General features: G+C 44.4%; 1 protein-coding gene across 1 annotated transcript; it reads right to left on the bottom strand.

The window, feature by feature from the left end:
• Window positions 1-44119: 44119 nt before the first annotated feature.
• HS3ST3A1 (heparan sulfate-glucosamine 3-sulfotransferase 3A1) lies at window positions 44120-126625 on the bottom strand. The gene is made up of 2 exons (XM_057715736.1): window positions 126027-126625; window positions 44120-45016 (listed from the first exon to the last, which is right to left on the bottom strand). Exons 1-2 carry the CDS (start codon window positions 126623-126625, stop codon window positions 44395-44397), a joined length of 1221 nt encoding a protein of 406 aa, XP_057571719.1. The 3' UTR covers window positions 44120-44394.
• Window positions 126626-144179: the final 17554 nt, after the last annotated feature.

Below are 144179 nucleotides of genomic sequence, written 5' to 3'. Positions count from 1 at the left end.
CGAAATTCTCTCCCGGCAAATTAAAGAAACCAGTGCTTTGCTGCCTTCCGAAAGCCCCTACATTTTGGAAGAAATTCTCCCCAAGATCAGGACTCAGCAGAGCCGTGTGCTTCTGTTTGCTCAACTTCTTTTCCTCCCGTCACACATGGAGAGCATCTTCCTTCTCCTCTGTCCTAAGAAAACATCCAGGCGCTAAAAGCCTAGTGAATAATGCACCCTGACGATGTTTATAAACGCAGTGTTACTGTTGATGTAAATATCCCGTGTCCTGCAAGAAGAGGTGGATCTAGTTAGCCCCATTCATGCATCAGACCAAAGGATTGGGTGACATGCTGAATGGTCCCCAAAGAAAAGGCAACCTTGAAAAATGGGTTGCCCCTATCCCTCTCTTGGGGGATTTGTTTGGGAAACTTCTAATGGCATTTTCCTTTCCGTTTCCACGATCCTGTCCTGGTCACCTGTCTACATCATAACACCAGTTATTCCATCACTCAAGCCCAAGCACGCATAACATTTATTTCATCTGGTAGTTATGAATATGACTAGTATTTACTCTCTTACAAATGGTCTCTTGTGGAGAGTTTTTCTTGGGAGTTCAGTGGATTCAGCAAGAAAAATCAATATTTGCCCAGAAAAAAAAAAAAAAAAAAAGCATGCAAAGCATGCACACAAACACTGACCAAACTTCCAGAAGACAACTCAGAGAACAAAAAAACAAACAAGCAGGAAAGTTCATCCAGGGCCATTCTTCTAAGACACGACACTCAGGCAACCAGGCTCATCTCTTATCTGACCCATTGATGGAGTAAAAATAAGTTCCATCCTTTCTATAAAATCTTAACACACTCCTGTGACAGAGATTACTGTTCCCACTTTTCAGGTGAGGCAACTGTGGTCTGAGAGGCAGTAATTTGTCCAAGGTCTCATGGCCTGTGACGGGGCGGGCTGGGACTTCTGCTCAGACCAAAGGGCACCACCCTCTTCCCACGACAGCAGGGAAGCAGCCAGTCATAACGTCTCTCAAGAGACCACGTTACCGCTGGAGCCTTGACGTAACGATACTGACATCAATCAAGGTTGGGGAACTTTCTGCATATTATCCACATAGTTTCTTTTTATAATCTTAAATAGCGAGAATGACAATTTGTAAATCAACTACCCAATGTTTGGTATGAATTAACCTTATGAGTCAAGTATTCATTTTTACTAAGTGTATTATAAAATTATTATTACCTTTATAGTAGTGATAGAACCTGGTTTAAAAAAATTGAAAAAATTTGAAACCGTACATAGAATTAGAGTCAACCTGGATCCGAAGTTAATCACGTTAAACTGCTGTTTTGTTGTTCTTGTTCTTCTGTCACCCTTTGTAAAGATTCATATGCGTGGGGTCATACAGTGTGTGTGTCTGCGAAAGCTTTGTAATTTTTCACAAATTGGATCCTTTAGGTATACAGTGTTCCACACCTCACTCATTTCAGTAATATACATCCCACACCTTTTCTAAACCAGCATATGGACATCAACAGCTTCCTTTTGATAACTACGTGGTGCTGTAATTTATACAGCCTTCTGTCTGCTGACAAACACACAGGCTATTTTTATATTTGATGGTCAGTTGTTTTCACCTCTCAGATATCATTATACTCAACATGTATTTGCCAGTATATGGATAGAGTAAATTCCCACAAGATAGTTGGGTTTACGCTTGATACATTTTTCATTTTTTAATGGAATCAACAAATATTTATTGAACACCCTCAATAAACGTGTCTACAATTTTAATACATAAGGCACTTAACTGTCCTCCAAATAATGTCCTATCAATAGATTCCTTCCAACAGTGCATGAGAGGATGTTTTATCCCAGGCCCCTGCCAGCCCTGGGATATATCAAAATTTCAAACTCTTACAGATTAATAGATGAACGGTAACATTTTATCTACTGTACAGTTTGCATTTCTTTAATTGGAAGTGAAGATAAGCATCTTTTCGTCAGCTATTAGGATTATTTGAAAATGCCTATTTTCTCTGACACTCTTTAAGTTTCTTAGAAATATTACCAATATGATTTCTATGATCTTTGTAAATGAAAAAAATAGCCTATAGTCCATCATATATATTGCAAAATGTTTTCTCTGGTTATATCTTTTGTATATGGCTTTGTTTATGATATTTTTAAAATTTTTTATTTATTTTTTTGGCTGTGTTGGGTCTTTGCTGCTGTGCGGGGGCTTTCTCTACTTGTGGCACACGGGCTTCTCAGTGGGGTGGCTTCTCTTGTGGAGAATGGGCTGTAGGGCGCAGGCTCAGTAGTTGTGGGGCACAGGCTTAGTTTGCTTTGAGGCACGTGGGATCTTCCTGGACTGGGGATGGAACACGTGTCCCCTGCATTGGCAGGTGGATTCTTAAACACTGCGCCACCGGGGAAGTCCCAACGGTACTAATTTCATGCATATGAGCCTTCCCTCAACATTTCATATATATTTCAATCCTGGACGGGAAGCTCTTGAGTTCTCCTGGCTTAGTTCTTGCTCTACATGTGTATGACGGTATGTATGTGTGCATTTATCTCATATTACCTTCTATTATATTATGTTATATTTACATATATAGGAATTTTTTTTAACTTACTTGAGAGTAAGTCATAAACAACTTGAAACTTTACTCTTCAGCACGTCAGTATGTATCTATTAAAAAGGCTCACAATTGCCTACATAATCACAATAGAAACCATTCCTGAGAAATTGAACATTGTTTTCATCCCTGCAGTCAATATTCACATTTTCCCAGCGGTCGCCCAGATGTCCCCTTTTGTATTATTGTTTTCCAGCTTGGGAAGGGACGCTTGCTGACATCTAGCTCTCCTTCTTCTTTGAGGTGTCCAGCCCCTGTGGCGCCTGTTTCTTTTGCCCGGGTGGGAAGTACTCTGCTCCTTGCTGGAGGCTGGCTGGCTGTGAAGGTGCGACCTTGTTCTTTAGAGAGAAGCTGAGTCTGTGTGATGGGGTGCCTCCAGCTCCACGGACGTCTCTTTGCCAAGCAGACTGTGTATTTTTTTAAATTAAGTTAATTAAAAATATAAAAATTAATTAAATTTACCTTTTTCCAAGTACTGAGCCCTTCCCTGGGCTTATACTTTATTAATGAGCCATAAGGTTGTTTTGGTTAAAAAAAAAAAATCAAGGTCTGCCTTTTAAAAGGTCGTAGACACGAGAGAGGGCATCATTAGGGCAGGGAGTCGGCCCCGACCGACTGAAGTCAAGCCTTGATCTGTTCCTTGTTGTGAACTATGAGAACACACTCTTCTCAGAAAAACGCTGATGACAAAAATTTCTCTTCATTTCTGTTTCATGTGTGATTTGTGGCATGCGAACAGGAGTAATCACTTCCATGGGCGAGGCTCAAAAAGGCAATTGAGTCGCCCGGGAATCTGATTTCCTCCGGGATGCCTTCTGGAGCTCAGAGGTCAGAGGCAGAAACAATAACCAAAGGCTCTCTCGGCCCCTGGGCCCGTGGCTATTTTCCATCCAAGTGGGTAATTTGCCAAAGTAAACTCGTGTAGATGGATGGGGCCTCTCCCTGCTCCCTTTCCCTGCAGCTTTCGCTGGTAATGTAATTGCCCTACGGATCACGGAGGTCCAGACCCCCAAAGGAAGAAGTACCCCATAATCTAAGTCCAGGAATTAGCCTGTATTGTGGAATCTCACAGGTGTACACAACCCAACATGGAGCTGTCTTCTCACTCCCATCACGAGTGGGCCCTACATGCCACACGGCTTCCATTTCCCATGAAGCATAGACTTTTTAAAATCTTATGAAGGTTTGGGGGGTTGCAAAGAGATATTACAGAAAGGGGTCTCCCCTTTTGCTGGCTTCTGTCTGCTCTTCTCCATCTCTGAATTTCTCACCATCTCGCCTCCCAAAAAGAGAAAAGTGTAGAGTATTAATATGCAAAACAATTCAGCTCAATTGGCATCTTCATTTAAATTTGCACATGTCCACCTGCTACACTGCTTAGCAAACAAAACCCTTTAACGTCTACTGGAGAGTACACTCTGTGAGGGAACCAAAGACTACCTGGTTTCTGCCCTCTGGAAGCTTACACTCTAGTAAGGGACAGTGATTTCTGTTGATTTAAGAATAACACGAAAGAGAAAGAAGTAGAGGGATTTCCCTGGCAGTACGGTGGTTAAGATTCTGTGCTTCCATTACAAGGGGCACAGGTTCAATCCCTGATGGGGGAACTAAGATCCCATGTGCCACGTGGTGTGGCCAAAATACATACATACATACATACATACATACTACAACTTCTCTGTGTTTGTTTACATTAGCATTTCTATTAGTGACAAATGAATAAAGACAACCCTGCATCTTCCTTGATAAGTCCTTAGATTATGAGGGATGGAGACCCCAACCCAACCCAACTTTGCTTTAAGCTGGGAGGGGCTGGGCCTCCTCTGAAGGCTGGGGAATTTGAGAGGACGAGCAGGCTTTAGGTGTCAGTTATTTCAGGGTTGTGGTCACGTGGCCAGAATCACAGTGCTTATCTTTGGGGCCGTGTCCACAGCTCAGCTGTAGGTGGTGGTCCCCACAGCTTCAGGCTCAGATGAAGTGGGGAAGAGTCGATTCTCCCATAGATCGAACGAAGGCGTCAGAACTGAGAATCACCAGCTCCGTTTAACCTGACTTGTGTTACCCAGTCCTGGAACTGACCGACACGTGGGGAGAGAGGGGTGAGGGCAAAGACGTGCTGGCTGACCTCGCCAGGGTCACGGTCCAGCCCCAAAGGCGGGATCAGCGCTACATGAGTAGAGAGTAGGATGAAGTGGTTCTTCCAAAAGGAAACTGAAATGAAGGTGAACAGAAGCCAACATCTACTACGGTAAGTAATATAACACAAACCATGGACAGAGGAATTACATCTTACCTGTGAAACACGGAGCTGACCCCAAGTCCCCCAAGGCAACGTGAACCCTGACCTGTCTTCCTCTGCTGCCACACTGGTCCGTCCTCCTGCCTCTGGGATGCTGTCAACACAGGCCGGGCAGCTGGTCATCGTGGTCCCGAGGTGTGCGTCCCGTGTTCGCAGCAGGTCACCTGCCCTGCAGCCTGGTGCCCCCAGCCAAGGGGTGGGGCACTCACAGGCTTACTCCCCTGACATGCGACAGACATGGTTCTCATCCTCTGGCGTTTAAAAGACCTGTCCCATTTCTCTACCCCAGAGCCTCACCCCCCTGAGCTGAGATACTGTGTGGGATCAGGTTCACTGAAGGACAGTGAAACTTTTCTATCTCGCCATCTTTGGTCCCTTGGTTTTTATTTTGAATTTTGTAATAGCAGTCATATCTCCTATTGTTCAAGAGCCGCAATTCTTGCTGCCGTCTGCTGCTAGTGGTACCATTATTATTACTGTTATTGATCCTGCTCTTCTTCTTAAAAATGACAATCCACCACAAGTCCAGAAATAGGAGACAGAGAATGAGAACGTGACCATGATCTCCGATATTATCTACGACAAAGAGATGGGACCTCTGGCACACCAAGTCAGGGAACAGTTGTACGTGTGTGATGGGCCTCGGAGCATCGGGGGCTCACGTGAATATTCTGGTCAGCTAAAGGCTTTTGCCCAATAAAGTGGTGTGATGCTCTCCAGAACTGACTCTTCTGAATCTGTCTGGGGTAAATTGTCCTCCCCCCGGATTCTGATGGTGCCCGGACAACTGCCTCATCAGACCCAAGCGGAAATAGCTTCCCGAGTGTTTGCCATTTGACTTTGCTTCTGAAAACCGAAGATTTGACACGTTGCCTCTGCAGCCTCTTGTTGTTCTGGCTTCCACGACGTTCTTCAGTGTTGGATTATGCGTTCCTTGATGTCGTCTGTAATAACCTGCTGCTTGAACGTTTTGTCAACAAAACATTGTCTGGGGCTTGAGTCTAGGGAATGGGGGTTTTATCCGGCTGAAGTCTCCCCAAACGATCTAATGAAAAACCTTTCCCTCCAAATCAAATTTGCCAGATGATTGACTCTATTATTTAAATTTTGTGTGGCTTTTGACACATTAGGAAGGGTGCTCGGAGAAACATAAACTTACGATTACTGCATCAAATTTGAAAATCCTTGCGCTGAGCAGACGCGGGCTGTTTTCCATCTATTTCCATAACTGCATTTAAAAGGCATTGTGTTGTGACTGTGGGTGATTTTTGTTTGGGTCTCGTCATCCATTCGATATATAATGTCATAAATTTCAAAGATATGTTTTTATGGTGCTGCGTTTGAGAATGAGAACATTACTGATCAACGTGAGACTCGTGGAAAGGATGATGCCATGTGAATGATAATGCCCTTCCGAAATGTTCCGCCTTCAAGGACATTCCCATCTGAAGCTGTGCCCTTTCCATCACGCTCTCAGCTCGCGCCCTCGTTCTAGGAAAGCAGCGCATTCATCTCCACGACTGTGATGATCACTGGTCTCATTCTCTCTGAGACTGTTTCACACTCATTCAGAACCAGCGCAGCCCCGAAGGTGGAAAGACATGGAATGTTCAGCCTCATTTTCTTAGCCAGCTTACAGGGGCTTCCATCACCCACTAGGTGAACACTCCTTTAGTCTCCAGCTCTGAGTGGGAATTCCTAGGTCAGGCCATGAGACCCTGTGGTGTCATTATACAGAAACACCAAACAGAGCTTGAAGTCTTCAAGCCTTTCCATTGTGGTGCAAATCAGTTTTGTGGAAGGGAAAAGGGACCTACGAGAGTTGTTTTCACTAAGGAAACAACAGGCACAAGTGCAAGAAGCCCTGCCTCCCCTTCCGCCCAAACCTCAAAAGACCCATGGAGTATTACTCAGTTATAAGAAAGGGACGAAATAGTGCCATTTGTAGCGACGTGGATGGACCTAGGGATTGTCATGCAGAGTGAAGTAAGTCAGAAAGAGAAAAACGAATATCGTATAATACTGCTTGTATGTGGAATCTAGAAAAATGGTACAGGTGAACTTTTCTGCAAGGCAGAAATGGGGACAAAGATGTAGAGAACAAATGCGTGGATACCAAGGGGAGAAGGGGGAGGTGGGATGAATTGGGAGATTAGGATTGACATATACTCACTACTATATATAAAATAGATAACTAATGAGGACCTACTGTAGAGCACAGGGAACTCTACTCAGTGATCTGTAGTGACCTAAATGGAAAGGAAACCTAAAAAAGAGTGGATATACGTATACATATAGCTGATTCACTTTGCTGTACAATAGAAACTAACACAACATTGCAAAGCAACTGTACTCCAATAAAAAATAATTTTAAAACAGACCCATGGAAATGGAAAGGTGACCACAGGATCCAAGAGGCATGTAGGTTAGACAACCTGTGTGTAACTTACATTGGGAAGAAGGGAAGAAAAGGAAAACCTCCAGTTAGATGTCTCAAATCAAATAATGCAGGGACACGGTCGGTGACGTAGCTGAGAGAGGCAGGCCCGGTGGGAGGGCGGGCACAGTTGGGGGCTGGGGAGGGCACCCGGTGAAAGACAGGTGGCCTCCGTCTACATCAGCGATGGTGGGATCCTCCCCCGGCCAATGCTGCTGCCTAAGAAAGAAGGTGAAAGGGTCGCTGTACCTGGAGCGGTGAGTCCTCAGAGTCGGGCCTCACGAATTGTTGGCAACCATAGTGTAAGAGGAGTAGAAGACTCCGGAGAAAAGAAGCCGAGAAACTCGAAACTGAGCCTTCTGAGGACGGGCCAAGGTCAATGGAGACTTTTCATCTGAGGGTCAGAAGTTTCAATAGCGAAGAGAAGAAGCGGGTAGCTCTCTTCATGTACTTAGAACGGGATTCAACGTCCATGTGATCGTAGAGTCAGCGTGAATGGTAGTTTAGTGATAGAGAAACCTGTTCTGTTTTTCCTGTTTTGTTTTTACTTGTCTTTTACTGAAGGAAGTATGAGCTTCCTTCACGTGTGAGCAGTGAGTTCCACATCTAAAATATATTCAAATGAGTTAACGACTTTTCGGGGACATTTTACAGCAATTTCTCAAAACGTGGTCCCTGGACCATCAGGAGCAGCATCGTCAGCCTGGACCTCGTTAGAAATGCAGATTCCCAGGCCCCGCCCCAGACCTGCTGAATCCGAGAGTCTGGGAATGGGGCTCCACCGGCTGTACCCTAACAAGCTCTCTTGTTGACAGGGATTCGTGCTGAACTTTGGGACCCACCATTGCAGCGGGATATTTGCATGTCTGCCCTGCCCTCCAGACACTACACGCCTCACCTCATCCTCGCGTCACTGGTGTCTGTCACAGTGCCTGGAACATGAGAGGCAGGTACACGCTCCTTCATCGATGGATGAACAAATGCCTCAGCCCCGAAGGAGAGCGCTTCTGGAGACAGGATTCTCAAGTGCGGTCCTAAAGTCTATGCAGCATATGAGGACGGGATGCTTGTTAAACATGCAAATGTTTAAGCCCCCACCATACCGCACTAGTACATACACACCTATGGCAACCAAATCTCTGCAGTAGGACCCAGGGATGTGTATTTTAATTACTTAAATAATTATATGTATTCATTCTTTTCTTTTCAAAAATTTACATAATTATAGAATAGATAATAAATACATCTACATGGTACAACATTCGAATCATACAAATGAGGATTCAAAGTAGAGTAAAGCTACCTGCACCCTAAACTCACCCACCCACCCAGGTCTCCTCCTCCAATGCAGTTACAGGAAGCAGGGCTTGAGTTGTTTGTTTGTTTTTCATATATCCTTTCAGACCTTTTATACTTATAAAAGCAATTACACACACACACACACACACACACACACACACTCGCGACAAAAGGATCATAGGACAGAGTTTCATCCGTCCCTTGCTTTTTTCTCTCAACTCTATATCTGGAATCCACATTTAAATAAATTCACCAAGTGTGATTCTTTTACCTGTTGGTAGGAGTGTGAAACGGTGCAGCCACTCTGGAAAACAGCATGGAGATTCCTAAAAAAATTAAAAATAGAATGACCATGTGATCCAGAAATCCCACCTTTGGGTATTTATTCAAAGGAAACAGAAACACTAACTGAAAAAGACATACGCTCTCCATGTTCGTCGCAGCTTATTTACAGTAGCCAAGAGGTAGAAGTGATCTAGGTGCAAACAAACTTTTAAGAATTACTTTTTTGGATTTCGGGGACAGAATTTGAAACATGAGTTCCCATAAGTAAGCTGTATATTCTTCAGATAGTCATAAGTTACATTTTAGTTCCTCCCACATCGAGAAGCTCAGAGTTTTGAATCAGTAGAATCTGAATTCATAAGAATACTGAATTGACGCTTAATCTTAGACTCTTATTTTGCATATCTGTCGTGTGTCTCCCTTGAATGTAGTAAAACCACTTAGGAGACAAGACCAGGTTTTCTCTTTCTGTTTGTGGATCCCCAGTACTCGGGGTGGTGGTACCCGGCACGTGACTGACGCTCAGTGAGTGTGACGGTTGAGTGATGAAGAGGCGTGTCGTATGGGTGGCCATCAGCTGCTCAGCAGAGTCATAAGTCCTGAAGTACAGAGGCTTGTGAGGGAGACTGAAATTTCAAGCCTGGGTGCCTCGATTCACACCTGCTCTGTCCAGGTGTGTAGAGTCCAACGCTGGGCAACAGAGAGGCTTCAGCCGTTGAGGTCCGGGAGGCAGCAAAGACCAGCTTGAAAGTCTGCTTAGTGCAAAGGCAGCTGCTTGTAATAAAGGATCTGCAGGCAGCCAAACAGAGCAAACAAAGTCCATAAAAGCGACAAACAAAACCAAGCTCCATCCCTCCATGCCCTCAGGGCAGATTCCGGCTTCAATTCTGGTAGGACCCCTTGTATTCACAGTGTGAATTCACAGCTCCCTGATCTCTCAAATGGATGATGTCTAATATTTCTTAATGTATGCAGGTTCTCTTGCCTATTAATTGGATAAAGCGAAGCAAATGGAAGTCATGAATTTTTTTTCCCTGTTAACGTATTCTCCCTAAAATTCAGAGATTGAAATTAAAAGACTGTCTGTGAAACTTAAGTCTGTCAAGTAGGTTCTCCCAGGGCCTTTGAAAGACAAATAACAAGCTGGGGTTATTAGAGGGTAAAGCCTCAAGCTATAGTCTAAAGACGGGGTGTGTTGTAAATAGGACTAAAGGCCATGGAATGGTTGGAGTCTAGCAGACGAGGTGGTATAAATAGCTGAATCAAAGGATGCCTATTCTAACTTGTCCTTTTCACTGGGCATTTTTGAGGGGAGCAGTGCCTGGGGCGGGTCCACTAGATCTGGGGGAGGGAACCAGTGTGGACCAAGCAGGCGCCATGCCCCCCCCCCCCCCCCGCCCCACCACGTATGGTCTTCAGGTTTGCAGGCATCCCACATGTATTCAGACACGGACGGACTGCAATGCATAAAACCAACTGAAATCTTGGCGGAAACCAAATTTGTGAGAGTAAGAGTTGAAATCATATAGTACTAAAACGTTCCCTTTAAAAAAATCTCCAGAAACGTTCCATGGAGGATTCATATTCCTCCGCAGTGTCTCTCTTATGGATGGAGTGGAAAAGTTTCTCCTGTCATCTGATGGAGTGGCAGAATTCTGCTTCTGTGCCTCAAATTAACTCTGACTTCAGTTCAATTCAACAGATACTCAGTCATCACCTAATACAGCCAAGATACTATGTTTAAGCTCCTTGAGGATGCATACATGAACAAGGTGAGAGACATAAATACTTGTGATGGGAAGGGCCTTGGAAATCATTCATTAATTCAGTCACATACATACTGAATCACCACAATGTGCCGAGCTTTGCATCCCGCCAGAAAACTAAGGAGATGGCAGTTAGCCAAGACAGGCAAGCTCTCTGGTTCCTGTGGTCCAGGGGCATGTTCTAGAACCACCTGAAGAGCTTGTAAGATGCTCATGCCAGGACTTCACCCCACCTTGAAGATTCTGATTCCATCAGTTTTCACAGAATCATGGCAACACAGGTAATTCTGATGCACATTCTGGCTTGGAACCAGTAACATAGTGCCATTTTACCAGCATTAGGCTGACGGAACTAGGGTTCAGAGAGAAGTTGCAACGTTCCCAAGGATCTATCTTGCTTAATGCCAAGTCGTGCTAGGACCTTGAATTTCATACTACGCTACACCCTGACCTGATAGATAAAAAGACATGTGCACAAGTGAGCATAAGAGGAGGTAAAACCTGACAGAGGCTCTAGGAAAGGGGAATACCTGAGGATATAGGTGGGGAGAACACTTCTAGGATGGTAATCGAAGATACCAGGGGAAAAGGACGTGGGTTGGAAAATGAAGGGGATTATGTAAGTTTTTAAATAAGAAAGCGTGAGTCCTCCAACTTTATTCTTTTTCAAGACTGTTTTGGCTATTTGGGGCCCATTGCAGCTCCATATGAGGATTGGCTGGTTCATTTCTGGAAAAAAAAAGAAAAGAAAAAGAAAAAAAGGCCACTGGGATTTTGACAGGAATTGCAATGAATCTACAGACTGCTTTAGAGCATATTACCATCTTAATAATATTAAGTCTTGCAATCCATAAACAGGGATTTTTTCCAATTATTTAGGTCTTCTTTAACTTCTTTCAGCGTGTTTTGTCAATTTCAGAATCTGCGTCTTGCTTAAATTCATTTCTAAGTACTCTATTCTTTTTAATGCGATTGTAAGTGAAATTGTTTTCTTAATTTCCTTTCTGGATTGATCATTGCTAGGGTATAGAAATCCAACTGATTTTTGCATGTTAACCTTATATCCTGTGACTTTGCTCAATTAGTTTATTAGCTGTAATGGCTTTTTAAAAATAGATTCTCTAGGATTTTCTGTCTATAAGATCATGGCGTCTGCGAATAGCTGTACTTCTGTCTTCCAATTTGGATGCTTTTATTTCTTTTGCTTGCCTGATTTCTCTGATTAGAACTTCTAGTCCTGTGTTGAAAAGAAGTGGTAAGAGAGGACATGTTTGTCGTATCCTGTTCTTGGAGGAAAAGCTTTCAGTCTTTTATCATTGAGTATGATGCTAAATGTGTTTTGTTTTGTTTTTTCGCATAAGTGCCCTTTACCAGGCGGAGGAAGTTTTTTGTCGTGAAAAAAATGTTGGGTCTTGTCAAATAGTTTTTCTTCATCAGTTGAGAAGATCGTTTGTTTTCTTCCCTCCATTCTATTAACATGCTTATTACTTTGGTTGATTTTCCTGTGTTGAACCACCATTGCTTTCCTGGGACAAGTCCCACTTGGTCACGGTGTATAACCCTTTTAATATGTTGTCGGATATGGAGGGATTCTCTCCTAAGTAATGAAATTAATCTAGTGCCTAATGTAGTCACCAGTTAGAGTACTGGTGAAGGGGAGCACATGATGGAAGGAGGAAGACTGCAATTTCTACCTCTTACCTAGGTACAGGAATAGCAAGCAGGGAAATTGGAAAGGAAAATGCAGACTTTCTTCTCATGGGCTTGAAGAAATCTCAGAAAAGACTCTTTGAAGGCCTTAAGCTGCAAAAAAAAAAAAAAAAAAGAAAGAAAGAAAGAAAAAAAGAAAAATTACTGCTGCTGTAAGCCCTGACCTATGATGAAGCTTCAAAATCCCAGGTGATATATGGGAAAAGAATCTAAAAAAGAGTGGATATATGTATATATATAGCTAATTCACTTTGCTGTACCCTGGAAACTAACACAGCATCGTAAAGCAACAATAGTTTACATTCCTTTATGATGCTGTGTTAGTTTATACTGTACAGCAAAGTGAATTACCCCAATAAAAAATTCTTTAAAAAGGTACAAACTTTCAGTTATAAGATAAATAAGTGCTAGGACAACATGCTGAATATAATTAACACTGCTGTGTATTATACATGAAAGTTGTTACGAGAGTCAATCTTAAGAGCTTGCACCACAAGAAGAAAACTTTTTTTCTATTTCTTTAATTTTGTACCTCTGTGAGAGGATGGATGTTCACTAAATGTATTGCGATGGTCACTGCCTGGTGTACGTAAAGCACGTTGTTATACTGTGCACCTTAAACTTGTACAGTGCTCTCCGGAAGAAAACCACACAAAAAATCCCAGGCGATGTCATTCATACACCACGGCGTGGGTATCGTGAACCAGGTCTGTGCCGTAGATGATAACTGAGTTAAAACAAGTTGCTGAGTAATTTCTATGTCTATAATTCTCTATGCTTTTATGATTCATTTGTATTCCTGTCCTCCATTCCTGCCTAGCAAGCCTCTCCAAAGCTTAGTGGCTTAAAATAAGAGTAAGCGTTTTATTGTCTCTGGCAGTGTCTGTGGGTTAAGAGTTTAGAGAAGGTTCAAATAGGCAGTCTTGGCTTGAGGGCTCTCAAAGGGGGCTGGCCAGGCATCTCGCTCTCTTGGTTTAGTCTAAAGGGCGTCTCGAAGTGCTTTTCCCACGTGGGCTGCCTTGAGCTTCCTCACGGCATGGTGTCCTCCCAGTGGAAGGACTTTGTGGGCGACCATTTAGAACTCCAGCTCGAGTGCTCCAGGGTACCAGGTGACGCTGTACCTCTCCTACGACAGCCCCCAAAGTCACGTGGCATCACTCCCAGCAGAGCCCCTGGGCTGACCCATCACACATATTGGCCAAGCTCCACAGAGGGGACAACGACCCCATCTCTTCAGGACAGGAGAATCGAAAACTTGCAGGCGTGTTTTCAAACCGCCACAATTTCCTTGACTGAATCCTTGAATGCTGTTTTATTGGATTGGAAAATTTAATTCCCTGATCCTGAAGCAAGAGTTTTGTCGTGTGGCCCACAGAGCTACAGCCAAGCCAAACTGTGCCCTCTGTGGCAAACAGAATGCCCGGGAGGAAATGATGAACTTCTTGACTCCTGCATTTGCAACCCATGTACAAAGTGAGAACTTCACAAAACATAGCTACTCCCAATACAGATGTATAAAACCCATCTCCCAGAAAACGTTCCACTTTCCTTTGTGCGAACTTTAAGAAAATGCCATAAAACATCATCAGATCAAGGCCCTCGCGGTACCTGTGGCTGACACTTATTTGCTATTTTCATTTGTATGAACCATTTCTCCTGTCCCACAGAGCACAGAGCAAACAGCTGGTTAGCCCTTAAATGAACAGATGATGGAAGACTGATGTTCTGCGTGCGTTCAAGGAGGTCTCGCTGGGTAAATAAAAGGTTGCTCATTTATTTATGATGCAAAAAAAATCCATTGTGCATGCGGCGGAAAGACTCATCAATTATGTATTCAGAACTCCTTGTCTCCAAGTACAGCTTTTTGTGTGCACAAGGCATGGCTGCTGTTATTACTCTCAAACGTGTAATTTTCTTTTTGATGGTGGTGGATGTACTGTCACGAAGCACATGGCGCTGTGGCAACCTGTGCATTTGACAAAGGATTTCTAGTTGATCGTACCCTTTCATCTGATCCCCCTGTGGCCCTGTACTCAGACACCAGGGAGTTATGATCGATGGACATTGGGAGTGCATTCATTCCCCAGCACCCTCATTCCCTCTCTCTCCCCGCAGACAGAACTACTGCATCACGACATCGTTCCTTAAACCCTGGGAGCAAACATCTTCTCAGGCATCACTACTTACCCTACCTGTAGAGAGGGCATGATTCTCAAAGGTATTTTAAAGCCCTTAACCTGAATTTCCTTCACATTAACTCTAGATCCACTGCTTCCCATTGTCCGATCAGAGAGTCTGGTTTCCAAGGTCTACGTGGAAAACGTAAAGAGCGGAAGTAGAGTCGCCAGCAGCCTACGGTGTGGGCTCTGCAGGGAGTTCCTTCATCCCCCTGCGCACGCACAGCAGCCCCCCACCCCCAGCCCACTGCCGCGCTCGCTTGGAGACGAGGGCGCGGTACGTGATGGGGGCCAGGAATTTCTCCACTTCCAGCCAGCTGTCAAGGGCTTTCTGTTTTTTATCTTTTATTTTTTAAAAAAATTGTATTGGCGTATAGTTGATTGGCAGTTCCCTTCTGCTGTACAGCAAAGTGAATCCGTTATACATGTACATACCTCCCCTCTTTTTTAGATTTGTCAAGGGCTTTCTTGATGCAGAGGGTGTGACGTTCCCCTCACGTCACCTTTGGGCGGCTGCCTGGCAAAGCCTCTGGTCCAGCACAGCCTGGAGGCCCTGGAGCAGTGCCCACAAGATAGGGCAGCCCTCGGACGCCTCACCCAGCCCCTCCAGCCGGCCCCTGTCCTGGCCTGAGACACGGCAGGCGTGGTCTCCACGGGGCTTGCGTGGCTCAGATGCGGTGCGGAGACGGCCCAGTGGGGAGCGGAGCACGGACAGCCTTCAGGGGCCACGTCCTGGATCCGCGGTGGGGGGTGCCGAGGCCACGCGCCTCTCAGGCTGCTTCCAGATGGGGACTGAGGACTGATGAGGGAGGGGGTGTGCCAAAAGGAGGACCATTTCCTCCCAACGGGGAGCCCCTGTAAGGAGCAGCCTCTGCTCCAGGCTCCGTCAGAAATTCTCCGGGCTGCACTGCCATTGGAGGCGCTTCCTTCCCATTTCCCTTCATAGATGTCAGACTTGCATCGGATCTGAAGGCTATCATTCTTATTAATTTTGCTCCATCTCCCCTTTATGGAAAGAGAAACGGCATTCGCCCCAGCAAATGTCTCCTACCTTAAATTCCATTGTAGGGTCTGCTCCTGGAGAACTAACCTCACCCTCACCCTCACCTCACCCTCACCCTCACCCTCCCCTTACCCGCCCCTCACCCTCACCTCACACTCACCCCCACCTCACCCTCACCTCACATCACCCTCACCCTCACCTCACCCTCCCCTCACACTCACCCTCAACCTCACCTCACCCTCACCTCACCCTCACCCTCACCTCACCCTCACCTCACCCTCACCCTCACCTCACCCTCACCCTCACCTCACACTCACCCTCACCTCACCCTCACCTCACACTCACCCCCACCTCACCCTCACCTCACACTCACCCCCACCTCACCCTCACCTCACCTCACCCTCACCTCACCCTCACCTCACCCTAAACCTCATCCTCACCTCACCCTCATCTTCACCCTAAACCTCATCCTCACCCTAACCCCACCCTCTACCTCACCTCACCTTTAACCTCACCCTCACCTCACCTCACCCTCACCCTCACCTCACCCTCACCCTCACCTCACCCTCACCTCACCCTCACCCTCACCCTCACCCTGGGTTTCTTCCTCCTCCTTCTCAGCTCTTCCACTCCTCTCTGGGCTCCTATCCACACGTTTGCATCTGCCTACACAATAGCCCTCTTTGCTTTTTTTGGTGGCAGATCAGAAAGAGAGAAATATTCCATCTATCTGATCCTAATCCATTAAAACACACAAAACAACAGGTTTGCTCTCTGAGTCTCCACTCTCTGTGGCGCAGGTCTTGATCCTGCTTCCTTCCCTACCCCTCCATAGGAAAGATGAAACCCTCTAATAAAGCAAACAGTAAAAATCAAGTTGAACTTTGTAAAAGATAGTGAAACATTCATCTGCTGCTTCCTCTGAATTTTAATGATCATGCTTTATTGATTCTTATACTGCCATCACCAATGCCTAGAGTAGGACTAACATACTTGTAATAATTGTTGAATAAAAACCCACATCAATTTATCTCTATTTCCCCACTCACACTCCTCTTCAGCAACTTGAAGTCACTGGTATCCAGCAGCTTCAAGCTTCCTTCTGGCATTTTCTGTGACCTTAACATTTATACCCAAATTAGAACTCTCACCACTCGAATTCATTCTTGGTTCTCATGTAAAAGCCATATTAAAATCCTTATTCTATTAACGCCCATTATTCCGGCTACCAGAAATCTGATTAAACTCATAAAGTGGGAAAAGAATTTCCATGGAAGTCAATCTGCTGCCTTTAACTAGCGGAAGATTTTGGATAAGTAATTCTGTTTCCTTTGGCTTCAGCCTTCTCACCCGCACTATCTAGTTTATAATGTCTCTTGTACATCAAGGGAATTTTCTGACAAATGAATTCATACAACAATACAAATGGTTGAAATTTTACTTTATAGTTTCTAATATTAGTGTGTGTGTGTATATATATATATATTGCACATACGTGTTAGATCAAATACATCGGTTGCATTCAACCTTTCTGTTGATGAAGTGAAAAATGTCAAGTAGTATTGAGGACCTACTGGGAAGATTGGAAAGAGTGATTTTCCTGCCATCAAGGGATAATCACCCCTGCCTCACCACACACACTCACACACAGCCACACACACCATGCTCCCCCACCCACTCATCCACTCACCACCCACACACGTCTTGAGAGCCACATCCCTACCTGCTCTGGAATAACAGGGCAAAAGTCTTGTTGATGCACTTGGGCAACTGCTGGGTGAGACTCTAAGTCCTTCGATCGGCCATCAAGGCACAGGATAGATGTCCTGCCAGTGAAAGATAGCAACAGTAATAAATGACATGTAAGGGGTTTGAAAAACAAAAGGAAACCTTGGCTATTTATGCTGAACCACTCCAAAGCTCTGAGAGAAAGGAACTCTGGCATATACTTCCGCATTTCCTTTCCCCACCCCTGGGACGAGACCCCGAACTCCACACACCTTAGAAAAATGCGAGATATCTCTTGGATGTACGCCCTCTCCCCATCAGCTTTAAGCACCATCATATTCAAAGAGGACGGACAGCCTGGAGACCCTACCAATGTTTCTCAGTAAAATGTGCTGTTGTCAGACCCTCCCATTGGAGAGATAGGAAATAAAGAGCCTATTTCTTTCTTGTCCAAACTTTTCAGCAGGATCCTAATTTTTCAGTCTCCTTTATTCTCACAATATAGTTAATATATGTCACTTCCCCTAAATATACCTGAGGGACCCTTGGGGTCACAAGAGTAGCAGCTTCCAGGCAGACAGTGGACTGTGGGAAGCTTGTTGCATCTATCTGATTGAAAACAATAATGCAAAGTAATATTTTGAAGTATTATACAAAGGTTTGCTTCTTTACTCTGTGACTTCCTGTAACCCGGACAGATAGAACATTCCACTTCCATGTATCAGGACGGGGATATGTCAGCAGCTGTGACAAGAGGAAGAACTGAGTCAGCTTTGGATCAAAATTGATTCTGGATCAGAGAAGAAAAAGAAATAAAAGGAATCCAAATTGGAAAAGAAGAAGTAAAACTGTCACTGTTTGCAGATGACATGATACTATACATAGAAAATCCTAAAGATGCCACCAGAAAACTACTTGAGCTAATCAATGAATCTGGTAAAGTTGCAGGATACAAAATTAACACACAGAAATCTCTTGTATTTCTATACACCAACAATGAAAGATCAGAAAGAGAAATTAAGGAAACTCTCCCATTCACCATTGCAACAAAAAGAATAAAATACCTAGGAATAAACCTAACCAAGGAGGTAAAAGACCAGTACTCAGAAAAGTATAAGACACTACTGAAAGAAATCAAAGACGACACAAACAGATGGAGGGACATACCATGTTCTTGGATTGGAAGAATCAACATTGTGAAAATGACTGTACTACCCAAAGCAATTTACAGATTCAATGCAATCCCTATCAAATTACCAATGGCATTTTTCACAGAACTAGAACAAGAAATTTTACGATTTGTATGGAAATGCAAAAGACCCCGAAGAGCCAAAGCAATATTGAGAAGGAAAGACGGAGTTGATGGAATCCGGCTTCCTGACTTCAGGCTATACTACAAGGCTACAGTGATCAAGACAGTATGGTACTGGCACAAAAACAGAAATATAGATCAATGGAACAGGATAGAAAGCCCAGAGATAAACTATGGTCAACTAATCTATGACAAAGGAGGCAAGGATATACAATGGAGAAAAGGCAGCCTCTTCAATAAATGGTGCTGGGAAAACTGGACAGCTACATGTAAAAGAATGAGATTAGAACACTCCCGAACACCGTACACAAAAATAAACTCCAAATGGATGAAAGACGTACACGTAAGGCCAGACACTATGAAACTCCTCGAGGAAAACATAGGAAGAACACTCTTCGACTTAAACAACAGCAAGATCTTTTCTGATCCACCCCCTAGAGTAATGGAAATAAAAACAAAAATAAATAAGTGGGACCTAATGAAACTTCAAAGCTCCTGCAAAGCAAAGGAAACTAGAAGCAAGACGAAAAGATAACCCTCAGAATGGGAGAAAATACTTGCAAACAAGTCAACAGACAAAGGATTAATCTCCAAAATATATAAATGGTTCATCCAGCTCAATATCAAAAAAACAAACAACCCAATCAAAAAATGGGCAGAAGACCTAAATAGGCATTTCTCCAAAGAAGACATACAGATGGCCAAGAGGCACATGAAAAGCTGCTCAACATCACTAATTATTAGAGAAATGCAAATCAAAACTACAATGAGGCATCACCTCACACCGGTCAGAATGGGCATCATCAGTATATCTACAAACAGTAAATGCTGGAGAGGGTGTGGAGAAAAGGGAATGCTCTTGTACTGTTGGTGGCAATGTAAATTGATACAGTCACTATGGAGAACAGTATGGAGGTTCCTTGCAAAACTAAAAGTAGAACTCCCATATGACCCAGCAATCCCACTGCTGGGCATATACCCAGAGGACACCATAATTCAAAAAGACACATGCCCTCCAATGTTCACTGCAACACTATTTACAATAGCCAGGACACAGAAGCAGGCTAAATGTTCATCAGCAGATGAATGGATAATAAAGATGTGGTACATACATACAATGGACTATTACTCAGCTGTAGAAAGCAATGAAACTGGGACATTTGTAGAGACATGGATGGACTTAGAGACTGTCATACAGAGTGAAGTGAGTCAGAAAGAGAAAAACAAATATCGTATATTAACACATATATGCGGACTATAGAAAAATGGTACAAACCAACCAGTTTGCAAGGCAAGAAATAGAGACACAGATGTAGAGAACAAACATATGGACACCAAGTGGGGAAAGCGGGGAGGGTTGGGGGGGAATGAATTGGGAGATTGGGATACCGAATAGTACACTGTAAATATATGCAGTTTATTGTCTGTTAACTATATCTCAATAAAAGTTCTTAAAAAAAATTGATTCTGGAAACTTCTGGCAGGAGCAATGGTCTACAGGAAAAAGAATTTTAAGTCACAAGGACCTGAAAATTAGGAGTTTCAAGAGCATACATGGTCCAGCAGATGTTTTCATAAATCCCTCTGAAAGGAGAGAGTGGATAAAGAGTGGAGCTATCCTGCCTGTACCTGGGGCAGACTTCAAAGGCTGGAAGAAGGAAGGATCATTAGAAGAGAGAAGGGAAGTTAGAGGCTGGTTGGGAGTGATGCTGTCTGCCTCTACCCACCTTGTCCTCAGGCGCATCAGCAGGATAACATTTGCAGGTGGGCTGGAGAAGTAAGGCTGTGACGTCTGTGTCTCTCTTCCCTGTGGAGCCTGGGGACGTAAACCCCCCCATTCTCTGGTGCTCAGCGGAACATTGGAGCTGTAGACGAGAAATGGCCGTGGTGCGTGTCTCAAGGACTCACATCCTTTAGACTCAAGCATGGCACTGGAGAATGACTGAACGTCTGCCTTGCACCCTGCTCCCCGCTCCCCCCCCCACCAGAGAAACACAGAAGATGCTACACATACACAGGTGTGTATGAAGAGGCCTTCTGTCTGGGGCAAGAAGGATGAAGCAACAGGCTGAATGGTCAAGTATCTAGAGAAATGACGGGACCAAGGAAGAATAACTCAATGAATGGTTGCCCTAAGCACCAGCAACCGAGGACCAGACACTGTATCCTCCAAAATACACACACACACACACACACACACACACACACACACACACACCCCTGCCCTGGTACTTGGCAAGAAACTGAAATACAAAATGCTATAAGAATTGGGAGAATCGTAAAATTCACACATTCAATAACTTGTTTCTTGAGTTTCTATACGTCGTTTAGGTTCCTGGGGATAGAAAGGAATAGAAGAAATTGTCCCACCCAGTGGCATGGGATCTTAAAAGAGCAAATAGGATTAGCTAGAGAAAATAAGGTAGCTTCTTGAAAAGGTGCGGTTGTGGCCTGAGCTTGGTGTTCATTCCCCAGGGATCTCAGGGGTGGGGCAGGGGTCAGGAAACACAAAGAGAGAAACATTAATGTTTTGCTCTGGGTTCCTGAGCTCGAGGGCCTGATTTTTACCAGCTTGATGTACCAGATGCTTCATCTCTCTTTGCTGGGCTCCTGCAGCCAAACTTTTAGTAGTTTAAGAGCAAGAAAGAAGGAGAACTGCCTTGATAGGTGACTCAGGATGGAGGCGGACATCATGGGATTAAATTTGATTTCTCTCAACCGTAAATCTTGAGCTTGATCTTGTCACTCTGCCCAGTGTTCACCCTCGTGGAGTTTGTGTCCTGGTTCTTGCAGAAGGACTTAGCTCCTGGCCCAGATGTCCATATACCTCCCAAGTGCCCAGCTTCCAGCCACTAAGCCACTAGCTGCCCTAGTTTCTGTCCTGGCTCCCGGAGGCTAGTGGAATGCTGCCAACTCTGTTTTGATGGAAACCATATGTTTGTAACTTCATGTCAGTGTCAGATGGCAAGACACGGAGGAGAAGCGATGGCTTCTTGTTCCAAGGGGTGTGTTCTTGCCTTCGGCTCATAAAGATCCGTCCTACAGTTTGCTGGGATAACCCAGTATCCCTGAACTCCATACAAAACGTCCTTTTGCTAGACGTGCATTTGCTCTTGGTTCTTCCAGACAAGAAGTCCGAATGGCCATCTCAGAACCGAAGCTTCGTGTTGCCAGCATTGCTCCCTGCAGGGACATGGTTCACCTGGAAGGCAGTGAGGATAAATCCGGGCTTTGTCCCATAGTTGGTGGAAAACACTAGTCACCAAACTTAAAGTCACCCCGAGTGCCTGCTGCTGATTTTACACAAAGAGAGGGGGCCTGAGATGGGCAGCGTCTAGGACCAGGACCACCCTCTCGGGCCTGAGCATAGGGAGGCACAAAGACCCCCGTTGTTTACTCTGGGCCCGTCTGATGCCCAGTCAGGAAGCCCCCTTTGCAAACAGCGTCGCCTCTGCCAGCCCGCAGGGACCTGGGGAATACATTCGCCCGGCCTTCGGTCTGCGTGTTTAGACTCACGCCACACCGAATTTCATCTGGGAGGCAAAGCTGTTTCAGATGACCATGAATAGCAGCTTTCATCAGCTGTCACTCCCCATTAGGGCCAGCATGACGTGGAAATGTGCTGGAGGCTGGGGTGGAAGCAGCTCCTTCTGTTCTAAACATTAGTTGACTTCATTTATCCTTTTGCAAAAGTTAATCAGTCCATTTGACTTCCCACCCCCCACCCCCCACCCCCATCTTGTTTAGGTTCATCTGACTCTCTGGGGCAGAAAAATTTGGATGCTTGAGGCCAGACCTGGCTGGAACAAAGAGGCTGGTCTGGATGGTTTCTGTGGCTCCACTTATTGCTCTTTCCCTTGGAGCCATCAGCCACGTGCCTCAGCTTCCTCATGTGGACTTGGCCTCAAAGAGACACGATACATTTTCTGTGTTAGGGGAAACGGGATTGTGTCTTTCTCATTAGGAGGAGTGATGGGCTTGCTTTGGTGGCATTTGGTAAACCAGGCCTCTTAGGGAAGAAAGGAAAGAAGGAGAGAGGGGGAGAGAGAGAGAGAGAGGATGGAAGGAGGGAGGGAGGGAGGGTTGGAGGCAGGGAAGGAAGGAAGAAAGAAGGAAGGAAGGAAAGAAAGAAAGAAAAGAAAGGAAGAAAGAAAAGAAAGAAAGAAAAAAGAAGGAAAAAAAGAGAAAGAAAGAAAGAGAAAGGAAGCAAGGAAGACCATATTTGTAGTGTCTGCCAGTTTCTGCAGTGTAAATACTCTCACTGTGGTTGAGTTCAAGGTACCAGCGTGACATCACTGAATGTGGTGCCCGTGTAGTTGGGAAGAGATGCAAGCAGTTGGCTCTAGTGAGCCAGGAGGGGTCAGTTCCAGCACAACTGCTGGCACGTGGGCCCGTTGGTTGGTTATACAAAGCTGTGTGATGGGTACAGGCCCAAGAACTTCTGATTGACCTGTATTCTTCAAGCCAGCCCAGATGATAAAAGAGCTCTTGATCCCAGCTGTGGAGAGGGCAATAATGACTGGCTGTAGCCCAAGCTAGCAGACTTAATGTGCTTGAAGCTCCAGCCTAAGACCAAACAGGTCAGAAGAGTCATTCATTGGCCATTCAAGATGTTGAACCAGGCAGTGGGGACAGGCCAAACCCACCTGTCTTGATTCTCAACATCTTGTTTAGGTTTGGCCACACTATGGAGAAATGCAAAATTGGGAACCAGGACTTGTTCCTCCAGCCTTGATGGAAAGCAGATTCTATTGTGCTGGGCAGGAGAAGGAATCTAATTCCTCTGAAGAAAAAGGACCCTCACTAGTAATGTTCGCTGTAAGCTGTGACGGCTTACGTAAACGTCCACGAAGCCAGCTGGACGTCCGTGATCACCACTGATTTGTTTAAGGATTAGTGCTTGGTTCAAAGCCACTGTGTGGGTATGTGGGGGGGACCGGAGGTGGGTGGCCTCTGGGGTGATCTGAAATGAACATCTCCCCGTAGGGGCACTTGTCCAGCGTGGTGGAAAAATGGCCCGACTGGGTCCTCTTTGGGAAAACATACAAACGTAAACACAGAATAGGTGAGTCCTTCCCCTCGGTCTTTCTCTGTGGAGGGCGAGACGCTGCTTTTCTGTATCTTTGTGAAATGAGAGGCACCTCTGGTGCAATAAGAGCTGGACCTCTGCTCTCCTTCCCTTGTGCAGTGAACCCAGTGCCCGGGTCTGCTTCCACTTCCATCCCAGAGGGAAGCCAGCCCTGCACTTGAGGAAACTGCGGTCTAAGAATGTAAGTTTTGTGTATACATGACTAGTACACAAAAAACAACACAGAAACTGTCAGGCATCCAGAAGGAGTCCGCCGAAGGGCTCGGAGAAGCGGGGGGTGGCGTAAGTCATGGAGTGACTGGAGGAGGGGTTATGAAAGACACAGCACTGCAACTAGCCCTTGAAGGGGTCACAGTGTGAAGACCTGCGGAGAAATTAGGAGGGAAGGAGAACAAGAGAACATTCCGGGAAGCAAGAGTCCGTATCAGAGTCAGGCAGGCACGGACTGTAAGCTGGGGAGAAGGCAAGAAAGGAAGGCATCACAGGAAACAACACCAGAAAAAAAAATCCTGACCGATCAGGGGAAGACAAACAGTGAATTAATGACATTTGTTGACCAGGAGGCAGTTTCTGGAAGATGACTGTGGTGACAGGGTGAAGCCAGGAACATAAAGGAAACAGGATCCTTTTCTCCGATCCGTCCAGAAACGTCCGGACGTTGAAACTTCTCCTGATCAGAATGCCATATGCGGTAAGAGATGACAACGGATGTGACATCTGGCACCAATGAAAAGGATACGGGAGCCTTACAACACCTGTTCTCTAGGTAAGTTAACTCTGCCTGGACAGCCTGCCAGGGCCTGGGTATCTGCCATGGGGAAGGATGGTTCCTACAACCATGTGAATGCGGGATGAATCACCAGAGAAAGAGGAGACCATAGGATTCACTCATTAAATTTTTCTTGCTGTTTTTCTCTATAAAAGTGTGTGTGGTCTCTTGAGAAAACAATATCACTTCTGTTACAAACCTACCCTCCCAAGAACAAGGTTGCAGAGACGTGGAATAGATGCACCACAGGCTGATGCCAAAAGTGATATAAAACCATCCAGCACTGCGTCTGTAGGAACGGCTTAGAAGTGCGTTCCAAACATGACTCATTTGACTTTGAAACTCTCAAGTGCAAAGTCCTCTGCGACGCTGGACCTGTCAGAAGGCAGAGGTGATGGAGCAGTGGGGCCAGAGGCTCTGGAGCCAGGCTGCCTCGTGTGTCGTGGCCTCCACCCACGGCCTCCTTCGAAAACTTCAACCAGCACTTAGCGACCCGGGGCCTCAGGGTCGTCTTCCGTAAACGCGTGTGGATGCGCTCGTGAACCCGTGATAAGTAAGCACTAGGGTTAGCCAGGGGTCCCCATCAACTTCTCTTGGCTGAGTGCTGCCTTCGCGGCTATCAGGTGGAAGCTTGCTCAGCCCTCGAACATCCAGAACGCATCCGGACAGGTTTATGCCTCTGGAATCGACCTGCAGCAGCGCCTTCCCTCTTGCTGGTAAGAGAAATCGCCTTAATGTGGCCCCTTTTACTCTGTGGACAGTAAGGGTTTTTAGTTGTTTTCTATCAAAGTACCCCCCCCCCGCCCCGCCCAAGGGCTTTCTGCAGACTTTATGCCCCCATAAGCTCTCCTGAATTGCTCTAGACCTCCCTGCTCGCCCTTCCTTCCCTCCCACGCAAGGCCGAGCCCTGGGGGCTGGGGGGCGGGGAGGGGCTGGGAGGCGGGGAGGGGCAGGGAGGGGGACCTGGAAGGGGATGCATCTGCCAGGCCTCCTATAACGGGAGCATAAAGCATTCCCATCTTCACCTCTTTCATGGGAGAACACATTTCCTTTTAAAGCAAAAATATCTTTTTTTTTTTTTTTTTAACATTTTTAGGTTGCCACCAACATCTACAACAGGTTTTGCAACAAAACTTTAAAGAATGCTTCATGTTGTGCTGGCGTTGCGTTAGGAGCGTGAGATCGGGACCCCAGACTCCATTACTGCTCAACAGCCCAGCACATTTTCTATTCCAGGGCTGATTTTATTCCAAAATAATCTACCCTCCCCACCAATGCACATGGACCACTCAGGGGAGGACTTCACTTGATCTACTTTTTCCTTCTTCTTCACTCAAAATTTGCTCTCTCTCCTATAAACCTAGCATCTCAGTCCAGCTGCCTTCAAAAATAACTGCCGTTCTTCCAGTTTTTAGATAAATAAGTCCTGGGGATGTAAGGCACTGCAGGGTGACTCTAGAGAACAACACTGTACCCCCTGTTTCAAAATTGCTAAGAGTCGGCCTTAAAAGTTCTCATCACAAGAAAAAAAGTGTAACTTTTCAAGGTGATGGATATTAACTAGACTTATTGTGGCAGTCATTTTGCATTATATACATGTATCAAATTGTGTTCTATATCTTAAACTAATACAAAGTTAAATGTCAATTACACAGCAATAAAACTGGAAAAGAAGGTTTTGTTTTTTGTTTTTGCTTTGTGTTTTGTTTGTTTGTTTTTAAAAACGTTGTTCTCCAGTTATAGGCAAAATGAGGATGTGAGTATTTTCTTCCCGAGTTTACTCTTGGTCCAAAGTTAGTATTTTTTAAGGAAACAGTTACTAATCGTTATTCTTCATATAATCTCCTAAATATTTTCTTTAAAGGCCAAATCCATAGAGGTGCATAGTTAACTTACAAGAGGGTGGGAGACAGGTGTGTGGTGTGTGTGTGTGTGTGTGTGGATGCAAAATGGGAAGGGAACTAAAACAATGAGCTTGAGGGTCCTCTTCTCCCTCCCACCCTTGCCCTGCAGATAGGATTTCTGAAGAATTTACAACGGTGTACATAGATTGGGAAAAAATGCAACCTCCTAATTTAGTCAACTGGGCAGGATGTGCTCAGTCCTTCCCGTGGGTGATTCTTAGTCACTCCATCCACCAGGAACTTCGAGGATTGTTTGAGTGATGTCTGGCTGGGGACGACATCCTTCTGGAATAAACCAGGAGTGAAGGGGTAGAGGCTTACTGACCAAATCAGCTCACGTCTCACAACCTTGACATCCTCATCTCTTCCTAAGCCTTTTGGGTGATGCTTTTTTCACAGGGTCTTCTCTCCTTTGTTCTTTGCTTTCTCTCCCCTGACCCACGTCATCCCCCCATCACAGTGAGTCTGGCAGTGCAGTAAGTCCCCGTGCACTTTCACCCTTTCACCTGCCACAGCTAGGGCTTCCTTTGTTCTACAGTCTGGCTCTGTGAGTTGGATCAAACCCCTGCGCCCTCACATCACAGGTGGTTTGCAGTCATATCTGGAAGAGTGTTTCATGCCAACCCTTGAGCTGAGCCCATCGTACCACCCAACACAGCAGTATTCACTCCTTCTCCCTGAATGTGAAGCCCCAGTTGTTTTTTGGCTTTTTTTGGTTTGATTGTTTCGTTTTTGTTTGTTTGTTTTTGGCTGCATTGGGTCTACATTGCCGGGCGCAGGCTTTCTCTAGTTGCGGCGAGCGGGGGCTACTCTTTGTTATGGTGCACGGGCTTCTCACTGTGGCGGCTTCTCTTGTTGTGGAGCATAGGCTCTAGGCTCGAGGGCTTCATTAGTTGTGGCACGTGGGCTCAGTAGTTGTGGGGCACGGGCTTAGCTGCTCTGCAGCATGTGGGATCTTCCTGGACCAGGGGTGGAACCCATGTCCCCTGCATTGGCAGGCGGATTCTTAACCACTGAGCCACCAGGGAAGTCCCTGAAGCTTCTGTTCTTGAATGAAATGCCTCGTGCTCTCTGTCCTGGGTTCCCAGGTAAGTCAGAAGGAACAGGCACCTCCAGTAGCCTGTGGCTGAGAGCATAGCTTGCTAGGAAATGGGGACAATGGTGAAGGTAAGATGAGTCCAAAAGTTAGACCAGTGACATCACTCAGGCAAATTAGAGAGTCCACAAAGGCAGGTCTGGATTGACATCCGGAAATCACAGCCAGGACTGACTCAAGTATGGTATTGTTACTGGCATCCCACAACTTCTAGAGGTACTAGGCTCTCTTCTTTCCACTCCTTACAAAGAAAATAAAATTTTATCAATGTGTTAACGGATAGAGTTTGAAGTTGCAAGAATAAAGTCAAAAACTCCTGTTTTCTCCTGGAGAGTCCCCCTAAGATTTCTCTTTACCTCCAAATAGTTAATAGAATAAGAGAGATCCAAGGGGGTCTTCTCCTCTGTTCCCTTAGAAGGTCAGGGAAATCAGGATGTGATCGCTGGAGAGAAGGACGAGGTTGACCACTTGGGGGCTTTGTCTAGGTCTTCAGGAAGCTAGCATGGTTAACGCCGAAGATCTTGTTGAATTGCACGATGAAATGAAATTGAAAATTAACTGAGATTTTCTGCATGGCATTTAACATTTAATTGATAGTCCTGTGCATTTGTTTATGCCTCTGGCCAATCATATTGAATTCTTGGATTTTGGTCCAAGGGACTGGGAAAGGACCAACTTACACTGCTGTCTTGCAAATCCTAAGTTGTTAGAAAGCTTTAAAATTGAATGCATCTTCTATTTTTCATGAAAAAGGCAGTGTGGCTTGTGAATATAATTACGATTGCAGCAGAACATGTTTTAGTGGCAATCATTGGAATCTGATTTCATTGAGGTATTTCTTTTTTCATTCCTTTCAAATGTTTTTTTGCTTGGAGCAGAGACAAAAAAAAAAAAACAACTCCCCGTGATGTGCTGAATTCTTTAATGCCGTCCCACCTTCCCTGTTCCAGCCTTTCAGAATGCTGCAACGCATCACCCAAAGGCGCTCGGAGAAGGAAGTTATGTACCTGCCAGGCCCGGAATGGAAGTTGAAATCTCAGAACACTTCATAAATCTGGGAGGGCTCTCTCAGGCCTGTTGGCAAACTCCTGGCCCCTGAGCCATACATCACGTTGACTAGAACTTTCCTTGAGGAATCTCAGCTATGAAGTGCGACCCATTGTGCAAGAAGGTCCCCGGGGGCCAGCTGGGTCTCACTTCCGTTGCTCTACTGAAAGGAGGTCAGTGTGTCTATCCATGCTTTTTTATGTTTAGATAGTAAAAGAGAGACACAGGCAAGAAAAACCTGGTGACCCTGACCTTCGTCAGCTTCACCCTGAAATGTGATAGGAACCTCTGATCCTTTTTTGCTTCTAGGCTACAGTTTTGCCCACTGAAACGGCATCTATAAGGGTGTGATGACAACATCGCTTTTCTTAATTGTTCTTGAACGTAATGAAGCAGAAAAGATGAGGCAGGTCTTTGGATTCCTAGCCTCCATCAGTGTCTAATGAATCAGGCCTTCCATCCTGGGATACCGCTAGTTTTAACTAGCCGTAGGTGCAGGATTTATTGGGGCAGATGGTGGTGATACGGACGCGGGCGTGCAAAGCTCCCCTGGAGTTGGGGAGCTGCGTCCCCGCCCGGGAAGCCGGAGCTGACGAACAGATGTATTTCCTGCCCTGGTGACTTCACCTGGGTTCTGTAACTAAAGAGGTCCCTGCTGACAAATTCCTCCAACGCTTTTAAAACCACATTTCCCGCGAAGGTCTTTCGGAGGTGAAGTAAAAGTTAACGGGGAGCACAGTGAGGGGCCGGGATCGGGTTGCCTTGGGGAAGTTTATTAGGATTCACACATCTCTGTGGACCCCACAGACATATCCACCCTGACGTGATGTGGTAAACTTAGAGGGACGCGAGTTTGCCACTTCCTTCACAGGGCTTGTCCCTAGAGCAGGGGCGGAGTTCCTCCCAGCCCACACAAGAGAGGCTGTCCTGGTGGTCGGAGATGCCTCCCAGACCTCCGCAGGAGGGGAAATGTTTGGATGTCCTGAGTGATGTTAATATCAGTGACAGCTGACATTTATCAAATACCTGTCCCTCGACAAGCCCCGCTCTCAGACCCTGATGCACACAACTTTATTGAATCTTTACAACCGTTCTACAGATCTGATGTCACTAATACCCCATTAACAAAGGAAAGTGAAGCAAGGTAAAAACACTGTCATCTGACTCTGTGATCTTTGGGAACCTGGATATTCTTCTGGGCACCTGGGTTTCAGCTGCAGGTCTGGGAAGCTGGAATGTAATGAAGCTGAACATACTATAAAAGAGTAAGCTATCATTTGAGACCCCAGGGATCTTGTCCATCTTTCTTCCTAAGCCTCATTTTTCCATTTTATCCCTAGAGTTTGTGCCCTGAACTCTAGATCAGGGATGGCAGATAGGGTCATCCCATGTAGCAGCTTCAATCACTTAGTAGTTGGTTCCCAAAGCATGTGGCTGGGGCGGATTCTCAGGGGAATCAGGGTTCAATACGTCAGAGCGCTAAGATCGAAGAACAGTGTCTTGTGTGGGTGTGGGTGAGAGTGGACGAGGCAGGGGAGGCGGGTAACATCCATCTCCACAGTGGTGCCATTGACCCTTCCATAGGGACCTGAAACAGTAAATCAGTTCATTAACTGAGGTGCTCTGAGGCAGTTCTCTGCGTTGGCACAGTGCTGTCTCGTGCCCGCACACCACCAGCAATAGTCCCACCCAGCCTGGGAGGCTCGGGTCAAATACGCCTGCACTGAGAAATGGTCCACGGTGGAGAGGCTGGAGGTTAAGAAAAGAGTGTCACCAGATACTGGCCCCCAATTAGAATGACTTTACTTGAGTCTCCATGTAAAATAATAAGGAATGTCCTATAAATAAGCACCAATGAATGACAGCAACTGACCCTGTATCGTATGAAACGGGTGCCTTTTATTACATACACTGCAAAACACAAACATTTATTTTTTTAAACAGAAATAATACAGAACAGAAAGTGTCCAACAAAATATGTGAAGACAGATGTTTTATACTCTTGAACCTTTATCACAGAAAACATACATATTTTATATGACATAGAAAGAGATAGAAAACCTGGTGTAGTGATGCAATTTAATAAATAGATTTAAAATGGGATTTTCCAATTTTAAGCTTAAATTTTTTTTTTCCTTTTGGCTGCGCCCCACAGCATGCAGGATTCTTAAGTTCCCTGACCAGGGATCGAACCTGTGTCCCCTGCAGTGGAAGCACAGAGTCCTAACCACTGGATCCCAAGGGACATCCCAGAAGCTTAAATTTTAAATTCGTTTTTATTGTCTCTAATTTTCCTTTTTGTAAGTTTGTCACAGCAAATCTACACTTAATACATTAGATGTAATTAATACATTAAACAGTGTCTAGTTTGAATTACTAAAGTAGGAAAGTTAAAGAATTAAGAAAATTCTCAGAGTAGCATTTTGAATAAAAGGCCTTAACAGCTTTTGTAAGAACTGATCAAGAATGATGGACTGAAAACAAAAGAAGAAATTATATTTCCTCAGAGAAAGAAAATGGTCAGTTGTCTCAGATGGGGTGAAATTTGCAGTACTTAAAAACAAAAAATTCAAAGACTTAAAGCACATAAAAGCTACCTTTTTGATACTTTACTCATAGAAAAATATTTTAAAGGAGATTTTAAAGGTTTTTTTCCTTTGAATATTAATGGTCTCCAAATACGACCAACTAGGAGCTTCGAATAGAGTACCCCCTTAATATAGCATATATATACATATAATTTCTACTTCAACAAACATGAGGAAATAAATTGCATCAAATCGACATCCTCAACCACCAATGGTCTCCCTTCAGTTGCCTTTGCTCTCCACGGGGAAGAAAATAAACAAACGTGTACAATTGGCTTAATGGAGCCAAACCATCGAGAGAAATTATGAATTTGCTTGTTTTTTTTTATGAACCCTAATATATTTGCAAAAATCCCTAGGAAGCCCAGACATACCCTCAAAAAATTACAACTTTTAATTTCAGAAAAGGCAGGGAAGCTAAAACTATTTAACCAATTTGATAGATATATAAAATGCTAACAGTCCTAGTCTGTAAAGCCGGGAGCCTTGTAAAGTTTTATTTCACAGCGTATAAGTCCTATTTCATGGTAAATATCTTCATTTTATTGAGGGGCTGCTAAAGAGCGTTTTCGTCATATTGAGGTTTTGCAACTGTAATCGTGAATGAATTCCATGACCTCAAAAGAGTCTGATAAACACAGCATCCCTGTTTGATTTACCTGGTTTACAAATTACAGCTGGAGAGGTTGAACAACACCCTTGCCTGTACATGAGTCATCTCTCGAGAATTCGGCTTTTTTCCCGAAAGTTATCACTTGAAAAATCAATATATTTTAAACTTCCAAACCATCATCTTCCTCTTCTAATGAAAACAGAAGATGTGGATTTACGTGGTCTCCATACCAGATGATCTCAGAAGTGGGGTGTGGCGTGGACTGATGAAATCTGCTAGATCACAGCACTGGTGATCGTGACTCTTAAAGAAGAAACTCTGCCATGCAGTTGCAAAGGTTTTATTGAGGAAGAACCATTGAACTTAGGGGCGAGGAGGAAGGCTCGGTGATGAACATGGAAATAGCCACCTTCAGGGGCACTGACTGCTGAAGAAAAAAAGTTAGTTTATGGCATCAAAAGGCTTGGGTAAACTTCAAAGTGGCCACAAGTAAAATCTGTCATCTTTAGGGGTCACCAAGCAGTCGTGTTTTCAAGCTTGACAAAACATGCCTTAATCCTTGTTTAGAGCTGGTAGGAACCTTCAAAACCATCTATTCTACTCCCTGGGGAGCAAAGTGAGACCCTAAGAGCCCTAAGGATTTATGAAAAGTCACAAGAGGGTGTCAGACACAAGAGAGTGTCGGACATGAGGCCACGGGGGCTGCTCCTTGTCGATTCCGACAGCCCTGCCCTGGGGAGACCCACGGGGCATTCCACCAAGTGGCCCCGAGGGTTTGCTCTCCGTTGGATCACTTGCAGTGGGGAAGCCTCAGTGGTCTCCCTCCTGCCCAGGACTTGTTTCTGCAAAATAGGGGGAGGGCGGTGACTGTGGAGTCACAAACACGGACTCCATCAGTGGGTTTACACTATGCCTCTCTCCTTCCATCTCTGCTCAGAGAACTTTAGGATTCGGAAGCTGCCAGTGTGTGTTTGAGCGGTCATCTCATTTCGGGGTAAAATGATCTTAAGGTGGAGTGCAATTTTGCCAAGTTGCGTAAGCACTGTGCAGAGAGGCCTGGAAATGCATCGGAAGAGAGGGGTGCCCCTGTATGTAAATGTATTCATGCAAACAGTCATTTCCTAAAAGCAACAGGGGGAGGGGATGCTCCTTAACAGTCGCAAATAGAAAGGCTGAAACTTACATCCTGTCTGCTCTGTGCCGGCCATCCATACAGCCGCTGCACACACGAATTTCATCCTCACGTCCACCCAGTGTTTTCGATGCTATTATTATCTTCCCTTCGTTACAGGTTAGAAAACCGGGGAGCAGAGAGATGAAGTATGTTTCCCGGGGTCTTTATAAATGAGTACCTTTATAAATTACTAAATCTAGGATTCAAATCAAATGTCCATGGTCTTCACTAATAATTCTCAAGGGCCCTCAGGAATAAAGACTTATAGTTAGAAACTAAGCTCAGATGGGCTTCAGAAGGATGTGAGGCGGTTTATGAGTTACCTGAACGTATCTAGGACTCCTGGTCACCATGGGGTCTGTGTGACCTGGCATGACCAGTTAAAATTAAAACGCGTCATCACCGTTCCTTTCAAATGGAGCTGAGAGGATGGTCTCCATGGCACTGGGCTGTCCTTGCCTCTTACACGGCTCCATCAGCCTCTCCCGCAAGTTACAGCTCCCAGCCAGGAGCATATGATAAGAATGAGGAGGAGGAACTGGGGAACACAGCTGAGGAGTTGGGGCAGGATGGAATTTGGAACGTCTGAACCCAGAGCAGAGAGGAAAGGGGAAGAAGTCGCATCCTTCTGCTGTGGCAGCTTCATCGTCCCCAAGAATCCCACGGGAAGGGACTTACGCCAGGGCAGGGTCTGAAGCTTGAGCTTTAGTCCCGTCGCAGTAAATCCACCTGCTCAAACGTGAAGGCAGGAGAGGACAGAAAGAACCCCTGCTGCAGTGTGCCCAGGAGACTGGAGATTTCCTCAAGAAAACCCTTCAGGAGAAACAGTAGCCACCTGGGGAACATCTGTTGCCTTGGGAAGAACTGAAGTCACAAAAGCTGCCCTTCAAATGCTTACAAGAAACGTATTCAGATTGACAGAGAAAACGGACTTTTCTTAGAAAATGCATGAAGGGGAAAAAATTGAGCCACGGTGATTGGAACACGTTCTTTAGAAACAGGGTTCCCTGGGCTTTAGCGTGAGTCCACAATGACCTCACGAAGATGGGAAAGTAAATAGAGGATATGACAGACACAGGGCAGGTGCCCAGTAGAACCCAAACAAAAGACTAGGCAGGTGTCAGGAACGTGGTCCAAGAGATGGGCTTGGGCATCCCTCCTGATCCTGGAGTAACTGGGGGTGGAAAGGCTAAAACCCGGCTACAGATGTAGCAGTCAAGACTCAGCTACTGGGTGGAATGATGAAACTGGAAGCTTGGTTACAGAAAAGGAAAATGAGCCTAATTATTATTATTTAGGCAGAATGTGAGGGCAGGGCAGTTGCTCAGTCAGCGTGGCTGCCTTTTTAAGGATTAGGCACCTATGTCCCCATCTGAAGACAGGTTTAGTCTCTGAGGCCGGGATGATTCTGAATTTGCCCCTGGTAGCATTTTTCTGATGCCCATTTTTCAACATGACAGTGGCAAGAATTCATGCAAATCCCTTCATTCATGGTGATGCTTTTATTTTTTTTAAATGAAAACAGTGAATAACACTCAATTTGTTTTTATTCACAGTGACCCTACCAAGCAGGCTTAAATTTTGCTAAGTAGGTTAAATTTTGCTTACCTCTCCAGGAGAAGGGAGAAATTGTGACTGAGTTTATAACACAGGATGAGTTTATAATTCCAATGAGGTTGACAAGCCAGCTGAGAGATGGGACTGCTGCACATGTTACATCGTGGGGTCAAGGAAATGGTGTCGCCTGTTTGGAACTCATGTGGTTACAGCTGGTGCTCAGAGACCTAGATCGTTCATTTGAGGTCTGGAGGAGGTCAGAGGGGCCACTTGGGTGTCACATACCATCAAAAAACGCCTCCAAAGTGTCAATCAAGAGCTTGGAAACATCTCAAATCAAGGTGAATTTGAATGTGGTTTTGGGGAAGGCCGTGTGCATGGAGCTGAGTGTGTGCCCTGCCCACGTGCTCCTGTGATGAGAAGGAGGTGCAGGTTGCTCGCCCTCCAGAGCCCAGAGTGGAGAAGCCAGACAAGTGGGCGAATCAGCATCCTTCTGCATGAAACTGCCGTGTGCTTCCAGGTGGAGGGTCAGGAGGGCGTCTGGGGTGTGGGAAGCTGGGAAGAAGGTGGAGGAAGCTGTCGAAGAAGAGAGAGGATGTGGAAAGAAAAGGGGGAAGCTGATTTCATGTGAGGGACAAAGGTGGGGGGAAGGTCAGGAAAGGGCAAGGAAAATGAGAAATGTCTGTGTAATTAAAAAAGAAATTAAAAATCCCCCAAGAAGAATGATAAGAAGGAAAGGGCCAGAAACAAAGACTTTGAGTTAAGGAATAGGAATAGAAAAAAAAGTATCTTTTTTTATTTTTCACATCTAATAGGATGGCTATTATCCAAAAAATCCAAATAAACTAAAAATAAAACAGAAAATAATATGTGTTGGAGAGGATGTGAACACATTAGAACTTTCATACTTTGCTGGTGGGAATGTAAGATGGTGCAGGCTCTGTGGGAATGTCTGGCAGATCCCCCAAGAGTTAAGCACAGAACTACCCTATGATCCAGGAATCCACTCTGTAGCATATACCCACCAGGACTGATGCAGGGACTCTAGCAGATGTTTATTCACCATGTTCATAGCAGTGTCCTTCACAAAAGGTGCAAACAGCCCAAAGGTCCATCAACAGATGAATGGATAAAAATTATGTGTATATATATGTATATTTGCAATGAAATATTATTTATCCTTAAAAATAAAGGAACTTCAGACACATCCACAGCATGGATGACCCTTAAAAACATTATACGTGAAACGACCCAGACCCAAATGGACAAATATTATGTGATTCTACCATGAGGTACTAGGGGAGTCAAATTTACAGAGATAGAAAGTAGAATGGAGACTACCTGGGCTGAGGGGGGATGGGGAGTTATTGTTTAATGGGTACCGAGTTTCTGTGTGGGAGGAGGACACTCTAGGGGAGGATGACATTCTGGTGGTAGATGGTGGTGATGGTTGCAGGACCAGCACTGTATACACCACCGGATTATACACTTCATAGTTAAGATGGTAGATTTTATGTGTATTTTACCAAAAAAACTTTTTAAAGAACCCTTTAAAAAAAAAGAGTCTAAAAGATCCCTTGGGAACTAACTAAATTCCCACAAATCCAAGCCAACTGGATTTAATTGTAAGGACCTTAGAGGTCAGGATACAAAGCAATAGATATTGCCTTTTCTGGTCACTGGAGGATAACCTTTGGACAAACCCTAGACTCAGAAGGCATTTGTATGGCCGATCAAGATGCAAGAAGTACGGTCCCCATTTCCAATGGTTATCAATGTAGACACAGAGGTCCTCAACCTTTTTGGCACCAGGGACCATTTTTGTGGAAGGCAATTTTTCAAGAACGGGGATGGGGATGGTTTTGGGATGATTCAAGTGCATTACAATTTATTTATTGCTCTTGTTATTACATCAGCTCCACCTCAGATCATCAGGCATTAGATCCTGGGGGTTGGGAGCCCCTGATGTAAAGATTCACAGAGTGAGGTTCTATCTTCTTTCGCAGGCAGGGAATGAATGGTACAGGAGGTTGGGAAAAGCCAGAGCATAAAAATCCACAGAAAATGGCATATGTCAAAGGAAAAACATGGTCTGTCTGGACCTGATCAAAATGATGATGGAGGCTGTGGTTAACATGAGAATGAATGCATTTCTTTACAGCTATGTTTTACTGTTCAAGGTGGGAAGTAGTCTCTAAATTAAAGGGCCAGAAATGGATGGATTAAGATAGTCCCAATTTAGAAACTGTTATTAAGGACTTTTTTTTGCAACGGATTTTTTTCCCCCAGAATCCAGAAAAGACATGGCCCTAGAGTCAAGGAGTGAGAATACCAGGACTGCAGAGAAAACAGGAAGAAACACACACTTCAAGGGCCGTCATCACGCCTCCGACATTGACAAATGTGGCCCAATTATAGAGGAAGGGAAGTTTAGGTGGCCAGCTAGCGCTGATTCTTATTAATAAAAGCAAATTTTGGTCACAGTTTTTAGTAGCCTGTGGGAAATAGGTAAAGCAATTGATTTAATGATAAGCATTTTAAGAGACAGAAGAAAAATAGTTGTGACAGCTCCAACCATAAAATGCTTCCAGACATTTCAGCTGGAATGAGCTTGACAGCACAGTTTATCCTGTGCATTTTTTTTAAATAAATGAGAAAATTGAGGTTTAGTGGTACTGAATGATTCATGCAAGACTTCATCATTTCTGGTCAAATCAAGACTAGTCACAAAATTATCCACAGGACATGGGGTTTCATCATTAAGGCACAGAAAGAGCTGATGAAATGAAACCTATATATATATATTTTAAGGGAAGGTAGGGTTAAGAAAATGGATGGATTGGACAAGTCATGGGTTCCTTTCAAGGGATATCTAAGTTTGAAGTGTGAGATAAATCTGATGACTATATAATCTTATTATTTATAAGTATGGCTGTATCCCTGGCCTCAAATGGTGAGGGGAGAAAAAATTTTAAATAATGTAGGAAATGAGAAGGGCTGGTTAGGAAGGTGACAAAGGGTCAGGCAAAGGCAGATGCAGCACAGTTCTAGACACAGAGCAGACATCACAGTGGCTACGGCAGAAATAAGGGAGAGGACAGTAAAAATGGAGACGGTTAGGCTTAAGACACTGGGGCTGGAGTCAATTAAATAACGAAAATGTCGTAGGAATAAATGGGCCTGAAAAAGCAGAGAACAGACTGGTGAGAGAGCCGGAGACACACGTGGAAGGATTGATGAGGGAAATGGACTCTGGGCGCTGCTATCACGCGGGAGATTTGCAACTTAACTTGGGAGACAGGATGAGGCTGGTCAAAAGAGATCTGCTTCCAATTTTTCTGTGTATTCATTATATACGGCTCAGGCTAGCAGAGTTCATCATTCCGTTGATACAGAACTTTTTATTAATGGCCTCATCAAATAACAGAGGCCAAAGAGTCTGAAAAAGAGCTCATTATTTATGGCTAGATAGAGGAAGAGCTCAACATGTTCAATACGGAATCATTTTATAGTTGGGAGCTAATGCCCTTTGGTGTGTTTGCATTTTGGTGGGTGAGAAGACATAAGAAAGCTACATCCCCAAGAAAGTTTTCAATGCCAGATGCTTGGATGCTAGTGGGAAGGGGCTCTTTCTTTAAAGAGAACTTTTCCTAAAATGATAAGGCACAATCTAAGAAACAGTAAAGGGGATCAAAGAAGGTAGAGTCAAGGGCAAGCCTGGAAATAAAAAATAAGGTATCATTCTGGGGCCAGATGGTTACAAAAAGAGAAGAGGAACCATGAAGAGTCTCATTGAAAAGAAAGGAAGGAATCCAAACAACTAAAGATGCAAGATGACTTTTGACATCAGGATTTTGATATGAGAAAGCATTGAAGGGTAAAAGGTCACCTAGAAGAAGGATGATATGGAAGAAAGAAGAGTGGGCAAAAATATTTGTAAATTATTCAGTTGAGGGGAAATGTGGAGTTTGCTGGAAATGGAGAAGAGTTATAACAGAATAAACATTTTTTTTTAATTTAGAAAGAAAGAAAAAAATACTGTTCAGACCCAAATACAGTATAAAAGTGCTTTGAGTCATTCTATATAAAGGTAAGTTATCATTATTCTAGAATATTTACTTGGACTTTTCATGACAAAGGGTTTAAGGGGTGAGATCAAGTGGTGTGAAACAAGAACTAGGTTTGGCTCTAAAGGTATCAGTTGATGGTAACTCATCAACAACTCTTGTTCTCGCTGAAAAACTGCAGTGAGATGAATGTCAAGTTTTCTGGCTTCCTACGGTTCCCTAGTTGACCAGCTGTTGCAGGCTCGAAATAAAGAAATCTGAGCTTAGATAAGGCTTTGTGGGAAAACAGGTGGGAGGAAAATGCCACTGCCCAGACCAGAGGCAGACAACCTTTTAGGAGTGGAATGCCAAGTCGCTGACCCTGGTTCTTCAGGTCAGGGATGAAGGGCGGGGCCCTGAGACCCCGGGGAAGTGTCCTTCCAAGAACACCTCCAGCTCCAGTCAAAAACGTGCCCCCAACTGTCATCTCGGTTTCATCCATCTTCCTTAGGGCTCTGTTTTCCTAATGTAAATACTCTTGGGGGAAAATGAAACCCATCAGAACCTCATCTGTCTGGGTGTCTACATCAGATAAACAGACAACCTTCTGTAGAGCTGAAGCTCAGAGCAGTTGCCCCGGGTGGACCACAAGGCTTTATTCAGGAATCTGAAGTGTGAAGTGGACACCCTGGCGTATGGTGCTTCTGATGAGAGGGTAGAACTTAGACCAGAAGGGTAAAGCCCATGAGAACACCAGGGATTAGTGGACACAGGCAGGATGAGAGGGAGCAGTTAGTGAAGGAAGCAGGGAGATAGGAGGTAGGAGGGGAAAATGCACATCACTCCTCTTTGCGATGAAAACCAGCCCCCAAAGATGGTCAACACTCTACGTTTACTATAAAGTGACTTTGGAAGCACATGGACCATAGTCTGACAATGTGTGGACCAGAAAATGATCTGAAATCCACTGAGGAATTATCAGTTAGCGCCAAGCTGGAAATCTGGCCTTATCACGTACCAGCCAGGCAGAACTAACGAAGGATGCCATTCTGCATCAGAGCTGATCCTTTGACTGTACCTAAAATATCAGACCCAGGAATTTGGGGATGAAAAGGACTCACAAGAGAATGTATGATCCCTCTCTACTGTTACTTTTTATTTTGACAGTAAAATTAGAGGAGAATGAAGATGTTGAGCATATAGCTATTAAAAGGACACAACCAACAGTAGGAAATTTAACTAGAAAATTAGGGTGATAGCCTGAAACATACTAACTACGTATCCTCAATGTCTCACGATGGGTTCATATATTAGGAGCAATTTCTATTTTCAGCTTTATTTCCTCCCAACATAACGAAAGTTCATTATTTTATTACTCTGTGTTTGAGGTGGCACTGCCTTGCAATTTTCCCAAATTCATTTTTTTTAAGCTTTAAAGGAAAGACCCGCCATTCCAAAATTTCATGATGTGACAAACAAGTTTATACGTTCCCTATCGATGTTTTTCACCCCTATACTTGAGACTCTGAATGCAAATCTGTTTTCACATGCATGAAGATATTTCAGGGACCATAAATTCCACAGTAACGCTGATGTTTCTTGATGTTTGGGTTTTGAAGGTCCCATTCGTCCTCGGTGATTACAGGACACAACAGGAGAATAGGTGTGACTTTCATGGGACGGACTCTGAGCCACATTTTCCTAATTTGGGAAACCATACGCTCTTCTCTTCCCTGATTCTATGGTGATCATATATAAAGACCAGTGGTTTCTAGAACATGTGGCAGTAAGAATTCGTCTTCCTTTGCTATTAGTCACTTGGGGCCAATTGTAAACCATAGCACATCCATCTGAACTTAGCTGGTTGACAGAAGTCCAGCCACTTCTATTTCTTGACACTCGGTTGTGTCAGGTGACAAGAAATACTGTCACGGCACTGTCATGGAGGTAAACTGAAGCTGCAAGACTTGAACTTGAAAAAGACTTTAGAAATGTTTTATTGGAAGGACATTATTCCACCTGAAGCTGACTGATTCCACATCTCAGAAATGCAATGAGGCGTTTGTTACAAGCTGCTCCTGTATCTCAGTTGTAAAAACCCAGCTCAGCGATGCTTCTCTTTTGTACTTCTCTTGACAAAGCACACCCTTCAACACTGACCTGCTTACCATAATGGAGTCACTTACAGAGTTAGAGAAAGAAAGAAAGGTCTCCAAGAGAAAATCTAGAGTGGTGAGTGAAAGAATTCCTAGTCAAACCTTAATTAGAATCTGATTTTTAGTCCTGGTTTGGACACACACTAGTTGTAACTGGTTTAATTCTTCAGTTGGGAACCCTAGCACCACTGGACATTTTGGCTGCGATAATTCTTTGTCATGAAGGCTCTTGTGTACATTATTAGATGTTTGGCAGTGTCCTTGGCATCTATACTCCACCATGCTTGGAACCCCAAAATATCTCCAGACATCACTTGGAATGAAAAATTTCATTGAGAACAAGTCTTAAGTGTTAGTTTTTCCATCTGTACAGCATGTGAGTGGAGAGTAGGTGTTGGTTTCCGGGGAAAAGATGCACTCAAGAGTAATCTGCTACATTAATATCAGCTACTATCACTTTATAGACACATTTATTTATTCACAAATTAAATGCTGGTTTTCTTCATGGGTAACAGATTTGGCAGGTCTCAGCTGATAGAACAGGATGAAGGTGTTTAAAAGAAATATATCCTCTTTACAACTGCAAAATCAAGAGTTAATTTACAGACACATCAACGTTTGAAACCCCTGCATAACCAACTAAAGAAAGGATTCAAGTGCAAGTGATTACGGTTAAGGTTTATTCTAACTTTGAGGATCTTTGCAAATAAGAAAATTAGAGTGAGATTAATACTCCTGGAATAATATCCATTCTCTAGAAGCTTGTTAATCTCTAGTTAATAGAATAAAAATTAATTTCCCTTAAAATTTCTTAGTTATCTGAAGAATTTATAAATTGGATGCCTGGCCTCAAAAGCAGACGGTTTACTAGAAAAATGGTATAGATGATCTTATTTGCAAAGCAGAAACAGAGACACAGGCATAGAGAACAAATGTATGGGTACCAAGGGGGAAAGGGGTGGGGTGGAAGGAGTTGGGAGACTGGGATGGACACATATGCATTATTGATACATGTATAAAATAGATAACTGATGGGGACATACTGTACAGCACAGGAACTCTACCTGATGCGCTGTGGTGACCTAAATGGGAGGGAAGTCCAAAAGGGAGGGGACGTCTGTGTTTGTGTGGCTGATTCATTTTGTTGTGCAGTGGAGGCTAACAATATTGTAAAGCAACCACACTCCAATAAAAATTAATTTTTAAAAAGCAAAGGATTCAGAATGAAGCTGTAGACCTCTGGTTGTTCTCTAAGACGAGTCAGCTTGGAGGAAGGATGATTAAAATATTCAAATCAAGAACAGAGCCTATTAACTGATGTAGCTAAATGGATGAAAGAAATCCGAGGCCAAGTCCGCATATAGCAAGAGGAAGTACCACATAAAGGCAGAAATGGAAAATTCCTGTTCTGACCCTACATTTTTATACACTTGGCTGAGATCTAAAACTTCTACCACTGCTATGAAATCTTAGAAGTTAGGTTTTCCTGGAATGTTCTGCAGGCATTCATTTTAAACATCATATGAACAAACAAAAAATCTACATGCAAGAAGAGGTCTTTTGCACTCAGTTTTGTTCTTTTATTATTTCTTAACACAAAAAGATGAAAGTTGCTGAATACAATGGTCAGATGCACTTGTTTCCTTGTGCAAGCCCCCATCGCATAACGGCAAGCAAATGCTCACGAGAGAATCAGAACCACAAACATGAATTAAAAGATGAAGAGAGTTTAAAATGTGTTTCTGGTTGCTGGTGGTAATGACTCAAGTAGAACAAAAAACAGGCTGTAGCATAGGGAAACTGAGAGGGCAGAGGGATGGGTATCAGCTGGGAAAGGGGGCCTGGACTGGGGTTTACTTAACCCCCGTGAAAGAGAATTAATAAATAAATGCAAAGATTTGGAGCCAGGATAGAACATCTAGAAACTTAAAGTTTTTTCCTTCATTTTAATCCCGTGTTAGACTTCACCCGATGCAGCATATTGTCAAATGCAAAATAAAACTGCATATTTTAAAACGACGTTAGTTTCCTTTGATTGACAACACTGGAGAAGAAGAAGAATATGGTTTTAGAATACTGGAGTGTCTGGTCCTTTAAGTTCTGGCAGATATGGAAAACGTCCATGAGATTGGAGACATCTTCCTCTTGGGTTTAAACCTGTAATAAAATGTTGCTGACAGACTAATTACAAATGTTTTATATAGTTTGTGCATATGTGCTCTTCTCTAAACCAATTTAATTCCCATTAATGCTAATCTTGTTAATGCCCACTCAGAGAGGAAAGGAACACTCTTAATAAACTATTGATTTATTTGAGCTATTTAAATGGGGAACGGGCAGAAACAGATGGGAGAAGAGGCAAAATCACCACTTTACCCATATCTGCATTTCTTAGAGTATTTTCCAAATATTAACGAATATTAGGTTATAATTGGTACAAAGAGGAAATGGGGAAAAATAAAGTGACAAAGTGACAGCCCTCCCTCCACCTGTGAAAAATTGGGGACTTGTAAATGAGATGTTTATTGACTCTTTTTTAGTACTAGCTCCAAGTTAGTACTAAAATAAGATATTAAAAAGAGAAGCACATTTTCTTTGTTACAAAAAGGTTTATAAAATGAGATTTATATTTGTAAGCTCTTACGGAAGTGGGTTTTTCTTTAAGAAAAAAGGAAAAGACAGTCAAAACAAGAATAGGCAAATTCTTCTCCTACCACACCTTGTCCTGCTCCTAGTGTGAGTGGCCATCTTGTTCTCCACACAAGAATCCAGTAATTTCTCTCAACCTCAGTTGAATCAAGATGTCTGTGTCTCAGTGTACTTTAACAAGCCAAGACTGGCTCTTAAAAGATGTTGTGTCCAGGACAGAGTGGTTTCCTCACACACAACTGCGTAAGGTGTCTGAGTGCCCTAAGGCTAGCCTAGAACTTAGAAAGCAACAGGAAACCCTCTCTGTCTTATCACAGGTGGTCCCCAAACCAGCTAACCACTTCTCAAGGTACAGATGACTGTGCCTTTCCCATTCTCTGTGGAAGAAGTGGCACAAAATAGGGCACAAGTGGAAGATGAGGTTTTGTGCAGGGTCCACCTTCTGGCCTTGAGATACATCACTTAACCTCCCTGAGGCTCAGTTTCCTTATCTGTGAAATGGGGGTAATAATCTCTACGTCCTATGTTCTTATAGCACATCTTTGTATAAGGATCAAGAAAGAGGTGTTTGGAAGCACTGTGATAACTGGGAAGAGAGATGTGCAAACAAACAGAATGATTAACTGGAAAAGGTTTTTAAGAAAAAGTGACACAGGAGAAAAATTTAAGGGGGAAAAAACATAAGGGTAGACATCAATTTTATCCAGGCTTTGTTTAAAAAAAAAGAGAGAGAGAGAGCTATACCCTCAGGATTTTCTTAAAAGTTTTAATGGCAACTGACGCTCTTACATCATCGTTATGCATATAAAACATAAAGTGAAAATGGAACGTGGAAAGAATTTAGATGCGTGCAGGTGTCCTTTTTTTGCTTATCCAAATGTTTGCTGTCGCTTGTACATGACGGTGAGGGGGAGGTGTGAACAATCTCTTTAACATTCATGGAAAAAATACTGACACACATAGCAGCAGCGCACATATTAAACTGCCTCTTCTCTAACCGCCTGGTAAAAAAATATATTATCTTCTGATATTTTTTTCTTTTTAAATTATAAGGTCATCCGTCCCAGCCGAAGTCGTGGCCCGTCATCTGGTAGAACTTGCGGTTGAAGGGCCGGTAGAAGTCGCGCAGCCGCCGCAGCACCTCGCCGGCGATCTCGGGGTGGGGTCTGCCCTTGGTCTTGCCCAGGCAGTGCGGGCGGCCGCTGCCCTCGGCCTTCTTCAGGCAGGGGAAGCCCTTGGTCTGGTTGAAGTAGAAGTGCTTGTCGGAGATGATGCGCTTGAGGCCCAGGAAGTCCTGCACGCGGCCCAGCTCGCCGGCCGGGTCGCGCACCAGGCGCTCGCCGCTCACGAAGAGCATCTGGCGGGCGGGGAAGTGGCGCAGCCAGCGCTCCAGGTGCTCGGCGTACAGGCCGATCTGGATGGCGCTCCACGACCGGTCCACCAGGCCCGCCGTCCGGTTCCTGAAGGCCAGGCTCTCGAAGCTGGGGATGTCGGGCCGCTTGGACAGCGTCTGCGTGTAGTCCGAGACGGCCCTGGTCACCGGGTCCCGCACCACCACCAGGAGCTTGGTGTCCTTGGACATGGCCGAGATGCGCGCGGGCGCCTCGCGCGTCACGAAGTAGCTGGGCGTCTTCTCCATGGTGATCTGCCCGTCCAGGGTCCTCGGCATCAGGTCCCTGCGCGGAGCAGAAAGGGAGGTTAGAGCCTGGAGACCCAGCGAGCACCTTCCCCTGGTGGGCACCGCGAGCTCCTTCCCGGGACGGGGAGGCTCTCCTACACCCGAGGCCAGCCTGCCTGAGTTGAGGTACAAACCGCTCCACTTACTAGATGTGTGACCGTGACCGTGACCGCGACCGGAGAAGTCGCACAGACGCGCTGCACCCTGGTTCCTCGTGGACGTACTTAATGGGAAATAACACTACTATGGATCTCCTGCGGTGGCTGTGATGATTAAATGTCCTAATATACCTCAACAGCTCAGAAGAGTGCCTGGCACAGAATAAGCGCTGTGTGATTTTTATTTTTTATAATTTTCAACCCACAGGGCTGTAAGAAAATAACCTTGATCAAATTCTTTAGGTGAATTAGGATATTCTAATAAACACAATTACACGGCTATGTTAAAATGCACTGAACCCTTTCGGTAGTTTTCTTATAAACAAAGCCATCAAGGTCAACATAATACCACTGCATAGCAGACAAAATACTTCTCTTTAAAATTCCTGAATTTTCCTGTAACAAACAAGACATGAAATAATCTTTTATCTGATAATTTGAAATGCCATCCTTACAACAGTCTAAATATCTTGGTTCCTCTTTCCATTGGCCCCATTTTCATGCACATCAAAGTAAATTCTGACTCTGTTGTTCAAAAGGCTCTTGATGATTCTTGTTTACTCTGATGAATGTTAGAAACACTTTGTTATGGGTGGGGGGGAGATACACCGATGGAGTCTTGACGGAGCAGAGACTGTGACCTACTTCAAGGATGTGTTCCTACTGAGAAGCGATGAGTCTCAAAACCAGTCCCAAATAAAACCTATGTATTCTTTCCAAAGTGTACGGTCATTATATCCACTATTATACATTTGAAGTGCATATATATGTGTATGCACATATATATTCTAATTTTAAGGCACCATCTTTCTAATTCCAAGTTTTATAAGAAATAGATGTTGCTCAAATTAATATTGGAATAAATGTATTTGGGAGATTTATTGCAATGACGAAATGTATTTTGTCCTTTTATCCACTGAGCCAAACTGATAAATACCCTGATGTTAGATTCACTTTTGTTCCTGGAATAAACCTTATTTGATCATGGTATATTATTCTTTTCATATAGTCCTCAGCTTGGTTCATCATTATTTTGCTTTGGATTTTTCATCCGTATTCATTAATGAGATGTTCCTGTAGTTTTTCTTTAGATCAATAGCTTGATCAGTTGTGAGCACATGAATTATCCCACAAGTAAAATGAGTTGAGAAATGTTTCATATTTTTCTATATCCTAGAGAAGTTTCAGTAGCAAAATAATTTTGCATTCCTTCAGAATTCAATGGGCGTCACCTACCAAGCCATCCAATACTGGTACTTTTGGGGTTGAGGGTAAGAAAGGGACTAGAATCTTCTAATATCTTTTCCGTATCTTCTGTGGTTATTGTTTTTTGTAATACTCTGCCTTGTCTTGTGTCAATTTTGGCAATTAATATTTTTCTAAAAATCACCCAGTTGAGTACCTGAAGCTATATGCCTAGTCTTAACTGTAATTTTGTGTTTTCTCTGCCTTTCTTTCTGCTTTCTTGATGACTTTCTAAATTCACTTATTTGCACTTTAGTTTTTTAATAACTTTCTTCTTTTTCTATTTATGCTTTGTTGTTCTTCCAATTTAATTAACTGAATGTTTAGTTCATTTTATTATTAATCTCTCTTTTCAAGCAATAAAAGCATTTTGAGGCTACTATTTTCCCTTTAAGTACAAACCTGGCCAAATTCCCCAAGTTTTGACATGTAGTGTTCATTTGCATAACTTCACAACTATTTGGTAATTGCATTTGGTATTTTTTCTTTCCTTTTTTGGTCCAGGCATTACCTAGGATTGCTTTTATTTTTAGTAAATTCTGTTGGTTGATTTGCTGATTTTGTTCATAATTTTGTTATTGATTTCTATTTCACCTTTGTAAGAAAAGAATGCACTCTGTGTTATGAGTTTAGCTGTGTTTGACTTCCTATAATTTTACTCCTCCTATACTATTTCCTAATAGTATGTTATGAAAAATTTCACACATACCCCAAAGTAGAGAGAATTGTAGCATAAATCTTATGCTTACATCCAACTTCAAAATATAACAACTGACTGCCCATTTCATTTCATTCCTAACCCTCCATTTCTACTCCCCACCACCCCAAGTGAATTACTTTGAACTTTATCTCAGACATCCTATCAGTTGGCTCATAAACAATCCAGTGCCCACCTGCATGACACCTGACACAAACTCCTCAACATTTGTGGCCACAGGCCGCTGATGCTGGGCTAGTTTAATGATGCGGGTTTCCTCACATTTTTGCTTTCTTTGATATTTCAGTCAGGTTACTTTTTTTTTTTTTGGTGGGGGAAAGGATACTTAGATATCTGATTTCTGTGGCTTTTTTTGTTGTTGTCTTAAGAAACCTGCAATTCCTTTTCCAAAAGAACTTTTAATGTGTACCCATCCCCCATTTCTTAACTATACCTGAAGGTCTGGGTAAGATAAAGCCAAGACCAGAGAGGTCAGTGTTGACACAAGGACGACACAGACTATTGTTACTGCAGATGCAATGTTGGAGCCACTATGTGACATGACTCCACAGATTATATATATACATTCCCGTCGTGGAACTGAGAAATGGGCTAGACCAACCTGCTTTGGAAGCTTAGTTACACTTTTATAAGATGAACCAGGAGACCTATCTGGAAACTGTTGGACAATCTCAGTGAAGAAAATTGGTTCAAATGTGTGAAAACGTTTTGGTCTGTAAGCAAACATCAAACATTACTGAAACGATATGAAGGAGTATTTGGTGATTTTTTTTTTTTAAAAAGTCAGTGTTCTAGCCTCTTTTCCTATCATCTCTAACTTTTAACCATTCGACCTCGTATTTCGGCCAATAAAACAGAGATAACATACTTCACGCAGGAGCTACTGGTTGGTAATTTCAGCCTTCCTGCCCTCCTGCCCTGGGGAAAAGCACAGACTTCCCAGCAGCCTTTTACCAGAGATTAAAGCTACAGATTGTGCCGGCCCAGAGGAAATATTACCAATATCTCTGAAAAAAGAAACCATATTTTAAATGATCTCAATAGGGTAGGAAACAGAGCTATCGAAAATAGGAGTTTGAAGAGGAAACAGCTAAAATAGGATCTCAGAGGAAAAACACATTAATTCCTGTCATCTGCAGGATGAGGAAAGCTGACGGGTTTAGCATCCCCATTGGGAATGGGAGTCGAGGTTAACTATGAACTGTCTGCAAGCTACTTTCTCCAAAAACAAAGACGTGCAAGTGTAAATAAATCCTTAACGAGGCTTACATTGCAGGGAACGGTTGCTTTGTAAAAGGACTCACAACAGAATTCTTTAAATAGCAATCTCCCTCTTAATTTCTGGATTCATTTTCTTCTTGCGATTTGAATTTTAATGTTCGGAAAAGAGCTCCTCTATCACATAAAACAGAATGCACACGTACTTCAGAATATCGTATTTTGAAGTGTTTAGGCGAACTTAGAAATCTTCCTTCCTTACCGGAGTGAGGCATATACTGTGACTCCGCTCTGTGGAAGGGCTCGGCCGAGGATGGCTAATGAAAAAGCCATCCCAGTAGGATGAGAGCTATGCAGAAACACCAGGCATGCGAGGGGAGCAGAAAGGTGTGTGCAACGAGAAGACATCTGAGGTTTGTCTAAAGACAGGACAAACTGGGGCAGGGAGTGGGAAATTCCACTGAATGGTGGGAAGGGTAGGTCCTAGGATGCCTTAATTTCCAGGCGCACGGTATCGGCTATTCCATTCACCTCTCTGCAGTGAAAAGAATATGGAGACAGGTGTAGCAAGTACGGGTGAGGAGAAATGGATAGAAACTAGAATTATAAAGAAAAATTAGAGATGCTTATTTGTTTTCTCCTGAAGACGACAGGGAGAAGAAGAGGTTTCACAAGCAAATGAAGGATTATTACCAGGTGCGTCGCACACATTTTTTCTTTGTCCCCAAAGAACAAAAGGAGAATTCACCATAGCCAAAAAGTAGAAGCAACACAAGTGTCCACGGAGGGCTGAATGGGCAAACAAAATGTGGTCTATCCGCACAGTGGGGTATTCTCCAGCCTTAAAAAGGAACAGACTTCTGACACCTGTCCATGGTGGGGCAGATGTTAGGAACATGATAGACCTGCCAAATAGCGGCTTCTTCTCTTCCTCAAGCCCTCAATCAAGTGAGGAGTTGATGGTGGGAGTAGCAGGATGACCCAGAGGGTTCCCGCCACCGCAGCGCTGATCGGCCAATGACAGTCCCAGAGGCAAGGCCTCCCTTGGGACAAAATGCCACTGCCCTGGCCCTGCCTGCACTGCCGCCACCTCCGTGGTCAGGGGCACCACCCAGAGGTCGCCCTCGGTGGCACTCCACAGCCCACAGTCTTGTGCATACAACACATTCGAGGAGGTATAAAAAAGAACCAGCTCATGTGTCTCAGCCTTCTCATCCATTTGGGCCATTTCCCCAGATTCCCCACTGCCTGCATACTGTCATCCTGCCCCCACCTTCCCACTGGAACCGCCACTAACCCCCCCCCCCCAATAGGTGCTTCTTCCTAAAAAAAATCACCCTTCCCTCTTGTATCTGTAATCAATGGTGTTTGGTCAATTAGTCATTCATATAAAAAAGGAAATCTGGACCTCTTACCATATACAAAAATCAACTCCAGATGGCTTGTGGATGGTGAAATAATAAAACTCACTCCCTGCCCCAGCGAGAAGAGCATCTTCTCATCAACACAATGTTAACATACACAGCCGGCCACAGAAATGTATACGCTAGATGATTTCTCCTGTAAAAAGTTCAAAAACAGGCAAAAGCCACCTCTAGTGCTGGATGTCAGCTCAGCCATTGCCTTTGGGGTGGGGTTAGTGACAGACAGGGGACACAAAGGGCTTCTGGAAAGTTTGGAATACCCCAGCGCAGGATCTGGTGCTGCTGACACAAGTGTATCCACCAGGGAAAAAGTCACTGAGTCAGATCCCAGGATCTGTGTCCTTTTCTTCTTCTTTTTAAAAAATATTTATTTATTTATTTGGTGGCACTGGGTCTTAGTTTCAGCAGGTGGGCTCCTTATTTGCGGCTCAAGGGCTCCTTAGTTGCAGCTCACCAGCTCCTTAGTCGCGGCACATGGGCTCCTTAGTTGTGGCATGTGAACTCTTAGTTGCAGCATGCATGTGGGATCTAGTTCCCAGACCAGGGATCAAACCCGGGCCCCCTGCATTGGGAGCCTGGAGTATTAACCACTAGGCCATCAGGGAAGTAAGTCCCTGTGTCCTTTTCTGAACGGCGTCATACTTCAATAAAAAGTTTATGGCACTTATTAAAAAAAAGGACTGATCTTCCATAATTCTCCAAGGAACACAGCATTGCAAAAAAGGGCATTTGATAAACCAACTACATCTCCCATTTATGGAAGTCTAGGTCATAAAGGGAAAGGAATGGAGCGCCCACCCCTAGGAACCAGTGGTCCTCTCAGTGACCCCTTGCCCCTCCCCCAGGTAAGTATCAGAACAGGAGCCGCCTGGCCTCTGTCGCAAACGAGATTCTCCCAGCGCTGTAAGCACCACGGGGCTCACGGTATCACGGAGGATGTGGACACAAGCACAGAGATATCTGAGGAATGTGTCATGCTTGCAAAACATTTTAGCAATGGTTTTCTCCTTTAAGATAAGAGAGGCATTACGCTCCCCAGTTCTTCTGAAAAAGAAGCTGAGATTCGGAGAGGGGAAAGTGCACGTCCAAGGTCCCACAGTCACGGCCAGGTTCTTTCTTTCTTTTTTTTTAAATTAATTTTTACTGGAGTGTGGTTGCTTTACAATGTTGTGTTAGCCTCCACTGCACAACAAAACGAATCAGCCACACACGTACAGACACCCCCTCCCTTCTGGACTTGCCTCCCATTTAGGTCACCACAGCACATCAAGCAGAGTTCCCTGTGCTCTACAGTATATTCCCATCAGTTGTCTATGTTATACACAGTAGCAATAATTTACATGTGTCCATCCCAGTCTCCGAGTTCCTCCCACCCCACCCCTCCCCCCTTGGTATCCATACATTTGTTCTCTGCGTCTGTGTCTCTATTTCTGCCTTGCAGAGAAGATCTTTTGGTATAGATGATCTTATTGGCCAGGTTATTTCTATTGTATTGGCTGAGAGGGAGTCAGCAGACCAGAGAGATGGGAAAAGGACAGGCTGAAGGTGACTTGGGCGGAGCCAATTCGACGGATGGAGAACCCAGTAAGGTGAGAAAGTTACCCAGAGGGTAGCTGTGAAGAGCCTGAAAGGCCCAAACTCTGAATTGGACACAGGTGAAGGAAACTGTCTGCTTGAAATAGGGGAGTTGTACGAAATTAGACTGAAAAGGTGAGGGTGTGATTAGTGTCAGCGATAGATTAAATCTGAGTCAGCGCACAAGTCAGGATGGAAGAGGAGAACCCTGCAGGCAGTTCGGTATGCTGGGCGGCTCTTCCAGTGTGATCCAAGCTCGAGGAGCTGATGACCTGGGTTAAGGCGCTGACAGTGGGAGGGAAAAAGGTGGTGAGAATGAGAGGAACATTGATGGGAGGACAGCGGAGTCTGCACAGCTGACTTATGGACGGAACAGGGGAGACGTTTTCAGAGAAGATCCCAAAGGTACAGGTGGAAAATGATAGAAATTTTACTTAAAAAAAACCCCACAACAGTTATTTTGAAGAAATAAGTAGGACCCCCCTCCCCCTAAAAAGGGGGAAAAATGTAAGTTTCTCTTTCAGTAGAGTTGAGGCTAACTTTTTAAGAATTATTTATTTATTTATTGGCTGCATTGGGTCTTCGTTGCTGTGCACGGGCTTTCTCTAGCTGCGGTGAGCGGGGGCTACTCTTTGTTGCAGTACACAGGATTCTCAGTGCGGTGGCTTCTCTTGTTGTGCAGCACAGGCTCTAGGAGTGCAAGCTTCAGTAGTTATGGCATGCGGGTTCAGTACTTGTGGCTCACGGGCTCTAGAGCACAGGCTCAGTAGTTGTGGTGCATGGGCTTCGTTGCTCCGCGGCATGTGGGATCTTCCCAGACCAGGGCTCGAACCCATGTCCCCTGCATTGACAGGCGGATTCTTAACCACTGTGCCACCAGGGAAGCCTGAGGCTAATTTTTAGAAGTTACGATTTCCGCCTAAGAATTCTAATGGAGACAAAAGGCAACACACGATTGGTTTTATCCTAAGTTTACGGCTCAGCTGGATCACATTTTTCCACGAAGAAAACACAGTTTTATAGGAAACTCAAAACTGGCAAGCGAAATGTGGATTCAGTCTTGATTTCGATGTTAAAAGCTGTGTGATCTTGAGCAGGTCACTTAAGTTCTCTGGGCCTTGGTTTCTTCCAAAGCAAAATAAGACCACCATCCTCCGTGTCCCCAAGCCTGTCCCACCTCTAAGTTTCCATGTAGATTCAAGGCTTTAACTCATTAGTAACTTGTTAGATTCAAAGCTATGCACAGCCCCACACTTGCTGCTCTTTCAATTTGATTGATGACTCCACCAATCAAATTGAAAGATTGGTGTACATCATTAAGCAGGGCAATTCTGCATCAACAGAATTGATTTCAAAATCAGTGAGGTCGGAAAGAACACAGCTCCAATAACAGACGCCAAGGGAAAGTGCTGAGGTTGGTTGCGACGAAGGCTTGGGTCTGGAGGCAGCAGAAGACCAACAGGTCCACCAGATGAGTGGTCTCGCTGCCGGCAAGCAGGCAGGGACGAAGGAGGCCCATCTCTGTCCCATGCTTCCTCTGTGCCCCAAACATCAAAACCAGATGCCACTGCTAGAAAGTGAAGTTCACAGATAAGGCTCTGTTACCAGTCACAGACACCAGGCAGACAAGAATTCAGGTCCAAGTGTCTTAGGACGTACATGGTGAAGACAGAAACAAATGAGCACTTAACTAAGCGTTTACCACAGACCGAGATCTGATGTATTCTTTCCTGGGTCTCAGAACAGCGAAAAGCTGAAATTATTGGCATAATTTCTCAGAAGAGATAACAGGCTCTGAGAGGTAGCGTGAGTTGTCCAAAGACACACAGTAATGAGTGAAAGAGACAGAATGAAAATCCAGGTCTATTCCGCTCTAAAGCACGTGCTCCTTCCACTGTCCCAGATACCCAGGCCGCATGGAGTCTTCGGTGGATGCCACAGCCATCGCTGCCATTCTATCAGAACATGAGAATATTAAGCACACTACTTCCCTGTTCATCTCAGAGTGTGAATCCCTAGAATCTTGCAAACAGGTCACACACATAACATGTTTTTCAAAGGCTTTCTTCTGCAAGGGAGGACCTGGCTGTAAGGCAAAGGTAACTGACCTTGAGAAATAAATACATCTGGCCCATGAATTTTTTTTTTTAAGTCTCTGCAACCAAATAGAACCATGTGTCTGTTTTGGGGAGCCTCTGGCAGCAGAAAATTCTAGGGAAAACATGCTCTTTTCAGGGCCACGGCGTGAAGGTGGTTCCCGGGGGGCCCTGGTGACGTGAGCCCGGAGCAGAGGAAGCACAGCAAACTCCGGCGCTGCCGGCCTGCGTCCCTCGGGTCAAGGCCCAGCCACGTCAATATTTCTTTTCCTGTTGTTGTTATATGGGACCCCCACGCCAAACGTGCCTTGTGAGGCTGGAAAGAAAACTCCCTCTCGTTGTTTTCTGAGTTGGCTTCTGTGGGAGAGGAAGACTTATGGTTTTGAACCGGCTCCCACACTGATCAAATCCCAATGTGCAAATCTAATAAGCAAACTGTTGCCAAGATAGTCAAGCACCAACCTTAAAGGCTGGTACATTTCCCTAGATGGCAGGTTCCTTCTAAAACTCTGAAGGATCAAGCAAAGAGAGAGAAAGAGATGGTTCTCACCCTCCCCAGGCTTAGTGACAAAGGAAACAAGCTTATTTCAAGAAAGCAACATGGTGTTTCTTGGCACTGCAGGGGAGAAGAGAAAAGTCAAGGATTCTTGGTTGATAACTGGGGGGAACCTCTTGAAAGGACCGATAATACATCTGGATCCAGGTCGGCGAGAAGAGCAGTCCGTAAGGGAAGTGGCACGGGTTATCTGAGATGGTAAATTCAAGCAAGCATCCTTGATGTTTGTGTGGGACCGCAGAGCTTCCCAAGCCATTCTACAATTCTTCTCATTCGTGGGCTATTAGGAAATACAAAAATAGGCCATTATCTTAACACAAGGCTCATTGCTTCAGCCTCTGATTTTCTCCTTCTAAGTTTACTTCATTGGGAAGCTCATGTATTCGTAGGATTGAAAATATCATTTCTAACCTTGTTTACAGTGTCCCAAACTCTGTTTTAAAATAGTGTCTGGCTCTTGGGAACTGATGTGCTTCTCCCAGAGTCCTATCAAAATATCAAAGAATATCCAGAAAGAAAGCCTTCACACTGTTAAAAACTACAATTCACAGGCCACCTAATAATAATGGCGGCATCTATGACAATCAGAGCCTAAGAAAGCACCTGGAAAAGACAGGAACTTACCTCCTGTCCCCAGTGGGTCTGTCTCTGGACGTCAGATGTTCTTTACGCATCACGCGAGAAAGGGACAATTATTATCCTATCTCCGTGCACAGAATTCAACATTTGTGCTAACCCAGGAGGGAGCATTGCCTCACCTTTTGCACCCTATGAGCTACTGATGCCACACCCTAGTTCTGGCCCTGGTAGAGACCCACACTTTGAAATGTATTAGCGAAATGTTTTAGAATTTGAGGAGAAAGTATTTCATAGGCATTCATATAGAAAGGCAAACAAAACAGCACCATAAGGAGGCTACTGACAAATGCGGGGGAGGGGAGGGCGAGTCTGGCACTGACTTTAGTAATAAGGGCCCAAAGCTTGTAAAAGATGAAAGAGAAAAAGACCTTTTATTATGAGTTCAGTTTTATTTCATTGAAAATAGTATCCAAATACCATCTTCAGATATGCAGTGATTCCAAGCACTTGGCATTTAGGCAAGCTTGAGAAAAAAGCAACCTTGAGATTTCATCTCAATTGAACAACAGAAAGAACAAAACAAAAATCTTACATGTCCAAGAAACGGAGGGGACGTCGAAATTCAGTTAGAGTAGAAATGTCTTAAAGAATGTTTCTAGGGACTTCCCTGGTGGGGCAGTGGTTAAAAATCCACCTGCCAAAGCAGGGGACATGGGTTTGAGCCCTGGTCTGGGAAGATCCCACATGCTGCAGAGCAATGAAGCCCGTGTGCCACAACTACAGAGCCTGCGCTCTAGAGCCTGTGAGCCACAACTATTGAACCCACGTGCTGCAACTACTGAAGCCTGCACGCCTAGAGCCCGTGCTCCGCAACAGGAGAAGCCACAGCAATGAGGAGCCCACGCACCACAACAAAGAGTAGCTCCCGCTCACCGCAACTAAAGAAAGCCCACGTGCAGCAATGAAGACCCAACACAGCCAATAAATACATAAATTTATAAAAAAAGTTTCTAAATCTAGTTATAAATATGACCATAGAAAACAGAGATAAACTGAAATTAAATTGGTCACCATCTAGAGCCTGAAAAATACAAACTCTTAGAAGTGTGTGTGTGGGAGGGAGAGAGATTACAGAGAGGCAGAGAGAAGAGATCAAGAATGAGTGAGCTGGAGAAAGTAAGCCAGACAGAGAAAGACAAACCATATGATATCACTTACATGTGAAATCTAAAAAAATGATACAAGTGAACTTATTTATAAAGCAGAAACAGACCCACAGACATAGAAAACAAACATGGTTACTAAAGGGGAAAGGTGGGGCGATAAATTAGGAATTTGGAAATAACATATACACACTACTGTATATAAAATAGATAATAGACAAGGATCTACTGTGTAGCACAGGGAACTCTACTCAATATTCTGTAATAACCTATATGGGGAAAGAATTTGAAAAGGAAGATATATGAACCACTTTGCTGTACACCTGAAACTGACACAACACTGTAAATCAACTATATCCCAATATAAAATAAAAAATAAAAAAAAAAAGAATAAGATGGAGAAAAGGAAGCAAGCGGACGGGGCTCTTGTGTGGGCAGCATCCCTGAGAACTGGGAGGGTCTCAGAAGCCCCTGACCCAGCCCTGTAGTTTCACAGAGGCAGAAAGTTCTGAAAAGACACGCAGCTGGACGGACCCGAGGCTTGGCTTAACCCTGATCTCCTGAGCCCTGGTTCACTGTTCTTTCCACAATACAGAATTCTTCTCCAATTCTAGAAATACAGCATGCTCAGGGTTAGATCTCCCTGAGGTTTCAACTCCCTAAAAAAAATAAAGTTCATCCCTGCAGGGGAAGTTCCCTCGTGGTCCTTTTGAAGCAGGAAAGGTGAGTTAAATACGAGCCCTGATTAAAGGGAGAATTGATTGTCCTTCATCCTATCTGGTACTTTTAACCCTGTTCTAAGACCCACAATCCAGAGGGGATGTGGAATTCTGCATCAGGGTGGGCAGGGCCCAGGCCAAGGGGGTGCAGCTCTCCCAGAAATGCGGCCACGCACACCCCCAGCTCAGCTCATCTTGGCTGCTGACAGGGGTTTTTATAAAAGATTGGTGTGAGAGCTGTGCTATCAGCTTGTGTGCCACCGCGGATGGGGCCCTCCCATCAGCCTGGAATTATCAGGCTTTTGCATACAGGCCGCTGCAGATAAGAGAAGAAACGCTATCCCGGCCTGAAATCGACAGTCTCAGGACAGCGGAGCAGCTGAGAGACAGGCCGAAGGCATGATTAGGAAAACCCGGACCTTTAAGAAAGGTTCTTTGGTACATTTTGACAATGGTGCAGTTTTTGTTTGTTTTGGTTTCCTTGATTTTTTTTCTTTCTTGTTTGTTTGTTAGCTTCTGGACACAGCGAGGGTGCTATTCAATACGTCTTTAAAGTTTAAAACCAGAAAAGCGACGTGAAGCTACTATGATTCTGCAGGGTCTGGGACCCTGGCCTGCCTGGATGTTCTTTCTAAGGTTTGCCATCAGGACCCTGCCATCGGCTTCCCTGGGTCTGACCCGTAGAAAATGACCCACATCCTGTCTCACTAACAGAACTTCCAAAATATCACACTCTGGTGACACGAAACAAACCTCCAAATTCATGGCATCGTCGTGAAATGGACAAAACAACTTCAGGAGTGCATCCGTGAGGGTCCGTTAGACCCACTCCATCTGCGTGGCTGCCACACGTGCCACCAAGAAGGGGAAAACCGTGGCTCAAACAGGGACACAGGTGGCCCACAGGTCAAATCCAACTATTTTTTTCAGTAACATTTTAGGGACACGGCCGTGCCTGTTGGCTTACTTACTGTCTATGGCTGTCTCTCAACTTGGACAGCAGGTCAAGCAGTTGTGACAGAGACCAGATGGCCTGCAAAGTCTAAAATATTTATGACCTTGACCTTTTCAGAAAATGTTTGCCGACCCCTGCTGTAGCTCATTATTGCCACCAGAACGAAATTATTATAAAAATCTTGATGGTAACAAAATTAGTATTTCGCTGAAATTAAGCACGAGAAATGAACTGTACTGCAGAAGATATAATTGCTCATGATGCATGCCTGTTTCCATTTTCTCACTCACCCACACATCGCCTGTCCATCCACACAACACCCAGCAGAGCAGTAACAGTCAAATTGAGTTACCTCTGGTATTTTGCCAAAACTTTCAGACATATAAAAACAATAGATTTAAGCAAATTTTTTCTGTTTTGTTGTTATGAAGGAATATTTGTCAAAATAGGAGAATAGAATATATTACGTTTAACAGTTTATTAGCTTGATTTATCACTTTTGAAATGCTTAGATGCATGGGATGTGGGGTTTCCATGAGTAGTAATTTTGTCCAGAGACCTGTTAAGGGTGGCTCAGAAGAGGATATACCAGGGCTTGGAGAAGAAATCGCAGAGAAAAAGAAGGCAGACAGACAAGGCTTTAGCTGCAAACAAGCATGAGGGCCCCCGGGAATCGGGCTTTCGAAATGAAGCGATGCACAGGGACCAGGTGGTTCTCCCACCGCAGAGATGTTGCAGACGTGCTGCCACTGCATCTGTGTGATGGAGCAGGAAGGAATCTCTCTCCCTTCAGAGCAGGGAAACAAAACACCATAGGCTGCAGGGTGAGGTCACGGAGAAAAATAGCTGCTTTCCAAAAGGACTTTCTTCTTTTAAGAAAATTTTTTAAAAACTTACAAATTGCACAAGTTAAAAAGAATTGCACAAAATTGCACAAATTGCACAAAATTGCACATTGTAGACAAATGAGAAAATTCTGAGGAGCTCAAAATTCTTCTACACTCAGATGTAGTATCTTGAAGTATATCCATCTAGACTATTCTATGCAATTCTTTCTACCATTTATGAAATGAGACGATTTTTTATGTAAACCACTCTGAACTGCTTTTCTGCGCTTAGGAATAGGAAATTCCTGACCTTAAATACACATCGACTTCATTTTAAACGACTGTCCATTATATGAATTGCCATGAAGTGTTTAGTAAATCCCTTTCTGTTGGATACTTAGGCTGTTTCCAAAGTGAAACATTTTCATTCAAGTTTAATACTTTCCTTGAAGTGGAAAGCAAGGCATGTATATTTTAAAGGTTTTGGAATCATATGGCAAACTGGCCTTCTATGAAGGTATTTAAAATTTATCCCTGAATTTTAATATATTATTTTAGCTTTCTCAGTTCTATTTCAGTATATTAAAGTATATGTTTTCTAATGCATTCATTTATATGTGTATTATGATATTGCATAATTAATGCCAATAAACATAAATGATTTTTAAATATTTTAATACTTGTTTTAAGCTAGTGCACATTTTCCCATTTATTAGAAATGCTATTTTAAAGACATTTCCTGGTTATGTATTTTTGTCTATCATTTTCTATTGAGATGTCATTTTTCTTAGATTTAAGTATTTCCTTTATATTTATTTATACTTTTCTTTCGTGTAGCAAGTATTCTGGTTTATCCTTTCTCATTTCCTTTTTTGTTTACAGTGTCTTGATTTTTTAAACGTTGTAAAATCTCTTCTTTGTGACTTTTCCTTTATGTTTTCTAAGTAAGGTCATCCTTACTGTGATAAATATTAAATAAATAAATATCCATCTTTGATTTTAATTTTATTCATTTTGTAATTCATTTTAAATTTATTGTTGAGGTTGAATTCTAAACATTTTTCTTTTTAAAAAATAACAGATTTTTATCCAGTATTGATATGCCACTGACTTCATATACCAAATTTCTGTGTAACTTTCATTTTGTGTATTAAGTTTGTATATTCTTCTGTATGTTTATTTTGGCACTAGTAAAGCACTCTTCTAATTACTGCAGCGTTATGATACGTCTTAAATCTAACATGAAATTGCCTGTCCTATTCTTGAATATTTTTATTAAAGATTTTTTATTAAATGTGTTTTCTTCCAAATGGACTAAAGAATTATAAAATATTTTCATCAAGTCCTCTTCTCCTCACTTCCATTGGAACTGGGATTTCACAAAATGTAAGGACTAATTTAGGAAGAAACAACATTTTTCTATATTGATTCCACTGACCTAGGAAGATGACATGGCTTTCAGTTACACAGATTTTCTTTTATGTTCCCCAGTAAAGCTTTTATGTTATATTTAAATTAACAGATGGTAGAACTGACTTTTTGGAAGTACAATTCAATGAAATTCAGATGTAACTAGATTTGCATAACCACGATGACAACAGAATGTGGAACAATTCCATCCCTTTGATACTGTGCTGTCACTCTGTAGGCTTTAGCCTCCCTTCACCCCTAACTCCTGGCAAACAGTGATAGGTTTTTCCTCATGATAATTTTGTCTTTCTGAGAATATCATATCAGTGGAACGCTATAGTGTTTAACGTTTTGAGACTGGCTTCTTTCACACGGCACAACGCCTCTGAGATCCACTCAAGCGCTGCCGTGAATGTGCGCCTTCTCGCGGCCCAGGCGTCTTCCACTGCGTGGACGGACCATCGCTCCTTTATCCAACCACGTGCTGGAGGATGGTTGGGTTGGTTCCACTTTTCAGCAATTATGAGCAGAACTGCTATGGGTCTTTGACACATGTTTTTGTGTGAATGTTTTTCTCTTGGATAAACAACAAGGCGTGGGATTGCTAGGTCACTTCATAACTAGACATTTCACTTTATAAGAAACTGCCAAACTGTTTTAAAGATTAGCTGTACCAATTTGCATCCCCTTTAAGCAGTGTATGAGGGTTCCATTTGCTCCAATCTTTGTCAGCACTTGGTATTGTCAGTTGTTAATTTTTTTTGTTTTAGTCTTTCTGATAATTATGTAGTGGTATCTCATAGCGGTTTTAATTTACATCTCCCTAAAGGCTAATGATACTGGACATCTTTTCAAACATCTTTTCATGTGCTTAAATTGCCTCTTTCTTGAAATGTTTGTTAAGGCCTTTTGCCCATTTTTAAATTGGGTTGTTTATTTTCTTATCATTAAATTTTATAAGTTCTTTATATATTCTGACTAGAAGTCTTTTGTTGGATACAGTATTTGGAAATATTTTTCAAGTCTGTAGTTTGTCTTTTTTTTTTTTTTTCATGATTACTGCACTAAATCACAATGATTAAATTTGAAGACTTTTGTTCTCCAACTTTTTTCTTTTCTTTTTCTGGTAAGAACATTTAAATTCTACTCTCAGCAAATTTCAATTATACAAAAAGGTATATAAGGTGCTATAGACATACAATAGATTCTCAGAATTTATTCATCTTAAAAATGAGAGTTTATACCCTTTTACCAAACTTTTCCTATTTTTCCCAGCCCTCCAGCCCCGGTAACCACCCTTCTACTCTCTGTTTTATGACTTTGACTACTGTTTTTCAGACTGCACATATAAGTGATGCCGTGAAGTATTTTTCTTTCTTTTAGCAGTGTCTTTGGCTAAGTGAACGTTTTTAATTTTGATGAAATTCGATTTATCCATTTATTTCATGAACTATGCTTTCAGCATCATGTCTAAGAACTCTGCCCAGCCATGGCTCTTGAATCCTCAGTAAAGTTTTTACTGGCAAGATGTGCCCACTTCTTATTGATATTATTCCTAAAAGTTTGTATTTTGGCTACTATTTTGAATGGGGTGTTGCTGTTTCATTTAATCTAAAAATACTTTTAAATGTTTTTTAACATGCGGAAGTTGCATTTCCTATCCAATGATTTTTTGAAAACTCTCTTTCTTCCAAGAAGTAGAACATATCTATGTATTTACACAGAATTAGTAATGTCAAATGAGTCTTGAGGCCTATTTGTGGTAGATCTTTCCCTTTTATATATCTGTCTCAAAAAAACATTTTAGGGGTAGGTAAGATTTCTAAAATATAAAGATAGAGATATGCAGATGGCCACTTGCATACCTGTCATGAAGTGAGGCCTATCACCGGGGAGTCATGACGGATGGCCTAACCTCAAGTTCCAGAAATCTGCCCTTCATGTAGCTAAGTCTGGCATGAGGTCACATTCTTATCAACTGGAGGCAGAGGTTGTCAACTGAGGTCCCAAGAATGAATACAGGAAGTAGAGAACTCACTGCAAATGTAGGTAAAAATGTGAACAAGAACATCTATCCATTTTTCTGAGGGAAAACTCTGAAATTTCATCAGACTCTCAAAACACCATCAGCTGTCAAGAAGCCACAATTACATCCTTCCTATCTTCCCATTCAAACACATCCAATTCACGGCACATAGTCAATAAATATTGATTGAATGAATGAACAAATAAGTATCTATTGACTTATTATGGTACAGCTGTCTTTAGTTTCGACCCTAAGTGTAAGATTTTTATTTAGCAAACCTTTGTCAAGTGCCTACTTTGGTCAAGCACCCCATTAGGAAATGGAACTCTAAGGGTCAAAGACAGCATTCCTGCTCTGAGAGCTTACCCTCTTGTCAGAAAGACGTCACAGCAAATGTGTTTCCCTGGGACGGTGACTATAACGGGATGTTTAGATGTTCAGAGAAGGAGCAGGAATCCACCTAAGGGATTCAGAGAAGGCTTCACAAACACAGCGGTGCCCCAGGGAAGACCGGAATGATGGGGACAGTGGCTATAACCGTTAAATCGCAAACACTGTGAACTGGACATACCGCAGGGTGAGTCTGAGGCTGGGAGCCAATCACCAGTGAGGCTATACGCAGGTTCACTTTCTCATGGGTCTGACTGTCGCTTATCAGTCAAGTGGAAGAGGGAGGAGGATTTTAGAAGAAACAGTGTTTGAAAACATGGGGGCGTAGAGGATGGTGGCACATTCAGGGAATGACAAGCTGCTCAGTCTCGCTGGAGGATAAAATAAGAGGGATCCCACAGGTTCTGTTCACTGAAACACCAGTGTCAGGACACAAACCTTTATGCAAACAAGTGTCCACTGCAGCACCGTTCAAAAGTTCCCAAAACAGGAAACAAGTTATATATCCATCATTACGGGACTGGATAAAAACTTCTGGTATATCCACATAAAGGAATATTTTGCAAGGTTAAAAAGATTGAATTATACCTGTTTCAAATTAAGAAAGATCTTCAATATTGTGTACACCATAAAATGATAGGATATTATCTAGTATTTGTAGAGACAGGCAATAAAAATACACTTCTGTGTTAAAATATGTTTCAGTGATTGCTTATCTGAGTGTGTTGATGGCCTCAATTCTTCACCCCTCTCTCTCTTCTTGCCCTTTGCCGTGAGTTTTTCAGTTTTGTCATCACGAAAATGGAAGCTCTTTTCCCATGCCTGGGTACAGAGTGTAGCCATGTGGCTTGCTTCGGCCGATGAGCATTGGCAAGTGCATAGTTATTTCAAGAAGAGGCTTAAAAAACCTGCTGTATATTCCACTTGTGTGGCTGGCCATCACTGTGAGGACATGTCTAGACTAGCCTTCTGGAGGGTGAGAGACAAGTGGAATAATGTTGAGGCACCCAGTTACGCCAGCAAAGACCACCCTAGATCAGCCTTCAGCCAGCTGATACCCCAGACATGTGGCAGACCCAGGCGAGATCAGGACAGCCATCTGGTCGACTCACCACTGACCACACACACATGAGTGGGGCCAACTGCAATCTCGGGCCAGCCTGGATCAGAGGAGCCCTGCAGCCTTGTCAAATATACAACTGTATATCTATGAGGTTTCATGGTAATGTTATGAAACATGATTTTAGCCATAATAACTAGCATGATGTATTTGTATATAATATTGGCTTACCAAAAATCTGGACAGATGCACACCGAACTATTAACAGTGGTGACCTCTATGGAATGGAATTGTGGGTCAACTTTCAGTTCCCAACACCAGAAGTATTGCTGTACCCGCTAAGAAATGGAGCTGCACCTTCTGATTTAATTCATTTTCCTTCTTTAACTTTTTCTTAAAATGCCAAAACAGAGTAGATAAGAAAATAGGCCCTAATCCTGGCAGCCTTAAGATGAAGTCTAAATGGTTACAGCATTGGGGTCATTTGCAAAAGGTTTCCAATGGTAGGCTTTGGTTCTTGTCTGCAGCACGGATGGGCTGATCATCAGTGAAGGAGACGCTTAACCTCTATTTTAGCCCATTTTTCTTTTGTAAAACAGATGCAAGTAGCTCCTGCTGGGGGTGAGGTCATTGAGATAATGATTGTGTCTCCTAGGAATGGGAAAAGCCAGGATAAGAAACAGAGCTATAGAAGATGCTGTACACATGAGAGAATTAGCTGAAGGTGATTGGGATGGTGAAGGTAATGTGACGAATTTACTTTTAGCCACAGGAATGGCCAATTGCTATATGATCTCTTAAACTCCTTGAGGTTGATCTAGTTTGGACTTTCAGATGTGAAAATAAACGAGATATTTTATAAACATCTGAATACTGACGTGTAGAGTTATTCATTCATGCCAACTGTCTGGGAGAAAATACGGTCACTGTGTAACCTTGACCACATCTAGAAAAAAGAGAAAGTCATTACAAATTATTATTAATTTGGTTGGATTTTTCTTCCCTACGTTACATTTCAACAAATCCTGTTAACTGCCTGCCAGGCATTTAAAATAACTGTAAAATCCAAAATATCAGAGGGCCATCCCCTGGTGTGAAGCACAGAATGTAGAGGTAATAGGATGGGGAAATAGTGTGAAAATGGGTCAAGTCTGGGGACTAGAAACATCTGGTTCCATTTCCTAATAAGTATGTGATCCATAAGTGTCTTAATTTCTGTCTCAGTTTCCTCCTCCACTTAATGCAAATAATCAAAGTGCCCCATTATAAAAATCAAATTCAGTCATTTGCCACCATCTCCCTATTTTTGCCCTCAAAATAGTAAGAAGCCTGCAAAGGATCAATGAAGAGCTGATCTACATACATTATCGCTCTCCGTAATTCTTATAATCGAAAAGTTTTAACATGTCACTACCTCCCCTTTCCCCAGTACGCTTTTATTTTCTAATTCAGCTTGGGTGGAAATATAAAGAATCTGTTGTAATAGGACAGTTCTGTTATTATCTGATTCTCTTAAATCCGTAGTAAGTTCAAGGGGAAACAAAGCTTTATAGATGACACCAGTCCAACCATGCATTTAAATATTATAAGAGCCTGGCTGGGAGAGGCAAAATAATTTGCCCAATGTTCTACTCACCAAATAGGAACAAAAATCTAAGACCCTACACTCAGGGCCAGAGCAACCTCTAAAATATTTCCTAATCAGTGCATATTTGCAGAACCAATCATAAGTAATTACAGCTAAGGAAGAATAGGCAACATTTCCATTCAGAGAAATAAAACACACCGCTTACTCATAGAAACACTAGAACAACAGCCCTATATGTTGAGTTTGATGAGAGCTTGGTGAGACCATCTTAAACCTTCCAACCAAAAGCAACTTCATCTGCGTCCTTCCAAATTCTCCAGCATTTACATGCACTCTGCTGAACTTTTCTAGTCCCACTGGCCTCTTTTCTTCCTACTCAGGAGCAGCTGTCTGCAGACACACCCCTCGCAAACCCAGGCTTCCGAGTTTCAGTCGCACAACCTGCTTCTTGGCTGGGTCGGTCTACAGACTACACTCCAAGTCTCTCCACTGTGTGTTCTGCTTTCAAATTCTTTGCTAAGCGCCTGTTTCTTTTGAGGGGCACGAAAAGGGCCTTCGCTTCCTTGCCCCAGTGGGCAGGATGTCCTCTGCTTTCAGATGTCTCAGCCCTTCCAAAATATAGTCTTGGTCTTGGGAAAAGAAGTAATTAGCCTGATAGGGAAGAAACTGCCATTTCAGCAGTTTTCTTCTTCCTGGGTTTTGAAGTAATAGAGGCCCAAGCGTGTCAGAAAGAAGTTGAGGGCTGTTGGGTCTTAATGCCCCACTAAGCTCAAATACCAACTACTGGCACCCGAAGCTCATTAGTTCTAACCCGACCCTGCTAATCGCCCCGAGTGCTGAATCAGCTTTCATGGACACTTAGAGAAGCATTCATTAGTGTTTTAACCCCAAAGTGCCCCGGGTGGCCTTGAAGACCTAAGTCTCACTAGTTGACATACACTTGAAGAAAGAATACGCCACGCACTAAAGCAAGGAAAAAATGGGTCTACTCTGCAGGGTCCCTGTAAAGACAATAATTGGACTTATTAGTCCTTTTGGAAGAACCTTGGCCTGTTATTAGGGGCTGTGTTCCCTTCTTGGTAACCCTAATAGAGAACTGCTCTGAGATCCATGGTCACAACCTTTCAGATCAGCATTTCTGAACCTCAACTCTACTGACATTTCAGAATCGGTAATTCTTTGTGGTGGGCTGTCCTGTGTATTGTAGGATCTGATCAGCATCCCTGACCTCTCCCCACTATGTGCCAGTAGCATCCTCCCCCCGGCCCCCGGGGCATGACAACAACCAAAAACATCTCCAGACACTGCCAAATGTCCTCTGGGGGAGCGAAATCACCCCTTGTTGAGAACCATCGCTTTAGAAGATTGCCACCTGCATGAAAAAGAATAGACCTCAATAAAACAGGACAGGATAGAAATTATGAGACAACATCACATAAGATAAGAGGAATAGTCTTTCTTGAACATGTATTTCATACTTTGTATGTATATGCATGTAAATAATGTGGATCATGGAGAAAAAAAGTGAAAAATACTGAGTATCATGACCCTCACAAAACAATTACTTACCTGTGCTTCTGCTGAGATGGGTATTAGTCGTCCACATAAAAATCTCTAATTTTTTCTCAAATATTTATTGCATGCTTTTATTTGTTGCTTTTTTTTTTAATATGGCTTTATTTCAACAACTAATGGGCACTTTTTCTTTCACCTTATTAAGACAATTGTGGTGATTCATCTCTACTTTAGATTTACAAAATTATCAAAACAAAACATCGTGGGTCATCCAGCAGATTAGTGAATACTGACTATGGGCTGAAAGAAAATGTGTGAAGCCAAACCCTGCCATCTCAGGGTTTTGCATCTATTTTAGGAGATGATCTATTAAACGATGTCTAGCTAAGTCTAACTTTGTAAGCAGATTACACAGAGTTAGTTGGTGAATATCAAGTCACACAAGAAATGCCATCTGCTCATTAGGAGTGCCTGACATAAACACATAAAAACTGAAACACGTACACAACAGTGAAATAATCTTTCACAAACCAAAGCTGTTGCAAGTCAAGCTTCATAAACTACCAAAAAAAGTGAGCACAGAAGAACATACTGCTCTTAGTTTTGGCCACATCACCACAGAACACATATGTGAAGGATGGTAGGCGGTGGTAGAGCCCGTTCTCAAGCTGAAATCGACATCCGCAGTGAGCTAGAAACACTGAGCATTTGGAAATGGATCAGAAACGGGTCAAGATAGGGACCAAAGCCAGGAGGTTCATAAAGGAGAGAGGAGGAACTGGATCTCAAGGGTTCAGCATCCAAGACTCTAGAATCATCTGAGACTCTAGTATCAAGTAAAAGATCATGAGAAGTTTTGTCCATTTTCCTCTCACATTAGTTCCTGTCTAGAAAAAAGTCATGTCAAGATCTGGCCATGTTGTGCAGAAAATGGGTGACATAAGGAAAAAAAGAATCTGGTTAGTTTCTCGAGAAGGAAACAGGATCAGGGGATTGAGACAAATGAGAAAACTGATAGGACAAAGCAGGGAAGGGGGAGGGGGGTGTCGATGAAAAATGAAACCGGGGATGGAGGAAAACCTTTTAAAAAGTGGTCCTGACCGACGACGTCAAAAACAAATGCTGCAAAGACATGAGGAAGGACAGTGAGGGCTGGTGGTTTTAACAACATGGTGGGGAGTTACTGTCCAAGGAAAGAATGCCCCCCACCACTCCCCACAGTGAGACAGGTTGTTTTCAGTGCCTTGGATAATGATAACAGAAGACAGTACTTTTCCACGGAGAAATCTCTAAAAGCTGTCTCTCAGTAAGAGCTTGTCTGCTTTTGTGTGCTTGTTTTTAACTGACTTTGGATTGCCTTTCAATAAGTGATGTCCTTTGTGTTTCCTGCAGAGAGTCTTGGTGACGTGTGTCTTTCAGTAGATAATGCATTTCAGGTATGTAGATGCTCTGTGATTTATGATGGTTCAACTTAGGACTGTTTAACTTTAGATCCTGCAAAAGCCAAACACATTCAGCGGAAACCGTATTTGGAATTTTTTTTTTTTTTTTTTTTGGCTGTACCACGAAGCTTGAGAGATCTCAGCTCCCCAACTAGGGATGGAACCCGTGCCCCCTGCAGTGGAAGCATGGAGTCTTAACCATTGGACCGCCAGGGAATAACCCGTACTTGGAATTTGGAAAGTGGATCTTTCCCCAGGCGAGTGACAAGTGCTACAATGCCCTCTCGTGATGCTAGGCAGGGCAGCGGCAGCTCCCAGCCAGCCCTGCAACCACAGGGGCGAACGACCCGTATACGTACAGCCATCCTGGACCCTGACAACCATCCTGCTTTTCGCCTCCAGTACAGTATTCAATCCATTCCCTGAGAGGGTCAACACTTTATTATCAAACAGGCTTTGTGTTAGAGGATTCTGCCCAGTTGCTGACTAATATTAGTGTTCTGAGCACGTGTAAGGCAGACAAGGCTAAGCTGAGATGTTCCGTGGGTTAGACGCATTCAGTGCATTTTCCACTTATGATATTTTCAATTTATGATGGGCTTATTGGGATGTAACCCCATCTACGTTCAGGAAGGTCTGTATTTTAAACTTACTATTATAGTTACATAGGGTAGGTTTTCCAGTTTCTCTGATATGGTTGGCCATATCTATTCTCATTGTTTTATTTACATCTTGCTCCTTTTCTAGTTTCTGAATTTGAATGTTGATGTTTATTGATTTCATTCTTTTCTAATTTGATATTAAAATATATAAGGACTTGAATTCACTCTGCCTGCATCACTGACTACACGACAGGTATCTACCATTTGGCCCTTTTCTAAATGAGCTTTCCCTGCAGATTTGATTTCCTCTTTTATTCAAGGATTTTAAAGAAAATGGCTTTTAATCTTGTAGTCATTTTATTAATTTTATTTTTCCTTTTAATATTACTTTTCACTTGTGGTCAAAATGTGAGTTTAACATTAAATTTTCAGGAAATTTATTATCCTTTTTATGGTCAACCACATAAACATTTTTATAAAAGTTCCACAGACTTTTGAAAAGATTGTCTAGTTTTTGTTTGTAGGAGAGGTAGCTTTCTAGTACCTATTCATTAAATCAAAATTAATTATGTTTTTGAAAATTCCCTACACATTCATATATTTCCAACTGCTCTGGCAAAGATTCAGATGGGTGTATTAGAAAATTCTACTGGTATTGTGACATTTTAAACAACTTATGGGTGTTTGGTGAATTATATCAATGTCAGTTTCCTGGTTCTCATATTGTACTGTCATTACCCAAGTCGTTAAATTAACATTGAGGGAAGCTGGGCGAAGGGTACACAGCAAATTGCTGTCCATTTATTTACAATCCTGTAAACCTGTAATTACTTCAAAATAGTAAGTAAAAAAGAAAAAAAGAAAAACATCAAAAAAAATCTCTGTGTGCATTTCTGACAGCTTTCATTTTATATATTTTGATGTTAACGGGTTACATCATCCAGCACATAAAGCCTGATGAAAATTAAGCTACAGGTTGTACTCCTGCTTGTTAAAACAGATCTTTTTGTTTCACTTAAAGTCTACCATCTTGAATTTCACATTGTCTGATGTGGATCTGGTCACCCCAGTGTGCTCACTGTTTTCCCTTTCTTTTTTCTCTTTGAGTAGTCCATTCTTATATTTGTGAACATTATTTCATATTGTTTTAGTGCACCTCTTGTAAATAATGAATAACCAGTATATTTTTACTATATAGTTTCAGTTCATTCCTTTTTATTGTGATGCCTTAACTTTCTTTATCTTCACTATTTGAGATCACTTGGTTGGTTAAGGATTATTAAGTCACAAACTTCTTCTCCCTCAAAACTCTGTAATATCAGGCTGATGCTTTCTGAAACATATTTTGAGGAAGACACCTAATGCTAACTTCATTTTTCTTCTTTTGAGAGCACCTGTTTTTTGCCATCTAGATGATGGTAGGATTTTGTTTTGCTTTGTTTCCTCCTTTCATCCTTTGATTAAACTTTTCTCTTTGGAATCAGGATACATCGGGGCCATTTTCATCACTTTTGCATGGTATTCAGTTAACCTTTTCCACTGAAGACTAAAATCTTGTTGAGAAAACACATGAGAGATTTTTCTCAAGTGTTCTCCCGTTTCATACTGAAACTTTATGTCACGGAAGAACAGGAAGGAAGGGTATTCGCTCTGATTCCTCCTGTCGGTTCTGTTCTCTCAAAGGATGGAGGCTCCTATTCGAGCATCATTCTGCCTGCTGACCTTCAAGGCTCCAGAGGTGAATCTATATTTGTCCATACTTGGGGCTGAAATGGCTTCTGTTTTCTGAGTTCCTGTTGAAATCTGTCCAGGCCAGAGGAAGGGAGAAGAGAAGTGTTATTTGTTTTCTGGGATTCACTTTGACAAATGGAAAGCCAAATGAATAGTCCAGGAGGAGGAGGAGATGGGGAAATGAACGCAGGAGTGGCTGAGACCTGAGACAGTGGTGCAAATCCCCACCTGCCGCTGGAAGGCTGGGGTCAGCGCTTCAGACCCCGACCTTGACCTTGCCGTGTGCAGGGGTGACGGCCGCTTGTCCGGTCCTGGCCCTCGGTGCCTCCGGCGGTGGACTTGGGACGTGCCCTCCGTCGCTGCACGGCACACACCTTCCCTCGGGTCCCGGCGGCTGAGCAGAGGGGCTTCCAGATGGTTCCTCTGGGTCCTTCCCATCCGGACTTTCCTCCACTGGGTCCCTGTAGATTCTCGTGAATTACCTTAGAGAAGCTGTGAATTTTTTGGCGTGCGGAGGGAGACTTTCTTCTGTTCCGATACTGATACTGCTTTTCTCCTGTGGCTATCGTTTCTTTGATCATTTCACGAGGGACCTGGAAGAAGGAGAGACTTGTGCTCATGAGATCATGTTGAAGCAGCACCTATCTTTAATTCTCATATTTTTCATCATACCTGCTTGGCCAGGGCGTGGTTTTCATTTCTTTCACCCGAGGACACGCGATGGGCCGAGGGAGTGAAGTCAAAGCTCACGAGGAGAGGTGGTTTCCTGCGGGGGCCGCTTGGGGACCCTCCCGCCACACTGTGCTTCTGGCTGGATGCTTCACTGTTCTGGGGACCGAGGCCCCATCCCCAGGGTCCTCCTGCCCCTCCGTATGTGCCCGCCCCAAACAGCCTGCCCGTCTCCATCCTCAAGCCCCAGGAGCTGTAAGGAGAGTGCTGAGACCAGCAGTCTGGGTCTGCCCTCACCGCCACTGCCCACATCCATCCCTTCCAACGGCTTGTTTTTTTTTTTTTTTTTTTCCCCTTTTCTGTCTGGGCCTTAACAACATGAAACAGAGGCCTTCTATGTCCACAAAACAACACTTTAGGGGAAGGGGAGTGAAGGAATGGGGCATGAAAAACAGACAGAATACTCCAGGGACACAGAGCTGATTCTGCCTAAGTATACTTTGCAAACTGCCCTAATTGCTCTGTTTAATTATTGATGTGGAAAGTGTTTCCTTTGAGGGAGTTGAGTCATCAAGAGCCTCAGGACCAAGGAGACAGACATCACCTGCTTTGGGCTTGGTGATTAAGACGCGATGTCACTCTAGAGCGGGGCGGACCCTGCGGGAGCGGAGGGTGGTGCATCTAAGACCTCGGAGCCCAGCGGCTTCTAGGAAGAAGGACTGACAATGAGGAAAGCAGGCAGACACTCTGCTACGACTGACTCTCATTCTGCCACTGACTTTCCTCCTCCTACAAACAAAAATTTGCTCAAGGCTCCCAACGCTTGCCGCAGCTGATGTGTCTTCAGGGGTTCAGCTCCCCTTATAACCTGTAATTGTTTGGGGACGTCAAGTCACAGAAGCCTAATACTTAAAGTGTCAATACAGCTTTTTTAAAAATGTGTAATTGAACCACTGGGCCTAGCGCTGATATCACAAATAATTTCCTCATTTCCTTCCCTGGCATCCATCAGCATTCATCCTCTTGGCCCCCAGGAAAAGGTGGTACCTCCCAGGATGGACAGATAAATCACTGGAATGAGGGAAGAGGAATGGGAATGGCTGGATTGATCTAGTAGATTCTGATTTGAAGATTTAATTCAGAATGGATCCTAGAATGAAGGAAATCATAAGACAGCGTGTCTGCTTCCTTGTCTGTAAAACGTAGAGGCTCCGTGTGCAGCATCTCTTAAGTTCCTTCCAGTTCTAACATTCTGGGTATGCAGGTCAAAGGATGAGAACGCCGATCAGTAGCAAAAAAGGGGGAAGACACAGAGATGAGCTCCTCTGACCCCCCTTCACAAAAGGACTTGCCGCCCGGCTGTGTGACCAAGCTGACAGGTCCCAGCTGCTGGAGCCCTTCCGGTCCCTCTCACTGTGAAGCACGGGCGTTGTTCTTGGTCAATGACTGGGCCAGCTGGTGACACAGAAGCTTGGCCCTGTCTGCCCACGTCGGGACGCCTCTGACGAGCGATCTTGGCTCTGCCGCTGGGGCTGGCAGAGACGGTCAGGTCTGCACTGGGTCTGTCCAGTCCAGCTTCCTTCCCTTCTCCTCCGCAGGTGGTCTCTCTCTAAGACATCTTTTATACGCCTACTTCCTTCTCAGGATCTGCCTCCTGGAGAACCCAAAGGGTGATGGGGAATGAGCTGTAAACAAAATGGCATAAAACTCAAGAAAGGATGCGGTGAATCCCACCACGGGGGGAAAAGCACAGTCATGAAGGAAGTGGCATTTGAGGTCGCCTTTGAAGAACGAGCAGGGGTTTAGTGGGAAGAGAAGGAAGAAAATCGGCATTTCAAGCAGAGGGATGTTTGCAGGCACAAAGGCACAATGATATAAAGATACAGGCTGTGGGACCAAGGGCAGCATGTGGGATTGGAGGATGCTGTGCATGAGGCGGTGGGGGCAGGAAGGTGGGCTGGAACATATGGGATCCAGGATATACAGCTGTCACAAATGCCCTGTATACATAGTCCTGTTGGTTTGTAGACTCTGATACAGGGGAACAGGAACCCCGAGAGAAGCATGAGCTACCCAAAGCAATAAAATATGGGAAATTCCACAGCACAGTATTTTTAGCAGCCCTAAAAAAAAGATAGTTTACTTCCATGTAGGTGGTTTCCCTGAACGCATACCACCTGCTATTTGTCATGGAGAAAATGAATTGCTTGTCCCACGTTACGGCAAAATCAATCATATCATAACACCGATCTATCACGGAGAATTCTGTCTCGAGGCCCATGTTTTCAGGAAAGAAACTGGCAGTTAATACTCCTGTCCCCTTTCACTTATTCAGGAGAAAACAAGGACCTGCCCGTTGGGTCCCAAAATAACTTCTTTACGACCATTACCAAATTCTAACAATGAAGTTTATCCATCCTAACAAAGTTTTCATTTTATAAATCACGATTTGCTTTAATGAAAACAAAACCCAAACAGCATTTCCCAAACTTCGCTCCAAGGAACACGCAGTCCTTTGGGTTTTCATAGTCATGTAGGAAACATCGCTCACGACCAGTCCCATTTTCTCGTCACACGGAACCTTAGAAACGCAACTCTTCAAAGTCCACCGTGAGAAAACTCTTAAAAGACCACCATTTACGTTTGTTGAATCCATTTCCCGTTCACATCTGGCCACAAAATCTTCCTACTCTCGTAACACCCACAAACACCATAGAAGTAACTTTATAGGGAATACATTTTGCAGGCTGACTTTGATGATTTCAAAAGCATTTCCTATGGAAATGGGATATTAGTAAACAAAAGCACTGCTTTCACAAAATTCCATCTTTTATTCTTGAACTTGGTACTTCTGGACTCAGGGGTGAAGTAAAAGGGGTTTCGTTCCCAGCTAGGTATGTGGATGGTCCTTCCAACTGGTCATGGTGTGGAAAGTCCAGTGAACAGTGGGGCTGGGGAATATTAAATTTACTGTTTCTGTGGTTGAAAGAAAAGCTCGCAGCTGGAAGCACATATTTAAGGTACAAATGAGACGTTCCAGGCCTACGGTTTGCTGAGTTGCCAAACAATCATCTATTGAACAAACTTCCTATTCTGCAAAATTAAGGAACATTTGTACAGAGCTTAGTGTTTGTAACCCCAGGGCCATATTCCTGTGTTCGTTTGAAGTTCCAGTGATGTGGTCAAAATTGCACATTATTAAAAAATGATGCAAATCTGTCCCACACAGCTAGCGAAGATGCAAGCCAATGAACTATGCATTCAAACTAGGCTGAACCCAAAGCTCGAGGCTTCTTGGAAGTATGTTAGGCACAGCCTACTAAGGTGAGAGGGTAAGTCAAGCAGGTGGGTTCTGGACACGCACCCTCCCTCATTCAGTCAGCACAGATTCCTCTATAGAGTAAGAGTTGGCAGGAGGTTTGTACAAACATTTGAAACCAGAACTGTAATCTACCTGTCTATCAACACACACACACTGGAAGGTAAATCTGTCATTAGGAAAAGGGACGTGACCAGGGGCTGGATCACAGGGAAAGAAATGTCCTCCTTCTCACTGCTCTGAAGAGATGCAACATGAAGTTCCTAAGGGATTCTCCTGGTTAGACATTTCCAATCCCACCTAAAATATAGTTCATATTTTCAGCTTTGAAAATAAGAGGAAATTGCCAGGTCCAATGTCTCCAGTCATTTTAAGTGTGAAGGATGTTTACACACGATGGGTCCATAAATGATGGCTTCATGAAGTCATGGGTCAAGTGACAAAAATCACAGCAATAACAACAAGAGAGTTTGCATACCCTATCTCTACTGTCTCCACTTTTCCGGATGGCAAAACTGAAGTGTAGAGAGATTCAACAACTTGTCTCAAGCCACCTGGGGGTAAGAGGGAGTGTTGGGAGTTGAACCCAAGATGAGCAGTGTTGTTACAAAGGCAGTGGGTCACATGAAGTAACTTCAAAACACCCTAGGTAACACAATCTGTTCAGATATAGAATAAAACAGATTACTCTCAATGATCCTCAAGGTGAGCTTGCTTTGTGGAGCTTGGGGGAAACTGTTACCAACCAAAATTTGAATGGTGCCTCAAAAAGTTTATATCCCCGGGGCCTTCCTAGGTGGTGCAGTGGTTGAGAATCCGCCTGCCGATGCAGGGGACACGGGTTCGATCCCTGCTCCAGCAAGATCCCACATGCCGCAGAGCAACTAAGCCCGTGTGCCACAACTACTGAGCCTGTGCTTTAGAGCCCGTGAGCCACAACTTTTGAGCCCATGTGCTGCAACTACTGACGCCCATGCGCCTAGAGCCCGCGCACCACAACGAAGAGTAGCCCCCACTCACTGCAACTAAAAAGAAAGCCCGCGCACAGCAAAAAAAGACCCAACACAGCCAATAAAATAAATAAATAAATTTAATTGAAAAAAAAAGTTTATATCCCCAAACCATGGTTTTCTCTGCTTAAACTTCCCAATGGCTACAGTCGGTACAATGCCCAGAAGTGAACCCACTGGCTTGGTATTCTGATAAACAGAATCAAGACCTGTTTCCATTTGATCCGGTCAAGCAGCTCTTCCTACGCTCACCTTAGTGCCATCCAGAATTCAAGAGAATCCATCTCCTGCCCAAGCCTGGATGTCTTGATTCATTCAAACACTTAGGGAAGAAAGCATAAAAAGACAGGTGTGTAATTTTATCGTGGCTTCTCTCCCAAGCGCATTCAAGGTGAAGAAGCATAGACTGAGTTTGTTCAAAGAACAGCCAACTCCTTAGACACACTCATTAGCAAATAGCTTGCCTTCAAAATCCAGAACCCAGGGCCCGATTTTCAATTTTCAACCAACGTTTGTCATCGGTGCCATTCCTGAGCGACCAGCTGCCCCCACACAGGACAGTCCCTCTCATCGGAACCGGAGTTTGCAGATGGCAGCTGTATATGTGGGGGTGGCAAGGGTGCGGACCCTACCCACATCCCAATATCTGAGACAGAAACAAATACGTAGCTTTTATGCCCTTAAAATGTTTCAGGCAGGAAAGACTGCCTTGAATGTTACAAACTTCAATAGAAAAAATGTCCATTCTTCCCCACCCCCCTACTCCGTTCCCAGCATCTTCATCTGAACCAGTCTCAAACAACATGTAAATCTTGGCCCAGACTAAGCAAATCACCTTAAAAAGGAAGGTTGGAGGACTGTTTATTATTTGAAATGTCTCTCCCTAGACCTTATTTTTGATAAATTGGCTTCAGCCCCATTACTTCATGATATATCTCCCTTGGCATGTAATTATACTTACTCCAAACACATTAAGCGAATCAGTCTGAACAGCTTCTTATTAATATGCAAATTTCTTCTTTGAAAACCCATGAATCTGTGAAAAATCTCTTTAGGCTTCCATTAAACCCACTCAGGAAGTTGTATACCTCACACAGACACTCGTTTCATTCACTGACTCAATGATTCAGCATTTACTAATTGTCTGAGTTAACGATTCTGGCCACATCAAGGGGAGGGGGTAGGAAGGGAGGGGGAACCGGGGACCAAATGGGATTCAGAAGCTGAACACTTAAGAGATGAATGATCAGGAGGCCAGGCCTGAATTAGCGCCTGTAATTAGAGTTGAAAATCAAGCCTCTTTGCAAACACAGTCAGATGAGTTGAGACAGCCCACTCTACAGCAGAGAAGCCCCAGTTCACCAGTGAGCGACATCTCTGGCCGTCGCTCCCCAGGCCGGAGTGGGGGCAGCTGAAGGTGGGCTCCTGCACACACAGAGATCTCCGTGCACACACAGAGATCTCCGTGCACACACAGAGATCTCCGTGCACACACAGAGATCTCCGTGCACACACAGAGATCTCCGTGCACGCGCAAGGGTTCCCTGCACAGGTGTTCCCGTACAGTCGCGTTTGCAAAAGGCCTGGTTGTCCTGTAACCTGGGGGCCCAGGTGGACTCTCTCAGCTCACAGAGGAGCGAGACAAAGACCAAAGGGACCACTCGGAAGTTCAGACTTCAAATCGGCAAATGCATGGCCCCGAGGCTGTCAGGAGTCAGAAGCAAGTTCCAGAAGAAGCCACTGTTTCCAAAATTAGGACAAGAAGGCTACCCTTTGGGAGCAAGCTGAAGTCCTGGCACCAAGGAGGCGAAACGGTGTGGGGAAGTGAGATCTCCAGGAGAATCCAAAACCTGAGGGGTCAGAATGGAAGTGGAACAAAGTAGAGTTCAAGGCAAAAAAGGAATCTGGAGACCCAGAGTTCATGAGAGAATTAAGGAATTCTTTGTTCTCTGTGGACAGGATACCCAAGATGGGGAAAGACCACCATTCTCCATGGTCCTCGGACAAAAGTGTGGGATTTGGGACATCTAGGCAGAAGAGAAGAACACCAATAAGGTTCTGCTGGTTTTATAATCTTGGTGGCTTTGACTATTCCCAAGAAATATATGCAACCAATAAGCAATATGGTGACATATCTGCTTTGACTCATGATGAAAATGGAGGAAACATAACAGGTTATTTTCAGTGACATCTGTGAGTGCCACTTTGTAGCTGTGGCAGCTTGAGCCTTTGTTCCTGTAAATGGTTTAATGCCTGATCTCTTGCTGAGAGAATTTAAAGGTGATGCATTTAAGGTACTTGGGATGAGTAAGAGTCACGAATGATCGGTACTGTCGTTAAACACTCCTTGAGGATGGGATGCATTCCACTGCACCGCGCATCCTTCACCTGAACAGGTGGGCTCTCAACCACACCGTCTGTTCTCGTGATTCCAGGCACTTTACAACGTCCCGCGAACACTGGATTAGCAAATACTGAATCGTACTCTTAGGGGAGACGCAGGGTTAGGTTCCCATGAGTCACAACGTTTTCATCAGTCGGTCAACACATCACATTGTTTTATGTGCGTTTCTATTTAAAGATGCCTCATTGAGTATATCCAGTTGATTCATTAACATTGAACTTGTAGCTAACCGCGCTCTAACTCAAGCCTGAACAAAGCTCATCTAACACCTGGATTTTCTCCACAAAGCACATCGCAGCCTGGAACACTAGATGGCACTTCAGTTGTACATTTTGGGGCCAGTTTAAACAGTGAAACCACCAACAAAAGCACAAAAATGTGAAAAGCATGGCACTAGATAGATGCCCAAAAGGACACCTGTTCACGGTATGAGCTGAAACAGGAGCACAGGGCGTTGCTTTCTGTGACCTCAGGTGGGAACACACACACACAGGGTGACTCAAGTTTTCTGTGCTCTGTGCGTGTCCAGAAATGACTGTGGAAACACTACAAGTGAAAATTGGGGAATTGCAAATAAATTTTAGCAAGTAGGCAAATTCACAAACACAAATCCGTGGATAACAAAGGTAAACTGTATTTATTAAGTGGATAACAAGAACGCGAAATGAAAAACCTGTAAAAGCAGGCCAAGTGCATTGCAGGACTTCTTCCAAATTCAGTTTTCCCCTCTTACCAAAAAAAACACAAAAACCAAAAAGACACCTTTAGGTCAGAAACACACTCACTCATACAAAATGGCATGCTGATGTCAAACTGCTTTCCCTGTGCCAATAAATGAATTTACGCAGCCACTGTTAATTCTCAGGGGCGTGAAAAGGGGGAAAAGAACAGATCTGCAGAATTATCTTAGATTCTCTCACCAAGACCAGAAACTGAAACATCAGCATGTTTTTCTGGCGACTCCAGAACTTTCTCTAAAGGACCCAGAGAACCAGAGAGTCACTCATTTTGCAGCTGCCGGGTGCAGAGTGCCGTTTCTCTGAACTTACACATCGAACCTCTAAGTTCAGGTTCAGTGACCCTTTCACAGTTAAAGCAAGAAAAGTTACACTTCACCCCATTCTCATTTGTCATAACCCAGAAGTTCAACTTCAGAGCCTGAGTTTTAACGAAGGCATTTGGGTTTCAAGGTTTCTTTTCAAATACACAAGCCTGCCAAAGTCAGTTGCAAAGTCTATTCCAAGATAAATCACCTTATGCTAGTTTTTAAAACTTCTGTTTGGGGACAAAAAAAGAGGTTTAAGTTTTCGTTTCTTTTTGAAAAAGGCAAAGACTAATTTTTGGGGGGTGGGGGGCTTCGTTGGGTCTTCCTTTCTATGCGAGGGCTCTTCTCTAGTTGTGGCTCGTGTGGGCTTCTCTTGTTGCAGAGCATGGGCTCTAGGGCACACAGGCTTCCGTAGTTGTGGCGAGTGGGCTCTAGGGCACACAGGCTTCCGTAGTTGTGGCGAGTGGGCTCTAGGGCACACAGGCTTCCGTAGTTGTGGCTCAAGGGCTCTAGGGCACAGGCTCAGCAGTTGTGGCGCACAGGCTCAGTTACTCCGCAGTGTGTGGGATCTTCCTGGACCAGGGATCGAACCCGTGTGCCCTGCATTAGCGGGCAGGTTCTTAACCACTGTGCCACCAGGGAAGTCCAAAGACTAATTTTTAATGCAACTGAATGGACTTGGTTTCATTAGGTAGACATGAGACAATAACATTCTTTCTTTTTCAAGTTCTCCTCTGCTCTACAAGACAATGGCCACAAGCTTTCTGCTCCCCACCTTCTGGGATCCAAGAGGATACACAGACCTCTCTGCACAGACGCATGCTTTGAAGAACAGGTTGTGGAGAGGTCGTCTGGACTTAAGGTTTGAATTTCATAACAGAGAGAAGATCCTACTTAATAATAATGTTGCTAACTGACCCCACCAATGCTCCCCCCAGCTAAGGTGAAAGCTGCCAACCATGTCCAATTCGTTTAAGGCATGGAAGCTGAACCGTCGAGATGAGAAGCATCTTGCCTCAAAGTCACGGAGTCAGGATGGGCTTTGTGGGCTTTAGACCCGCCATCCCACAGGGGGCACGCTCAGAAGGGCTCTGCCCTTTGTTCAGTGCTCTGCTGTTGCACCTAAAAGTTCACAATAACTTTTTAACAAGCATCCCTCCGTTTTCACTCTGCTTTGCACCCCGTAATGGATGTACCTGGTCCTGCATGCAGCTCATTACTGGCTGAGGGAGAACTCCCCAGATCCCTGGTCCAGTGCTTCTCCCATCTGCACGCAGTGACCCCACCTGAGGTCTGTGGGACAGCTCACCTACGCAGACATGTAGCATCAGTTTTGTGCCCCAAGAACCCATCCATCCATCCATCTACCCCTCCACCCATCCACCCATCCACCCCTCCACCCACCCATCCATCCATCCATCTATCTGTCTGTCTACCCATCCATCCGCCCATCTGCCCATCCATCCATCCACCCACCCACCCATCCATCCACCCATCCATCCATCCATCCACCCATCCATCTGTCTGTCTACCCATCCATCTGCCCATCTGCCCATCCATCCATCCACCCTGGACGGGCTGTGAGCCAATCTCTCCACACTACCCGACTCAAACACACTGGAATCACAGCCTCCGCTCTGCTCCGCACAGACCCAGTTTAACTTTATTAAAGGAGTGAGCTAACAGACAAGCAGGTTAGGGATACAATCATTTCCTGGATAAACCAGCACGGTCTTCGCTCATATGGCTGCATCGGTGGCATATTTTATGCGTATGTATTTTTATAAAGCAACTAGAGAAACAAAGAGACCTTCTGTCATCTTAGAACAACAATCTGACTTTCTGTTTGGCCGGCTGCCCTGCAATCCTTCCCTCCACAGCTCCTGGAGCGGTCCCCCGCCTGTCCCCATTACTTTGCACAAACGTGAATAAATCAATGTGAAACTCTTACTCTCTTTTTTCCTCTCTGCTCCCCCTCCCCTGTTCTGTCCTCCCCATCTTGAACAGCTTGAGAAAAATTAATGCCCGTGTCTCTGGCAAACGTATTGCACCTATAATTCAGCTTTAAAACAAGCATACCAGCAGTGGCCAAAGCTTGGGTAGAAGGTTCATTTTTCACATGAGTAATTGAATCCTTCCCTTCAATTTCCTTTCAAGTATTAAAGACAAGTGATGCCTTGCTGAAAAACCTTATAAAACTTCCACCAGACACTTGTCAACTGAGGGTAGAGACGCCGCTTGTACAGGACAGGGGTGGGGGGAGGGGAGAGAGGACATTGGGAGAGCACTTTCCTGTGGTTCCCAGGTAGAAGGTTATTCCAAGGGACTGAAAGTAATAAGAATTCCTTTACTTCGTCAGCCTCCACTTGATGCCATCAACATTTCAAACGTAAACATTTGGGCTTTGGTGTTTTCGACAACATCGCCACATTTAACTGAGTTTTCAACGAATGAAATAAATATTCTTTAGCAGATTGCTCTGCCCTGCCAAGGTTCTAAAAAGCGTTTTCTATCAGGCAATATCTATTTGGTCTGTAAGTGCTATATTTATGTATTTTAAGTGACACATCAATTTTATAGCGTTTTTCTACCCAACAAAAGTGCCATGTCTTACCACCTAATCGTCAGACGTCCAGCAACTGTGTTTCCTGAAATGAAGCTCACTGTGGTACTGCACAGCTAAGTCACCCTTTGTGTTTATAGACGGTGATTCCACCTTTTTCCTTCAAAAATTTTTTTTTACTGTTCCCTGAAATGACTCAGCGATCCTCTTCCAACCATCTGGACTGGCCACTGAGTAGCCAGGAGAGGTGGACTCACCATTTTCCAAGTCCTCTGAAGCTGTCTCTCGATATTTTGAAAGTAGCACTTTCTTTTCCTTGAAATTCATCCCCCACCCACCATCTTACCCTCTAAGTGTCTAATTTCCCATTTCTGGTCCTTATCACTGACCCCTCCTCCCTGAGGTTTTGAAGCCTTAAGAAAGTGTCATCTGTCACTGTCTTCCTTTGCCATGAGAATTGAAAACCAAGCACCAGTAAAATAACATGGAACGTGAAATTCATAAAACCATGACCTGCACTGCTCACCACTCCTGCAAAGCTGAGAGTCACATCGGGACCCAGGGGCCAGGTCCTCGAGCCTCATCATCCGGCCCCATTTGGGCGGAAGGGAAGTTCTTCAGGGTCTACCCCTGAGAAGTCCCTGATGTTTTTTGGTTTTGGTTTGGTTTTCTTCACCAAGAGTCTGGGCAGCATCATGAGATACAAAAGCAGAAGGGTCTGTCAGGAGGAAGGAAAAGCATCAGGGCAAAGTCTACCCATCAAAATGCATCAGAAATCTCCTGGCCAGTTGTCTCAGCTGGCTACTGCTATTTAATGAAGGACTCAAAATTCAGTGCTTCCAGTGATACAAAACATTTCGTCTTTTAGGAGGAGCATGGCTAAGTGCTTCTTTTGCTCCACCCGATGTTACATGGACTCCTTTAGCTTTATTCATCTTGGAGTTCAGCTGGGGCTAGAATGACCACCGCAGCTTTACTCACGCATCTGGGTCCTCAGCGGCGGGGACTGAAGAGCTGGGGGCTGGCTGGCCGCCTTCTCCACCAGGGTTGGGCTGCTTGTACGGTGGCTCAGGGCACCAAGGGAGAAGAAGCAGAAGCTGTCAGGTCCCTACAGGGCTAAGCCTGGAACTGGCATCGCATCACATCACTTCCACCTCACTCGACCGGCCTCTGCAGGTCACACGGCCAGCTCAGGTCCAAAGGGAGAAGAAACCATTAGATTCCACCTCTTGAAGGGAGGCATGGATGCACAAATACGGATGGGAGGAGTTGTCGGCGGCCGTCGTTGGAGACGGTTCCAGATCAATACCCAATGTTCTTCTACACCGAGGTCCTAGCTCAGAGGAGGGACTAAAGTCAGCTGGGGGTATTGGTGGTCAGCCTCTATGATTTCACTTCTCAGCTTGGATGCATTGCCAAAGAACACCTTTCTCCTTCAACAACACTGGGTATTTGCTATTATATCCTCATTTCAAATTTATTTCTTACACATCAGTCCTATCACCAGGAGTCAATCTGCGGATAAAGTAGGAACCTTGTATACTGGAATCAGATCGTGTGCAATTCCTCAACATACTCAGCTAACTACTCTCAAAGAGAAAGAAACATTCTCAAAAAGAATGACATCATGTATATGTATAACTGAACCACTTTGCTGTACACCTGAAACTAACACAACACGTAAACCAACTATAGTCCAAAAAAATTTAAAAGAAAAAGAGAACGAAAGATATGTATTTATGCTACCCTGCTTAGTTCAAGAGACCCTGGCCTCCAACAACACACAAAAAAGAATATCTCAGCCAAATGTCCAGAAACAAAAATAATATATAGTTTGTCTTTGGGCTTCCAGGGGTCTAAAGGAGTCTCAGAGACCATTTTGATTTTGTAGCTTACTGATATTAAAAGTTCACCACGAATCATGTAAGATGAGATTCCACTCTATATGTTCCAAACTTACCACAGAAGAGCTATAAAGAAAGGGTACCCCCCCCACCCTGTTCCCCAATTTGGGCTTAGATAAATAAACCCAACTTCCCTGCACGGAAACAGTTTAGACTTGCAGGTCCAGACTGTTAGACTGAGCTTTTGAGTTACAGCAAAAATGAATTTCTTGCAATGCATCTCTGGTGTACATGAAATATATTTCTGTGCAAAGAAAGTAAATGATTTCTTTTAACTTTCTGATTGACGCTGAGTACCAAGCTTTTCTGATAGAGCAAAATGTCCTCCAGCAACAATCTATACCATCCTAGTGTTATCTGTGTCACTGACTAGCTTCTGGACACTGGGCGAGATAATTTTCCATTCTCTGAGCTCCGGTTAAGGGGTTCAGTGGTTGGTCATCAAAGGAACGTCAAAGGTCCAGTTAAAGGAAAGGAGTACACACCGTCATCATCAACACTTACTCTTGCAAAGTGTTTCACCGGTTACAAAGCACTTTTATGTCATTATCTCATTTGATTTCAATTTCTAGGGTCCCTGCCATCTTCAACACTGTAGATTTGACGGATTACAAAATGCATGGGCAATTGATAAAATATACCTTGTTTCAGCAGTCTGCTTTAAACAGTCAAAGAGTTTTAAAAGCTCCTGCTGTGAGGAAAATCTGATTCTTTTCATCTCTACATTTATGTGGGAAGACCACATCTCATTTTCAAAATATTTTTCAGAACTTAAGGAGAGGTGTGATTTACTATTTAATGATCAGCTTCCACTCACACATGCTCTGTGGTTCGGGAGAAATTCGCTGTAGAATAAGAACCTCCTAGAGAAAGTGCATTCAATTTATCTTCCTGGAAGATCTTGGCGTTCATTTCCGCCGAGGGCTCCCCAAAAGAGGGAAATGGGGGGGGTCTCTGAGACCTCACATCCTTCTTCAAGCGGAGCAGCTTTCCTTTTACCAGTTTTGTTCTATTTCACTTCAGTGTAAAATTTCATTTGAACCAAGAGTTCTAAGGTCACCAAACATTTGAAAACTACGGCTTAAAGAAACATGTGTGGATTTGTAAATCTTGCTAAATCTACTTGTATATTGTGATATAATTCTCCCTACTGATGCTGTAAGAGAACTTTTCTTTTTACTGAAATCTATGATATGAACTATTCATACTGACCCTGCCTATCCCCAAAGGACTCCTTTATATTCTACCCTGTGGTTTGAATGAGTGTTGAATGGTTGCCAAACCTGTCCTATCTCCGGGCTAAAGAGCCTAGGACTACAAAAGAAGTTAAGCCAGGGGAAAAAAACAAAATAGACCCAGCCATAAAGTTTGAAAGAATTCTCAGATGTAAATTCTGACCCAAGTGCCAGAGTGATTCACTGGTGGGAGATGCTGAGTAATCTTCCTTCGGACTTCTTAATCCACGTTCTCTTAATGGATTTTAGCCACAGCTCAAAAGGTTAGGAATTAAAGACCACATTTCCACCTCCTTTTATTAAATTATTCTAACCTCATCCTGGGTAATTCATCACTGTCTCACTCCCTCTTGGTATACAAGTTGGGAATGGAAGGGCCAGTTTGTATAATTACCCTCTCCAACCTTCCCAAACATATTATAAGAAATCAAGGTCTGAGTCCGGTCCCTTTGAGATTCGAGGGCCCGATTCTTCCACTTTTGCATCCTGTGCTAAAGAACAACCAGTTCCAAGAGACCCACACTCCTTGAGAACTCTCCTCCCTCAGCGGAAACATAAGCTGGATTATTTTCAACGTTGTTTTCGGTTGCGTCTTGCAGCCTCGTGGCCAGATGGCCATCTGTTGGCTGTTCACACACCTCTCGTTCAGTGGACACAAATTCCGAAGGCTATTCGAATAAGGGAGATGCACGTCAGGTCTCTTTCCATCTGTGAATGGTGCTGGTTTCCTCTATTTTCTGTGCCTGTAATAAACTATGCTGAAGGAGTGAAAGCCTTGACCTAACTGTACCTGTTATGCCCTCAGTGTAGCTCCTTAGCACTTGTGTGTTGAAGCTTTAACCCCTAAGTGACTGTATTCAGAGACAGGGACTTCAAGGAGGAAATTAAGGATAAATGCAATTATAAGGGTGAGCCTTATCCTAATAGGACAGGTGTCCTGAGAAGACGAGACAAAGACCCCAGGGATGCCCGCGCACAGAGGAAAGACCGTGTGAGGACACAGCGAGAAGGTGGCCGTCTGCACACCAGGAAAGCGGCCTGGCAAGAAGCCAACCCTGCTGAAACCTTGATCTTGGACTTGCAGCCTCCAGAACCGTGAGGAAATAAATTTCTGTTGTTTAAGCCACCTAGCCTGCAGTATTTTATTACGGCAGCCCTAGAAGACTAAGACGGTACCATATAACCTCAAGACCTGGAATCCGCAAAAAGAAGATTAGTTTCCAGGAGACACGAGGACTGTTTTTATCTGAGGGGCTACTACACGGAGAATCTAATTTTTTTCTCTGTGTACCTAGGAGGAAGTCTAGCAGCTGCCAGAATTATAAAGATAAAGATTTGGGCTCAATTATAAAAAGAAGTTTTAATGGTTAAAGCTATTCAAAAGAAAATGAGCTATATACAAAGGGAAATGAGATCCCTTCACAACAATAGCCATTGGTCAGGACTTTGAAGCATCATGTAGAATGTCAGATCACGCAGAATCATCATGAGTCTATGATGATTTTAAGCGGTATAAACAGGATTAAGGAGACCTCTCATCAAAGGCGACCACTAACCAGATCATGATTGTGGCAAGTTGCATAACGTCTCAATCTCAGTTTGCAAAATCTTTTTTTAAAGCAAGTACAGGGGACTTCCCTGGTAGTCCAGTGGGTCGGGGAACTAGATCCCACATGCCTGCCACAGCAAAGATCCCATGTGCCGCAAAGAAGACCCAGAGCAGCCAAAATAAACAAATAAATAAATATTTTAAAAAAATAAAGCAAGTACAATTGTTGTGAAAATGAAGACTAGGAAGCATGATAGGAATGGGAAAAAAATCATCCTCTCCATCATTAGCATGATGTCTTTTGTGCCAGCAGATGAAATGCCCATATAAACACACATACATATGTACATATATAGGCATACCTCATCCTATTATATCTAGGAAGCTTTACTGTGCTTCACCAATACTGCATTTTTTACAGATTGAAGGTTTGTGGCAACTCTTCCTCGCGTAAGCCTACCTGCGCCATTTTCCCAACAGCATCTGCTCCCTTCATGTCTCTGCATCACATTTTGGTAATCCCCACAATATTTCAAACTTTTTCATTATTGCTGTATTTTTAGGGTGGCCTGTGATCCGCGATCTTTGACGTGACTATTGCAAAAAAGATTCTCATTTGCTGAAGGCTCAGATGATGGTTAGCATTTTTAGCAATACAGTTTTTTTAAAAAACTAAGGTATGCACATTGCTTTTTAGACATAATGCTATCGCACACTTAACAGACCACAGTATAATGTACACATAACTTTTATATGCCAAAAAAATCCACGTGACATGCTTTATTGGGAAACTCACCGTATCGTAGTGGTCTGGACCAGACCCACGACACGTCCGAGGTGTGCTCCTGTCGGCATCACCCAGAACATCCAGCTCGGAAACTTAAAAAATATCAGATGGGGGCTTCCCTGGTGGTGCAGTGGTTGGGAATCCGCCTGCCAATGCAGGGGACACGGGTTCGAGCCCTGGGCCGGGAGGGTCCCACATGCCACGGAGCAATGAAGCCCGTGCACCACAACTACTGAGCCCATGTGCCACAACTGCTGAAGCCCACGTGCCTAGAGCTCGTGCTCCACAAGAGAAGCCGCCACACTTAGAAGCCCACGCACAGCAACGAAGAGTAGCCCCCACTCTCCGCAATTAGAGAAAGCCCACTTGCAGTAATAAAGACCCAACATAGACAAAAACTTTTAAAAAATAAACAAATTTATTAAAAAACAATCAGATGCATCTGTCTCTCCAGTCTCTTGCCTGTGTCTATATACAGTTGGCCCTTGAACAACACAGTTCTGAACGGCTTGGGTTCACGCAGATTTTTTTCAGTAAATATTACATGATCCTCGGCTGGTTGAATCCATGGACGTGGAAATGAGGATAAGGATGGGATGGGACTTGAGCATCCGTGGATTTTGGTACCCACGGCAGGTCTTGGAACCAATCCCCTACGGGTACCAACGGATGAATCTTTTTTATTTATTTTTTTGTTTTCGCTCTGGGCTTGCCTTAAAAATATAAACGTGTTTACTGAAAAGGCAATCATCTAGACTCCTTTATAAACCAAACCCTGAAACTTTGTGTTACATCAGAAGAAGAAGAAAAACAGAGATGAACTTGGACAGAGGGTTCTGTTTTCCAAAATAGATGTAATGGGATCTGTATAAGCTGTAGATGCAGAGAAACAAATGTCAGTCCTTCATGATGAGGTCTGGGATGACCTTTGTAACTCGGGCAAAACTGCCTTTCCTGTGAGTCACCCTTTGGAAGAAAGGGCTGTCTGCCCGGGAGCAGATCTGCTGTCTTCCGTGCTTTCATCCATCACTCCTCAGGCCCTGGACGTCTGGCACAGCCCCAGCCTCTTTACTGGCTCACGTTGCCGTGGAGAAGAGATGTCAGGAGACTCTGACTCAGGTGAGCGATAAGGAGCAGATGGTGCCTCCACCACCCCAGCCCCTCCGCACGCCCTGCTCCCCGGAACACGAGTAATGATTATAAATGGGCGGGTGACTGGAGGAGCAAAGACGCAGGTTTTCCAAGGGGACCCGAAAGCCTCATCCTCTAAAAAGAGATGCGGCCGTAGAGGCAGGCGACACAAAGGAACCCTCGATTGGACGTTGTTTTCTGACACGACGCTTCCTCCTCGGGCTGTTGTCCTAATCTGATTAATGAAACGATGGTGCTAACAGGGGTGTCAGCTTGCTGCATCTCACGGACGACCACACTGGGCACTTCCCCCCAGAACATCAATTCTCGGCGCCCCCGTCAAACAATTGCGTATGACGAGACGAATGCATGTGGCCATCTCGGATAAAGGGGGCTGATGGATGGGCTGTTGATGATGGAAATAATCAGTTTGGTAATAGCCGGCTCCGCGTCTGTCAAGTGCCAGCCAGGAGGATCCGCATCCCTCAGGCCCTACCTCTTTACCTCCAGGCTGGAGTCTGACAACTGCCCGAGATCACCCATGAATAAACACCGCGCCTTCCCCAGACATCATGAAACTGCCCATGCAGATATGCCTAAGTGATGTTGATATCTTAAGGACCCCAGAGAGTCCAGGGAAGGAGAGCAGCGTGAGAGGGGCGGGGACCGCGCGTGGAGACATCAGCCCTCTGCTCGCTCCCGGGAGCACGTCCCCCGTCACCCGTCCCAGGGTGTGCTTAGCATCAGGGTGGGGCTTTCACGTCCAGATTTTTCTCTCCCCTTGGTCTGCCATCACCAGCTGAGGCAGCTTTGCTTCCCTCTCTAGACTTGGGGGTTAAGCATCTCTCTGCACGGAAGAGGCTTTCACGTTTCCTGTCCCACTCCACTGGGTCCCATTTCCGTGGCCACGTGGCCTCTGAAATAAGCCAACGGGGCTCAGGACACGGGCGAATGTGGATCCTGGGTCTGGGGATGCCTCCCTTTGTCCGTGAGGTTGTGGAAGAGACCCTGGTCCTGGAAGGGACCGGCTCCTGCTTGGTCTGCATCGCCCCGAGCATCTGGCCCAATAACTTACAACGTATCAGATGAATTGTCATCCAAGCATCTTTCAACACTGATCCCTCGTAGTGAACCACGGCCATTGGTCCTTCTCTGACCGTAGCTGTTCCTCACGCTCAACCATTGGTCCTTTTCTGACCGTAGCTGTTCCTCACGCTCAACTTTTGTTTATGGAGAAACTCGAATTGGGGGATTTATTCAAAGACAGGACTAGGGTGAGATGAGTGATTTTCCTCCAGTGTAAAATTTAAGTGGGGGCACCAAAAAAAATGCAGTCATCAAGATAAGTAAGATGTTAATGCACTATTTTAAGAAATCAGAATTGATGCAAAAAATACGGATCACAAACAAACGAGCAACCTTTTAAATAAACGCAGGATAGGGACTTGCCTGGTGGTCCAGTGGTTAAGAATCCACCTTCCAATGCAGGGGACGTGAGTTCGATCCCTGGTCGGGGAACTAAGATCCCACATGGCACAGAGCAATTAAGCCCGCACGCTCTGGAGCCCGAGAGCCACAACTAAAGAGCCCGCTCACCACAACTAAGACCTGACGCAGCCAAACAAATAAGTAAATATTAAAAAAAAAAAAGGTAGGATCACTGTTTGTTTGCTCCAGCAACATGTTCCCCTAGTTTGATGGGTTTCCACCTTCCACCGTGCACACAGCACCAGTGAACTGTCCAGGCAGCACAGCCCTGCCCTGTTCAGAGGACCGCAGGTAGCTCTTATCTCCTGAGACAGCGCCCCTCACTCTCAGGCTCCAACTATTTTCCCTGGTTTCAGAGAATTTCCTTCTCTGAAAAAAAAAAAAAAACAAAAAAAAACAATTTAAAAACCCCTTCTTTTGAATAAACTGTCTTCACTTCTATATTGATGTTGGGTTTAAACTGTTTCTCACTCTTAAATTTTCACTCTACCAAACTCTCTCAGTTAAGATCCAACCATCTCCTTCATGCAACATTCTCCCAATGACCTACCTCGTGCATTTCCTTTTCTGTTTTTCACATGATTTAACTCAAAAATTCCTCTTTAACATTGCAGGCCTGAGTCTACTTTATCCAGCTAAGCTGTGTGCTTCGTGAAAGCAAGAATTCTGTCTCCTTCTCCCCTTACTCAAAGGACGGGCACTTAACTGATTTGATTTAGACCTGAGTTTATGGCTGTCTGACTGGCAATTGCTGTTTTTGGTTTTGAACACTTTAATTTTCTCTTGGTGGACCGCGGTACTTATAATTCAAGTGCCAAGGTAGGTCAGGGCAAAACACGATTGCAACACTGATCAATACAGCCTCCCCGTGAAAGCATCCTCAAGGACGAGTGGAAAGTGGATGTGGGCAGGATGGGAGGGGGGTTCTTTCTGCCTCTTCTTAGATGGCTGGCTTTGGTTCTGTCACCTCAACTGTAAATTTAATTGTATAAAAAAGAGTTCCCATCTGTACTGAGATGTGTTTGTCTCCAAAATTCTGCCTACTGGCTGGAGAGGGAGAGCTCCCAATCTACCCTCAGGATCCCGATCTTTCAGTACTGCATTCGTTAATCACTTTTCAGGCAGGCCTGGGGGACTTTTTCAAATGCAAATTAAGAAGAAGAAAGGTACAGCTGAAACTTTTCCTCTTCCAGCCTCCCCTGCAGCCCGTGAAAAGGGAGAATGGAAGCTGCAGAGTAGGGTAAAGAGCTTCCCACACCTAACCTTTCCACAGCAAGCCAATCATCAGAACCCTGAGTGACCCCGTCAAGCTTCAGATGATGTGGTTCCTGACTAATACTGCTTCCCCTTTAGCAGGGAGAGGTTTGCAATCGATTGCTTACAGGAGTGGCCTTTTGGTGTCATTTGGACAGTTGGATCCCCTGGGACTAAGGCTTCCTGGTTTTTTCCATGATCAAGTAGCTTGTTTTTAAACTTTTTATTTTATATTGGAGTAGAGTTGATTAACAATGTTGTGTTAGTTTCAGGTGTACAGCAAAGTGATTCAGTTATACAGATATATGCATCTATTCTTTTTCAAATTCTTTTCCCATTTAGGTTGTTACATCATATTGAGCAGCTTTCCCTATCTCTACAGTAGGTCCTTGTTGGTTATCCATTTTAAATACAGCAGTGTGTACCTGTTATTCCCACTTTCCTTAACTATCTATGCTCAAGTGAATTGAATTCCTTTTTTTTTCCTTCCCATGGGACAGAGTTGACTCAATGAACAAGCACTGCTGTGGCCCGAAGGCACACACAAAATCCAGAGCCCTGTGAACAAGAGATCGGCTTGTGTCTTCAAGGCTGAGTAGACAGCGGGGGGCCAGTGCCCCCTCCAGCTCCCTGTGGGCACTGAGCCTGCGGGCAGGGGGAAGACAGGAGTGAGGCGGGGTGCTGTGAGTTCACAGGACAGGAAACTGGGTGCTGCCCAGGCAGGTGTAGTGGCGGGTGGGGGGAGGACCCAGGAGAGCACCTCCGGACCCCGTGTGGGGGAAGCTGCCTGCGGGAAGGAGCAGCTCTTCCGCGGCTGCCCCGCGGACTGGGGAGCCGTCCTAAGGCATCACCGTGGGTTCTCATTGCTTCAGTGTTTCTGTAGGGTTTCTTTGCTGGTGATACTATGCTTTCCCTCTGAGTTGAAAAAAAAAACAAAGATCTTTTCTACCTGTGGTTCCTTCAGGGCCCTCAAGACTTGTCCAGATCAGATGACGTTCTAAAGAAACTATCCATGTACCGAAATTCTAAACAGCAGTCAGGATCTCCCCAGACATCTCTGAGATGATGCCCCACCAATCAAGCAGCCGTCCACAGAACTCCTTGCTTTAGAAAAGGGATTTTTCGTCTGAAGTGCCCCTGGCCGGCTGATATACTACTTTCTGAATGCTCTGGAGTTTTCCAGGCACATGAAATAGTGCTGATTTCTCAAAAAATATATATATATAAGTTCATCATCCCTGACCTCCTTCCCTTACTGTTTCAGGTACCTCCTCTTAAAACTGTAACCAGCTTGGCCTAACCACCCACATCTTTATCAAATTTCCCTTAAATGATACCCAGGAGGAATCATTCTTTTGGAAACCCTTAATAGATAGGGACTTCAGAGCAGGGGATAATCTAATAATTTTGTTACAAAAACTCCAGGCAGGAATCTAGGAGGGAAAGTATTCACCAAGATAAGAGAACAAAGCCTCTGATATCATCACCAGCAAGTATGGGGGCTGGACACCCCCAGGGAAAAGCAGAGATTCAAATGAAAAAGAACCTTCTCAGTAAATTAACCAGAGCTGGGGACTTCCTGCTTCATAAACGAGACATCGTATCCATTCGACAGATCATAGGTTTATTCTCTGGGGTTTCCTCGCTTGCTTGTTTTCTCTTGCTTTGTTTCTGAGAGTTCCTATCGAGTGGCTAGCCTGTGCTCCAGGCAGGACTGAAGCTCAGAGCTTCACAGGTCCAGCTGCAAAGGCCAGAGCCCAAGTCCAGTAGTTTCAGCAGCCTGGAGCCCTCCGCTGACTGCAGAAAAGTAGCAGGGAAATTCGCGGCGCTCCAAGAGGTAATTGCCAGTTATTGCTCTACTCGTTCCAATTTTAGCAGTAAATGAGCAATGTATACTGTGTCAGGCTTATTAAAAAATAAAAATGAGAAATAAAAGTGCTCCAAGGGGAATGGCAAATCCACAAAGTTTTCCCACACGCAGATGTGACCAGAGAGGCCACCTGACTGTTCAAGGCCCCCACATGGCACTGATGTCCCTGGGATGCAGTCACCCAGCGGGCACTCAGGGGTCACTGCATGGCCCTGACCAGTGCACAGCCTTCCTCACTGAGCGCTGGTGACTCAGGAACTGTCATGTCCCGACCCTACGAGAGTGATCTAGTTAGAAGCACGCTCAGCCTTCCTCCAAAAGAGAGAGAAAGCAAAAGTTCTGTTTTTCAAGCAGGAAGAAGAAAAGTTCATCGTGGTTTTCAAAACCTGCTGGGGTAGGGAAAAACGCTGTCCCTGCAACAGATGTCACCTCCCTCCAGCATCTGTCCACCCTCTCTGCCTTCTTATCTGGAAGCTAAACTGTGTGATGTCCTCATACGTGATCTCCTTGTAGGCAAACCACCCGCCATTCTACCCCATCCTGCACCCTCACGTCACCAAATCATTCTTCCTGAATTCCCCTTAAAATCGTTCAGTGGCACCTGGCTTATGAGCAAATAATGAACAAAGCTTTCAGCCTGGAATCGACAGCTGTCCCCGGTGGAGGCCCAGACTACCTGCCCCTCCAGGGGTGTCACCGACTCCTCCCTAGACTGTCACCCACACTCCTGCTGACCTGGTACCCCTACGCACCCTGAGCAGAGACTGAAGCCTCATGCCTCTCTGCAGACCCCGCTGTCTGCCTGCAGCTCCTCCCCCGGCCATCCCGCTCCAGGAAGCCCCCTCCAAACCCCTGCTCTTATAAACCTGCCCCTCGGTTCCCGCAGGGTGGAACAAGAACCGCCGATGGAGATGCGGGGCCCACCCTCACTTAGAGGGCTGTCCTATTAAACACCCATTTCACGTACACTGATTCAGCTTGGCAACAGAGAGAGAGGATGCCCTGAAATAGTGCAGGGAATTCGGCCTGATATTCGGTGGGGAGGGTGCGAGAAGGGGGTTCTGAGAGTGCACAGTTTCCCCCTGGGGTCCCACTCCCCTGGGATCCCTCCGGGCGGACACGCATCACCCCCAAAGCAATCCAGACCCGATCAAAAGGTTCTTCCCAGGTGAATGTCTGACTCTCTAAGAACTTGCCTTACATGTGGAGTTTAAGACCTTACATCCAAACAAGACACGATGCCCCTGTGACATAAATGTGGCCCTTTTCATGAAATCATAAAAATTAGATGTTTATATTCAGCATAAGGTGCTGGGACAATCATTTAACTACTAGAAATTTTGAAATAAAGTGCCATCTGTACCTTAAACCGCACACAAAAGTAAATTCCAGATGGGAAAAGAGTTAAATGTGTATGTGAAGATACTATATTTTTTATAAGAACCTGAAAACAGAGATGCACCCACAGTCATTCCTGGAGAAGGGTTTTCTAAGCATAAAAGCAAAGGAACAAGTCACGAAGGCAGAAGACACCTCTTACTTTGGGAAAATTCCTCCCTCTCCCATCCTTCATCCAGTCCCAAACAAAACGACAGAAGGAGGATAAAGGTGTGGGAGACCTCGTTCAGCACTGAAAAACGGAGAAAGGGTGGCCTCCGCCTTCAGCTTCGAGGTACTTCTGTGGCCAGGACACAGATGGAACCACAGGGAGGGCAGGTACCGAGGGCCAGTGGCACCTGGGCACCTTCCCTAACAGTAGCGTGGGGACAAGCAGTAAGTAGGGCCGCCTGGGAGGAACTCCTTGATGCGCCCCTAGACGGAGGGAGGGTTCGACAACGGGGAGAAATCATAGAATAAGCAGAGACTCGCTCAGAAACGCAATGACGACAGGGGTTGCACCCAGCAGAAATCTCCCTGCAAGAGCAGGTAAAGGCAGAGGAAGGACGTCAGGCACAGGCACGTTGCCTACGCAGAGAGAGGGCGCAGCCAGACCAAATGAAAGCAAGCAAAAACAGCAAACTCGCGAGAAGCAGGAGCCCATGCGGAAAGCAGTCACATAGCCCAGCAGGTTCACAAAACTGAACAGGGGTCGGGGGACCGGCTGGACATGTTTCCCTGGTAGGTCCTCTGAGATGCTACCTCTTTCCCCCGCCTCGCAGTTGCTGGATCCGTTAATGAGACTGGATTTCTCATTAACTGGACCTCCTGTTTATCTGGGGGTGAATCACACACCCTATTTTTCGAGCAAATTAAAGGCCTGGATAAAACCTTGAACACGCAAGTATGAGTCAACAGACAACAACAGACATCAGTTCTAGAAAGCGAAGCCACAAAATTAAAGGAACAAAGCCCTAAATAGAAAGGGACAATGAAGGTACATTTTGGAGAGAAGAAAAAAAAAAAGATTTACAACAAATAAACAAAACCCGAAGTAAGTTTTAAGTGGTATCTGCCCCACATGCCCACAAAACTTAAATATGGACTTTACAGAAACAGAGGTAAATTGTGAAATACTAAGGATAAAGACAAGCTAAGAAAGAGCGAGTTGATGAAAAGAGTTGCCATGTGACCCAGCAACCCTGCTCCTGGGCACAGATCCGGACAAAACTCTAATTCAAACAGATCCATGCATCCCTATGCTCACAGCAGCACTAGTCACAACAGCCGAGACACGGAAGCAACCTAAGTGTCCATCCACAGAGGAATGGATAAAGAAGATGTGGCACATATATACGATGGAATACTACTCAGCCACAAAAAGGAATGAAATAATGCCATTTGCAGCAACATGGATGGACCTAGAGATGATCATCCTACGTGAAGTAAGTCAGACAAAGATAAATACCATATGATATTACTTATATGTGGAATCTAAAATATGACACAAATACACGTACTTAAGAAACAGAAACAGACTCAGACGTAGAGATAAGACTTGTGGTTGCCAAGGGGGAGGGGGTGGGAGAGGGATGGATTGAGAGTATGGGGTTAGCAGATGCGAACTATTACATATTATATAGAGAATGGATAAACAACAAGGTCCTACTGTAAAGCATAAGGAACTATATTCAACATCTTATAATAAACCATAACGGAAAAGAATATGAAAAAGAATATATGTATGTGTAACTGAATCACTTTGCTGTACAGCAGAAACTAATACAACATTGTACATCAACTATACTTCAATAAAACAAATAACTGAAAAAAAGGAGTGAGTGGAGAGGGAACAAATGGAAAGGGGAGCGGGATGGTCATTAAAAGACACTAAACCTACAAAAGTAGAAAAGTTCACTATCACTCTGGAAGCCAAAGGTGACACTGTCTCCTCAGGCTGCAGAGAAAAGGTGTGGAGAGAAAAGGACCAAAAGGCGTGAAGGGCAGACAGACAGAGACCAGGGCTTCCCTGCTGCTCCAGAGAAAGCTCTTATGATCCTGAAACTTCAGACAGAAAGGGTTTACCGTGAACAAGGACAGTTACTGAAAAGGGACAAACATGTGACGTATCCTGGTAAATATTTTGAATTTTTAGGATAAAGACCGAATTGTACAAGTTACCTAAAAAGCAAGACAAAAGTTGCCTAAGGCATCTTGTCCAGAGCATGAAATACAATAAAACCAGAAATCAGCTTCTGCAGAATTTGGGGGGGGGGGGGGTGGACATTTGTGACTCAGGAAAGCTATCATTTACCAAGATTTCATTTAAGAGAGGATTTTTTTTTTTAATTGGGCATGCAAAAAATCATAATGAAATGCTGAAATATTAAGGTATTACAATGAATACAAGGATACATCAAAATAAAATGTTCAAATATCTTATATATAAATTTTAAAAAACAAAAGAGAGCAGTTATTTATGGTAGGGGTCAGTAATAAAAATAAAAACACATAATGGAATGATTTTAAAAAAAGATTACCTCAAGGGAGGGAGCGTAGGGGATGGAATCCAACAGGAACACAAGGAGACTTACATGAAACGACCCCAGTTTATGTCTTTGAAAAACACCTATATCCATCTGTACCTATGTCTGAAGCAAATGTGGAAAAATGTCAGGTCTGGTACATGAGAGATTATCTGTCTTATTTCTATGCTGGACATATTGTATATGTCCTTTAAAAATAACTGAATATGGGAGAGGTCAAAGAATAAAAGGCTTCATCATCAAATAAGCGAAACGCAGAAGTTTAAATAATTGTCATAAAAAAAGTTCACAAAAGGCCAAGGTCAAACATAGCTCTTGAAAAAATGACAAGGCTATTGAAAAGTAATAATAAGATGCCAGGGGATATAATATTAGTAGTTTAAGGTCTGACTTCGGGCATAATGCTGATCTGTGTTCAAAGCCTGACTTGAGCACCGAATGGCTGTGTGACTTTCGGAAAATTGCAGCACCTCTCTGAATGGCAGTTTCTCCCTTTGTCTTATGAGGTTCACAATGATACCTGCTTCCAAGGATAAGTGTAACAATTACCAGTCTTTCACCCTAGCGCCTGGAACATACGGATACCGAATTACTATGAGCTCTTATCATTATTATTAAAACAAAAAAATGGGACAAGATGGAGAAAGTGTTGCAGGAAGTAAAAGCAGGAATATTAGTTCATCTAACAGAAAGTAAATCGCGCTTTTTCTCTCTGTACCCTGATTATAAGAGAAATATATTTTCAATTTTTAAAAAATTAAAGGTACAATTATCAGCATTAAGAATACAATGAATACCAGCCAAATTATTTTTAGAGAGTTAATAAAAAAAACATAGTCTGCGTAGAAAAAGGAAAGAAAAAAAGTTTAAAAATAAATAACAATGACAATGAAACCCATGAAGTGGGATGGTCATGTGTCCAAACATACCACGTGCTCATGGCATCATCAATGAACAAAGTTGGGGTCAGCCTATCAGATTGTTACATGTATTCTAAAAGATCCAGCAACGTATTGCTCTGAAGACATATACCTAGAACAAGGAGGCATCAGATGGTTTTAAAGGCAAAGAACTTGAACAAGCAACAATGAGCAAACAAATAAAGCAGGAGAGTAACTCCAAATAAATCAGACTTTAAGGACAAATGCACTGAAAAATGCTAACAGTCAAAACCTCTTTGTTGCCCATATGGCACCTTGATGCAGATGTGAAAAAGCGCCCCATCCTTGGGAGCTGCGGCCCCGTGGCAGGATGCTCAGTGTGGCATCATCGGCCGTGAGCATCTCTTTCAGCACCCCAGCCCCTCAGCTGGGTACCAGCACTGAGAGAAGCTGGGGAGGTCATTTCACTTTAACAGATGGTCCCTCCCCCAAACATCCAGGAACTCAAACATCTGTTATGTCCAAACTTCAGTTCTAGATTACACTTACAGCTAAAGTGAGATGAGCAGGTATATTACGCATATTTCTATATATCTATAGTATATACATAAAGGTTTTAAGCAATTTATTTATGTTTATGGTATCCTTCCCCTTATAAAATTCTGCAAATTGAACACACTGTCAGCAGACAGCTTCAGTGCATAGCTGACAGAGACCACTATTTTCTTTGTCAAGTTCTGGGCACAGAATGTCAGCACACACCAGCCTTCAAGGAACTGAGGAAGCTGATGAACAATACAAAAATACAGATTTTGAATTTTTTTGTTCGGGTTGTACAATTAACAATATTCATTTTTAAAAGCGTGTATAGTGGGACCACCGACTTTTTTTTTCATGAATTCCTTGATTCCACAAGCTTTTATTTTGAAGAGCGTCAAAGTTCTAGGAGAGTTAAAACCGCAGTAAGAGTTACATGCATTATATAACTCTGACACCCATTATGTTCATCCCTGAGAATCCCCAGTTGTGTCCGTTCTTTGCCACTTTGGCTTCTGTGTGCGCGAATATATACATCCTTTGGCTGAACTCTAACGGGTTAGCCGCAGGCACAGGGACAACCTCACCCCAAAGGCTTCCGCATGTACCTCTTAAGAACGAAAGTCACTCTCCTGAGTAATCAGAATACAATTGTCACAATCAGGACATCTAACATTAAGATTTTTTTTTCCTTTTATGGTCAGAATGTGTGTCTGGATGTGGCGTTAGAACACAGGGTCTCCTTTAGTCTGGATACCTTTGCTGATTATGCTTATGCTCAAGTGAGCTGACCTCTTCCAGGGCAAAACGATATCGCTCCATTATTCAATACGATGGATAAATCTCCCTAAATAATTCAATATGACAATACCATTTCACTCAAGGTACAACTGCAATACAGGTATCTAATAGAGAAACCGACTTTGAACTAAAGGACTCGGTACTTCAGGAAAACTCTCTTAAATGTTTTCTTATTTTAAATGATAAAGACAGCAAAGTTTGGGAAGGTAAAAGTGCCATTCCTCACGTTCACAGGCTGAGAGAGGTTGGTGAACTTTGGACAAACTCTGGCAGTATCATCCAGCAAAGCACAAAACTTGAATGCTTAACGGTTGAGGGATGTGAGTGTAAAAGAGCCACAAAAGACCAGGATCGAATGTTTCCATCTCCCCCGTTTCTGTTCCAAACACACCTAAGCAGGGGCCCCTACCCCTCGTGCACATTAGAAGCACCCTGGGGCCATTTACAGGACGCCCAGAAGCTTCGGTGTCCACCTCGGACCCATTAGCTAGGAGTCCCTGCAGAGAGAGCCAGGGCGTTAGTACTACCAGCTCCCCGGAGGCTCTAGAAAGCGGCCAGCATCGGGACCCAGGTCCCTGCAGGAGTGGCAGCCCACACTCTGGCTGAAGCCGAGTATTTCTGTGCACTTCCTACAAGCAGGAAGTTTCTTGTCTTACGAGGTGACGCTGGCTTGCATTTTTCTCTCCCCGCTGCTGACTTTATCCCAGGCATTCTCCGTGAGACGCTGCCAGGCCAGAAGCATCCCTAAAGGCACTGGCCACAGACCTCCCCGTGGGCCAGAGACACTGAGGAATTCTAGCAGAAGGTGGGCCCAGCCACAAGCAGCAGCCCTTTCACTCACAGAAGCACACAAAATGCTGTGGATTTTGCCAGCGCAAAGGTCCCGACACGCAGGTGACGAAAGCAAAGTGTCATCGCTGTGTGCTGGTCTGTGCTGAAGGCAGCTTCGTGCATAAGCTCTTGGCTTATGGGGTTCTCCCTGCGCTGGGGAGCTGGGCGGCGGGAGAAACCCACTGCTGCCCAAGCAGGCTGCGAAATTCAGCCCTTACCGACTGCTGATTCCTCAAGCAGAGACCAGTCTGTTCAAGCTGTCTCCAAATACCTAAAAATGGGAACCAGGGATGGATCGGACGCTGTCTTTCCCTCCACCCAAGGCCTCCCCGCCCTGCCCTGCATGGATGAGACCAGCAGTATCTTTGGCTCTGTCTCCAGCAGAGGGGAGCCCACAGCCTGCAGGCCCACCGCATGCCAGGAGATGGGTCATACACAGACTTGGCCCGGAGGAGTCCAGGGTAACTCACTCCCCAGAAGGCGGGGACAGACCCAGCTGCCTCGGACAGACAGACACCCGCCCCAGGCCCTCCTGTGAGCACTGCACATCCTGCCACCAGTGCGGTGGCCGGGCACTCACGGACAGTAACCCTACCCGATTCCTGACACCGCCGCCCCCTCTCGCCTGCTCTGATCTCTCTTACATCCTGGGGTTGAATGGCCCTATAAAAATGTCCAGTGTGAAAGACAGATTCAAATACTGGAGAAACACTATCCCGATGGAAGGCCTTTACCATCCTCCCCCCTGGCTCCTCCATACCTACCCTCACCCCCACCCCCGACCAGGCAGAGAATTTATGGGCTGTAAGTCCTGTTTTTCTACATTGATGGAAATCACTGGCAAACATTTCCACTGCGCGGAACTCCAGCCAAAGAGTCAAATATCAAGGCACCCAGCTGAGCTCCAGGACTCAGGGTTTATGAAGCCAGCCCATGTGCCCCGCGACCGTAAACCATCTTATATTTACTATGACAGGACCGTATTCGAGTTCATAAAAAAAGATGATTTTTGTCTAACTTCGGTTGCCTGGAAGGCCTGAGCTTCTTTTACAAGGGGATTGTGTATCAGGAGCTAAACCGGCCAGCTGTTGTTTGCTCACTTTGTTGGGGTAAAGGAGTTGAATCAACCCTACGGGGCCCTCAACGAGACCCCCTAGATTCTCAGGGCGGTGCTGAAAGTGGGAAAAATACATACCTGTGATGTACAGTGCCGATGGAAGGCAGGGGGGCGAGAGCACATTTTCCCCAAATGAGTTCCAGGCCCTCTTCCCTGCGAGGATGCATGGATCGCATCTGGAAAGTAAGTGATGAACCTTTTGGACAGGCCACCAGGACCACGGGGAAGGTTAGGTCACAGGTCATCTGTTCAGGCAGGTTGTATTGAAAGAAACTAATGTTGCAGCCCAGGGAAGTGGAGGGGTTAGAAGGGCACTACTTATGCTACAGAAGAAGGACGGGAATTCTCTGCCCTTTGAGGCACCTGAAGGGTCTGTGTGCTGGTCGGTAGCAATGTCACGTTCAGATCGCGATGCACGAGGCCGTCACGTCAGCTGGAGCCAGGGCACCTGGAGGAGGGTGTGCGTAGGTAATCCAGGAGTCGGAATCTGGGCAAACTGTAAATGTCACAGATGTCCAGCTATTGTGCTGACCCCAGCGCGGGCTGGCACGGGGAGGGGCTGTGCAGGGAGCATTTAGCTTTGTTCGTGTCTATAGCAGCTTGACGGGTTGGAAATTCCGAAGCGTCTTTCAAGCTCTGCCTCTAGGAATCACTAATACAAAGGTGTCTAGCTCAGCAAGGCATCATGAAACAACCTTCCCTCAAGACACGGGTCCCCCATGCTGGACTGACGCTCTGTGCCCTCTCTTCCTGGCTATGAAAGCGTGTCCCCAAAGAACATGGCTGGAGCTCCTTCCTGCCTTCAACAGCTGTTTCTGAACCCTTAAAATGCTCTTCATCCACTGTGAGAGGGCAACTGAAAAATCACAAAATTGCAACTATTAGCACTGGTGCCGGGCACAGTGTTTTTCTTAATTATTGTTGAATGCATGGCCCAATATACTATTGCACAGTGAAACATGTGGACGGGTCCCCCTGACCAAAACGCTGTGCTACCACTGCACTGTAGGAAACGAAAGAGTTTAGGGTTGATTGTCGGAAACTTTTAATGTTAATCCAAGAAAAGCCATTCCTCCATCAGCAGCACTTCAGGACATGTGTTAATGATATTTTTTCTACACACTGATCTTTATTCAGCACGTGCATGGCAACATGTATTTTTAGTGCTTGGGTGTAGAAGATACTAGACGTGCAGAGTATTGAGGAAATTTGAAAAGAGTAAAAATTTTCTCCAACGGAGACTTATGTTTCTGAGACAACTATCCAATCTGAGAATCTTTCAATGTCTGAGTTTAATCCATTTACATCTATTTTGATTACTAATAAATTTGGACTTGTTTTCTACCGTCTTATGAGATGCTTTCTAGATTCTATGTGTATTCCTATGTTCCTCTGTTCCTGTTCTATGTGTTTTGGGTTTTTTTTTTTTCTCCTTTGTTGATTCTATTGGGTTGATTGCGTTTATTTATACTGTTTTACCATCTCTCCAATTTGGAGTTATTTTTATCCATTTAGTGGTTACATGTAAATGGTTTGCACGATGATTAACTTAAGAAAATCTAAAATTAATATCACTCTCCTCACTCTCAACACTGCCCTTCACCTCTTATTCTCATTAGTAATCCAACCAAGTTATAACTTTTATTAATTTTATAGTCTTTGCTCATTTAGATGTACTAGCAAGTTTACCCAATTCTTGGCTCTACATGGCTTTTATCACACCACGCTTCCCTTACAGATTCAGTCTTTCTTGCTAACGTTTGTCATTTAGTAGTTTCAGTGAAAGTCTGTGTGTAGTTAGCTTTCTCTTTATCGGAAAGTTCTCCACGTTCCGTTCTCTGGATGTCTTATTAAATGTCCCTTGGACCTAGTCAGTCTATTCTCTGTGCCTATAAACCACCCTCTTCCAGTCCCCCACCACTTTATCTCTTTGTTAATTTCATCAAACCTTTTAGTTATTCATATTTTCCAGCTGTTTGGCTCTGCTGTGTGGTACACCTATCAGATCGAACTCTTAGTTATTACTAAGTTTGTTTCTGCTCTTTTAATCTGCTGTTTAGCCTATCCATTGAGTCTTTAATTTCAACTCTACTGTTCCTTTCACATTCTCTTTGGTTCTTTTCCAAATCGTTTTTATGCTGTCATACTTTTTCATTGTTATTTTTACATATTTTTAAATTTAGTAACTTAAAACAAGTTGTAAGCACCTTTCAAAGTTCTGGACCTTTGAGGTCTGCCTGGGGTTTGCTGGGTCTCACGGTTGATTTCTTTCCTCAAGGGATTGAAATTGCTCATGGTGCCCGCATCCTCGATCGTGGTTGTTCATTCTGAGGAATACTCCTGGGAACCAGGTTATAAAAAATCATCCAGAGCAGTTTCAGGTTTTTTTTTTTTCTGCCAAAGATACCAGAGGTTTCAACGACCCTGAGACCAGTTCTTATGTTGATTTCTCAGTGTGTGGTTCTCATACTTCATAGGAAGTATAAACTTAGACCACATGCCAACACACAGAAGTGCAGTTTTAATGTTTGGTGGGTGATTTTTTTTCTTCTGTCCAAAATCCTATAGGGAAGGCAAGCCTCCTGGCCACATTTTTTGGAGCCTGGGAGGTGAGTCACAAGGTCAAAGAGCAGATAGTGTGTCCAGGCATTTGGCAGACGTAGGGGCCACTGTGTTGTCTCTCCTGGCAAACACAGGACGCATCCCAGGACCCCAGCCTTCCGCCTGCAGGCCCCCCTCCTGGGCATCCTCTGTGGGTACCACAGCCTCAGCCTCCACTGCTCCAGCAGGCAGAAATCCGTCTCTGGACTCCGGCTGGGTGCACCTGTTTTTGTTTTGGCGGTTGTTATATTTTCAGCAACATCCCTGTGTGTTTATTGTCAGTGAGCAGAGGGAGGTGGGAAGGGGGTCTCATCTTCCCCCAGCTCAGTTCCTCTCATCACCGGACGTGGTTCTGAGATAATTAAAGGTTTTCATTACGAGGTCCTATTTATCCCACATCTTGTGAGCGTTGCGGGAATGCACGGCAGGTGCACACAGCGCAGGAACCCTCCGGAAGAGAACAACCCTGAAGTGCATCCCATGCACAAAGCCTGAGGCTCACAGGAGACCCGAGAAGGAATCCGGTGCCCCTGTTCCCGGGTCGTGTCCTGCCAGCTCTTCCCGCTCCTCTTTCTCTGTACAGCCAGCCATGACTTTTAAGATGCCCTTTTCACACAATGAGCAACTTCTGAAACTTTAATGCAGGAAACTAGACTGGAAGTAAAATTCTGATGTAAATCCCTTTCCCTTGGGGAAGACAGGGGGTGGCAGGGGGAGGGCAAAACAGAACTTCTGAAGAGCACACCCACGAATCTCAAGGATGCCTGCCCTTGTAACCTTGCTGGTTTTCACATTCTCTGCTTAAAAACCTAAAATGGATCTTAAGCCGTCCCACACGCCTCCCACCTTCCTGCTCACGGAAGCTGGGACCTGGGAATTCTATTCTGGGCACCACTAATCCCGCTTGGAAAGGGGGACAGTTGGAAGACAGGAGTTAGCAGGTTAACCGATGGTTAATCTAACCTCTCAAAATCTTCTGACAGCTCCGAAGGGATAAAATCTTCTAGAATTGTTGACAGTCAAATATTCTCCACACATTTGTGAGACTCCAGCTGTTACCCAGGGATGCAAAGTAAACAAACGTTCGTAGGCTACAGAAGGTATAAATCAGCGGTCAGTGCTCCTGGTAGGCAAAGACGGTTCCTTTCTGTGATATTTCAGTTTCTCCCCCAAATGACTGACAGCTGCTCTCTTCCACTATCTGCTACAAAAATCATTTCTTGCTTTTTTCCCCTAAAATGATGAGAACAACAGATGCTTAGTCCTAATATACTTTTCCACTATAAAGGGTGCATCGCTGTATAAACAATTTTGGAAACAGGAAGAGGAAATCATCACTGGTCCCTAATTCTAGCATGCTAGCATTTTATTGTATCTCCTTTCAGTCTTTTTTGGTTTTCGCCTTATGACTTTTATTTCAATACCAGAAAATGACATTTAAAATCATCTTACCCCATGTACTTTTCATATATTTGCATGCAAGTCTGGGGTTCTTAAGTATCTCATTTTTTTTTTTTTTTTTCATCACAACAACCCTCTCACTCGAGCCTGGTAAAAATTCTTGGCCATATTTTACAGAGAACGAAAACACAGGCATTTATTTGGTGGCAAGTTTCTCAGCATCAGAGAGAGACAAGAGAAGCTTGTCGTCAAGGCTCTCACCTTAGAGGTCTGCAGACCCAGGGAACTCAGGTTTTCGACTTCAGCCCACACAAGCTCATGGGTGGTGAGGACGAGAGCCACAGCTGGGATTAAAGGGCGGGGGGGTGGAGAGGAGGCTTGGAGAAACCACATCACTAGCTCAACCAGCGTGTGCCCCAAATACTTGGGATGACAGCGACACTGGAGGAGGTATATAGCCTCTGCTGGAGACTGCTTTGATGACCTTTGCTCATTTGGATATACAGCTCCTGTGTTTTTTTTTTAATTCAGTCTCATTTTTATATTTTATGTTGGGCAGTCGATGCATTATTTTAGCAAAAGATCTTCTCTCTGAAAGTGCAAAAAGAACATCTTCCTCAGAGAGCATCCAAGATGGTGCTGGGTATCAATCTGCCAACTTTAATGGTCTCAGGGACTGACTGCCAACTTACCCCAACTTTCCCAGGGCCCTGGGGTGTCTGAGACGAGTCACCGTGCCCTGAGGGACCATGCAGATAGAAGACAATCCACACTGCACAGACGATACATTGATGGAAAAATATGTGATAAAACAAGCAGAGTAAAAAGTTAAGAAGAGACTCCAGGTAGTGAGTAGATGGGCGTTTATTGCAAAATTCTTTTATCAGTAACTTTACTATATATTGAAATATTTCATAACAAAATGCTGTTTTGAACATCAATGTTCTCTGAAGTAACAGAATGCTGCTGGACGGATTTTTTCACCTGCCTTCATCTCTCTTCTCCTCACCCCCTAACTGTGTCTTTCTGACCTCTATGAATTCCTTGAGAACACGTCTTTAAAGATGACCAAATATGTTCAGAAAACACTGAGTCAAACCTAGTTTTTAAGGAAAAAACTGAGGTCCTACCAAGGGGAACAGACTTGTCCCAAATCAAGTCATCACCTGGCGGGTTCAGGAGTAGGTCCCCCGCTTCCCCGATCACACTGTGACACCTTCCTTCCTATGAGATGGACAGTTGGACCTCTGTGTCATGGACGTTCCTCAAAAGGACCAGAACACCAACATTTGGACCTTTTAGAAGGAGGTTTAAAAGAAACCAGGATTCTAAGGACCAGGCAAGAGGCAGCAGAGGCGACGTGAGAGCAGCTGAGCACCTGATTCTGCGGATACAGGGCTCACATTTTCTTATTGGAATGAAATGTTCTCTCTGCTGTTTTAGAATCCCGGAAACAGAGAAACTTGATCACATGTCTACCTGTACGATACTGCTGGGAGTATAAATTCACACACCCATTTTGGAAGTCAATTCTGCTGTATGGGTCAAACATTCACAGCCTCTGACCTTAAGATTCTGTTTCTGGGAGTTCATTCTAAACAGCCTGTACTCAAGAGAACAAAAAGCGTTACAAAGATATGCATCTAAGTACTATGTACAATAGCCCCAAATTAAAGAATGCCTAAAGGCCACATGATAAGTAAATTATGATATATTCTTAAAGTGGATTTAGAAGCCATTACAATATTTATAAAAGGTCTAACAATATAGTTAGAAAATGTTTAGATGACACGCCTAAATGATAACATTCCTAACAAATTGTACATATGCCCTGAGCCTAATTAGATTAACAAATTTTAAAAATATGTGATACACAGTAAAATGCCTGAGAGGCAATATATCAAATTGGTTACAAGGCTTGTCTGTACCACGTCTGCTGCATTTTCTGTAATGCTGTGTAGTCAGCTGTGCTATAGCCACAACACATGCATTCCCAAATCCTCCCACTACATAAAATCACACAATAAAAACCACAGTGCTTATGGGTGAAATGCAGTTAGGGCACAACACTCTCAAAATTTATCAGTGGCACATTTTCTGAAAGGTAGGGACCTAACAATAATGGTAGCCCAGTTTTCACACCTTAACTGCTTAAGAAATTCATACACAGTACAATAAATAAGGCACTTGACCTTGAAAAAACCCAAAAGTTTTCTCGTGGAATTGGGCATTGGAAGGGTTGCAGCTTGGGAGTTACTGTGAAGTGATGGAAGGAAGGTTATCAAAAATGGAACGCAGGTGAGTGACCCAGAGCTGGACAGCTGAGGCACGTGTGTGTGTGTCTGTCTGCGTTCTGGCACGACTCACTTCAGCTGAGTGTGGTCTTCTGCATTCATCCAGTGTTTCTTGCCAGTGAAAATGTACACGAGCAAATCTAAAATTGGCCTTATCCGCAAACAGTTTCCTAAACCATGAATTCCGTTGGAACAAACTCGACATTTTCAAAACACTCTAGCAGAACTGCTGTATTATCTAATAAATAAATAGAAGTCAATTGGAGGTACGAAAATCCTCTTTTCTAAAGTTGTCTATACCCTCTGCACTGTCTCAAAAGAACTAGTCATGGGAATAAAGAATAAATAAATGAGATTCTGCTTACAACCAGTAGGCAAAAGCAGCCAAGAACCGACTAAACAGTTTACCCTTCAGGTGAGTCAGGTTATATCAGTGTTCTGAAGACGTATCAGAAGATTATTTGTTGACTGGAGCAGCTGTGGAACTGATTTAATAAACTTTGGTCTATCAGATAAATATTGGGCTAGATGACCCGGGGAGCATTTCTAATGCTAATAATGAGATTTTATGATAGTGTACTTATTTCTTAATAATAAGATTATTTATTTGGGAGTAAGAACAAACAAGTTCAGTTCCAAGAGAACTGAGATTTAGTACAAAGTCCGTGAAACTCAAACAGGAATTGAATATCATAAAAGTAAATCCAGCCACACTGTTCTGAGCCTAAATATTTCAAGTTTTCAAAAAATGTTTATGATACATTTTATATTTTGTTGTGGCTGTATCTAAAAAACCCTGCAAATGTCTTTTTCACTATTTGATCATTTTATTAATGGACAATAAGATTGGATTCATACTCAAGTCTACATCCACCTCATATGCAAAGTACGGAGAAAGAGGAGCTGCAGAATGTGCGTCTAAACAAGGTGCAAATATGCCTTATTTCTGTCATTTTCATGTGAACCCTTGCTCTTAAAGTCTACATTACTTTCCTCTGACTACAGGTTGCTCTTCCTTTAACGACTGTCTCAGCATCTCTGTGCCGATAGAATGCAACCCAGAGACTCAAACCCACAGACTCAGACTCGTAAATATCACCTGAGACCAACAGGAACTCTTCCTCTGATTTTAAACTTACCTTGACTTAATCAAACAAACACACACGCAGAAAGGCCTTTCCTGGGAAACAGTTTGTCCAACAGAATGCTTCCTTTTTCTGATGGATGTGATAAAAGGGGATACAGCTCATTTGGCAAAGTATAGGACATCATTACTCAAAGCTGAGTTCAATAGTTCAGATTTTTAAGGCCTTGGGGAGTGAGGAAAAAAACTTTCTCTATGTAAGGAAAATGATTTTGCCCACGCTTTCAAAACTGAGCTAGCATTCTCCAAAACTCTGATAAGAGGCACTCAGAAGTCAGACGCCCAAACCAATATATTGAGATGGTTTACATTTCTAGTTATCATGCGATTTCAAGACCTTCCTGTTTTGAAGGGCAACAATTTCACCCAAACCTTTAAAACTGTGCTGTAGATTATGAGAATAGGTCCATGTGAAGTCCCACGTTCAAGCCAATGTACTAACAGAGCTCTTTAGATGAACTATTATTCATTTGCTTTTTTTTAATAAAGGAAGGGGAAACATGCCTGCAATAGGAGAGTCAAAATATTATCTATCCAAACGATAAACAACAAGGTCCTACTGTATAGCACAGGGAACTATATTCAATATCCTGAGATACACCATAACTGAAAAGAATATGAAAAAGAATGTATATGTATGTATAACTGAGTCACTGTGCTGTACAGTCAACTGTATGTCAATAAAAAAATAAAAAAATTATATATATGTATATAATCTATCCATTCATGTAGTTTGATAAATGATCAGGAGACTGGCTGTGGAAATGAGACATTTCATGTCCACCAGATTTCTAAGCACTTCCTAATAATCACCTTTCACACGTGCATATCTCTGTTCATTACATCACAACTCCTGATGTTCCGGTTTCCCCTCCCCTCAAAATCAATAATCTATTGTAAGAAACCATATTTGAAATACTGTCATATTTTTCTGAAACCCTCTTTTTTAACTAGGTTGTCATAGAGAGTAACCCCCGGAAGGCAGGCCGACGATGCGTGAGCAGACCGCACAGCTCGCGAGGTCCAGATGTGTTAATTTTGTAGACGCAGCCGATGGGGATTCCTGTGAAGGCAGGAAAGCTGTTCAGTCTCCACGAACGTGGGGAAATGCTTCTTCCCGAGAAAGATCAAGTGGACAGAATAACGAGGCCCTTTCCTGGAAACTGATGGCCACAGCAAGGCGTGTGGACAGGGAGACACACGTGGAGGGGCAGGTACGAGCATTTCCTCAACTGAGAATTTCAGGACTCGCCAAAGTCCCAGAGGTATCTACCGCAAATATGAGGGGTGCCCACGAGGCAGATCTGAACCCGCTTTCCCATCCCACGCCCTTCCACGTGGGTTCTGGGCCCCTTTATCGGTGGCCTCTGAAACGTTTGTTCCGCAGTGTCTCTTTCTCTTCCCCCTTCTTGGTTTCTACTTTCTCCGAGGCTGCAGTTATGTAGCTCTCTGTCCACGCAATGACAAGTTCTCCAGTTCCGTCGCACAAGTGCAGAGGGCGGCATGGTGGCTGGCTTCGTTGTAGTCAGGATATTAGCTGAGTGGAGATTTCATGCAGTCATTTGTTTACACTTAAGCCTGCTAACATTTTAATTCCTCATACCCCCCCCTTCTCTTCTCCCTCATCCTCCCCAAATCAACCCCCCTTGACCTGTCATCAGTGTTTAAAGATCCACCCTTAATTTTGAGTGGCCTAGAAAGGACCACCATGGTGACATAGGTAAATTATTTGCAATGCTCCAAGACTAAACCCAGAGAGATGCCGTGCAAATAGTTTCTGAACTTTAGATACACGAGTCCCCTTAGTTTAAGCAATTTTCAACGTGAAATGTCCTTCACGTCCTTTCTCTGTGAGCCTCTATGAATTAGAGACAAATGGCTGCCATTGCCTTAAATGAGAAACACTACAAAAACAACCTTTTCCCAGATGCAGTAAATTTGTGAGTCAGACGGTAGGAGTAAGTTGGTTTGATTTTCTCAGGTTGTTCTTTTCTCCTTTTTTTAAATGCTTTCTCATCATCACCAAAATTTCCAGAGAAAAGAAAGGAAAACATCAGAAGCATCACAAGGAATGTTTGCTGTTTGGTATTCCTAGAGAAGAAATAAGATGTCACCAGTGAAAGAATATCCATGGTTGAATCTTTAAAATAAATTTCAGTGCTGGTGAGAGAAAACACACAAAGCATTCAAATGTCTTCCCTCTTTCAGGGAATTTTCAAATGAGTTTTCAAAAAGATGGAGATTCTTAAAACAAGTTTATTTGGCTTCCCACCCTTGCAATGGAGTTTAGAATAGGCTGGTGCAGCACTGCCTTGAAAATTAGCCGCTACACTTTTACAGAATGTTCTGGAAACTTAAACAGGCTTATCAGATGCTACCTGTGTTCAATAACTAACGCAGGAAGGCTTAAACATCCATCCAAAGAGCACAAGCTGCAATTAAAAAAAAAAAAAAAAAAAAGACCTCCTAAAACCTTGTGATAAAGAAACTGCTGATCAAGCCACCAGGCTTAAGTAACCACATCCGTGCAGAAAACAGGACACACGAATGCAGTAACCAGGACAGAGACACACTACACACACTGTGAACACCTTTCACATAGGGAAGTTTCATGTACCCGGATGACGAGACGCAATGGTCAGAAAGCTAGTGTGAGGACCCCATTGGCCAACTCAACCCAGGAAAGAGAGGGAGACGGCAGAGATGAGGTGGACACATGGGTTAAGTTCACTGCACTCTCTGCCTCTTCGGAGGAATTTTCTTTTACTCACCAATGCACTGCTGGTTGGCTTCTGTCACACACAACGGCCCACCTGGTCTCAGGGTCACCAGTAACTTCCTAACTGACAACACATTCTTTGGTCTTGGATCTCTGTTCACCCCTTCTGTAGCATTTCATACCACTGACCTTGAAACCGTCTCCTCCCTGCTACTGCCAACATTTTCTTATGAAAATTTTAAACGTAGCGAAAATTGGAAAGAACTGTACAACCAAACACCCATCCACCCACCAACCAGATTCTAAATATTTTTCTTCGCTTTTATCACATATCCATCTGTCCCTCTATCCATCCATCAATTCATCTCATCCTTTTGAATGTGTTTCAAAGCAAATTCTAGACATCAGTACAGTTCCCTCTAAATACTTCTCCGTGCCTGGCATGAAGTGTGGAAAGGGTCCTTCTTTGGGGCAAGAATATAAGCATGCTTTCCTGTCCGTGCTCTTCCCACCCTCCCCTTGTGTTCTTGCTACACACTTTCACATCTCGGCTACAGTGACGGTGACGGCTGGCATGGCCTCGACCATCAGGCTACGGTGGCCTGGGGCCTGACCTTACCTGTGTGCTCAGCCTACCCTGAGGCTCTGTCCACCTCTCGTGCCTAAAACACAGCTGTCTGCTGCCTGGTACCTTTCATCTCCTCTGTGTCCCCTATGAGAGTCACAGTTAATTATGAATATCCTGAGCTAGCCATTTTCCAGTACTCTCCAGTTTCTCCCCTTTCCTCCTTGCTAGCATTCCACACACAGTTTTAATTCCTTCCACCAAAACGTCCAGCAAATCTCTGCTTCCCCCCACCCGCCACGTCCCACGGCCACAGCCCTGCTCTAGTTCAAGCCTCCACCTCGTCCTCGACACCCAACAGCCGCCTGCTTGGTGTGCCTGCCCCGCCCTTTCCATGCCACCTTGGATTGGGTTTCCCGGGCAGCACCAGAGGACGTCTGTGGACTCAGCCTCCAAAATCCCTCCCTGGCCCTGCCTTGAGAGGAGAGCTGTGCTGTCCCACGTGGTGGCCAATGGCCTCAGGGGGCTACTGCATAAGTAACCGAGCAGGACCCTACCGGGCAGGCCTTCCCCACATCCTCTGCTTCAGCTCCTCTCTGAAGGACCTAGATAATAGTAATTGATGCACATTCCCTGAGTTGCTTAGCAGATGTGAAACTCCGCCCCTCCTTCCCCCACCAAGTGGAGGATGTTAACTACCGGATGACCAGGAACACATAGCCCCAGGCCTCCTGGAGCCTAAGGACTGATGACGTGAAGCCCTGTGACACCACCCTGTTCCCTCATCATAGCCAACCAGAGAATTGTGGACGATCTGATCACAAACCCTGCGACCCCCGCCCCACCTGGCTTTTATAAATGCTTTGCCGAAACCCTTCAGGGAGCTCTAGGCTTTTCAGGGCATGAGCCAACGTCTCCTTGCAGGGCCTGCAGTAAACCTGTCTCTGCTGCAAACGCCGACGTTTCAGTGTGTTTGGCCTCCCTGTGCATCAGGCACACGGACTTGCGTTAACAAACACTCGAAATGCGGGTAGTTGGAACTGGGAAATGCTGCAAGCATCAATGCATACGAGGGACTTCCCTGGCGGTCCAGTGGAAGATGCCGAGCTTCCAAGGCAGGTGGTGGGTTCGATCCCTGGTCAGGGAACTGACCCTGATCCCACATGCCGTGTGGTGCAGCCAAAAAGTGAAAATAAAGTGTTAAAAAATAAAATAAAATAAAATGCATATGAGATTTGGAAGATTTTATATGAGAAATGCAAAGTGTTTTGTTGATAATGTTTTATTGTTGATTACACATTGAAATTATAATATTTCAGACATCTTGGCTTTGGGCAAATTATCGTTAGAATGAACATTGCCTCTTCATTCTTACTTTTTTAAGGAAGCTACCAGAAAATTTAAAAGGACTTGAGAATCTCATTACATTTCTGTCGGACAGCACTGATCTAGAATAAAATCCAAACTCCCTAAATATATTGAATGGCCTCAAAAATCTTTCCTGACGCTTTGATCCTGACAGGATGCTTCAGTCCTCACCTGCAAACTCAGATTGTTGACTGAAACCGCTGGTGGGGTTGCTTCTCAGGACTGAGGTCAGGTGGTCCCATCACAGGATGCCCAGGCACCCAAAAGGCAGAAGGAAAAATGAAGACGCAGGGGAAGATCTATGTAAATTAAACAGGTACTCAAGTACAAAGTCAAGGAAACAGCAAAATGTGTTATTAAGCTTTTTTAAAAAATGAGCAAAGACTGTTTTGACTTGTGTTTATATGACACCTCTTCCAAAGTAGAACACTGCCATTAAGCATACGAACTGCCTTTACAAGAAATGTCATCACGCAGAACAAGTCTGCATATTTCAAAAAGTTTCCACTGGTCACTGCCCGGGATGGACGCTTCTAGCCTCATCCATCCTCGAGGAGCTGTTATTTCTGAGCGATGCCTCGAGTGGGGGGGACGGGGTCCATAAGTTACACCCACAACACCTCCCATGAATGTTTGTGGTGGATATTCACGTGAGAGTCACACGATAAGTAAAGTAAGGGAAGGCCCAAGGACATATGTGAAGCTTTTAGCTTACCCTGGAAGTCTGCAAATTATGTCCAGTGAGTCAAAGGCCTGTTTTGGTCAATAAAGTTTTACTGGAACATAGTCACACCCGTTCATTTACATATTGTCTAAGGCTGCTTTCTTGCTAAAAAGCAGGGTTGAATACTTGTGATTATACGATCCACAAAACCTATAACATTTATTGTACTATTGGCCCTTTCCAGAAAAAAATCACTGACCCACGGCCTAAGGCATCATTTGTTTTCATTGAACAAGCAGTGAATCTCTTCTGTGACAGGTACAGTTCTAGGGTCCGGAGATACAAGGTTGAAAAAGACCAAGGTTAGCTTCTCGAGGGACCCTGAAGCACGTTCATTTTAGTCTTTTCACACGGACCTCTGCTCACACTGCCCAGTGTTTTTCAAACTTTTTTCTATTGAGATCCACGAATAACAAGTACATTTATACCCAATCTCTCTGCACACGCTGATCTACTTGTGTATGTACGTACCTGGACCAAGTCTGTCCAGATGATATCTGCCTGACTTACTACCTGAGATTCACTCTCCTCTTTTATCCTCTTACAGCCCCTTCCGTTAAAAAATAGTAATTGGTTTTATTATATGCTAATATCTTGGGGCTCACGGTTTGAAAAACTCTTAGTACGCACCAGCTTTTTATTTAATTGATTAATTAATTAATTAATTTATGGCTGGTTGGGTCTTCATTGCTGTGCAGGGCTTTCTCTAGTTCTGTCAAGTGGAAGCTACTCTTTGCTGTGGTGCGCGGGCTTCTCATTGCAGTGGCTTCTCCTGTTGCAGAGCACGGGCTCTAGGTGCTCAGGGATCAGTAAGTTGTGGCACATGGGCTCAATAGTTATGGTGCACGGGCTTAGTTGCTCCGCAGCATGTGGGATCTTCCCGGACCAGGGCCCAAGCCTGTGTCCCCTACAGTGGCAGGAAGATTCTTAACCACTGTGCCACCAGGGAAGTCCCACGCACCAGCTTTTTATGGTTGACACTGATCTTCACTATAAGCCAAAAATTATAAAATAGCAGCTGCTCTCCTTCAGACAAAATTGATTTACTCAATCTATGCAGAGTTTTGGTTTGTTTTAGTTTTGGTTTTTAATATGTTAGTTATATTCTCAATATGTTTTTAAAAAATCAGAATCCCAGGATTCTTCAGAAAAATCAGAGGGCAGGGCAATCATGGGTCTACCTTCTTCCCTGGCAACCGTCAGCTGGAGCTGAGAGGTGGTTTCTCCAATGTCTGCTTCCAACTTGCCACCCTTGGCCACAGGGCAAACGCACCTGAATATCCCAAGAATTTTCATCACAAGCATTAGCTCCCGGTGACCTCCCCCCCATATAAATATAAAACAGATCCAGCGTGTTTTCTTTCCATCATTAAACCCTAGCAGGGCATTCTAGTAGACCCTCTGGCTTTGGGGAAAGCCTTTTTAAAGACAGTGCTGTAATCTCAAGTCCTCCTACATCAAGAAGAAAGAGAAAGGCCTCATTAGAAAGAAAAACAAGTGGCCTTTATTTCTTAAAAAAAAAAAAAACCCACAACATTTGATGAAAGCAACTACAATAATTAAAGTCCACCAGAAAATTAAGAAAAAAACCAGATGCCAGTTTTTGTTTACTCAAAAGCTTTGTTTGTAAAATGAAATCGCTTCATCACTGCAGCCTTTTCTTACCGCCAGAACTTCTCAAAACATCGACTGCAAGCAAACATGGCTTCAGTTAAGAAAGGTGACCAGGGGAGCCGTCAGCTCTGGGAATGTAACTTTCACTGCAGCTTAATCTAGTTCCCTTTTTAAATATCTCAGCTTAATGAGAATCTGCAGAGATTTATGACCGGAACAAACACAACATTTTTGACTTTGTCATTCAAACCATCCCGGCAACTTTGATATTTCCTATTGCAAGGAGAGCCCGAAGCCAAGTAAGAACTCTGAACAAGGGAAAGGAATTTTATTCCCATAATTTGATTGATTACTTCCTATTCTGAACACTTGAGAGAGAAAAAGCAAACTTTTTTTCTGTCTGTAGTTGGATTTCTCCCACTAATCTTTTACAAGCAGGTAACAACCATAACACACAAATTACGCACAAGGATCCACAGGCCAGTCATGCTAGCTGGGTTCCAGACTCGACAGGCAGCCAAATACTGGGGAAAACATCTGAGATCAAAACCGCAAATGTAAAGATGAATTGATCACTGACTTAATTCAATTCAATGCCTTAATTCACCAGTTCCGGGAGGAGAAAAAACAATGCCATCAATTGTTCCATTCTCTGGGATATTTTTTGCCATCGATGTAAATCCTCCAAAACAAAATTGATATAATTCAGAGCATGCAATGGTTTCTCAACTGTAGTCTCCAGAATTTTACCCTGAAAAATGGAAGCTCTGAGAGCTTGTCTTTTGGCTGAACCTTGGGCAAGGCACCCATTTTTTGCACAGGCAGAAGACAATCTCTAAGGCACCCATTTTTTTTCACAGGCAGAAGACAATCTCTAAGATACCTTCTATTCCATCTGCCTTTACAGTTTATGATTCTTAGAACCAAAAACGTTCGGCTCAACAGCCATGTCTTATTTGGCAATGACCCAACCATTGCAGTAAAGAGCCTGGCACTAATAGTGACCAGCTGGCAGGATAATGAGATAAAAATTATTAATCACAATAATAATGAAGATAGAGGGGTGCCTGGGGGTAAAAACTGAGCTATGGCCTGCAGAACAAAATAAAAGCATCAATCAGAAAGTGCAAATATAGAAAACAGTGAGAAAGTGGACTTTGGCAGTGACTCAGCTGTGTTCAGAGGAAGTGACTGGTTGGGGGTTTCCTAAGTTGAAGACACCAGGGAATGGGTACAACTACCAACTCACCCTGCCCCACTTCCAGGAGCAGCCAGCTGCCTTCTGGTTACATCTCTGACAATATTTCAGCAGCCATTCCCCATGCAGCCGTTTAGGAAGGAACTTGCTCATTTGGACCACTAAACAAAGAGGTTTTTACTTTTTTTTAATGGTGATTATTATTTTTTAATGGATGGGTGAAGAATCAACTGAAGGGCCCAGGATTTCTGATATACTCAATAAGATGAGCTTTGTGATCAGATTAGATTATTTCTTTAAAAAAAAAAAAGTATTACACAAAAAGTAGAGGTGGCTTTAGTTATTCCAGATAGGCCCATAGACTCACAAGGATAGTTAAAGACTTAAAAATTCACTTTGTCAACTGTATGTTGATATGTTGCCTAGTTTTAAACTAAAGGTCTACGACCCAGAATCCAGCATGTCCAAGTCTTTCTATCACATGGGACAGCCTTTCAATCCCTACCATCCCTGAGCACTGATGGCCTGACGTCTAGGCAGGAACCACACGGGGGCAATTCCATCTGAGAACATGATAGAATATCCCCCTGGTGAAGCATTGGCATGAGGTGGGTGAACCTGTGTTCAGCACAAGTTCTGCTAGTTACTTGGCTAAATGACCCTGGCCAAGTTACTTCATCAGTTTCTTGAGCTATAAGAGGTAGTAAATAATAGGACCTCCCTAGTGATATCAGTCATATTAATAAAATATCCAGACAACATGTAGCAGGTCACGCAGCATCATCTAGCCTCATCCAGTGTGGGCTCAGCAAATGCAGCTATTATTACCTTACATCTACGATGACAGATAAATCATTCAGACAGAAAATCAATAAGGAAACGCTGGACTTGAACTATACATGAGGTCAGATGGACCTAACAGACGTATACTGAACATTCCGCCCCGCAGCAGCAGGATGCACACAGGACACTCTCCAGGGTAGATCACAAGCTAGGTCACACATCAAGTCTGAACACATTGAAGAAGACTGAGATTCTATCGAGTATCTTTTCTGACAGCAGTGGTATGAAGCTAGAAATCATTAATGAGAAGAAAACTAGAAAATTCACAAATCTGTGGAGGTGGAACAACATCCTACTGAATGACCAATGAGCCAAAGAAGAAATCAAAAGGGAAGTCAAAAAACACCGTGAGACAAATGAAAATGGAAACAGAACACACCAACATTTATGGGATGCAGCAAAAGCAGTTCTGGGGGTGGGGTTTATCATAATAAATGCCTACATGAAGGAAAAAGAAAATCTCAAATAACCTAACTTTACCCCTCAAGGAACCAGAAAAAACCCACAGATAGTATAAGGAAGGAAACAACAAAATTCAGAGTGAAGATAAATGAAATAAAAACTAAAATGAACTGGGGCTTCCTAGGTGGCGCAGTGGTTAGGAATCCGCCTGCCAATGCAGAGGTCACAGGTTCGATCCCAGCTCCAGGAAGATCCCACATGCTGCGGAGCAACTAAGCCCGTGTGCCAAAAAAAAAAAAAAAAAAACTAAAATGAAGGAAAAAGAAAATCTCAAATAACTTAACTTTACCCCTCAAGGAACCAGAAAAAACCCACAGATAGCATAAGGAAGGAAACAACAAAATTCAGAGTGAAGATAAATGAAACAGAAACTAAAGTGACAGATTTCATCTAACGGTCATTGCAGGGTTCAAATATTTTCCTATTTTTAAAAAGTTTCAACATGCATGAAGAAAAGCGTATACCAACTAAGATGGAAAAATGCCAAACAGCGAGCCCAGAATGGCATTAAATTACATAAATTATTTTTATCTACACAAGCATTTAATAGCCCGTCCTTTGCACCACACAGCTTCATAAAACAGATCCAATCAAGGTAAGTGAGCCAGCGATTAAGGGGAAATACTGTTATCTCCTTTGAGTCTCAAGGTGTAGCAGGTGTTGTTTTGTTTAAGTAAAATTGTAACTCTAATTTTGAAAGTTGTGAAAAATATCAAGGGAAATGTTTCAAGGCAGATTTTCATTACTCTATTAAACCAGAGCCTCCGACGTACAACTGTATGTTTCAAAACAGAAGCAGAAAATGCCAACATGCCACCCGGACAGGAACTTTGAGTGTGATAACGCTGGCATCCCAGGCTTAGCAGTCCCAGCAGGAAGAACCACCCAGGATGCCCAGGTCCTGTGCTCTAGTGCTCTGGAGGTTGGATTTTCTCCCTTCTTCCCTCTCCTCCAACCCTGTGATTGCTCCAGGTCTGCTTTGCTCCCGTGGCAGGGCTCGTAAGCCAGGGTCTAAACCAAAGGTTAAAGCACAAGGTCAAGCAAGCGGATAGAATATTTAAGCTGACCGGGAAAATCTTGACTGTGTTGCCATCTTAGCTGAAGGAAGCGTCCCCAGGCACGGCCCCATCTCTTCACCCCATCACCAGCCTCCCCACCCCTGACAACTGCTCCTCCTCTGCTGGGAGCAAAAAAAAGCCAGATGCCCACGTCGGCTTTGCCTCTGACCTCTACTTCAGTTCTTTGTGTTCTCAAAAACCTGTCACTGACATCAGGGTTTTTGCTCTCCAGCACCAGAGGGATTCCGTCAGGGCTGGGTGACTTTTTATACCTTCTTGACTTGACACTTGCCGGCCATAAAGAAGAGAAAGACAGACAAAACTGTCTCTGTCCGTGTTTAAGAGGCAAGAGAGTGGGAGGGGAACCCTGAGCCAATTTTGCTATGAAATAAGCTGAGGGAAAGATCAGCATGTCTGGAGCAACAGGTGCTGGCACGGAGGGGAGCTGGCAGGCCTTGGGGAGGAGAGGAGTAAAGGGCTCGCGTGTTTCAGAAGGACCCCTCACGCCCTCGGCCTTCTTTGTTAATGGTGTTCTTTTTCCTTTGGTTTTAGAATCATTCTAGACAACAAACGTGTAAAAAATGATAATAGGAATAAAATTTAAACCAAGAATTAAAAAAAAGAAGTACAGAAAAGTCTCAGAATGCCCTTCAGCCAGACCGTTTCCCCTACCGCTGTCATCTTCCATAACCCTGGTAAAGGATCAAAACCAAGAAATCAACCTTGGTAATAGGACACCAGGAACTAAGCGCACACATCAGTCACATTTCCTCAGCTCCCCACCAACCTCCTTTTCCTATTCCAGGATCCAGTCAAGGGGACCAGACTGTATCCATTCATTAGCAATGACTCTCTTTTGTCCCATCCCAGAGGTGACAGTCTATCCGTCATATTTTGCTACTCACGACCTCGACATTTGTGAAGAATGCTGGTCGGGTATTTTGTGACGGCCCCACCCATGCGTGTTGGTCGAACGTCTTCTCATGATTAGACGGGGGTCAAGGATTTGGGGGAAGAAAACCCCACAGGTGAAGTCTCCCTCGCTGCATCACACCAGGCAATGCAAGATCTCAACACGACAACAAGGGAACGTCACCCTCAACGTCTGGTTCGGGTGGGGTCCACCAGGTTCCTCCACTGTACCGTTCCTACGTTCCTCTCTCCCCCTGCCCTTTTTTTTTCTTAACGGAAGTATAGTTGATTTACAATGACATGTTAGTTTCAGGTGTACTGCAAAGGGATTCAGATATCACACGTATCTATTTTTTTCAGATTCTTTTCCCTCATAGGTTATTACAAAATAATTGAGTAGAGTTCCCTGTGCTCTACAGCAGGTCTCCGCGGGTTGTCTATCTTATCCACAGCAGTGTGTACCTGCCCACACCCGCCCCAGGCCCTGGACCGCAGTCACAGGAGGCCAGCTCCTGCTGGAACTCTGAAAGCACCTTCCTGTGAACCTGTCCCACAGTTTAGCGGATCTTCCCAAAGCGTATCTCAGGTGCGTTAAGGGGTAAACAGGCTTCAGGGTGCTCCTGTTAAGAACCCTGGGACCCTCCTCTGGAGCCTGTATAGCACGGGGACAGAAACAAGACTGCATTACTGATGTTGAAAGAAAATCATCTGGAAGTATTTTCCTGTGAAGCTGGCTTTCAGAAACAGAGGCAAAACACACTAACAAAACTAATCTGAGGCATATGGCCTTCCTCTCGGGCATGCACATTTCCAATATAAATCTCCTAATCACTTCTCTCTTGCTTTTCAGGTTTATTGTCAAGCCAGGTCTTTTTTATTTCTCTCCAAAGGATAACCTCCCTGCCTGAAAGAGCCGGCTCAGGCAGAGAGAGGCTGTAAGTGCTCCCCAACACAATTTTCCCTTTTTTTTTTTTTTCAAAAAAGTGAGACCAAATATGCTCTGACCCTGATGAGGTTTTCAAAGTCCAGCCCTCTGGGTCCCTAGCTGACTCTCCCTCCCACTAGGTGGCACTCCGTGTCACACTCAACGTGGGCTGCTCCCAGGTCCGCCAAGAGGAATTTTTTTTCCTAACCCTTGCAAGAATATCACAAGCCTAACGGCAAGTACTAAACTTCCTTCTCACTAAACATGTCCCCTTTTCTTTCTCACATTTGCTGCCGTCTGACAGCGTCTGAAAGTGAGCACGTCTGAAATTCTGGAATCCAGCGTTCTGGGAGCACAGAATACGCGCAAATGTCAGAGGCCCGACGGTCATGACCGTGAGTGAGAGAAAGAACCAGGAGCTGCATCGCTGAAGGCAAGCGGCTGGGAAGACGGTCCAGTTCTCTGAACTTGGCATTTCCTCTGCTTCTACATCCTGCTTTCACATAAGCTTATTTCTTCACTGAATCAATATTCCCCTCTCCCCAAAGATTTTTAAACTGTTATCAAATTAGCCAAGATTTTAAAGTACTTGGAAACATTTTTAAGACATTCTTAAAAATGCAAAGGCTAGGGAGCTAAAATATCACTTAGGTGCAATTTCCTCTGATTACGCATTAAAGGTATAGGTTTTCATAAGAAACCTCATTTCCACGATTAAGATTCATCACTCAAGCAGAAACGAACTTTCTAAAAGCTTCCAGTCTAATATCACTGGGAAGCACACGGAGAAAGGATGCTCTTTATCAGCCCAGTTCCTGTTCCTTGGAGGAGGAAGATGTGCCCCCAAGGAAAAGCGCTACGTCTATCGAGTTCCGGACCCAGCCCAGCAACGTGACTGATGGAAGTCTCGATGTGCAATTGCCCAAACGCACCCCGCAGAGATAGGAGGCCTCCGTTGTTTATACCAAGTTGGTCTGTTTGCCCTGTGACGCTCTCCTCCTATGATGTGAGCATCTGGTCTGTGTAAGGTCTGCCCCTGTTGTTATTAATTGCACAGGCTTATTTTGTTCTCATGGCCCCTCCAGAATACAGATTTGGCATGTACTCTTCCCCGGGCAAATCAACAGACATTTCTATGAGACAAATATTTTGGCCAGAGCGTTTTTGGTTTTTGTTTTCTTTAAGAGGAAGGCAGGAGATTACAATATTTCAGAGGATTTTCGCTCCTGTTTGGCTATGCATTTCACATACACTACATCAGCACATGATAAATCTCATCGCTATAAGGGAATAATCACTCACACAAGGTATTCCAGTTCCAGGCTGTACCAAACGTGATTTTGCCATTGTTGTTGTTATTAATGCCTGGACTCAACAGTCCTAGACCTTGTTCTACCTGGATGCCTGATACTGCTCAGAAGTTCCCCAATCACTAAATAACATTCCTGTTATCAATTCTATCACTTTCCCCACCCATGGGTGCCTCCTCTTAAATATGTGTGTGTATAGGTTCATGCACGAACCACACACACACACACACACACACACACACACACACACACAGAGAAATGAGACAGCTGGACTCGTCTTGCTTGGCCAGTCTACTGCGGAGACAAACCCGGGGCAAGCAAAACGGCAGCCCGTGGCTTCCCGAAAGGGCTGTTTGCAACCTCTCGCTCGATGGAGAGTGTCCAGTCACTGAGGGGTCCTGGGAGCGAATGCGTGAAAGAAATTACGCCTCCCCCCCATCGACATGCACCCTAGACGCAGGGCCCAAAGCAGCTTCTCCTCACTTTCCCCCACCTCTCATCCCTTCCAAGGTCCTTCCCTTCCCTCTGAGGACTCAGTGCCCCTTTGGACATCAGTCCACAGAAACTTGCATGGGTGGCCAGACTCCCTTGGCTCGAATTTCATTTCCAACCCTTCATGCAGAAGGGCTGGTGGCTCAGGAGGGTGGGAAAGTGTGCACGGAGGTACTCTGCAGCTGCTCCCAGCTGCTCCGGGATGCCGATCGCCCCAGATACGAACCCAGAGTGCCTCTGCTCAGCCGGCCTCTCCCCTGGACGTGATAAACAAGGCAGCGATCGGGAAGGGCCAGAAACCTTCACATTCGGGTGAAGCCAGGGAAAAGAACCAACTCCTAAACTCCAACCTGAGTAAACTTCGATCTTCCTGGATACTACAGAGTACGGTAAGTTTAGTGACATTCGTCTCTGTGGAACTCATCCGGTCTCACTAAGGAAAATGAATCAAAGTATAGGAAAGAGACATGCTAGCATGAGCGATTAGATGACGAACACTCACTACCTTGTCCCCAATTAAAAGATGAAGTGTTACAGAATCCAAACATATATATATGTATACACACACACACACACACACACGGTTACATAGTATAAGTCAGCACGCACATATCTTTAAACACTGTATAAATAGGTGTCTTTCGTCCTAGGAGAAAAAGAACCACATCTTCCAGCTGGTGCAGATACACAAGCAGAGTTGGGGAGTGGGCTTCTTATTGAATTCCAAGTTCATCTGCTCTTGAACTACAGCAGAGGCATTCGGTCTTAACTTCCAGAAATGATCTCAAAATTTTGACGCTAATGAGACAATTCGCCACTTTTCTTGAGGAAGGAACCCACCGCACATCGGATGGACACGGAGACGGCTCGTGGTGAAAGACTGCTTTCCCGTGACACGTAAGCCACAGACATTTGTTGTCCTGATATCATGTCGGCTAAATTAAGTAACGTGGAATGTTTTTTAAACCCCACGAGGGTGGAGTTTCCCATCCAGAAAACTCCACGGAAGCGTCCTAAATTATCATCAACAAATTTCCTGGCATATTAAAACTTTCCTTTATTTCATTTATTGTAGAGTAACATTAGGACATTTGAAATCAATAAGAATAATTTCCTTTTTCGAAATTTTAAATAAATGCGTTTTCTTGGCCTTTACTACACATTTGTCCAAACGAAAAAGCCACTGATTAAACTATTCTTGGGATGTAGTTTATAAAGTACTTTTAATTTTTTTTTCCCAGAGAGAGAAATTTATTGACACATCCTAGCAACAGGCGTTTTTAACTCTCAAATTCAATTTCCGAGGGATTCTCTTCCAACTTCCCAAGAGCAAGAGACCTGTCTCGTCGTGACGGTAGGGGGCGCTGCGGCAACAAACTATATGGCAAATCGAGAGAATTTCACTGGGCGAAAAACAAGGCTAGACATTTATGATTCTCCCATGTCAATAAGCATCTACAAAATATCGTACAGATTTTCTTCTCTTCCATAATTCACTTTAAGGTTCAAATACTAGGGTTTTCTTTCTGTTCCTTTGTGTGTGTGTGTGTGTGTGTGTGTGGAAATAAGTGTGTGTTGGAAACCCTATATTACAGTTTTCGGGTTGACTCAAGAAAGTCTAACCGAATCCCTTTACCTAAATACTGGCTAAATACAAGCAGCTAAAACACGCCTAATAGTTTTCTGTGATTTTTTTTTTTGTCATAGCTGTCTTCAGTCTTTTTCACAAACATCAAACTCCAAGTTCAGAGCCAAGATGAAAGAGAACTGTGGCAACGTCTCATTAAATAATCGCATAATCCAGGCCCCATAGACATTTTTAATAAGAGTTTTCTACGTAATTGAGTTAAACTTAAATTTATGCATCCAATAAAAGACCATTGCAAATGGTAAAACAAAGACATCGCTCCAACACTTAGAAAATTAAATTCACCAAACCATGAAGTCTACTGTGTAGTTATTTTTGTAACCACTATAAATTGCTTTATAAAACTCCTCTACCCAAGTAAACAGTCCAAGGAGATATTTACTTTACAGCATGCATCCAGTTTCCAAACGAGAGAGCAGCCTAAAAGTTTATGACTTTTTCTTCTTTTTTTTTTTCCCTTTCCTTTTTTTAAATGCTCATGTTTCTAGTTACCTTGAAACCTTCCTTCTCTTACAGGAGCTCAGAAAGGTCAACGGAAAACAAGATCCAGCTCTGTGAATATACTGTGCCCCCAAATATTCATTTCTGGAATGGGAAGAAACAATCTTACTTTGTGGAAATGAAGTCTACGTGGCAAAACGAAAATAAAGGGTTTTAGTACTAAATATTTCACCATATTTAACAGCACCTCAGAGTCCAACATTGTCTTAGATGCTTTGGGTAGTCAGCTTGAAATGTGTTCACTTACAGCCCAGTAACAGGCCGCATTCAATGCGAACTGCTATAGATAAGAGTTTTAGGGGTCTTTAATCACTTCTTTCTTGTGTCCTTGATGGAAAAAACAGAGCTGCCTTTGTGCTAAGAAGAAGGACCTGTTGTTTCCAGATTCAACAGGTCATTTTTATAAGAACTTCCCAGAGGATACAACATAAATGACAGAAACACAAGGGGATTTTTTTAAGTGGCTGATGATTTTAAATGATATATATTCTATAGTACGGGAGCGTTGTTTGTTTTTCTTTCCAACAAATGGAAAGTTACTGTTTTAAACATGTTTAATGTTCGAGTCCGGCTTTTAGGACCAAACGTTTTCTCATGAGTTGGGTTACTGTAAATTTGCTTCCTGTGCTTGACCCTCAAGTAAATAAACTTGTCAAATCACGTCCATTTCTCTTCTCGGGATGAATGGTTAATTGAGTGGGCTTCTGAAATATATTTAAATGGTGTTGTAACTTTTGTAATATCATTTCAGTTAAAATAACAAGGGGACTGCAAATTTAATGAACAAGATAAAAACTTTATAAAATGGAAAATTCTGGCCTATTTTTCCATATGCTCAGAGGAAAGAAAAACAAGGCCAATATTTTATGGCTAACAAAATCCAGGTGACGCTAAGATTTATTAGACTTTGGCTTATTCTATTATTAAAGGTGGTCTGAATTTGAGAAGACTGGCAAGTTTAAGATTAAGATCTAAATCAGACTTGTTTCCTACACTGTATTAGGAGGGTTTTTCACAACCACGATCCCCATTCTTCCCCACTTTTCTTCCTTTAAAAAAATGTTGGCTACCTCATTTATAAAGGGGATTGTTTGGAGAAAAGTTTCTGTCAGTCCAGAGATAAAATGTACTCTTGCCTACAAATACAGAAAGCATTTTATACCAAGTCATTCCTCGCCCCACACAAAAGTTATTGACAATGAAGCCTTCTTTAAAACACGCTCTCACATATCTTTCCCCAAAACCTAGAGTCTAGTTGTTGACACTTCAACTAAGTGTCTGTATTACTTACCACCCAGGACAATAAGCTGACAACGAGTTAAGGTAAATAAATAAACAGGCGATGGTACCGACCTTCCCGTTAACCACCGGGAACTGCCCAGAAGGTAAAGAAGAAATAAAAACAGGCTTCTTTGGAAAAGGGATCCACTGGGTTACACAGCCAGTAATTGGTGAACAGGTTTCTAACTTGGGAGGAACTTTCTTTCTTTCCTTTTCTTTCTTTTCTTTCCTTTTTTCCCTTCCTTTCTTCCTTCCTTCCTTCCTTCCTTCCTTCCTTCCTTCCTTCCTTCCTTCCTCCCTCCCTCCCTTCCTTCCTCTCTTTCTTTCTTTTTTAGCTACGTACAGGGATACCTTCACGGAGCAGGAGAAAATGAGATTGGCCCTTTAGGGAAAAGGGAATCCCAAGAACTAAAGAAAAAATCTCCAAGGCCAAAATCTCCCTCCCACCTCCTCCCGCAACATCCACTTCCCAGGAAGCAGGCAGAGTGGGGAAGGAGACCCCTCATCTTAAGGACAACGACCGATGACCGTCTGCAGGAAACCGGGGAGGGCGATGAACTGGGGGCCACCGCGGGCTCCTCGAGCCCCCACGCCGCGCCCCGGCCGCCCCCGCCCGGCCCCGCGCCAGCTCACCGGTACCAGGCGAGGCCCTTGTGGTAGCTGCGGTCGAAGAAGTGGGGCTCGGCGCCCACGGCGCGCACGTCGGGGTGCACGCGCAGGAACTCGAGCAGCGCCCGCGTGCCGCCCTTCTTCACGCCAATGATGATGGCCTGCGGCAGCTGCTTGCTGCCTTCGTCCAGCAGCAGGGCCAGGGTCCCCGGCGGGGTCTCGGCCACGCTGCTCCCGGCCCCGGAGCCGCCGGGACTCCCCGCCAGGCCGGGCGGCTCGTCTTCCCAGGCTGCCTCCTCGCCGTCGGCGCGCGGCGCGGGCGGCCGGCGCCTGGGCCACGGCTGCGCTTGCAGGAGGCGCTTCCTCCGCGCGCCCGCGGGCCACGCCGCCAGCTCCCCGGGGCCTCCCGCCGCGACGCCGCGACCCGGGGCCCCCGCCCGCTCGCCGCCGCCCGGCCGCCCCACGACGGGGCCGGACAGGGTCTGGCAGCGCTCGGCCAGGCAGTAGAAGACGTACAGGGACGTGAGCAAGGAGCACAACATCAGCAGGAACTTCCGGAAGATGCTGCGGGGCAGCGGCTCGGCCGGGGTGGGGTGGGCGCCGGCCGGGCCCGGAGGGGCCATCCTAGCCGGAGGCGACGTCGGGCAGCGCGCGGGCCATGCTAGGCCGGGACTCCGCCAGGTGCCGGGGCATCCTTCGGGGGGGCTGCGCGCTGGACGGAGGCCACAGCGCCCTGCGCCTCTGCGGCCGTGTGAGCTGCCCGGGCGGCGGCAGCCGGGGCGCCTCGGGGAGACGGAGCCCCCGGAGTCCCACGCGGGATCCCAGCCTCCGCTCGAGGGGGCGGGAAGGGGGACGCGGTGCCGTGCTTAAGAAACCATCGTCTTAGACTCGCCCAGGTCCTGAGCCCGGGGCCGCGCGCGGCGCCCCAGGTCCCCGAGAGTCGCCGGAATGGGGGTAGCGGTGGCGGTGGCGGTGGCGTGCGTCTCGGCCCCGGGCCGGAGCGGCCTCTCGGCGCGGGTCCCAGCTCAGCGATCGTGCATCCCTCGCTCGGTCCCGGTGAGGGCACGCGCGGCTCCGGGCCCGCGGAGCTCCGTGCGCTCCAGACCGTGGCGGGGACGATGCCTCCCAGCCGGCGCTTCCGCGGTCCCCGGCCCGCCTGGGCGCGCGCTGTCGGCCCTGGGGCGAGGTCCCCCGAGCGCCTCCGCCCGAGCGGGAGCCAGAGGGCCCGCGCCGAGCCGTCCGCCCCTCTTGGTGCGCGCCCGGCCTCTCCCGCGGCGCTCGGGCCCCACCTGGGAGCGGCGTGGCGGAGCCGGGCTGCGCGGGACCTGTCAGCCGCCGCGGCCACTGCGCTCGCTGCCTCCCCGCCGCCTCCCGGGCCGTCGCCGCCGCCGCACGTGGGGCTCCGAGGGCAGCAAACTTGGCGGTGACGTCAGCGGCCAGGCCCGGACCGGCCCCCGGACGAGCGCAGCGGGGCGGGCGGGGTGCGCTGGGGAAAAGGTGGCGCGGACCCCGAGGCGGCCGCCCAGTGACATCAGAGAGGGCGGGGGCGGCCGGGGCGACGCCCCTCCCCACTGCGCCCACCCCCTCCCTCCCACCCCCCGGCCGGCGGCCTCGCCCCCGGGGAGCCGAGCGGGGTCGGCAGCGGCTCCCGGGACGTCTCACTGACGGCCGGGGCGGCCGGATCCCCGGGGGCCTGACTTCCACCCAGCGAGCCGCTCGCGCGATCAGGGGCTCCCACCCTCTCCGCCGCCGCTCAGCCCTTCGCAGCCCTGACCCCTCCGAGTGCCCTGTGCTCTGGTTCCCTCCCTCCAGCGTCGCTCCATCCTTCCCCCGCCCCCGCCACCCCCGCGAACCTTTGGAAGTTTCGTTGGCGCGGGATCCCGGGACCGCGCCGCGCGCCACGCCCCCGTTCGTCCTGGGCGCGGGCAAGTCCTGCGCTGCAGCTTCGCCTTCCACCTCCTCTGCTGTCCCCGCAGCAGTTTTTGATGTGCTTCCCCCCCCCCCCCAATTTGATTGTTTTCCTTTGTTTTAGTTCAAGATGGTCAAAGTTCCCCAGGACCTGGAGAGGCGCAACCTCTTAGGAAATGAGCCAATAAATGAATCGAGGGGAGACATTAAAGTTTAAAAAATTATATCAGCTCCGATTCCAAAATCCATATGCCCAGTTTTTGAGCAGGGAATTTTTTTAGTGTTGTTTGTACGAGTGTGTGTGTGCGTGCGCGCGCGCGCGCGCACACACACGCCTGGATGGAGTTAAATGTCCTTTCCGAAGCGGCGGTTTCTTCTTTCTCTTGCCTCCCCTGACCCTAGATCCTCTCCCTGCGCTCCTCGGAGAGCAGGTCAGGAAGGGATACAAATCGCCTTGCTGTTTACTGGAGGGAGGTGGCCCGTGGAGCCTGCAGGAGGTGGTTTTTAATTCCAGTCCGATTTGTTCCTGATTTCTTGGCTTCCTGGTCTCGGCAGGACGCCCCGCAATGTGGGCGGTAGCCAGGCCGCCTCACGCCCACTCCTGCAAGCTGTGCGGGCGGCTTTGGGGCGCCCGGTGGGAGCTGACCAGAGCGGGCAGCGGCCGCAGGAAACTCGCAGGGGATTCCTGCTGCCTGCGCTCTCTCTGACGTGGACCTGAAGTCCTTTTTAACCTTCCGAGGGGGATCTGGTGCTTCTCAGTCGGTTCCCCGGGTGGAATCGCTGTATTTGTGCCAGCTGGATAAATACTCAGGACTGGACGTGGTTTTCTGTTTACGAAGTGCCGATCCCAACCTATTCTATAAACCAGTGAAGAGCTTGTTAGGTGCCACTGACATAAAGCAATTGGCTTTTACAAGGATAAACAGGAAGTCCGGCCAAGCTTTAATGCCTCTTAGTGTCCTAAAATTGGACATTGATGATCTAGTTGAGGTTTAATACTATCTTGAGCTTTAATATATTTTAGTTTGTCTCTAGGTATTTCAGTCTGACTTGCAGAAGTAAGACAAAAAAAAAAAAAAAAGAGAGACAATTTTAAAGTTATTCTGAAAGCATTTGCCATCCCATAAATGTTTACAAACACGCTTGGGTTTTCCCATCTGGAAAGTGGTGGTGGCCAAGTTCCCTTCCAGCTCCAACATGGGAGGCTCTCCTGTGTTTTGCTTTTATATTCTGAGCTCAGGTATTCCATTTTGTGGGTATTAAACACCCACGCTATGTAGGAGACAGTGTTTGCAGGGCCACTCCCACCATATCTAGCTCTAGGGCAGCTCTGTACATTAGAAATAAAATGTAAGCCATGAATACAAGCCTCACAGGTCATTTAAAATCTCCAGTAGCCACCTTAAAAATGGTAAAAAGAAACAGGTGAAATTAATTTTAGTACTATATCCAACATACCTAAAAATGTGATTTTAACATGTAGTCAATATAAAAATTACTGCAGTCATTTATGTTCTTTCTTTTCATACCAAGTCTTCAAAATCCAGTGTGTGTTTTACACTTTCAGTACTGCTTTATAGCAACGACACCCATTTCAAATGCTTAATACCCCAAAGAGCTAGTGGCTACCATCCTGGAGGGCACAAATGGGGACGTTGTTCTTGCGGGGGGGTCTGGTGTTGATGTGCATGGATTCGTGAATGGTTCTCCTCTAAGAATTGTGGGTGCATCCCTGGACCTTTCATACCCCGCCTTCTCCCAGAAGACTGACATCTTGGGAACAACGCTATGGCCCTCCCCTGCCCCGTTTCTTTCCTATCTGTCCCCCACTCACCCCTGTCTGCTTCTCCTGCAAGAGCACCACAGTGGCCAGACCAACACGGAAGCCAGAGAGCCCAGGAGCCCATTGATGTCAACTCTGCAGGTCAGCCTTCTGGAGTGGAAGCAGGGGGTAAAATGGCTCTGGGAGAGCAAACAGACCACGTCCTGCACGTGGAGAAACACGGGTCTTAGGAGCTCATAACCTTAATGAGACAAAACACGGACACACTTTTGGGGATGCAAAATCCCATCGTGTTCACGTGCACGAGCAGGTGTGCTGCCTACTCTCCAGATTCACATCCAGTTCCTGGATGTGCCCTGATCCTTCCTGACCCAAAGCAGGTGGCGTTTCCACCTAGAATGTGCACCCTCTTCATCCTTCAGATGTCGGCTCTGCGCATCGTCAAGGGTGCCTCCCCTGTGCGTGCCCTGCGCCTGGTAGGATCCAGTCTCCTGGTACAGATTCTCTACATTCCCGGCAGTTTCCTTACAGACTTGATGAGGGTTTGTCTTGTTGCAGGTGTGTGGTTATGTCTGGGTTTCCCCATTAGACTGGGAACCGCTCCTCAGTAGCACACCTGGAACATCTAGCACGTTACTTGGTGCAAGGAGATGCCTGGTGAAGATCTGTTGATGAACTAATGAACCTAGAGAACTGGGGGCTGGGCGTTCCAGTCTGAGAGAGCACCACAGATTGGGTTCGCCAAAATGTTTGTTCGGGTTTTTCCATAAGATGTTACGGAAAAGCCCACATGAACTTTTTGGCCACCCTAATAGAAGCCAAGAGACAGGAGGGGGCTCGTGGAGTATAAACTGATTCTGTTTCAATGTGGACCAAGTCTGGGCTGGCCTGGGGAAGGCACTGGGGGGACTAGAATTAGCACAAAGACCAGAATAGAGAAGAAAACAGGAGTCGTAATAATTAGCTAGAAATTAGGAAAAAGATTTGGTGCAGGTGCTGGATTTCAAAATGGGTCTCAAGGAATTGACTGGGGGGTGGGAGGACATGATACTTTAATGGAATAAGCACCAATGTGGCTGTCACAAGAGGCAGACGATTAATGCTGAGTAATGAACTGTGGCCAAATCTTCACTTATACTCATTTCAGCCCTAAGGAAGTGTTTCAGTTCTCGCTCAACTTAAGAGACAAAAATGTTAGGGTCTAGGATCTTCAGACTTCAAATTTAAGTGCCTGATTTCTTGTTCTCAGTCCAGGAAGAGTAAAGGTAGCATTTTAGAAAATTACTCTGCTGAATGCTGGATGGGTTAGAAAAGCTTGATGTAGACAACCCAGTGCAGAGGCTAGACTTAGATGTAAGCCATGAAATCATAAAATCCCAACCTGTAATGTTGGCAGAGGGTACAAATAGAGCAAATCTACAATATCTCACAAAGAAACATAAAATTTATGATAGGGCCGACATAGCAGATGAAAGAAAAGTTAAAAGTCAGAAGCCACTCCAGGTATCGCCACTGAATGGGTCTTTCTGCAGTTGGCCTGGAGTGGGTTTGCTAGTCAGTTTTTTCACCTGTCTTTGCAGTCAGGCGTGCTGGTGAGTGCTCCAGATTGACTGGGGGACCTGCCAGTAGGATTGGAGAAATGGAGCCAGTAGGTGGCAGTCAAATGGCCAAGTGGGATTTGAAGGTGCATCAAGTCACAACCAGAACTGAAGATGCAACCTTGGATACAAGACCGTTCTCACCAAAGGATGAAGCAGGCTTGACATGGGGTCACAGTGACTATTTTGATCAGTATGATTCTTACTTATCTCATGTTGGAGGCAAAATAGTTTTATCAATCTCAGGTGACATGATCATTAAAATATATTAATTGCTCTCTCATGCATCATTAAGAGCTCCGATAAGGTAGAAAGATTGCCAAGAATTCCCAAAGTAAGTGGAATTTAAGAAAGACCTTGTGGAAGAAGGAGTGCGATTTTTGTAAATGGAGATGAGCATGGTGGTAGTTCCAGACTGAGAAACAAAATGAATGTTACAAGACAATATTAAGAAGCGTTCTTGGGACTTCCCTGGTGGTGCAGTGGTTAAGAATCCGCCTGCAGCGGACAGGGGTTCAAGCCCTGGTCCAGGAGGATCCCACATGCCACGGAGCAACTAAACCCATGTGCCACAACTACTGAGCCTGAATGCTGCAACTACTGATACCTGTGCACATAGAGCCCATGCTCCACAACAAGAGAAGCCACAGCAATGAGAAGCCGACGCACCACAACGAAGAGTAGCCCCCGCTCAACGCAACTAGTGAAAGCCTGTGCACAGCAATGAAGTACCAACACAGCCAGTAAATAAATAAATTAATAATAAATAAATAAATAAAATTTATAGGAAAAAAAAAAGAAGTCTTCTTACCACTGTTAGTCTTTGTACGAGGGTGAGTCAAAAATTATCCACACTCCGGCTGTAGAAAGTATTTTAATTAACTTTTAGAAAAGACAAATACATCATTTTTCAACATAATCTCCTTGCTTTTCAATACACTTTGTCCATCTGACAACAAGGTTTCGTACTCCATCATTAAAAAATGTTTTAGGCTGAGCTACGAGCCCCGAATGCACCGCTGTCTTCACTTCATCAGAAGTGAATCTTCATCCTCACAGGACGGCTTTCAGGGGACCAAACAGGTGAAAGTCCGATGGAGCAAGATCAGGACTATAGGGAGGAAGCTTTAACACCTGAAAATGAAGTTTTTGCAGTGTCAACAGTGTGGGCTGAAGTGTGCGAATGTGCACACCCTCAGACCACAAAAAACGAATCCCTGCACGCCGCTCTTCTTTCGTGGGAATCACAAGTGGGGCATCCAGTTTTGCTCGCACCACAGTTACACATGAACTGATGTAACACGTTCACCCCTGCACAGCAGGGACTGGGGAGACAGTCGCCTTGAATGGAAAGTGCTGGTGAGACAGTGCGGCCAGCGGAAGTTTTAATACAACCTGAGTGTAGGTAAGTTTTGACTCACCCTCGTAGTTTGGGAGAGAAAGGATAATAAGGGAGAGACACTAGTGACATCCACCAACGGCCAGGCACTGCGCTGGCAGCTAGGGGTTGCCCCTCCTAGGTCTTACTCTGAGTGGATGCTCAAGTCTTGCTGCCATTTCTAACGTTGGAAGAGGCCAGATTTCCCCCAGATTTAGCCCTAGTCCTGGGAAATGTTCCCTAGCAAAGTGTTCTGTGATAGAATTAAATTTGAAAGACTGTACCCTCTCTTGAGAATTCCTGATAAACATGAGCATGTTACAGTCTCTGAAATGACTTTTCAGTAAAGATACCAGTTACATTTCGCTTAATCCCGTGTTTCCCAAGCCTTTGGGACCACGGACTCCCGTTACCCACACCGTATCCAGTAACATCCATTGTCTCAGGAACACACATCAAGAAATGTAATCCTAAGCTTACAAAGGCTGGCTATTGTCAGCAGCCTCGGAGGACAAATGTGTTTTGAACGTACAGGGGCCTCAGCTGCAAATAGTGAGGGTTTGGTTTACTTTGAGACCAGGTGGGGGGACGTTTCACCAAGTATCTGGAATTTTCTTTGTTCTGTTATTTCTCCAAGGACTCACCTCCCGCGAGGGACAGGGCTTTAACTAAGGTCTTGACAAATGATAATTTTCATGAATTATTGATTTGGCCAAAAATAATTGGAAAGGTTGATAATCACACAGGGATTTTCTCATGTGTCTTGCTTCTGTCCTGAGTCTGTTCTTTCCGAGTCTGTGACATATGAAAAAAGTGGGTGCAGGTTTTGAAATACACTTTATCAAGAAGTGAATTAGCATGCGAAAGGATCCAGGGACATCTTAGGTAGACCAGTCCCTAAGGTTCTCAAAATCTCCAGGCTACAATATAAGCTAGGCAAGAGGAATTAAGAACTGTGAGTTGAAAAGCAGGACCTATTTAGATAAATAATAGAGAGCTAAAGGTTGACTCAAGGAGGGTTATTTTTTATTTATTCTCTTCTCAGTTTCTTTTCTGAGCTTAGAGGGTGCTGAGTCCATAATATTTTCTTTGTTTTATTATAATGTTGGTATTGCTTTTATAAGATATCACATACTTTTCATGGTAGAAGATCAAAACTGAGTTCATCTTCTTGGTGAACTTTATAAGGATGTGGGGTATGTATACTAGACCTGAATGATAAGGGGATTCTGAGTGGGTTTCCTTGGCTCTCCACCTCTAGAGGAGACTTTTAAACTTTCCTTGTGCTGTAGAAGGAGGTGAGTCAGAGGGAAAGTAGGAGAGCCACAGGCTGGTGCTTCCTGTCTGTCCGCCCCCTCCCAAGGCAGGAGCTGCAGGAGAGACTCCTTAGATGAGAGGAGGGAACCTGAGAGCAAAGGATCCTTGTACCTCCGTCCCCAGGAAGGACCCAGGGAAGGGGCAAGCCTTGAAGAGATCCCCCACCTCAGAGCAGCTTGAGGGCAGAAGAGGAGAAGGGCTGTGGATTCCTTAGCAGAAAGCACCAGCAACAACTCCCTAGGGCCCCCTCAAAACTCCAGAGGCACGGAGGAAGAAACACCTGAGAGGAAGCGGGGTCTGCGTAAGGACGCAGGGTCTGGAGAAGCCTGGGGTCAGGAGCAAGACAGGACACAACCATGATGGGCGTGGGCTGGTGACCAAGGACAGGAGGAACAAAGTACAGCGCATCAGATGCCCAGTGGATGGGGAAGAATGGCCAAAGCCCAGACTGCCTATGGTATCTTAGCATCTCTAAGACCAAACAAGAGATATGGAATGGGAGCAGAGGGATTGATGAGGGTATGGGGGCAGGGGGAGGCAGAAGGAGACCCTGAGGGTACCCAGAATGGACTGAGATTACATTTCTGCCACTGTGAAAAACAGGCGCTAAAAAAGGAAACCCAATTCCATTTTCAAAAGCATGAGAAAGGTACTTTGTGCACACCTGATTTCCAGCTTGAGACAGACGTATTATTAAGCAACTGAGTACAAGATTCATTACTGCTGATATTTTTCTGCACGTTGATGTGGTCATTTTCTCCATCTGACCGCCCCTTCTCTTTAGCATCTGCCCTTTAACTGCTGACATAATATTAGCGGGGCTGCAAAGATAATGCTTATCTTTACTAATTAAACACTAAAAGCCCAAGCTCACCTCTGAGCTTTTTACAGCTTAGCCTCTGACACTGCTCTCACCCTTTTAAAGGGCTTGGAATAAGTCAAACCCCAGACTGTATAGGAATGTGGTTTTTAAACCCATTTGCCCAGGAAAAAAATAACACTTTTAGACAGGGATATATAGCGATTGTAAAAAATAGTTCCTTCTTTGTTTGTACATGATTAGGTCTCTCTCTCTCTTTTTTTTTTCTTTCCTTTATAAACAGGGGAATTCAATCTAATGTACTAAATATCCTAAGAAAACATGAGCAAGACTAGGGAAAATTACCAAGAAAGGGATATTCTGAGGACGTTTCTTACCTAAACAATTTCTCTATTTGTTGTAATGTAACCATTCAACTTTTCTTCCCCCCAAACGATCAACTAGTTTTCCTAATATCTATTCTTTCCTTGCTGATTTGAAATTACATGTTTCTCTTATATTTCACTTTATGCACACTTGAATGGGTCCTGGGACATTTTATTTTGCTCTGTTCATCTGGTACTTTCATCAGGACCACACACTGTCATTATAGGATTTACTATGTCCTATCATTTTGAGACTCCAAATCCTAAACTACCATTTCAAAATTTCTTGACTATTCTCACATCTTTATTTTCCTAGAAATTTAAGTTTATTATTAGATCAATTACCCCTCCCCCAAATATACCGTTTATATTTTTACTGGACTTTAATTTCATTTACTGATTTCTTGAGGGGAAATTCACGTATATATAATAATATAATATAATATAATATAATAATATATAATATAATAGCCTTTCCAAGAACATGGTATGCCTTATCCTATAGCATCACCATTATTCTGTTCTATGGAATTATACTGCATAACTACAGGAAGAATTTTTCATTGCCTTCATAAAATTCCTGCATCTTTTGTTATGGTTATTCCTGTGTGAGTTAAATGTATGATTGTTTTGTAAATGAATCTTTCCCCAGGATACTTTTCATGATTTTCCCCTGCTATATAAAAGCAAATTTTTGCCTTTTCCACATATATTTAATAACTGGCACCCTTAACGGGTGCTCCAGCCAGTTTCAGTGTTTTTCAGGAGACAATTATTTAATCTCTAGTTGACAGAAAATTTAAATCCTCTTTCCAGAAAGTCTAACTCATTCATTTTTCTTGCCACAGTGCATTGGCTAAAACTATACAAATAATGCAAAAATTATGATAAAATATCAGATGTCCTTCTTCTGTTTATGTTATTTGGGGAACACTTCTGTATTTGACCTTTAAGTGTGGCATTTGCTCTTTTTTCCGCTGTGGAGTCTTCATCTTATTAAAGAATTAGCTAACTTCATTTCTAATATAGAAACACACTTTAATTATAAATGGGACTTTGTTTAATGCCTTTTACAGATACTGAGATACCTGTTCTTTTCAGTTTGTTTTATGTGATCTAACATTTTACATTACATCAACTTGTGTTAATATTAAAGTGTACTCATATCCACCTCCTTGGTAATCTCCTATTGTTATTATTATTTTATTTTGCTATTGTATGTGTTTTGCTAAGCTTTTATTTGGGATGCTTGTATCTATATTCATTCAAAACGTTTTGTCAGGTTTTTTTATTATGACTTCTGGCTTTCTAAAATGACATGTAAAATTCTATATTTTTTCCATAATCTGTGAGGGCATAAATAGTTAATATGAGAGTAACATAAAAATTATCCACAAAGCAATTCAGACCTGGAGCCCAAAATGGGGAAGGGTATTCATGGACAATTTTTTAAAAATCATAGTTGTTATATCCAGATTGTCTACCACTTCTTGAATCAGTAATTATTCCTTAAAATCATTCATGAGAATTTAGATCAGTACGGTAAACTGAGCACACTCGTCATCTTACGTGGGCAGAGGGGAGGAAAACGTGTAACAAGTGGGAAAAGTAGACCAGAAATGTTGCACAGTGCATGAAGGCAAGACAGAAGAATAGAGCAGATACACAAAGCCAAGTGCCACCCAACGTGCTGTAGGAGAGGCTGTCTGAGTGTGGTCCCGTGTGGTCCCGTTTAGTCCCAGTCCCATAGCCAGTAGGTGGATTCAAAAAGTCGAGGAGTAATTCCTCAGGGTGATGCAATGGGAATCGATGCTCTCCTCCTCCCTCTGCCCCTCCCACCCACACTGCTTGCCTTGCGGCCCAGCAGTGGGCAGCGCTCGGAGGTCCTGGGTCACCCACCTGGTAACCCTATCAGTGACCAAACTATTTAGAAGAGCATAGGCAGAGGAGACAGTCTTACAAGACTTGAAAAAATATGAATTTGCTGTCTCTGTAGGTTACAAAGTGGTCAAACATCGGTAACGACATTTGGTTAACCTGCTTTGAACTGCTATATCTGCAGGTAAAATTGCAAAAAGAAGAAACAATGACAGCAAAAACACTTCTCAATGAGGAAACTTAGTATCATCGGTGACGATCAAGAGACCATTGCACTCATAGAAAAGGATCAGTTCGACTTCTGCCTTAGGATTGAAATTTCTTCACAGAAAATCTCTTTGCCAATACCTAAAGAAATGAGTAAAAGTTAAGAAACAAGCTACCTCTCTCCCATTACCAAAGTTATCAGAAAGGAAAGAAAGAACGATGAGAAGAGAAAAAAGAAAAGAAAAGAAGAAAGGAAACCTAATTCAGTTTGGGCAGAGTTGGGAATAAGGCTTGATTCTGCTACTATGTCTGTTTCAATCCCTAGAAACCATTCTGGTGAAGGCACATAAGCCTGAGAACTTTTACTCATATTCCCAAGTCTGGAGCGATGAAAACTGAGGAGGCAGCTTTATCTTTTGACTCTTCTGATCAATAAGTAGAAATTACCACCGGGGCTCAGTGAAAGCACGAGATAAATTACTGAGTGGCTTCATCCAATTGCCAGAGTAAAAACATTGATGATAGAAAAGATTTTCAAGAAGGAGCAAAAACACAAAACACAAACAACAACAACAACAAAAACCTCTAAAAGAGTTATGTGAAAAGTATATTGATGTTGACTTTTAGGAAGGTTGCCATCTCTATCAAAATAGAACTGATAAATCCTTCCAGGGATTTATGCTAAAGAGATACTTGCCCAAAGATGCAGAGATGCTCAATTTCCATGTTGTTGATAACAGCAAAGTGGCTAACATCCTAAATGTCCATCAACAGAGAAGTGGTTAAGCAATTGAAAAGGCTGCCTTCCTAAGGAACACAGTGAAGCTGTAAAATTGGATGAGATAGATCCACACGTCAGGAGTAGATTTACCATCAACTCATTTGCTTAAGTGAAAAAGTAAGTCCCAGAGCAGCATGGCCAAAGCTATCTCACATGTAGCTTTTCCCATACGACACCGAAGACATAAATACACACATATGTAAATGCATCCATGGGGGAAAAAGAATAAACACTCAACTCTTGACGGTGGTTATTTTTAAGAGGAGTGCAAGAGATGTAGAAAAGGGGATTTCTTGGTTTTGCTGTACTTGTTTAATTTCTTTCCATGACAATATGTTCATGCTTCACTTGTGTAATATTTGCTTAATAAACATTAAAAATGTGCTAAAATGATTCTGTTCATCAAGGTGTTCGAATTGTGTATAGTATTCAATTATAATTTTTAAAATATTGTATCTGTTTATTTCATGGTTCCAATTCTTATTTAGCACACTGAGTTTTAGCCTCCCCTCCATTTTTTTAAATTAAGCTTGCCGGAGTTATGTACGTTTATTTATTTCGTTCAAAAAAGCCTGAGAAGTAAAACTACCATTTTCTATTTTCTGATTCATTGATTTTTGCTTGTATGTTTATTATTTCCTTTTTTCTTCTTTCCTTAGATGCATTTTGTTTTTCTCGTCTAGAATCTTGAGCAAGAATAGAGATCATATTTTATTTATTTTCATTTTTTTGTTGTTCAGTGATGGAAGTTTTTAGGGTTATAGCTTTTTATCTAAGAAGAACTGTGTCTATATCCCAAAGCTTTTCTATGTGCTGTTTGTATAGAGCTCATGTGTCTTTGCTCTGTGCTAGGCAATGTGTTATGAATCTTATACACAAGGTAGGAACTCTCTGTCTCGTTTTACATGGGAGGGGGCAAAACATCTCTTTGGGGAGTGAGCACTCCCTCATTCTTAGTCCACACACATGGCCTGGGATGCATGGATCCAACCTGATTTAGAGGGGTGGACACAAGAGCCAGGTCTTGGCCATAGTGATTGGTTCACAGCCAGGGAAATGACCCCAACCCAGTTAAAGTCTTTCATGAGACTTTTACTAAGTCTCAGAAAAAAATGCACTCACTCACTATCATGGAATCTTTAGCTATATAACAAAATGAAAACAGGTATTTTTGCCTCCTTGTGGATAGAGTTTGCCTGCGACTGAAAACAAACACAGAGGTGTGAACCTGTGTCCTCTAAGAGCAGGAGAGTGACTTTATCGCCAAATGTAGCCCAGCAGCTCACTTGGCACTTGCGGCCGTGAATGTAAAGTACAACAAATCAGCACAGTTGGATTTCCTTGAGTCATGTTCAGTGAGTCGCCAGGGTGCAAGCTGAAAAGCATCAAGATCAGGGACCAACCAAGGCGGAGTCTGTCAAACAAATACTGTGAAGTCAGAGAAGAAAAGGGAGTTAAGGGAGGGATTGTATGAAGACCATGGAATCTAAGCTGCGTGGGAGAAAAGGGAAGGTGTAAACAGTGAGAAATGGTAAAAGCAATGGATTTGAGATGAGTGACTGGAAAAATAAGACGTGATGGCACAGGGCTTTTGGAGATAGTGCAATTATTGGTCATGATAAGACCTAAGGCAGTCTTATACAAATATTATCTATGTATAATGTTTATTTATTTAAAGGAATTGGCTCATACAATTATAGAAGCTGGCAAGCCCCAAACACTAGCTATATGCTACTCTAAGCCTTGCAACTCTCCTATAGGATCTGAGATGCTGCACCAGGCTCAGAAAGCTGGACAGGCATCCGTAGGGATGCACTGCAGATCGGCCTGGCTGTGCTCTTGCCACCCCACTGCATGTGCATTGGTCTGGGGCCCAATGGCGTGCCCTAGAAGGCTTGTTAGCAAATGCTCTCTATCAGTTTGGCCAAAACACACATGACTTCACAGAGTAGTGAGCATTTGCCACCAGCCTGCTGCTCCTTTCACAGAACTAACCTTGCCAGGTGTACCTCTAGCATCCTTGGATCAAGTACCAATTATACCTGAAGTGCAACACCATTAGTCGCACAACTTCGAGCCGCGGAAGTTTAACTTCATTCAATTGACATCACCAAACCGACGTAATGAAGGATTGCTGACAGAAGGAAAATAGGTATAAATCATACCTTCGTGTACACTTGAATCATGGGGGAGTCATATCTAACATTTAATCACTAAGTGTAGACACTCTTAGTTTAGTAAAATTTATCATTAAAAAATCCTTGGGCTTTATACACAGATGAATTTCTGGTGATATACCTGTTGCAGAAATAAACTTGGATATATCAGATCAAAACCTAACATCCCCATTTTACAGACAAGGAACTGAGGGATTATATGAAAGAGTAACTAACATTTGTATCTTGCTGAGTTCTGGAGTTGAACTACCTGCTTTAACCCTGACTCCACCACCTGTCGGCTGCCTGATCTTGGGCAAGTTACCTAACCTCTCCTGGCTTGCTTCCTTACCTGCGCCACGGGGGTGACAGTACCACGACTGTCGATCGTGACTGCGTGGATGTGAGCCATAAGTGAGTTAACGCACATAACAGGCTTCGTGGAGCGCCTGACGCGTAGAAAGTGCTCAGTAGATGGTAAATGTGTAACTGCTATTATTTCCCTTTACCTACTCTTTAGACATGACAATGGGAACAGCTTGCAGCCAAACTTATGGGATATGTGTTTTATATTTTGTTTTGAGGGCGTCTCCACGGCAGGAATAAAGGACTTTAAAATGTAATTCTCGGGACTTCCCTGGTGGTCCAGTGGGTAAGACTCTGAGCTCCCAATGCAGGGGGGCCTGGGTTCAATTCCTAGTCGGGAAACTAAGATCCTGCATGCCTGCTGCAAAGAAGAGTCTGCATGCTGCAACTAAAAGATCCTGCATGTTGCAATTAAGGATCCCGCATGCTACATCGAAGATGCGAGTACCACAACTAAGACCCAGTGAAGCCAAAAATTAAAATAAATAAATAAATAAAAATAAAATTTAAAAATCCCCCCCGTAAAAAAAAAGCCCCTATGTAGTTCTCTTTGAGGAAACAGTGGTTTCTTACTGGAGAAAACTGGAAGACTGTGGGCTCTGTGACACTGAAAATAAATCTGCCTCGAACATGTTTCCCCAGCACATGGTAGGTGTTCAGTAGGTCTTTTCCGACTGAGGCACTAACTCACCATCTAGTTAGAACAGAAGGCAGGCCCTTGGAAAGCTCATTAACAATAAAAGGAAGAGAATAAATGCCCATCAAAGACATAGAATTTGGCAAAAAAAATGCCCACATGGAATTCATGGTGTTCATGGATCTAATGAAAATGTATACTTGAAATGATATTTCATGGTACAAACAATATACAATCAAATGCAAGTTGTGCAAATAAACATCACGCAGGTTAGAAATTCAGAAGAGAAGTTGCTCGCTGATGGCTGGAAGAATCGGAAACCTGAGGAGAGGACTCTCTTTTTTTTTTTAATGCTTAGAGTTGGGGCAGGTGGAAGGAAAGGAGAGTGCTTCTGGGCAAGGAGAAGCGCACGCATCGAGGTGGCGGTAAACACGGGCAGAGGCGATGAAATGAACCAGGAAGAGGAGACAGCTCTTCTTAAAGGTGCGGCACAGGGTATCTTGGCTGAGTGGCCTAACCAGCCGGGGAAGTTTGCGACACCATTTTTCGAGATCCTCCTTGAGGTCAGGATAGAGGCGGCCTCTTTATCTGCATGCAGATGCTTGGGGTCACCTAACAGGTGTCTCATTACTGCCTCTGATTCAGAGGCCCTACGAGAAATAACTGCACCTCGCCCACAGGTAGGGCTATTTACAAGTATGTCTGAGCATTCTGGAAGGGGTGTGTGTGCGTGGGTGTGTGTATCTAGTTTACAGGTATGGAAAAGAGGGTGGTTAGTGACAGAAGAGGGGACAACTTGGGGACAAGGCAGTCACAACGTGGTAGCTCCAACAGCCGTGTCACATGGTGATCCAATTACCCCCTTCTCAGCGTCTCTCTGGGTGGCAAAACTAAACATAGCTGTTTTACCAGGATCCAAAGTTGCTCTCCTGGAGGTGTTTCCTCCAAGTAGACTGGGAGGCAGAAACTGAAGGAACTTAATCACCAAGTGTCCCTGTGTCTATCCTCCTACATCTGGAGCTGCCTACAGGAGAGAGAACTGAGTACCAGATACCTGGAGACAGGTCATCAAGAACTCCAGGTAATGGCAGTAAAGTGAAAACAGGCGTGCCAAGGTGTCAGAGGTCAAAGGTGGTCCCCAAAACACCTGAACGGCAAAGGTGGACGGCATCACAGAGAAAGGGGCAGAGGCCACGCCACTCGGGTCATTTTCGAGACCCCTGCTCACCCCAGGACTGTCACAAACACTGTTTTGGACAACGTGACCCAGAGTTTTCTGCTGGTCCGACTCACCTGGGACCCTCGTTAGGTATGCTAGAACCCCTGCCTGCCCTCACTACTGAGTAAGGATCTCTAACGGAGGGCCCAGGAAGTTCTTTGTGTAACAAGCATTCCAGGTTATTCTCACCCCTAGGGAAGTTTGGACAACTCCGATTTCTGAGACTTCTTGAAAGGTGCAAGCTTAGAAGGCAGCTGTCTGGTCACTTAGCACGTAGAGGCAATTGACAGGGCAGAACTGCTAAAGTGAGTGATGTTGGCTGGTGGCACGGAGAGGACATTTGGGTGAGAGCTGTAAACAATTTCGAGTTGGCGTGCTTTGCCGATGTCAGCCTGTGTCTGTGGCATGCATTAAATAGGCCACAAATCCTGGGCAAGAGGGACGGTCCACCATCAGCAAATGTATCATAAGTCTTTCCCCCTAAGAATTTTCCTGATGACAGTGTAGGAAACAAATCCAGATTTCCACTGAATCACTGCTGTCATTAACAGATTTACCGTGTAATCAATAATATAGGCACTTTGTCAAATGAATCACACAGGAATAACAGTATTAAATGCCTGACAGCTTCAGAAGTTATTTATCTGTCCCTCTCTCTATAAATCGATATGTATTTTCCTATCAATAGAAAAAGAAATGCAAATAGAAATAGCGATATATTCCTTTGAACACCTAGGAGCTCCCCCTTAAACGTATCTCAATTTTCAAGTGGCATTCTAACTATAACATAAAGTGTGCTGTAACCTTGTCAAGCAGATCTTTAGGGGCTGGGATAAGGTTTCCATGCCCCAGAAGATAAAGCTTTTGCCCAAGACAGAGAGCAAAAGTCTCCTGGGAACTTACTGGGGAGAACCTTCTACACCTTTCTGCCTTTGCATCCTGTAAACATTGTCCACTTTGCAAGCTGGAGGTATCCCATCACCTTAATATTCATTCGAATTTCCTGTCTTATAATGGTTTGGCTGGAGTTTGCATAAACGGCGGTGCTTTGCCCACCAAGAGAGAAAGTCGTTGAAGTACATTTCTCTTTCTTTCTGGAATTCACCCCAGTCCCCTCCTTTTCTCTCTCCCCCTTCACCTTCGCCCCTCTCTCAGCCCAACTCTGCCCTTCCCTTTAAGAAAGTTGCATTAGTTCTTTACAAGTGAGCAAGAACAGAACCAAATGTTCCACAGCTGCTCTCTGAGTTCACGGATTAACATGAGAATGAGTGGCCAGTGTTTCAATGATGCACAGTCCAGTGGGTGAGAATGGGGGCTCAAGCCCGCGATCACAGGGATCTCTGGCTCCTGCCAGATGTCCTGGGCCCAGGACACAAAAGCAGGGCACTCAGGGCTTTAACAAATCACCTTTCTCTGGAGCTAATCACTCAAGAGAGGGTTTTGTTGTGGGTTTGCCGAGGGTCAGGTTAGTCTTTCTCCAGTGATCTGTGGCCTCGCCCAGCCCCTCCCGCCTTCACCCTCGGGTCTTTCTAAAGAGACCTCTTATTTCTCTCCCTCAGACCCAGGGCTCTGAGAGCAAAAGCTGCATGCCAGGGTCTCCCGAAGGCGCAAGGGCTGCAGGGGGTTCATCCATCAACGGCGGCCGCGGCGCTGGTCTGGCACTCACTGTCTCTCTCGGAACAATAAAGACTTTAGCAAGAATAAAATGGCTCAGTGGGCAGGTACAAGGTCAGGCCTAGTGGCAAGATGGTTCCGCTGTGATCA

Source organism: Hippopotamus amphibius, chromosome 17 (assembly GCF_030028045.1).
Source record: "Hippopotamus amphibius kiboko isolate mHipAmp2 chromosome 17, mHipAmp2.hap2, whole genome shotgun sequence".
Lineage (NCBI taxonomy): Eukaryota > Metazoa > Chordata > Mammalia > Artiodactyla > Hippopotamidae > Hippopotamus > Hippopotamus amphibius.
The sequence above is the reverse complement of the archived record's forward strand: the minus strand, read 5'-3'. Positions and strand labels throughout refer to the sequence as shown.

Coding starts and splice junctions, on each gene's coding strand:
- HS3ST3A1 (XM_057715736.1), bottom strand. CDS start 126,625: ATGGCCCCTCCGGGCCCGGCCGGCGCCCACCCCACCCCGGCCGAGCCG. Junction 45,017..126,026: donor AAGGGCCTCGCCTGGTACCG/GTGAGCTGGCGC, acceptor TGCTCCGCGCAG/GGACCTGATGCCGAGGACCC.